Raw genomic sequence first — 119,090 nt, 5'->3', positions numbered from 1 at the left:
GGCTCTGCCAAAAACTGTGTGTTTTGCTGCTTTCAGTATTTCCTTTCTCAGTTTTGTGTAAATAAAAATGGGGACTTGAAATTATGGGGTGGGTGGGGTGGAAAAAAAAAAAAGTCTCGACAAGGTTATCTCTGCGTGCTGTTTTCTGTCTTGAGGGTTTTGGTACTGTTTCAGATTGATTAGTTCAAGTATGCTGTGCTTGGAGAGCAGAACTGACTTGCTTTTCATCCCAGTGCAGACTTGTCCCTCAAAAAAGTCTGGGATTGGGCAATGGCAAAATGCTGTGGTGTTTTAGACTCTTCCTTTTGAATGCAAGATCTTTCCAACAAAATAGTGTTGTCATCAGTTTGGTACTACATGCTTATAATTACTGTGTAATTATAAAGAAATACATAAAAACTTTGACTAATTATGTTGCAGAAAAGGGTTATTTGTGCTATCATGGCATCTTAAGAGTTTTTCAAAATGACTGAAGTTGAAAAAAACATCATTGATTTAACAGGGTGTTGTTCTAAGGACAAAATGCCTGGTTACAGGGAATATTTTGTACTGAAATGTGCTCAGATGTGGCCATGTGGTTTTTTTCCTTTATATATGTGTGGGGTTGGGGGTTTTTTTTGGTGTTTTGGTTTTTTTTTGGTTTTGTTTTGTTTTTTGTTTGGTTTTTTTTTTTTTTTTTTTGTTTTTTTTTTTTTTTTTTTGTTTTGGTTTGGGTTTTGTTTTTTTTTTTTTGTTTTTTTTTTGTTTGTTTTTTAAGAATGCAGCCAGTTGCTTACTTGGATTGCTTGAATTCGTAAGTGCTTATGTCTTCAATTTGATGATCTCCCCGCAAATGGATTGATTTAATTTTGCCAAATGTCAAGGGAAAAAAAAAATGAAGGCAAACATCAAGTTTGTAAACTGTTTTTATACATTAAGATATGTACAAAATTAGAAGTGCCCTGATATAAAACACTTAATCTTGAGATTATATTTAGTAAAAACCCATCATTTACATATCTCTGTAAGTTCAAAATGTAACTTCTTACAATCCCTCTCATTACCAACAGAGGCAATAAAGCTCCAGTGAAATTGCCATGACTGAGGTTTGTACTGCATTGTTTCAGTGTATTATTTGTAAAATTTATTTCTGGAATGTGCTTTTAGGGAGTGGGCAAAAAACCCCAAACCGTGGAATACATGTGTTCTGCAAAAAATACGGTTCAGGGCAAGTCTTTCTTTTGGGTGGGAAAAAAAGAATCTAAAAACTGCTCCTCCACCTTGCCCCTTGCTTGTTCCCAATGTTTACAAGTCCCACCTGGAGCTGATTCTCCCAGCCCTGGGCAGGGCCCTGCCCCAGCTGGTGAAGGAAGACCCCTCACACTGCAGTGGCTCAGATAAGCCTCAAGTTCAGCAGTAAAGCCACTTCTTATTGATCAACCTGTTAATAAGTAACTTATGACTTGCCTCAAAACTGTTTTACAATGAAATCCGTACTGAGACATCCTTATTTAAGAAAGATATAAGTTTTTTAAAGAATGCATTTAATAAACTTTTGTCATTCACACTTTTATTTAAATTACGTTGCCAGAAGTCTCTGTAGATTTTATTTGAGGATGGTAAATTGTCTGGGTTGGCTTTTAAACAAAAAACAGTGATGCCCTTCAGGCCTCTGAGCTAACAGTTGACCACACCATTATAAATACTTGCTGTAATTGTAATTTCATCTATCAAAAATAGGCCTTAGCTTTATAAACATGGAGCTGGTTTAGTACCAACGTGTACTAAAGTAGAAGTATCTGCGTAAAATAAACACCAAGAGTTTTGCTCCTCAATAGGCACCTGTACCTCAGGCCCAAGTCTGACCATTTAAAGTGGTAGAAAACTCAAGACCCAGCTTCTGGAATTCTCAGTCAGCAAAAGCTGCCTAAATGCAATTTGAATGTTTTGCATGAAAACGCAGTTGTCTCTTTTCTAAACTCAGCTCTGTGTTTGTGCAATGTACCATTTCAAGCTTTTTTCAGTGTTCAGAGGACAACTGGCAGGAGTCAGGGATAAATCATCAAATCAGGGCAAGGAACCTGGGAGGGTGAGAGATGAGGGGGCTTTGAGAATTGTGTGGGGAGAGGCCCAGGTTTGTTATCTTTGTCTTGCTAGTGATTTCTCTCCAGCCCTGCTCCTGACTGGTCCAGGGCCAGGGTGGAGCAAGCCTGGCTTTGCTCTGCCATCTTTTCCTCTACCAGTTACATAATTAAAACAATGACTCAGCTAGAAGTGAAAATTTTATTTAATAAATATAATTTTCATAAACCATTTTCAAAACAACTACTGACCAAGCTGTACAAGGAACAAGCACACGGCCTCGCTGTCAAAGGAGCAAAAATAACATGAGGCAGCCACAGTGTCAGAGGTCCAAAATTCTTTGTATTACTTATTGCTCATTTCCAGTGGGCAACACCCCTAATCTAAATCTGCCTAAAATTAAGGATCAACAGCTTTTAAAAGGTACTTCTTGCAGAGATTAAACCATTCCAGTTTTTTCCTTCAAAGAAGCAACCTCAGTCCTTCAGTGAAAAAGCAGGAGTCTAGATGATGATTTGTTATTTTTGTATGCTTAAAACCTGAAATCTGTCATGGGGACTGCAACTAGGAATTGTAAAAATAAATATATTCTCTGAGATAAAAACGACGATCCTCCTGGAGCAAGGTGCGCCTCATTTTTTACCATTTTCAACTGCATGCTCCACAGACCATCTTTTACCCTGTGGTCAAAATGTAAAAAGGGTGAGAACCTGCTGCAGTTTGAAGTAATTTCCTTGAAAACCGCTGAGGAGAGATGAATAAAGCCCCAGGGCACGGGGCCAGGGTCTGTTCCAGCCCAGCCTCGCTCTGTGCCTCCGGGCGCGGCGCCTTTCCGTCCGCAGAGCTCTTCCCCCCTGGAGCCCGGAGCGGGCCCAGCCGCAGCCGGGCGGTGACAACAGCAACGTCCCCGAAGGAGCAGCGGCGGCCGTGGCAGCGCACACGGCTCTGAGCCAGTCCCGACGCCTTTGGAGCAGCACTGAGCTGAAGGGAGAGAGAAATCCATAGAGAGCAGGAGCCTGGCACATCCCCGGCCCCGCTCCTGCTCCGGACCCAGGCGTTCCCAGAGCAGAAACCAAACCGTGCCACGCGGAACAAACAACAGAAGCAAGGAACGTGCGAAAAAACCAACCATAACAACATCAGCAGAAAAAAATCCCAGCCCAGAGCTGCAAAGGAGAGAGTCTGGCTGGGAAATAATTTAGGAACAGGATAAAGGTTAAAATGAGGCCCTGGTGAAAGGTTTGCCCAGCTCTAGGAATGGCTCCTTTAACCAGTGACATCTGTGTAACAAGCTGTGTAAAAAAGCAGTGGTGAGGGCAGTGGCAATGGTGAGGTATTAGGGATTCTACACCCAAAAAAAAAAAAAACAAAAAAACTCAAAATAAGTGGTTCAAAACCACATTTGCTTGAGCACTTTGGAAGACTGAATTTCACCCCAATCACAGCTATTTAGAAGTACAGCAATAGCAGATAGAACTATGAGAAATAATTTAGACTGCAGCTTTGAGACACTTCTAGCACTAGAAATTTATATTTTATTCCTATAAGAAATTATAGGTGCTTAATATGCATTCTAATTTGCATAAGCTTTCCTCAAATCTTTCTAAAAATGAAAAACCCAAGTTTTCAGCATTCCTTCCTTTGAAGCTTTTGTTCCCCCTTCCCTGCTGTAATCTTAAAAAATACAGAGTATTTTAAAGCAGAATATTTACATTTTAGTTTTTGAACCAATTCAGAACATCTCAGGTTTTTTCCACTGCATCCTCTTAAAATTTAGCATGAGTTTGGCAATTAGAATTGTTTTCCTAAGTAACAAAACCAAACCCTGTTTTTCCCAGAGGCAGAAGTGACCTGCAGAGAACACAATCCCATGGAGAAGGTGCTTTCTCAGGGACCCTTATTAGTAAAGTGAGTGCACGCTACTCTTGCTTTGAGCTACAAACATCTGCTACAGGCTTTTATGGATTTCAAGGCTAAAAGGTAAATAACAAAACTTCTCCTCCCCATGGCAAAGCCTCCCCCACCCGTTCACATTCGCACTGGGAGGTGAATGCCAGCATTACACTGGATTTTAGCTGGATTTTTCAGTTTCCCTCATGAAGGACTCTGTACTGTGCCCAGGGCACAGTGAACTGGCTCCTACATTTCAGCTATCAAAATACACTAAGTCTTTCATCCTTGAATAGGAGCATTTTTAAAAGATTTGTGATATCAACACAAAACCCCAGTGACTTCCACACAAAATATTCGTCACACCAAAAAATCTGTCCTTAAGCAACCCACATCTATGCCCTTACTCAATGAGACATTACTGAGTTAGATTTACTGCAAATAGAAAAATATACCTTGGCCGAGGGATGGATTCTTAAGTCCTTCCTGAATTGTTTAAATGCAAGTTTCTTCGGTAACCTTACAAACACTGGGAAAAGGGAAAGCAGGGGGAAAGGGAGGAGAGGAGATGGAAGGTTTTAAAGAAACACATAATGAGCGCAAATTATTCTTCAAATACACGACTGTGCTGCTTTTGTGCAAATCTACTCAACACACTGGTGTGGTAAGAGCCAAAATACATCACCTACAGAGCTGGGCCAGGGGAAATGCTTGGAGTGGGGGTTTTGGCAAAGCCTCTGCTCCCCTCACCCAAGGAACCGTCCGGCTCAGGGCAGGACACACGAACCACACGGACGGATGAGGGCACACGGTCACACACACTGACAGGACAATGCTGTGCCTGGCACGGACAAACAAGCACTGCTGAAAGGTGAAACACTGTGGCTGAGGTGTAAAACACAGCTAAACAGCAGATATCTGATTAGAGTAGTAAAATCAGTCTCTATTTCCTAGGTATCCATGGCAGCATGAAGACTCCTAGGAAAAGAAACTACTAGGAAGAAAATTACTATTTTAAACCCAGGTTTAAGATAGATATGAAATATAAAGGAAGTTATACAAGTTGGTGAAAATAGTATTTTGCCACTATTGCAGATCTGGAAGACTGGATGGATGGCAATCGGGTTATTGCCTCTCCAGCTGGATCCAGGTTTTCAGCCCCATGCAGTGGGATTAGTCACATGTTCATACCTGCTGCATGAGAAGATGAGGCTCAATTTTAGTGTTTCTTCATCCCCTGGGCACTCGCTGGGGGGATCTAGTGCACACTGACATTTTCAACCTGAAGCTTCACTGCACTCAGGCATCTGAAGACACGATACAGAAATGCACTATGAACGCTGAATTAAACACTTATTTAAAAGGAAAGTTTACTATATTTTTTCCTTCTTCTTGTCTCATAATTTATTTCAAAAGCTTAATTTCTGAACTAATTCTCACCTGTAACAGTGGGAAAAATCCTTGCATTCTGCAAGTTCAAATCACTAGAAATTTAACAACAAAATTGCAATGATAATTTCTTTCCTACACAGATGTTGCCTTGAGCACTGAGATCTTGTAAACTCCATGGTACCTGCAGCCTTCATTCAGGTCTGAGAGAAGCTGCCAGGCACTAATGCAGAAACAAAGCTCCAAGAGGAGAGCTGAAATAATCCCAGTTAAAGTCACGGGCAGGAAAATGAACAGCAGAGCTGTTTATAGGTAAGGAACATCTGAAGGATGTGATCCCAGGAAAGCAGGGAGAGCTGAAATAATCCCAGTTAAAGTCACGGGCAGGAAAATGAACAGCAGAGCTGTTTATAGGTGATCCCAGGAAAGCAAGACCTGTTCCTTTGCTCACTGAACTTGGGAGAATTTGGGATGACAAGAGGGATGCATTCCCCTGGCAGCAGCCCAGTTACAGTCAGCCAGGTTTGCAGCAGCCCAGATTTAGAGTTTTTACCCAGAGCTAATTTAAGATGGATCTTTACACTCTTAACTGTCCGACAGGATGAGTATCCCAGTTATTGATGGGATGTCACTGTCAGAGGTGACAAAAGGGGGTGTCCTGGAGCAGCAGCACTTTTCCCAGTCCCCAGCCATGAACAGCTCCGTTCTAAGGCACCCTTGCAGCACCTCCACTTCATCTCCCACGTCCTGGGACAAGCAGTGGGTTCAGCCACCCTGGCTGAGGGAACAGTGAAATGTTGCTGCTCGCCAGCCCCCACCATGCAGACAGGTCTGTACTGGGACAGGGGAGGCACCTGCAGGATGCACCACCCAGAGCTCCAACTGTGCAATTTGTTTTTATTGGCATACTTAGGTATCAAAACATTGCCATCAAGGTCTCGGATCCTTCCGATAAACGAAAATAATTAAGCAATCATTATATCTTCAAAGTACAACGTGACCGAATATAAATACATGAAAAAGAACAAAACATGCAAAAATTCCCCAACTTTAAAAGGATTAATAATTCAAAAATTTATGCTAGTGATACTGCTGCTCAATCCACCAATTCTTAGCAAATTTTTCCATGTCAGGATCCAGAACTGTTAACAAAACATACAGGGCATAATAAAAGATGACTAGTTTCTGAATTGTATTTCAGGAGAACAGTGAGCTGTTATATCCCTTATTATTCCAAATTACTGGTTTGTCACAGTTAACAGTGTTTTTCAAAGCAATGGCTAATATATTAGCCACTCATGCACTAGCACAAATATTTGAATTGCATTTAACTCTCAAAAATTACTAAACTGATTGCTTATAGAATACAGTAACTGTCCACAGAAGTAACAAAATTGATTTGCAAACTGCTAAGACAGCATCTGCAAGACAGCTCAAAATGAATGTGTGTTTAAAAGGAAGGGTCATCATTAAAAACACAACTTTGAAAAGTATAATTGTGGAGATTCAAATTGGATCACTCAAATTTGGGAGGAGAAAGATTTCTGTCATTGCCCTACAGGGACATCTCCAGTATTAAATGTAGGATTCCAATCTGCTCATACAGCAACAAAAAGGATCAAATGGTCAGAGGTAAAAGCATTCCTTAAAAAAACCCCAAAAAACCAAAAACTTATTTAGCAATTTGTAGATAAAAACTAGAAAAAATCCTGGAAGCAACTGCTGTGCAGATTTTGCCAGGCCAGACAAGCCCTGCCTGGACTCAGGAGTCCTCTGGGCTTTCCTAGGGCAGCGCCGGACACTGAGCTCGCCTCAGCACCTGCTACAGGTGTGTGAGCACCACACGGCTTCCACAAGGCATTCAAAAATGTCCCTGTCAGCAAGTGGCTGAGTCCATTGTGGAGAGAGTCAAGATGCTCCTGTCGTTGGCATAGAAGGGATCCGATGAACTCCATGATCTAAAGTAACAATAAAAGAAAAGTTTGGCTGACTGGGAACTTGGACTTGTACTGGGAGGTGAGGAGAAAAGTCTATGAGAGCAAAAGACAGAAGTGTTACAAGAGCAGGTAAATTTAAAGGACTAATCTACTAATTTCATGTAGGTACCTGCAGTTCATTCAGACCTTTGGAAACAGAGGCCAAGTCATGCCTGCTGTGTAATTAGCACACAGCTACAGCTATTTCCATCACTATAAATTAAAACAACCAGAGGTTTTTATGCCTATTTTGCAGCTAAGTTTCAGTGCTGTGCCTTGGGAGGCTGTGAATGCTGCCTGTGCACAGAGGCACTGTGAGGCTGCTCCAGCAGAGCCCTGTGGAGCACACAGCCAACCCTGGGAACCTGGCACAGCCGTGTCCCATCCACACTGCCTGAGCCTGGGGGAGGCAAAGCTTATCTACAGCCAGGAACCTGCTTCATCCCTTCCTGTTTCACTTCAAAACATCAGGGAACCACCTCAGACGTCACAGCTGCTGACTCAGAGGGGTCTCACTGTGTCTTTCACTTGAGGACAAATTACTGCTTGGGAAGAAATACTGTTCTTGGCAGCACAGCATTGTAGGACTGTATGGGAAAAGCTGAAGAAGTTTGGAAGGCAGGAAATCAAAACACAACAAGCTTATCCTCCAAATCAGGCTCTGTCAGAAATCTGCTGTTTCTTTAGAACTGTTCCATCCAGTGCCTTGACACAAGAACCACTAATGGGAGACCCCACAATACTGTACAAGTGATGTATGTGATCCAGCATTCTTAATATTTTAGTGACTGACAAGTTGACAGACAATTTAATGGAACAGACAGACAAAATGCATTTTAACATACCACACCACACATTTTATATTCTAACTGACTAATGAAGCTATAGAAAATACTTCTCACATACATTTTACAAGCAGTAAATTAAGCACAAGAGACTATATTCCTGTGGCCCACTACTCCAAGCATTTGTATGACTTTGATTCATCAAAGTTTTTATCAAAATTTGATACAAGGTTTGATTTCATGTTATCATATTTGACAGAATATTGTATTTGACAGAATATCAGGAGCAGAGAATACAACACAAGCTGCCTACAGCAAAGTTATTTAAAATAGTGCTCGTCATTCTACAGCACTTGCACAAACAACATATTCATCAGCATCACTTCAATCAACAAAAATAATTTGCAGCTACTTCCTGGTTGAATACTTAGCTGTTTTATAGAGGACAAGTACTCAAAAGACCATCCTGTTGGGGACTGCACAATCTTCTGGAGATTTAGATAAAAAACAAAGCAGCTCACAGTCATGAACAAAGCCTAAACAATTTTTAAATCACCCAATAGTTTTCTTAATTGTATCTTTGGCATTTCGCAACTTGTAACTGCTTCATGTGATTTAAGCAATTAGTAATTTTTGAAAAATGAATCAGAACTTTCTCATACTAGCAAAAAAGTATAAGGGAGAAAATGGTCCCTTGGCTTATTTAGACCAGGCTGTCATAACTGAGTGGAAGGAGCTGAAATCATTGGAGAAAAAAAATATTACTGACTTTAAAAAAAAAAATCTCTTTTCAATTTGTACTGTACATAAATTTAAGTGAAACTAGAAGATTGTTCAGAGCAATTTCAACCAGAGGCAGATGCAAAACCCACAGAACTTCAAGCCCTTAGTGTAGCACCAAGATAGTTTTGCATATTCATTGAACTTAATCCTAATTTCTGTGTTCTAAGAACTCTAAAATAATTTGGCTAGATGGAACTTCATCTGAAAACTACATGAGGTAAGCAGAAAAGAAACCTAACAAAAAGCAGTCTTGAAAAAAGTGTTTAATATTCTGTCAAATACAAGTTAGCTTCAATAAGTATTTTTAAGTTCTTAAGGAAAGAAAATTTGAGTGGAACAAAGAGAAAATTGTAAAGCTGCAAATACATTGCAGAAAACAAAACACAGAATACCTACCTTATAAGAAGACTACAGGTTACTAAGGCAATTGTTAACTAACAACCTGCCCTAATTAGATAACAATAAGTGAAACAAACTAGCATGAGAAATTCCTCATTTGGAAAGCACAGTTTTACAGAGAGGTGAAAAAAAAACCCCAGAAAAGTTAGAGCAACTGCTAGCAAAATGTTGATTTTTATACCAATTAAATGCTCACCTTGTAGATTAAAAATTCTATTAAACTGTTTATTTTACACATCATGCCCGCTTTCTACACAGCAAGTTTGAATTAAAAATTTACTTAATAGTAACAGTTCATTTTTCATATGGAATGAAACTTCTTGCATACTCATACCCTAGATTTGTAGAAACATTGAATAAATTTCATAAGCAAGCCAGAAGAGAGAGACTGACTGAAAGCACAGACACCGTGTTCAACACAAGAGTTCCAACAGAGATGAGCTACAGACCAGGCAATACCTAAAGGCAGAATCAGAGCTGACAAAGCTGTCAGGGTAAATTACCCACACGAGATTTGATACCCAATGAATGATATCACAACCTTTAACTGAAAGAGACAAAGTTCTTCAAATACAAAATGAGTTTCCTTGAAAACGTGTGAAATTCAGTGTTTTCAGGTTTGCCTTTTGACCAATGAAGGACCATGATATCATTCAGGGACAGAGATTACGATGTACAAAAGACTATTTTTACTTCTACCCCCAAATATTTCCATATTTATTTGCTATCCCTCTTTGTTTGGAAATGGGGAGATGGCACATGAGAGGATTCAGTGAGAGCTCCTCTCCCAGCTGGGCTGACTGCAAGAGCAGTGTTGCTCTGCAGACATGTTCAATTACTCAACATGCTTTCACCCCACTGACGTTTGTTTCACACGTGGTTTGTGAAGGAAAGATTTATTTAGCACATATTTTGGAATGGCACACATGATTTTGACAATATACCTTCTGGAACCCAAAAAACATTGAAAATTCTTAGAACCTGAAGACTCTGTTCTGTCAATCACTCTGATTTTAGAAATAGATTATAAAAGTTATACTACAAAAATATTTCATCTTCTTATCAATCAATGGCTGAAAGATTTAAAGGCTCTCCTCCTAACAATGAAGTTAGATTTAAGGGGGGCAATGTGAGCCTTTTGCATACCTTCAGAAGTAATGCAAGCTCCAAGGTAAATATTTGGAGGTTGTACATCAAGAACCCAAGGGAAAAGTCTTTCGACTTTACAAACAACTCCTGATTTGTGAAGGCAAAAAAGTAATCATAAAAAGGAGAACAAAAACAGGAGCAAGGCTTGATTTTCTGAAGAGAAGAACGTACAAATCAAGAGAAATTACGATAGATACAACACAAGAGCTTGTAAAGCCAAACTAAACACTTTAACAGAAATCTTTCGAAAACTGTTTTTCCCCTCCCCATCCCAAAAGAAACCACTCAAAAAGAAACAAGAAGCTAATCTTTTAGGATGAAAAAAGTACAATAAAGAGTTGCATTTTCTACTTAGATAAGCAAAACCTGCAGCTGGTTTCTAGACATCTATTGCTGCAGGCTCATCGGGTTCCAGTTTATAGGAGAATCGTCTGCAGCAAAGGCTATTGAGAGAAATGCCACACCTGTTGACCCGGCTGGGGCTACACCTTCCCATTAGTCGTTCCAGCATTCTTCTAACAGATGTGCATGCTGTTTCCCCATCTGAGAAGCAGCACATGGAGTCCAAGCAGTTGATACCTGAACCTGCCTCAGTAAGCTGGAAAGAAAAAGAAAATAAAAAAGAAAGAAGAAAAAAAGAAAAATCAGTACTCACAAATTTTAGCAATGAAGATGTTACCAAAAAAAACACTTCGGAAAAGCAGGTTTTCTTAGCTAGAGTGTTGAATATTTTCCAATTTTATAGGAGAACTACAATAATAATATTACCACTCCCTAAGGTCTACATACACTAAAATTTGTTCTTCCCAAGGTTTGATTGCAGCCTTGTTGAGTGCATGGAAATGGTCTGGCACCGCATCTGCCTAACCCTGGAAATGAACTGCTCAGGAACTCCCTCCACCAAACCCCACAGCAGAGCACATGCACTTCCAGCTGGGATGCCTTGGTTTACCTACAACAATTTATATCAGCTCAGTCCTATTTTAAGGGAAATTTATCAAGACAAAGCTTCAGGCTGCAGAATACAACACAGTAACCGGGTCCCAAGTAATTCTTCCTCAAGCACACAATGCAACTTCCTAGAATAATTGACATTATATCACTCCCATAGATACCCTTGGCTTGGTACAGAACAAAAGCACATTCCTGATTTTGTGAACATGGTTCATCCAAAAGCAAACAAGGCTGATGTCAGAAAGGTTCAGTCATGTTCATGCCAGCATGAAGAATAATTCAGCATTAGCATAATAAACTCTTTCAAAGCTCATGGTTTGTAGGTGAGGAAAAAAAGGAATAAAAGAAATAAAATGAAAAGAAAGCAGCAACAGATGTATGGGTGTAAGTGCCACCTACCAGTGTGCTCCTCTACAGCACTGCTGCACCAACTGCAGCATAACTGGAATCTCCTGCTTCTGCAGAGAGAATATCCTAAACTGACTTCAGTACCATTCTAAAGAGAAATAAAAATGTGAAGTGTGGGGATGCTTTTTAATTTAATTTTAAACTCTCCATGAGAGCATCCTGTCAAACAAATACTAGACACAGAGGCTGAACTTTACCCTTTCCTCACACCAGGAGAAAGAAGAATTCTGGGAGGAGGCATCTTAGTCCATGACAGGACACAACTCACTTAAGACCTTCCCACAACTTTTCACTGTGACACTAAAGGTCACTGACTGTTGTCTGAAGATTCTACTTTTGAGCCCAAATTTATTCCATGCCACCCACAGTTGCCAAAAACTGCAAGGAAAGCAAAGAACCTCAAGAGTTCCCTATGAGAACAGTTTACTATGAGTAGACACACTCTCCTTCCTAATCCCCCAAACAGGCAGCTGGACACATTTAGAGCTTCACAACAGAACAGCCTACACAACAAAGAAGAGGCAGCTAACAGAAACAGGAGGCTTTTGGAAATACAAGAGAAAAATCTCAGCTGGTAGGACAAGGAGGAACACACACAGAGGCGGTGTTTGTTTCCATGCACCTTTTCCTGTGCCTGCCCCTTCCTCAGCCCTGTGCCATGTTCCCCACTGCCCCTCCAGACCTTCCCATCACAGCACTCGTTGTGATGTTCACAGAACTGTCACTCAGCAGCTGTTGGAATGTACAGGATTGTACATTCCTGATCCTGTGGATGCTGCATCTCAGAGGCCGTGGCCGAGTTCAGGCAGAACACGCTTTAACTCACACACTCATCTGGGGGGTCTTTGGGACACAGAAGGAACATTTACTGTGACAATGAACTTCTGTACCTGAGAGGCAGGAGCAGAAGATTTGCAAGTGACATGTTGAAAAGGGTTCTGGTTAAAAGACAAACAAAACAAAACACATCTCAACAGAGCCTGAACACCCTCATGTGAAGACCACCATGACTGGTCCCAGCTGCAGTGCCACAGAAGATACCAGAATCAGGAACTGCACACTTTGCAGCACTGCAGTACCAGCAAATGTGACCTTCAGAGCCACATCAGACTGTGCTCCCAGAATTGTGACACAAGAGATTACACAGAGTAGAAGGAATTCCCATTTGGAGGTCAGCAGGCAAACCCCCTGCTGCAGATGGCGTGACCTTCACAGCTGTGGCCACAGCAATACAAAACTGAAACATTCCAACACTCAGGATTTCAGACAGAGTATTTAGTTCATCCAATATGCTCAAGCAGACCTTTAAATTTACTGCAGAAAGTCACATTATAGTGGCTGTATGCTGGATCAGATGAACCAGAGCATTTTTTTCCTTAGAATCTGTTACCCTGAGAGCCAGGAGTCCTGGATATTATCCAAAGACTACCAGAAAGAGGAACCAAGATAACTCAAACCAGCTTCCAAGGAGCAAACCCTCAACTCTGGATTTCGGACGTCTAATGTCTCTTTTTTTGGAGAATCTCCTTTTTCTTCACAAGTTAGATACAAAAAGCAAGGATCATGCTTGAACTACAACCTCTGGAAAAGTTACTATTACTTTTTTAAAAAATGGCAAATGAGACCTTATATAAGTCTGGAAACAACAATTCTTTTCTGTTAAACTCACAGTTAAGTGTAAAGAAATGCTGTGAGAACATTAAGGATAAACAATCTAACTAGATATATTGTTTATCACTGCCTGGTGAAAATGGATTTTTCTATTCCCACTACCTGTAAGGAAGATACATATGATAGAGTCCCTTTTCTCACTTTCTCTCTGTAGAGGACAATTATAGTCATAATTTTATACCAAAGTAAAACCTGGCATGGCAAGGCAGGAAGGCATAATGTTCCCTGAAGACCTGAAACAAACTCTCACGAAACACAAGGCAGGAGAGACAATGCTTTAAAAAAATTAATGAGTATAGAGAAATACCAGGCATTATTAATATTTGGGTGGCAAACAAAGTATGTTCATAAGGTGAGATTTGGAATCTCAATAAACATAATACTTCATATGAGAATGGCCCATTGGATGTAATAAATCAAAAAGCAACTGAGGAGCAGAATTAAAGAATGATTCAGCTTGATTAAGAAAAAAAAAATCAAACCAACATTCTATGATGCAATTTTTCTTGTAGATACCAAAAATATGAGTATTTTGGAGATGGCTCAATGACTGTCTCTGTATGATATATGTAAATAAATACACACACATTAGGGTACAGTGGGAGTACTACCTAGTGGAGGTAAGAACTGTCGGGCAGGCAAGATGGGTCTAGCAGCTGCCTACTGTCCTCCCCTCTGTGCCTGCTTTCAGCAAAGTCACATGCTGAGCTGACTGAACCCTTATCTTCTTCCATCTGGAAGGACAGAAAAGCAACAGATCTTATAAAGCACCATGCTTGCATTGCTTTAAAACAGTTACCATTGTTACAAGAACTTTCACAGGTCTGGTCTTGAGAGAACAAGGCAATTTACAAGGTCAAGAGGCAATTTTTATTTTTGGTGGATCAAATGCGGTTTCTCAGCACCAAAGTTTGGCCTTTTTGTGCTCTATAGACCAAACAAATTTGGAATCTATCTAAAATTCTTAGAGATTCTGAAGTTTTATTTGTTTTCCCCCATCCAACAGAAAGAACCATTTCAGTTTGTTTGTCTTACTGCAGGTTATTCCATATGCCACAAGACACACATTTCAACCCAAGATTTAATCACACTGAAAAGTTGGGACTTCGAGGGATGGGGAATGTGTTTAATCCTGTACACCAAGTTAAGAGCACTGCAGGGTACTCTCCTGAGCCCAGATCCCAGCTGCCAACATTCTGATTCCACAATTAAGTTAAAACTTGCTCCCTACTGTAGATCTCACCATCTTTAACCTTTAATATACTGTATACAAAAATCCCAAACAATTGGATTTAAAATTTTTAAAGAAAACATACAGGAATGTTGACATCTAACAACTTCACTCCTTTTTCTACTCTTTGTATCAAATTAACCTGCAAGTGCCAAATCATTTCATTATTTCCAAGTCATTAGACAAAGGTTTCTTCAGGTAAGTAGTATGTGCACTTTTGTGACTGAAGTCAAACACAAAATGGTGCATTCTTCCCTCATTTCCTCATCTTCCTGTGATTGATTCTGTGGATTAGCCAACAGATCAACACCAAGCTTTACTAACACAATGAGCAGGTCTGTAAAGGAAGAAATCACCCTTGATCCAAGTGCAGCACATCAGGGGGGTCTGGCACACTTCGCTAGTGGGAATTCATGCTTCCACTGGGACAGTTTTCTTGGAAATTGCACGTTCCTTACAGAAAACATAGGCTGTAAAAGGAACAGAAACCTCTCTGCTCTCGACTCGACACAGCTGGGCTGGGTCAGACCTGAAAGCTGCAGGGGGGGAATCCTATGGAACAGGAGCTAGAGCTGAAAATACAGACAAGGAATGAAGGCCTTAAAGGCAGGGCCTGGAGCTCTGGAGACAGCTAAAGAGCAGATCTGGACAGAGATGAAGGGAAAACCAGGCAACAACTGACTCATGAGGCTGGAGATGGGGAAAGAACAGGTTTTGGCTCTGACAAGGTAAATGCTCCAGAGCCCTGGATATAACACTGTGCACTGACAGCCTTCTCTGTAAATAAAACTCTTTCTGGTGTCTTACATTTCCCCAGTTCTGGGTACAGTTCATAACACACTGTCCAAAGGCAGAAACTCTGTAAACACAATTAATCCCATCAGCAAGTAGAATTAAAGCATCTGTCCAAGCAACACTTCTCAAATGTGACTTAAGATTTCTGACAGTTCTTACAAAGCACAGGACATGTAGACATACATGCACACAGAACACTTTCTTTACAGATAAAAACATGGAATGAGATATAGTGGGACCCAGTTAGCACCCGAAGGTACCTATTTCACACATTCCAAGAACAGGAGAGACACCTATGAAGGAAAGCAGTGCTCAGCCACACTCCAGCTAGCACACCTGCACCTGCCTGTGCTGCCTCATTTCCTCTTCATCCCACGCTCTAAAAGGGACAGTAAAGTTCAGAGGCAAGACTTTAACAGGCACACACAAGAGGGCAGTTCTGACTTACAGGAGTCACCTGGACACTTAGAAGATCCCCTCAAAGATCTTAACTGTACATCACCAATGTACTCAATACAAATGTGAACATTTTTGCACACTGTGAAGCCTACAGAAATAAAAAAAAATATTGTAACATCATACTTCTCTTTAATTTGCATTCATCAAGAAGTCATCTTTTGATCTCAAGAGAAGAGTAAGCATTTTGGCAGCACAAGGCATAACTCAGTTTAACCTGCAGTTATGCTCTTTTTGAGACTCTTAATACATATTTACAAACAACAAAAACCTGCCAAAGTCTGTTCATCAACCTCCATGCATTCTGCAGTCACAAAGGATGCAGTCCCTGGGTGGGCATGTACAAATGAGGTGTGACAGATTAGCTGCTTTACAGCTATGTATTTCATCAGGCAGCTGTTTTGTTTCATGCTCCTACAGTTTTCCTTGCCCTATTGCTTTGGGAAAACCACAGAAACCAACTCACGCTCTTCACTCCAAATTAGATTTTATTTAGTATAGTGAAGTGAGTAGTTTCTGTCTATCAATCGATTTTCCTTTTCACTGTTTTACGCAAGGATCCACAGGATAACTTCTGAACTTTGCCCAAAGACAGAATAAAGAACTAGAGAAACCCGAACCTTTGTTTGCTTCTTGCTGCACTTCACAAGTGCAACTGCACATCAGAAAGCAGCCAGTGCTCGTACTTCAGGTACAAGCAGATACTCAAGTGCAAAAATTCTGACTTACAAGAGAATTGGATTTGCATAATCATTTGTTACTCATGGACAAAACACATTTCCTCCTTTTTCCAACCCTTCCTTATGTTGCTAAGTTTAACAGCTTTCACAACTATACTGTACTTTGCCTGTTTTAAAGCTATTAAGTGCTGAATGCAAAACAAAACAAAATTAAACCAGCCCACCACTATCCCCCTGGGTGTTTGGAAATCCAAGGTGTTGTGTTCCACACTGGGGTCACTAACACCACAACACAATGGCTATTTCAAGTTTTGCCTTGTAAAGTTGTAGTGCACTCTCAGAGGAAATACGAATCTTTTCTCTTTTGGTTTAACAAACAGCAATTAAGTCCCTAAAATGTAGGTTAGTTGTTACTCCTAGGCACCTATTTGCACATTTTTAACAACAAAGTCACCTTGAAAAATATTTAAAAGTAATCAGAGCTTTGCATTAATTCTTGCTGTAGGATGTGCAATTACAGATTGAGACATTGCTGATACATATGAATGCTTAAGTCTTACAAAAGAGAATCAGCATTTGACAACATTTCATGGGCTGATCTCAGTGCATTTGAAGAGCTGCAGAATCATGTTTTACCTACACAGACACATGTATGCTTTGATCTTGTTTTGAATAATTTTCTGGGACTTTGTAGCCAAATGCCTTTAGGAATATGTATCTGTACACATTGAAAACAAACAACACTCACTTTATAGCTGCACAAAACAGACACAAAAAGCCTCAGCTGCACAAGGGTATGGATGCACCCAAGCTTCAAACATTATCTGCTCTTTTGACACAATTGAAAGCAAATTAAAATGGGCAAATAACTTGCAAGAAATTGCTGCCTAAAGTATATGGATCTTCTCCTGTCACAGCCTTATAAAGCTGAAATTATCCAGCATGCAAATGCACTGTTAATTTTTATCATAAAGAAACCAAAAGCATTATAACCATGCTAGAAACTACGATTATTTAAAAATGGATGCAAGAACAGCTGATCTTTATTCTGGAAGTTGAACATCATGCTAGGGATGTTTTTTCCTTAAAAGAAAAAAAAAAGCACGTCCAACACATGCTACTTAGGAGAAGCATTTGGCTCGGAAACACAGAGCAAAGCCAAGAAATCACCAAACGGAATGTTTCTGCACTACACGTATTGCCCTCTCACCCCACTAATATATATTCATGCCTCTTCCCATCTCTCTCAGCACTGGTTAGTTCACCTTGAGCATGCATAAGAGTTGATGAGGAACTGTCCCTCCTACTCTACCTAATTTTGCTCAGCTGATTCCTTGCCCTGGACAATGGCTGCAGTGCGATGAACTCGTCACTTAAAGCAACTCTGTTGGAGTACATCTACAATTGGACAGAGAAGGGATGGAACATACATGTCAGTAAGTAGCAGCAGTAATTTTCTAAGAGAAAGACACAGGACAACACATTGTTATTTAACTGGAATACACGTCATATACAGAACACAAGCCTGGTACCTTCAAGACAGCTCCTGGGACCATCACAGCCAGTCACTGTTTGGCAGGACCATTCTTAAAGCACCTTTGCTTTCATACTGAGAGAAAAGGCCTACATGCTTTTACATCTGTGCTTTACCAGACACCTTTATTCTGTCTTGCTTTCTCCTCTCAACAGTGCTATGATTTATCTTCCGCAAAGATTTATACTTTGATTCACATTTCCTTTACTGTCCAATTCCTCCTGTATGATTTTGTAACAGATGTATATTGAGAAACTGCCACAAGCTACTTCAGGGCAACTGACCTCATGGCTTTTCTTTAGGCCAGCAAAAAACCCCTGAAACGTAGCAAAACTAAAATAAAACACAGTAACACACATTCACCTTAACTGCATTAAGGACCATAAAGTTAACCAAGCTCATCCTCTATAAAAGTCAACTTGCTTGCCTGTCAAATTTTTAATTTTTAGTTTCCCAGAATAAATGACTGAGATTTAAGTTCCTGTGTAAGAAAAATATTTACATTTAAAAGCCTACCAATTGTCTCTCTCATATCATTTAAACTTCTCTGCTCTCTTATGAAAAACTTAAACTTAGCTACATGTAACATCTAACAGATCAGAGGCAAACTCACAAGTGATGCTATCACCTTATACTAACAAAAAGATATAAAATCAAGGTAAGGCAGATTCCTACAGATATAATGAATTCAGAGCACTAAGGTATAAGTCACACACAAAAAAGTTCTCAAAAATTAAAACAACAGGGGCAAACAGTTTCAGCTGAGAAATGTGTGTTTTCCTCATTGCTCCCGGGATTAGTTTAGAATTTAAATGATGGCAGGCAGAAACAAATAACCTAAAAAGCTGCAATTTAGAAACAAGGAACTAGGGCATGTAACAATTTATCTTGCCATAATAAACACTGTAACTATAAACCAAGCTTCTTCTTTCCCCCAATATGAAAATATACCTACGTAGTCCTACAATTAAAAATTAATAATTAAACATGTTCAGTTATACAGAGGGTGCACCTACACAATGAAAAATAATTTTAAAGGACAATACACAAAGTTCCATATTTATTCTTTCAATGACTTCCACAGAATTCATTAGCATCAGTCATCATCCTTAGCATTTAGGACAAAGATATTCTCCAAATTCTTTCTATCTGAAAGTCAGTCTCTTCCTCTGCTTGGAAACAGAAAGAAAAATATTTACGAGGAATTTTAAACACAAATTATGAGGTATGATCATAAAAGAAGCATTCTGTCACCTCTTGACAACAGATGTGCTAAGCTGATCATCTGCTCCTCTTCAGTTTTATCCACTTCCCCACTGCAAGAACAGTCAATGAAATCCAGTGGAGCTGACTGTCCATTACAGCAGGAAAATCTCAACAGATTAAACCTCAAGAAAGGAAAAAAGAGGTGCCTTCTTTTTGCAAATACATTTGTAGCTATAATTTCACTATCAGATTCACAAAGAGAAACCACTGGATGGCTGCTGAAGAACTTCTGGTCGAACCCCATTTCAGATACCTTGACTTTGCAGCACCAAGAATTAAGAATTTTCAGAGAAAAGACAGTATTTTGGTAAACACAGGCCTCAGTGCTGACTCTGTCAAATGCAAAGTAGAAAGCAAATAAAGAAAAAGAAAGAAGATAGCTAATAAAGATGCACAAAGCAAAATCCCCATGGCCAGGAATCAAGATATAGCTACAGGAAAGGCGTTAGAGATTCGTAAAGATTCCTTCTTAAAAATAAGAAGTCCTACTGTGTCTTTGCACAGCTGTAATGGCATTAAACAGAACCAAAAAAATCTTTAGAAAGGAGTCATAAAGCAAGAGAATGTAGCAAGAAGAATAAGGATAAAGGCAGGAAAATTCACATGGCTTTTAGGGTTTCAATTCAAGCACTTCAAGAACATGAAAAACCTCAAGAGCCACACCAGTACCGTGCTACACAGCAACAGGTGATGCACAGCAAGGAAGGAAAGAGTGTTTGATAAATACTAACACTAGTTTTTGAAGAGAGAAAAAAAGGTAGGTAAGTAGCATTGCCTACAGACACTCTACCCCAAGAAGGGCAGTAATGTGCAATCCCGAGCCTTAGCAGCTCTATCTGAACAGTCTTACGGAAGCCAGTGGTTATTTGCTTTGGCTTTAGCTACTGAATTCCAAGACAGGAAAAAGCAGCCAATATTCCAATTTCTGAAAGGGACTAGTGGGATATTCTGGCTAGCAGCAGGCTTGTCAGCATGATGCTGATCCTAGGCAAATGAATAGAAGGCCTCACATGGATTTTTTTTTTTTTACACACATATTAAAAGGGTAATATAATTTAAGTAAATCAACGTGCACTTGCATCAAAGTAATTACAAGGTTAGATGCTAAAGATAGCAGCACTGATGCAGTGCAGTCAGCAGTTCTGCATGGCACAGAGCTCAGTGCCACTTGCATTAAGCAATTAGGACACCACGAAATCCATCTGTCACACAGGTGGACAGAAAGCTGCTGCCAGGTTTTGGACAATAACTGCTCATGGGATATCTCTGTCAGCTGGGTTCTTCACACACTTTCACTATTTTTGGCCCTATGCTAATTGACCTCTCATCAATGCCCTGAAAGAAATCAACATCACCACCTGTAGATGTGTAGAAGATGCAGAAGACAACAGGTTATGTGTTATTCTGTAATCTGAAAGTAGCTGGAAACTCATTATTTCCATACTTGGCACTGATGTCTGCTGTACTGGAATATTGAGTCCACTGGTGATATCCAAAATTCAAGACAAAGTTGAAGAAGGGTGAAAATCAGAGGAGAAATACAAGAATGATGAGAAGACTCTAAAACAATCTTTTTGACTGAAGATGCAAGTCCAATCTACCTATCAGTGCTAAAATTAGCTTGTTCACAAAGCTAACTGAATAAAACAAGAACTGTAACAGAGACCTTCTCAGTTTAGCAGAAGTATAAAAATATAAATTTTTATATAAAAATATATATAAAAATATAAAACCAGAGAGACAGTTACTATTAGAACAATAGGCCACGATGACTTCTCCATAACTGTCTCTACAAAGATGAAAGCACTCAAAGATATTTACCTAAAAGACAGTCTAATCTCAGCAGAATGATTTAAATGATTTTTTTTTGTAGGCTGTATCAGGCAGAAGGGAGATTCCATTACCATAGCATAACTTTAGACCTTTTCTATCAATCTCTGAAACCGCCACATAGGTAATTAGTTTTAATTACAGAACAAATAATCAAATGCATAGCACATGAAATGACTGAGATTTAAGAAATACTAAATAAAGCAAGTTTTACTAAAGTAATTTTTACAATTATTATTTCCATCACATTTTCAGAACTATTCAGTGCTAATTAGAGCAGTAGCTTCTAATACTTCTTAATACCTAGACAAAAAGTAAGTTACCATCTATAAAGCAGTACAAAAATGAGCAGTATGATCCTTTCATACAGCTGCAAGCTGAGATGCAAAAGACTCAAATAATTCTATTCTTTTTATTACCAATTACTAAACATAAACATTACTGCCTTGTAAAATCTTGTCCTCACTTTCATAATTTTAAATTAACAAGTGTATTTCGAAATGAGAACACTTGTCTGCACTAAACATGACAGCAATGTAAGAGGGTAACTATTGGTCAAGTTGGATAAAAAAGCATAACATTACCTGAGCTTTTTCAGTACTTGATGGTTGCAGATGTCTGTACAGCACTTTCTTCACAACATCAATAAACAAACAAGCAACTACTATGAGGATTATGGCAAACCAAGCAGAACCACTTGACAACAGTTGAACAAATACAAAGTACATGTCCTGGGTATGTAAAAATGGCCTGAAAAGTTAAAAGAAGTGGCAATTACTAAAAAGGATTTCTAGGAATAAAAGTACAGCCCAGGTTGTCTCAAGTGTATCTTTTTTTACATCAAGCAGAGAGACTCAGGATGCAGAGTCACAAGTGCACCATGTCCACATGAAGTCCAGCAACCTGTTGGACCTGACCTGCCAATGAGCCCCTCCAGGGAATGGGGGTACTGAACTTTGGAGGAAAAGGTTTTGATTTAGTTTTAAATTGTGCTGCAGAGAATCAATCTCTTCTCTCAGACTCTATCTCTCCAGACTCCAAATTACAAGCAAAAATACTTCACTTTACTGATTCAAACCCCAGCATCTTTATTTCTGTTGCAATTATTCACCTATTACATACATAGCACCTCTGGGAGCCTATTTACTTCTTAAAATGCCGTTGTAGTTACAGGCTGTCAGAGACAGATACTGTGTGTCCTTGAGCACAGGACAGCACAGCAGTGCTTCTTAAATTATTCAAAGAATCACCAAAAGCAAGTGGCCAGTCTAGATTTAAAACCTTTTTATCACAAACTTGTCACAAAATACAGAGCAAGATGGTAGAACATAATATTTCAATGTTTTTTAGCTTCATCAATATTACATGTGAAAAAAGGGGGGGGGGGGGGGGGGAATCACTTACCAGATAATTCCCCCATAAAACAAGGAGAATATGAAATAAAATACAATGGATCCCCAAGTAACAAAATGGTTTATCCATGTCCAGAAGTGAGTTTCTAGTGCCATCTAAAACAGAGATAATTTCAGTGAGCTTCTGCTTTCCACCCACTTCACAGAAAATGATAAATACCAGTTAGAACACACTTATGAACTCCCAGCCCAAACATTAAATATTGTTGTAACACACAAAAACTAAAGAAAAATTTTAACCACTGTTGAAATGAAACATAGAAGTCACTTATCTGGAACCCTCAAGAAGCAGTAACTTTGGAATAAATTTTAAACTACTGCTTTATTACATATTTGCCTACACATCCAAACCCAAAGAGGAGTCAGTGTGATATCATACCTTCATCGTAACAGTTATAACCATAACGGTGAAGACCAAAGTACCAAATGTCCAGTTTCCAAACATCTAAGAAAATGGCAAGGCAAAAATCATGGAAGAAAAAACCATCAGTTAAGAGCATTCACAGTAAGTTAAATTCTTCTCAAGTCAGCTACACTAAAGAAATAAGACATAAGCTTGTGACAAGTAATTGTTATGAAAAAAGGAAGGAGGATACAACACAAACTACTAGAAAAAATAGAGGTTATGATAAGAGCATAATTAACAACCCCCAAGTCATCTTTCTTCTCAGTTCAAAACAAACCACCACAAAGGCTACATGAAATATGAAAAAAAAAATAAAGGCCAAAAAGTAATATGAAATGATAGGGAAATGAAGACACTAATTTGATCAATTCATTATAAGCGTCCAATAGAAAAGAAATACTGGGTGGAAGGTATTCACTTTAAGTGCAAAACACTTTTGAGTTTAAATACTTCCAGATAATTTTAAACATGCAGCATCAAATGAAGGTTCACTTTTAACCCCAAGCACAATTATACAATTCAAAAATAATGGTGCCATTGTACTTTACTAAGAAAATTCTAAGGAAAAGACACTTTGTTTCAAGGCTAATAAACATAAAATTAAGCTCTGATTCTGAAACACTGAAATCTGTCACTTTTGTTTTCTCTTGTGCCCATAAATTAAACGATCAAAACTCTGAACAAGGTCTACAACAATAAAATCTCAGCTCTGACAATCAAGCAGGGATGCTGAGGTTGTATCTATCTACACACATGCTACTCAGGGCTGCCATTCTACACCAGGTCCAGCCTGGAACTGGCTGGGAGATTACAGGGGAGATGTGGCTGTTTCACAGCTGGTTTTGCCACTGGCAAACTGAACAATGAACAAATCCTCAACTCTGTGTTTACTGGTAAGCAAGCAAGGAGGAAGGTACCACATGCAGACAGGCAACCAGAGTCATCCTAGAGCTGATGTGTCAGTACAGCACAGGGGCACAGAACTGGGATTCACACAGTTGTAGTTCTTGTTGCAGAGCTCTGACAAAAAATCCCAACAGCCTGAGGACAGATCTCACAACTGCTTCTCTCATCTACACATAAGGTATAAAATGGAGGCAGCCATGAGTCTGGATTTACTGATCATTTTAAAGATCTTTGTGATAACATCCCTTCTTGAAGCCTTGGATTTACTTGTCCCACCAACAGTAATGGTTAACAAGTAACATGCTTGTTGTTAACTGCTGCAATATTCATCTTAAAAGTAAAATTAAACTTCTCCTGAGTGACCTGTGAAAGAAAGTGTCTTTGCTAACACTGCTTTCAATGGTCACAGAGTTAGAATGCAAAACACAAACAGGTTCTTGCCACCATTTTATTTTTGAACACATTTACACTGTGGATGTTGCATCCTTTAATCCTATGAAGTAACAGATACAATATTTTGTATCTCCTCCTCTTCTAAACTCTTACCATTTGCCTGTTAGGTTTCAATATCTGACGACATGCACAGCATGAAAAAGGGGGGAGAAAAAAGAACTAAAAGATCAAGTTGTTGCACAATGTGTTGAGGTAAGCCTAACAAAGCACCAGCATTAACAAATTATTTACAGTCTCTTCTATTCTGCTGTGCTCTGAACTGAGAACTTGGAATGGAAACTTGAGGCCTTGCACTAACACTACCCTGTACCACAGATCTATACAGGTTATCACTTCTTGAGGACTTAAGAAAGCACTTCAGCAGCACACAAAATCCTCTTGCCCTTAATTTTGGCTTTTCCAGGCACATATTAAATTTGCAAGAAACTATGCAATGCAGATATTCCACTGCAACACAGTTCTACCAGTTCTAATCAACATCTTTTAGCAAAGATAAGAGAAGCAGAGTAACTAAAACCCAGAAAAGTCTTAGAATTTATTTGAAGTCATATCACATAAGAAGCTAAAGGGCAGCTGCCAATTCCCCAAACCAAACAGTTGTTACTAAATACAGTGGGAGAAGTCTCTTCCTGCCCCATGGACATTTACTAAGCAATTTTGAAGTGAGGTGCTTTGACAACTGAAGACGGATGCACCACACACACTGATTCATGGTCTAAAATTACCTCATTACAAGAGTCCTGAAGGACCTTTACTGGCTCACAAGAATTTAAAATCCCACAGCTTGTAACAAATGACAAGAGAGGACACCCTCATGCCTCAGCTGGAAATAGACACTTTAGTCTAAAGCACAACTATTTTAATATTCTTACCAAACATCTGATGATGGAACTGGTGCTCCAGGTGGCTGCACCACTCCCCCTTCACTGCTCCTCCCTCTGCACCAGCTCTGCCTGCAGCCCCTCAGGACCATTCTGTTCCCTGGCTGAACATCACTGCATTTCTGACTAAACTTCCTGAGCTCACACCCACTCCCTGGCACCAGGTGACACTGGGAATTCAGCAGGATGCTGCTTTTGTCCCTTATGCCCTAACTTGCAACTCTGCCAAGCACTATGAGAATTGGCAAGTTCTTCATGCCAGTATTAAGTATGGCATAATGAGAAGGAAGTGTATTTTTCCATTACTACCCACATTTAACAAGGGATCTAATTGTTTTAAATTGACTTAAGTAACTCAGAACCAAGGGAAATAAGGAAACAGACTTGTAATGGTTTTGTTCAAGCTGTAGACTTTTTTGTAAATTATTCTTCCTGTGAAGTTTAACATCTTTAAAAGTGTCAAATTAGTGTATGATGATTTCATTAAGGTATGGCCTTAAAAACACTTACTGAATAAATAGCATAATTTAAAAGCAGCTCGCACCACTAAATTTTGAAAAATTCAGAGTAATTAAAATAATATTTTCAGGAGAAGCTTTAAGATTTTTGTCAACTTTCATCCTAACTTTATAATGGTTACTTGAAGAGAAGCCATTGCTTCTCTTGCATGACATTGCAATTAAGTCCAATTCAAAATGAGCTTTGAATGAATGAATATAAATTCTCATTTGCTGACATTATGAAATAGGATTTTGACAAAACAGTTTATGAAATACAACAAAGTTTAAGACAATAATGATACATCTATTATCTTGAAAGATATGTTCTTCAGGGACATATGCTTTCTGACAACACCCTACAATTTCCATGCTAAGAAATGTTACTCTTGAGAGCACACACAAATACTGACAAAGAATCTTTGATAATTGTAGTTCTTGAAAACAAAATTTTTTGGACACAGGAGGATTTTTCAAAAAAGCATTAAGAAATACCAACAAAAATACAGTGGTAGAATAACACTTATGATACTGTACCTGGCCATTTCCCAGCAGAGAAGTGTCTTCTCCCATTAGAAGATACGAGCCATAAAAGAAAACAAATGCATGAAAGAAGCCCAAGATGGTCCAGTAAAGAAATGGTTTAAACCCCAGATGGGCATTTTTACTGATGTCTCTGCAGAAATAAAACAGATTTTGGATTTCATACTGTCCATAACCATCAGCTATACACACTGCATGACTGCTACTGCTTTGAATAAATGTAACTCTCGACTGCACCAAGACACATTAAACAAATGCTGACTTATAAAAAAAATACATAAGTCATGGGCAAAAAAAGAACCCTGAGCCGTCAAGATTTGGCTCTGCTTTAAGGAGAGGTCACCAATGGCCAGGATCTCTAAGGGTCAAATTCAGAATAGCACAAACTAGAATTGTTGTCCCTGGAGATGAAACTGCGAGAGGAAGAAAAAGCCAGATCTCCTGATACTTACCCCTTGCTCTGCTTAAAAGACCTTTACAAAAAGAGAACCATCTGAGAGAAGACATCTCTGTTTTATGAAAATACCTCTTTTTTTCTCCAAAAAGTATGCAGTGCAACATGCTACCACTGGGAGGACATCTAATTCTACAGGAAATCACTTCTCCTCTTAGAAAAGGATTTTTTGTGGTGATTCCCCTAATCATGGTGTCCTAGTTTTTCATTCTCCTTGTCTGAGTGATTTTCATCTCCTACATGTAATGGAGGAGAAGGATGCCAATCATGTAAGCTGACCAAGTGCTCATGGTTGACATAAAAAGACACTTCTCTTAAAATATTCCTTTTAATTCACTATTAGGATGAGAATTATGTAGCTTCAATTCTTCCTCAAGATAGTTACTAAAAATGCCTAAATTACAGATAATTATTGTAGGAAGTTCAGAGTTGTGCAGATGCCACTGCTGCTGTGCAATTTGTGCCTCTGTGGGAACTGATGCAGGACATACATACCTGTAGAGCACAGGTTTACTCTGCAATACATGCGGGTGCACATGCTGCTCAAAAAGACTGTAGATGAGGACAGGCAGGGAAGTGAAACAAATATTGTACAAAGTCAGGTATACACTGTCATAGAGCGTCTGCAAATGAAAGCAAAAAGCATTTTATGCCTTGGAATTGATAAAGATTTATTAGCACGCTTATAGCAGCATTGATTGATCAGTTACATTAATTGGCTAGTTAGGAAAACAGCTGCACTCACACAACAATCCAATAACATCAGCTATCAAATACAGAAAAAGGAGCTGGGTATTTGCTAAGTGTAACATCTCTACTGCTCCTTGTGCCACCCTCCTATTTTATCAATTATGGACCTCAAGTGTTTCACAGACAAAATGACAGGCATGCAATACTTACTTGTTGTGAAAACAAACAGAAGAACTGATATAAAAATTGTGGTGTAATAAAGCACACATTCTGAAATAAAGAGAAATTAAGGAAATAGTTAATCCTTCGTACATGCCCCACAGCCCTAAAAAATTACTACCTCTTAGAAGCTGCTAAAAATACACATGGAGCGCATGAAGCCTTTCAGCATTTTACTTGGCAAAGTAAAGCAAGATGCTTGTCTTGAGAGGATATTTTGTTTGTTTTTCCTTTGGGACAATGAACCTGAAAAGTATGAGCTTTACTGTATGTGCTTGATGAGCACATCTCACTACAAGAGTCTAAGTAGTAATTAAGTGGAAGAAATCCATTCATTTTCCCATTCAGCTTCTTTTTAAGAATTTCTTTGCAGAATAGTTTCCACATTTTATTCAATAAAGCTGTGCCGTGCTCATGTGAGTTTGTTGCATGGAAGCAAACAAAGAAGAAACCAAAATATAACACCATGCTATTGCCATTAAATGAAAGAAAACAACTTCAAAAGGGACTTGGGAGCCAAAGCTGAAATCCCAGATAAAATTCAATAAAGATAGTGAGTTTTGACTTGTTATGAAAACTGATGAACAAGTGAAAAAAACCAAAAGCATTTCAACCAAACAAACAAAACCCCTGCCTTGAGAAAACAAATATATCAGCCTCTCAGTCTACACAAACTCACTGCAGTATTTAAAGCCTATTTCTAGGTGGAAAGACTGAACAACTTCACAGTTAAACTACTGCATTTGGTTGTAAAAGATAAAACAGCCCAGAAAACATGTTTAAACAGAGATATTTAACCTGATGCCAACAAAAGTCTCAGATCTGAAATAAATTTCTTGCTGGGAAAAAAACTCACCTTATAAAAAAAGTACTGTACAAGGGTTGCTATTCTAATATAGTAAAAGTGCCCATGAACAAAAAGCAACTTGGAGAGGAATTTAAACCGTGCTATTGCATAGTCACTGTTTCTTACAGCTTGCCTTCCTTCCTTGCCCATGATTCCTGTAATGTTTGGAAAACAAAACACAAAACAGGTCAAATATAACAAAAACCGAAGTTTAAAAAGCCCAACACCATACATCTGAAGCTACAGCTCTGTTTTCCTCACTTCAACACTAAGGACTTTAGCAGTGTTGCAAAGGAAGATATTCCTCACACTTACAGCTAAAGGAAGCTGCTCATCTGATGCTGATTCAAATAAAGAAGCCCCAACTGGTGGAGACAGAAGGAAGTTACCTATGCCAACATGTGCCTCCTGGATCATGCTCACATCATTAGCACCATCTCCGATCGCTAACGTTATGGGCTTCTCCGGAGAGGTTTTTAACAGTCGAACCACCTGGAAAAGGAAAATGAAACACTTTCAGATTACACACTCTACTTACAAACCATGTCACCAATTCCCAAGTATCTCAGTTAGCAGCCTATCTGTAGATATAATTAATATGTTTTATGAACATGCATGTTTGGGTAAAAAAACATCTTTGCATACATTAATTCCTTCTTTAGAAAAGCTGCCTGTTTTGGAGCACAAGCCTGATTTAAATATGGTATCTGCCTTGAGCCTATTTTCCTGTTCTTATTTCAATGTTCTGTTACAACTCTTAGTTTGGTGCTTTATCATACAAAACGAAGTCAAGTAAAATTTAAAACTGAAAATTCACTTACAGAATAATACAGATTTAATTCCCTTTAATAAACCCAGATTCTTCATATTTATAATTAATGGAACTAATCAAGGTGAAAGAAGAATTTGAAAAAGCAAATGCATTAGCTAAAAGATCAATGTGCTGTTATTAAGAAAATAGCTTCTTTCTAAAGCAACTTCATTATCATCAAGGGGCATCCTCAACTGACAAAGAAACAGAAGAAGAAATGACAGAATGAGGGAAAAAACGGTTGACGCGCAAAGCCCTAAAATCCTCAGAAGAGGAGCAGTGACAACAGATCTTCAATACAAGTGTCAATAATATTCTAAATACAAAGGAGTTAGTTAGATGAGGCTTTTGGTTAAGGAGAATTAGTGACTCATTAACCTCCCACAGAGCCCTAGCTGAAGGTAGAAGCTTCACTAATTCAGTTGTAAGTGGGCTGCGGGCAAAGGTATCATCACAGATCAAGAGGTTTTCCAGAACCAAGGAAATAAATATGTATGAAAAAACATTTCTCCCCTCTAGTTCCAGAAACCCTAAAGTGGAAATATCAATGGAGCAACTGTTTAACTGAAGTTAAACAGACACAAAAAACTGCACTGGAGTAATTTGTGCCTGGCAGCGTCAGGACATTGAGTCACAGAAGTGGAAATTCACACAAGGAGCACAACAGTAATTAAACAAAGTCCACAGGTCAGAGAAATCCACCTGATTGTGGGAATACATTCCCTAATTGCAGGTATTAATATTCAAGTCTAAAGGGTCCCCATTTCTAAGGGGTAATTATTTCAAACACATTTGGTATTAGATCCTAGGAAGCAACCTTAGAGAGGTAACAAGGCTGCAGAACATCACCCAGATCAGTCCTCTTGAGACCCCCAAGGCCTGGGTAATTTGGACAGGCAAACATCTATGTGAAAAGGTCAAGACAAATCCTTTAGCAAATGTTAACAGCAGCAGTTCCAAATGACTGAAATGATGATGTTTAAACAAGGTTTTGAGTCATAAAACATACCAAAATTAGTAGTGAGACAACTAACCAAACATTAACATGCATTATAATTAAAGATGCAGGAAGTAATAAGCTGAGTTCCAGCTTAATCTTAGAATAAAGCTCACAAAAAGGTTGCCTACTGCAAAAAATAATGTGCAAGACTAGACTAAACTGCTCTGCACTTCCGTCCCTACCCCTCAAGCTGTATGGCATTTGTCTTGGTGATTTATATACTTCAATATTTGAAATTAAAAATTCACTGCAATTAAAATTATATTTTGCTGTACTTCATGACTCAAGACAGGAAATAATCTCCATTATCTGCTGGTGAGGAAAAGAATTAAGGAAAGCAGTACAAAACATTATAAATCAAGTTAAATGACAAAATAAGAACAAGGACATGACACTGACAAATAACTGCACATTAAAGAGACAGGATGATAAAAATTTCAGCTAAAAGAATGTAGAGTTGATATATGCAACAAATTGGTTTACTCAGTGTAACTAAGCTGCAACTTCCTTTCAACATTTCACTGAAACTAATGCTATATCAAGTGAACAGTTCTATACTGAAGTGATTCTAAAGACTGCATGAGAACTCTGGAATGAAGAATGACCTGCTAACAGGTCACTCCTGTTACAGTAAAACAGCCTGCCTCTTGAACATCTAATACCTCACAGAAGGGTTTCCTAGTGCTTTAAAGTAAAGAGATGTCTTTTCATGAAGAGAAATTTTCAAAAGTAAAGAATCTTATAGACCCTCAGAACTTAGCATTCTGGAGTTAAAAAAAAAGATAAAAATCACAAAATCTGAATTTGAATCTTATCCAACACGTATTTGAATAAAATTCAGTATATGTGAATGAAAAATTATAGTCGAAGAGAGCATTAAGGCAAACCTTTCCTGGAGACTAGGCCTTGCCTTCCCTTCTACTTCTTCCTCAAACTTGGGTATTTTTAAAGTATTTACAGAAGCACAGTTTCTCCTAACAGGTTCATGAATTTTCAATTTAGTTTTTCTGGTTTGGAGAAGTGATGGAGCAGCTAAGGCAAAACTATGCAGGAGATTGGGAGAGCTACTGCCTTACTGAACACCCAAGAGGCAGAATAAAGATGAGCTTGGTGGCAGTATTTTGATTTCTCCATCCACTTACAAATTTTCAAACACACATGTAGAAACTTCTGAGTGAACTACTCTAGATGTGAATTTAACAAGGATTCAGAGGTCACAAAAAAGGTCAGCCAAACAAACAAAGCAGTTTCAGACATCCTTGCCTCCTCAAAGCATGACAAAAATACTTCAAAGGCAATCCTGACTATATTCTCACCTTTGCTTTCTGAAGGGGTGCCATGCGACAGCATAACACTGCAGAACAGTTTTTGCAAACTTCCATGAACAGCTTTTCATGTTCCCTGAGTGCAAGAGAGAGGCTGGTCCCATCCACAACCAGTCCATGCTGGATAACATGGTCTTCCTTTATTCTATTTGGGCACAAAAATATTGTACCAGTGTTAACAGTAAAATTCCAATTTTGCTATAAAGTATGTTGTCAGCCAGACAATAAGCAAAGGAGTTAATCTGTCAGACAGATTACTTCTTCCAGTCTGTTATGATATTAATAAATAATTTTTATGAGAACTTTTTTGTTTTGGCAGGTGCATCAAAGAGACTGCCGTAAAATTTAAAAATGAAAGCAACCCAAGCTAAGATAGCTGAGATAGTGACTTCTCAGGTATTTTACCTCTTGGCTAGCTGCCTCAGCTGTTCTGCACAGGTACTGTCTGACTTGTGCTGCACAAGCTCAAGGATGTTCATGGTTCTGTGAAAGTGTCCACAGGATAAGCTGACACTAACAGCTGTTTCGTGCTTGTCTCCAGTGAGCACCCACACTTTGATACCAGCCAGCCTGAGGGCTTCTATAGTTTCTTGGACTTTCTCCTGCAGTCTAGAAACAAGAAAAATCTTAAATAACCAACTGAACACTTCACAAATAAAAACTCATACTCATGGAGCTCATACTGTAACTCCATGCTACCACTGTAACCTGTCATGGTGAGTTAAGTCTGCCTTTCCAATGTTACATGTATTTTCAGAGAATCATAGTCTGGCAAATGATATTCTGTTACCAGCAACAAAACAAAGGTCTTGATGAAACAAAAACTAAACTTCAATCCTTCTAAGGGATCAAAAATTTGTAGGAAGCATACCTTGTTTTAAGCTAGGCACTGTTACCTCATTTGAGAAGCTTTAAAGCAGTCCACAATAATTCTTGGCTACTATGGTGCAAGAAAAGCTTCTCAAGCCCCATGTGCTCACTTCAGTGTACAACACACCCTGTGACATACAGAGCACAAGTAGAATGCTTTACAAAGGAGCTGTGTGTAGAAGCTTTCCTAAGGAATATGCTGTTCCATGAAATATTTGCTGCAACTATTCCATTCCACATACATGACATCTCTCCTGATGAAACACACTGTACATCACCGTTATTAAGACAGAATCAGTTGGTACAAGTTTTGTTTTGAATCTGCATCAATCCAAAGATAAATATACTAAAGAAGAACAAAACTTTTGGTCACAGTGGGAGAGCTTTTCACACTTCATATTTCAAGTATAATCCTAAACTCGCTGGGTTTGAGCGCAGATAGCAGTAAATCCATGGCATACTTGTCTTCTACTCCTGTAGCCCCAAGTAACTCCAGATCCCTTTCTATGAAGTTGAACACATCTGCTAATCTCTCTTCCCGCTGCTGTAAGGCAGTCCTGGCCTCATGAAGGCGTTTGCCAATTTCTTGGTACTCCTCAGGTGTGAATCTTCTGTAGGCCACACACAAAGTTCTTAGGCCTTTCTGCAAGAAAATAAAAGACCACATTCAGAGCAGACAAGTTTCTGATAAAACAAGTACGTGTCACCAGCAATTTTTTCACTTCAAGTCACAACTTATACTGCACAAATTTTCTTCTGATCAGCTGAGGCTGGGAGTTGGGCAAACCTATACACTTACCAAAGCAAATTCATCCACATGTATCCTTGTTTTATCTATTTCTCCACTCTTACTACGAGGAAGAATGGAAGATTCTGCTCCCTTTGTGAATAAAAGCTTCTCCCCTAGAAAATGAAATAGAACTGAAATTAAAAATAATGTTGTTCAAAAAGTTCTCAAGTGCTGCTTGTGCAATTTCTGATCACATACCTGAAGGACTCTCTACAATGACACTCATTCGTCTGCGATTTGGATCAAACTCCAAAACATGAAGCAATTTATACCTGCATTTTGCGTTTTAAAGGAGGGAACAGGGAGAAAACATTTTTAGAAATAAATTTCCAAAGACAATTACTTATAGAGTCTTACACCACAGACCTTTCCTCAAAGTGTTATTTTTGTATAGAAACTCTGAAAGCAATGATACCACTGCTGAACAACAATCACTGTTCATTGCTTTTTATGAATTTATATATGCTTAATTCCATTCTGTAAGAATAAAAGGTTCTTCTACCAACAGAAATAGCTTTCTGAATAGTAACTTGACATTTGGCAATTACAAGCAGCTCCCATCTATTTCTTCATCCTTCTGTCGTTACTTCAAGTATAACTTTGAAAACTACATTTTGTTTCTGACAAATTTGTAAAAAATCTAGACTGTCAAAAAAGTGTGTGTGCCCTGGTAAGTAGATTCATTTTTGTTGTTACCACTAGCTTAGCAAATTAATTTTAGACATTTAAATTCAAAGTACTGCCAACTAGCTGACACAGATCAAATGAGTAAAAGGAGTTATGGAATACTGCACATATACAGTTATTAATAATTTGTACTCATTTTAGAAAAGTTTAAAATATCTGATTAGATTATGCACAAACGAGACTGATTCTGGGAATTTCAAGAGCTGAAACAAGACTTGAATAAGCAATTCAGTTTTCCAACTCTGCTACAGTCTCAACCTTTGAGGAATGGGCAAAGATACAAACTGTTACAACACACACCTACAACAGAGTAACTCACACAAAATTCTTGCATCTCAGCTACAATTGGTAAGGAATAAGATGCAAGCTGTCTTGAAGACATCAAGGGAAAAGCATTAAACAGAGCACGCTGTGGAAAGGCAAGGTTTGCTTATGAACAAAGAGGATTAAGAGGAGAACATTACATTAATCTTCACTACTGTTCTAGCCATCAGAATAACCAAGGAAAAAAAACAAATACCTCTCTGGTTTTCCAAGACTTTTTACTTCCATACTGTCTCCACTAATTCCAGTAAATACTACTCCAACCCTAAAAGTAAAGAAAATATACATTTAATTATCACTTTAGACAAAATGCCTATTAATGGAGGGAGTGGAAGATGGCAGGGAAGAAAAGGAGAGACTCTTACACCCCATTACTGTACTCTGCTTCGAAGGAAAACGAAGAATGCCAATTTCTGCAGTATTTTATTCACATCATACTCTGACCACTGTAATTTCTCAAGTATTTTAATGAATATTTCAAATCATCACATTACAATACACCCAGGGGTTTGTGTATTTTACATTTGAATGTTTTCCCAGTAAGGTGACAGTGCCAGGTGCTGGTGTTCACCAGTGTCCTGAGCCATTTGTAAGGCTGCCCTTGCAGACAATTCCTGTGTCAGACAGCCCTGGCAGTGCTGCTCACCGGCTCGCAGCTTCCACCAAAGCCTTCTCATCAGGGGAAGAAGCATAATATTCCAGGGGGGATGTTATTCCATTGGCATGCCAGGGACCATCAGCACCATCTGTCTGATCTGCATTGATCTGCACTGTATGACACAGACAAACTGCTTTCAAGAAGAGCTCTTCCTCTTTCACCTAGAAGAAAGAAAAAACTTGATTTGTAGCATTTACATATCAACCCAGTTTTGAACACACTTAAGGAAGAAGCATTTCATGTTAAATAATCCCATCTCAACATGTTTAATAAATATTATTTGTTCAGTGACACTTGAAAGCTTCAAACTATTCAGAAATTCTGATTTATGTTTGGGTTGGACTTTTTTTTAAGCTAATGGTACAAGAATATATCTCTGAAATAAAACACTTTCAAACTAGGATGACTAATGGTGGGAAAACCAAAGAGTCTTACCAAACCATGCCTATTTCCATCTGGAGAATCTTCAGAAAATCCCTCTGGAGTTAGTTTACCATTGACCTCTTGGTACTTTATGCCATTAATAGAGCACTCCCGAAACTGCATCTCATTTTCAGTTAATGTACCAGTTTTGTCTGTAAACACATATTCTACCTTTTGTAAAATAAAACAAAAAAACAAACTTGGAATTGCATGTACTTGTTAGAAGAAAAAAGATACAATAATCTCCACTCAGACTTTCTATCACACAGATTTTTTTAATCATATAAGAATTTTAACTTCTGCCATCAGGTCTTTATACCTTATTTTAAAATTAATCAGAAATCGTATCACAAGTAATAAAAAGCCCACAGTAACAAATTTTAATATTAAAAACTAAGTAGAAAATAGGTGAAAAAAACCCAACATACAACATATTTTTTACCTGTCCCAATTCTTCATTGAGGTCTGAAGTATTTACTTGTGCTCTCTGGTTTGTTTCTTCATGATAGAGGTCAAGATCCCAGCCAATAAAAAATGATCCAAGAAATTTCTGCATCTCAACAGTCACATAGAGTGAAATAGGTATAATAAAATTGTAAAGTACCAGAAAAGCAAGAAAATCTGAAATAAATCTCAGGATCTGCAAAAGAAAAAAAGAAAAAGTGAAGACTACCACAGTGGTCAGGTGAAACATGGTGACTTAATTATGCTTCAATATGCATGAAAAATTACAAACTGGGAAAGCCAGAGAAGCCCAAGTCCCACACACACGAGAAAGACAACACTCCAGTGACAATACAGGCATTTGCAGGTTGCCCCAGTAACACGCCTTCACACTGATGCAAAAAGTCTGCCTTAAGCTCTGACTGGAGGTTTCAATTCACAAGTTCATTAAATTTTGTCTCTCTACTGAATCTGTCAGGAGGGCTGCCAATTAATATTAACTGTCACGGTGATTCTGTTTTCTATCTCTGAAAGAGTTTGGTCTGAGAAATCAAATGTGTTCCCCATTCCATCAAACAGCGTCATTCATGTAAGCTTTTCTAAAGAACCCTAAATTGTGAAGGCAAACAAGTGATTTTCCAGGCTGCCAGAGGAATCTGCAAGCACTCTGTTGTTTCAGGACAGCAAAGTGTCAAGAGGGTTCCTGTTTGCTGGCATTCCCCAGTGATCTGGGTGATCCAGACCACACAAAAAGAAAGGGACCATGTGGATTTCTTTTATGTGTCTTCAAATCATTGTGCTCCACACACACATTTCAGGCAACACCTATGTGACAGGAAAGAAACCTCTTTTTACTAGGTATGATGATTTTCACAAACCCTGAAATGCAACACTACAGTCTTTTTTTCATCTGCACAACAAACTCAGTACCTAAATTGTTGGAAAGACTCTTACCATCACTTGAATATTGAGCAAGGGAGACTAGAGATGACAAAAACCAGGCCACCTATTTTAACTCCACCAGATATCGGTGCAGGACATTTTAAACCAAGGAAACATAAAAGTAGTCAACAATTTGCAAAGCTAAATAATGTCTGTTCTTCCTCTTTAGGGAACATTGCTCTAAGTATTTAATAAATAATTAAAGTAGCTGACAAAAACTTAGCAAGTTCTGTGCCTACAGAGATCTTCCAGACTAAACCAGAAAAGACCGATAGAAAGTGAGAGCAGTAATTCATCTAAGAGAGGTAGTGACAATAACTTAAGTTAGAGAGTTTCTTCAATCAGTGGCAATGAAATCACAATCTGCACACACAGGAGGAGATGGACAGGGAAAGCACTCCGAGTAAGGATGTCAGCATGCTGAGAAATTCAAAGCAGATTGTGCAAGTCAACATGGGAGACAGAAAAACAAAGACATGACAGAAGGAGAATGACACTGCAGAAACACACATGGCTCTCTACATTCCTGGTGGCAAAGGAATGTAAAGATTGAGGAAATACTTATCCCTGCTCTATTCAGAACTGAAAGGTTCCACAGGCTAGACTAACTTGCATAGCAATTATTTCAGATTAAGCTCCTGAACTGCTCTGGACAAAGGCAGACTCATACAGAAATAAAAAAATTAAAGAGAAGACAGAAAAATATCAACTAATTGAAAAAAGAGATACTTTTCAGAACCACAGATGTCAGGGACACTTTAAAGTATCCCTTCAATCTCTAAAGAGAACTGAGCAGGCAAGCAGGAGCTTGAGCAAAATTACAGCCTTACGAAATTGCCCAAACCATCTCAACATCACAGAATGTACAAAATTCCTGAACTGTGAAATCACTGCAATAGAACATACACAAGAACAGCCATCCTCGTCCTCTTTTCCTTTATGGAATGACAAAAGACATCCTAAAGAACAATAATTAGAACACAGACCATCAGAAATATGTCCTAACAAAGCCTTTTGAAAAGTTCTCAAAACATCTGATCTTTTCATAAAGGAAGGAAAAGTCCAACCAGTAACAGAGGTAGAAATATTTCTACACAATGGTAAGGCTACATGGGACTAACTCAAAAATCACTGAAACAACAGCACAGAGACTTGCAAGTGGATCATGTCTAGACTAGAGACATATATATATATGACATTGAGTGTGTATTGGTTGAGTGTTCCTCACATATGCAACTGGGCAGAACTACATTACCTTACTGCTGTTTCTTTCATGTTCTGTTTTTTCATTATACCAAGGTTCATCCCATTTCTCTTCAGCTTGCCATGCATACTTTAAAATAGTGCTCAGAATGGCTTCAAAGAGGAGGATTATTAGATAAATAATCAAAAAGGAATTCATGGACCTATAAAGAGGCAAAAAAATAAAGCAAGAAATTTCAGTTTATTTTACTTCATCTGTTGACACAGTGTGTTTACATGAATTGATCAAAAACTTGTTAGACCATTTTCAGTAAGTGTAGCCTGTGCTTGACACAGCTGTAAAGTTTCTATGTGACAAGGAGGCAACATAATGGGAAAGAAATTCTACATCTGACTAAAATAAACTATATAGCAACAAGAAGACTAGACTAAGGCGCAGGAACACCCCAAAAGCTGACTTGTGTCACACCTACAGTCCCACACTGGTCCTCTTTTTCCCCAACGGGCTTGCAAGGCTGTGCAGGCAGCATAACCAAGCACTGCAGAAATCCATGGCTGCACTTTTTCCTCAGTTAGAAGAGCACTACCATGTGCAGCTGAACATTTAACCCAGGCCAGGCTACAGCAGGATAGTCACACCTGCTTTTTGTTCTGTAACTAGCCAGACCATCCTTCCTACCCATGCTTTGATGACTGAACTTCATGAACTTGTGCTACATACAGTTGCTTGTATGTAGCTATATATTTGCACAAGAATGCCAGGGGACTCTCAGATTTTTAGTAACTGGAATGAAGGCAACATATCAGACCTCCTTTTCCTTTTAAAATAAATCATGAGACTCAATAAAAATATCTATCATAGTAACGCCTATCCTGCAAGCAGGAGCAAGCTTGGATATTTCCACTTTGTACACTACTAAAGAATGTAACATCAAAAATGGATTTTATCTTTATAGCTTCCTTTTGAAGGCAAGGCAGTTAATATTCTCTTCCCTTTGCCTATAACTCAATGATGAGACCACCAGGGTTTTATGTCTACACAGGAAAAACTAAGTTAAAGCTCTACAAATAAAAGAGATATTAGAAAATAAACATACTTTTCTACTGCTGACCGTTTCTGAGATTTACTCTTGTAATTTAATGCCATCTTTGTCTCCATACCTGTATACACAGCAACACCTGGGAAGGAAGGGGGTAAGAGTCAGATTTCATTTTCTGCATAAATACAATTTGCAGAATTTTTCATTTTGAGAGATACAGGATAAAAGCAAACGATGGTACTACTTCTGTGTTTACTATGAGACAGTATTTTGTACTATTTGCAAGCCTCTTCTGTAGCAAAAGAGTACTACTAAAGTAATTTTAACACCTACTTTAACACTCTTCATTATTATGACTGTACTGCTCTTCAATATGTATTTTATGGAAATCAGCATGGTAAATCTCAGGAGAAAGCCTTCAACAATAGGTAACAGTAAGAACAGTCATTTATCCATTGAAGTTAAGTTATTCCTTTATCAAACCACTTCAAATATTTTCACAGAGCAGAGCTGGAACTTTATATCCTCAGAGGTTCTTCAGCATAATATCATTACTTTCATCTGTGATCATATCCCCTCAGGTAACAGTCAGCAAGAGTATTACAATTTCTTCAGTGCAAGTAGAATTAAAACACAGTTCATCAACATGCTTTAAGAAGAGAATACTCTTTAAATATTTAGATGTCTACAAACCAAATATTTCTTTAGTGTTTTTTAATCTTGCTCCACGAAGTAAGAGACTTTCAGGCCCAAGAGGTCTAAAAAGAAATAGACATATCAGCATGTGAACATCAGCTCTTCTGTATTCTGGAGAAGTACTGAAATCCAGTTTCCTATGCAAAGCTGTCCTATATCCCCTAGAAATTCCCAATGCAGCAACTCAATCAGTGATCTTACCCCTTTCACCACACCTCCCACACATCTCCACAGAGCTCTCTGTTTCCTTTCATGTCTCCCTTGGTCACTGCCACACTCCCCCACCACTGTTCCATATCCCATAACTACTGACTGAGCTAAATATTCCAAATGGCTGCTTCAGAGAGAGCCACAAGTACTTGGGAAAGAAGCAGGCAAGAAATCAGTGGAGCTCACAGTGCACCCAAAGTGCTGCTTTAGGTTGGCTAATTTACCAATCCTCTATCCCTCTGTCAGACTGAAATGATCTAGAAAGTTCAAAGCTATTCATACCAAAGAAAGAAACAATTAGATGGATACCATGGCAGCAGTGCCAATTTTTTTTCCTAACACAGAGATAAAATTTCAGGAGGTAAAACAGATGTTTTTTCCTCACATCTATCATGATACAATAACACATTCATTTCTTTGGCCAAGTTCACCATAAGCAGTGTTGTGAAAATAAGGCTCTAATTAGAAACAAGGTTAATATAAGGTTAGAACCATATGTTCTACTGCAGCAGCTTTATCATCTTTAGAAACTGCCAGCATTGGTTTGAAATTTTAAAAAAATGTATTATTTCCACTACTTCAAATGAAAGCAGAAATTTAACAACTGCAGTGGGCAGACTATGTTTCTACATATTAGGTAGAAACAAACGAATTAAAAGTTCAGATGCTAAGTGCTTTGGCATGCAAGCCCTTGGGTTTACCCTACTTTTCCTTTAGCTGTGCCACATGCAGGCCATGATCACTATTAGATAAAAAAAGCTCTTATACTTGAAGTCCCTTTGAAAGTATAACCCGAAGTTACTCAAAAGAGCCAAAGCCAAACCCACAATCCACCTCCTACAGTCAGGAATTTAACTTAAATGTTACTGCAAATGTGACAGTAACCATCACAAATACCATGTGTACCAATTATACACCCAGATTATGGTGGATTCTTTAAATTAAACATACATGTGTTAATATTTTAGGCTAGACTCAGACTTTAAGTGAAAATTTGAACTAAAAGTGACTAAATGCTTGAGCATTTAAAATCTTCATATAAGAAACATAATTTATATTTCTGGATTCAATTTTGTAAAACCAGCCTGACAAATCCAAAATACCTAACCTGAATCAGTGCAACACAGACCAGACAAGTTTAACTTAGCCAGAAGATACAGCTCCCCTAGTCGTCAGAACGTGCAATTAATTTTTTTCACCTCCCTTTAAAACAGCTCTGTTTTACATTGTTAACTGAATTATTTTGATAGATTATATCAAAGCTGCACCTGTCAAGCTTGGCAGGAATGCATTCTGAAAAGCTCTCAATGAAGTAGCAGAAGTGACCTTAGAAAACAGCTGAGTGGGTTTTTGGGGGTGGCATGGGTGAGGCTTTTTGGTAAGGGTGATTAAGCCACTGCACTTGAGGCCAAGTGACCTGGCTGCTACACTTCCACATTTCTTGCAAAACCACTGAAAACTCCTCGATTCACTCTGAACTCCATGCCACTCCCATCCAAAGCTGACAGATGTTTGCCAGTCTCAGACTGAGAGACATTCAGCTCCTCAGACTGAAGGCAGATACGACATGGAAACAGTACTCGTTTAATATTCAAGTAGGAATTTCACTTAAAAAAAAAGTGTAAAAGAAACATTTTGCACATTAGAGGAGTGAAAGAACCATAGCAGATTTACTTGTTTCTGTGATAAATTTACACACAGCACTTCACCTTTTCAGAAGAGGTGACAAAGTTTTTTTGAAAGCTGAACAATCAACAACTCTCAAGATAAAATAACTAAACTTGAACAGTAAATATTTCTGAAAATTTAGCAATTTCTTGTGCGTGATTTCTATGTCTTTATTTCAAACCATGATCCTTCTCACTCCTGTCCTTCCTGTTTTCTCTCCTATCCTGTTGTGGTGGTGGCAATTGAATGAGCAGCTGTTTGGATGCCTCACTGGTAGCTGGGACCAACCCACAGCAATTAGAAATCTTTCCAGGAAGTCTAGATGGAAGTCTGTAAATGGCTTCACATCTTTATTTTTGTAATTGCAAGTTTGTTACTTGCTGTGACTGCACAAGGAAAGGTGGTGAGCCCATGATTATGTGCACACAGCTGTGTTGCCTATAACAGATGTAAGCACTTATCTGCATAGTCCAGCTGTAGTTAGAAATAAATACTAAAAATTACAAATTTGTAGAAGAGGCTTTGTTAAACCAGGAATTTCTAGGGATTTCAACTACAAAAACTGCTTCTCAGTGCCCCTGATGACAGGGCATCTGTTGTAGTATAGATAATACATCAGGGGAAATTGCTTCAGATCAATAAATGCTTTAATTAACAATAACAACAAAGTTACCAGCTGATTATCAGTGCAAAAAAAATTACCTGCCTCGCAACAGCCAAGCTTTCTAGAACTCTTTTTTTAAATCTGTAAATCTGAGTAGCAATGAACTTCTTTCACTCATTTTTTCTCATCTCCATCTGAGGTATGCAGCTGCAGTTGACACTTTTAATAAAAATACTTCCCCTTTTCATATATTCAACAGTAACTCTTGTGATGGTCAAGATTTTAACCACCTCCACATGTTCTAAATAATCATCTTATACAATTTTACTCACCGTACTATTTCTTCAGCTTGTTGACTCACAGTTATTCTTCCAACAAATCTATAAAAGATGGCTATGTCTTAGAAGTATCTACATAAAGACTCAAAAATATAAAAATCTTCTCTACATCTATAAAATACTCATTAAGAGTTCGCAAGTAAAAAATAAATCAACTTTTATTAACAATCAAACTAAACCAATATGGCAAAACTGGCAGTAATTTTACAAGAGACATTTAGCAACAGAAACATTTATCCCTCATACTAACAGGCATTTGAGAAAACTTACTAACTCTGATTAGTTACCACAAAAGATTATATTTCTATTCATTTAAAACAGATTGTGACTTCTTGATGATTCAGTAAGAAATAATTCCTCAACAAATGTAAGTTTGCACACTATCCACCAGAAACAGAAACTTTCCATTTAATAAAGCCAATCTACTACACATTTAAAAATCTGACACACACATATTTAGCATGACTCCAGCCACAAAAAGGGATACAAACTTCTATATAGAGATTGTACCTTAATTTACTAAATATCAAATATTTGAATATCTGTTCAAACTGAGTATCTTAGTTTTAAAATACCTAATATTTCTCAAATATCTCCAAGCTTACTTAAGAATATACTTGGACTTTAAAAACTATTACTTCATAGCTACCATTTTCCATTATACAATTCAGAAGAAACTTGGATGGGAACATAACTTTTGCTACCCATGATGCTGCTTCACAGAGTCTACGACCTTGCTTGCTGATGTTAAAGCACACTCGGATATCCCTTTTTTAAACTAAGGTTTTGCTGCTGAAGAATGGAGCTCAAACCTTCTCTGAAGCATATGTGAAATAAATATGAGCAACACATATCCTTAGAATTAGACTTGAGTCAATTCCACTTTAACATATCCTATATAATACTGAAATCTCCAGCAGAACCTTATAGAACTTTCTTCAACCTGATCAGACTGAAGGCCATTTAATTCTTTAAAATCTAGAAACAAGTTTAATGATTAGAACTGAAATGCACACAATTAAAATAAAAAATATAAATATTATAATGTCTGGTTTACTACTCAAGTAAACAAGTTTAACTTGTCACTTGCAGCTTTCAGTAAGTACATATGTATAAACACAAGCTGGTGATTAAAACCTGAAATTCAAGCAGATGTCTGAAGCTATTTTAATCCTAATCTGTAACATTCTGAGCATTAAAAACCTCATTTTGATTTAATTTCAAAATATTTACTAATAAAGTGATACCTGTATAGATCTGCTTCTGGCTGCTGACATTCTATAACAGCTACCAGTTTGTCCAGGTTGGCAACAGACTGCAGCACTGCTGTTTCTGGGACTGCAACGTGTGTCTGTAAAACAGTGCCCAATGGGTTACTACAGGTCTACCAGACAGCAGGGCAGGTATTTCAACAGGCTGAAGGAAAAATAGCACCACAAATGAACTACATCCTGTTTCACAGAAGTAACCCAGACCTTAAGATTGGTCTCTCCATCCAAACTTGCAGTGGTAACGTGGCATGAACCATCCACTCGGTCAGATGACAGGAGCACCAGATCAACAGGGAAAGTCTCATCTTTGGCTACTCTGACAATGTCCCCCACCTGTGAACATAGATCAGAAAGACACAAAGAGGTTTAAAAGGTAGAATTAATTTCAGCATTGTTACCAAACCACAACGATTAGCAATAAAACAAGAGTATAATAGAAAGAAAATGCTCAATTTGTCCTTTACCCGAATGTTTTTAGACCTGGTTTTCACAAGGCCACCACTTCGAACAACATAAACTGGAGCACCGTTGACTTCATTGTCTGCTTTATGTCGTAGCCAGTCCTCATAGCCCTGTGGAAAACACATAAAAATCTACTTTTTAAGCAAGAAAACTAAAAAAATAGACTAAATTTAATCTACTAAGCAAGTGTTCGAACTACTTCCTGTATTGTCTGAATACAGTTACTAACTTCTCTTGAGTTTCTGTTCCAGCTGTTACTCAAGAACCTGTGAACTTCTTAATTTTGTCACTTTACACAAACATGTAAAGGCAAATAAAGTAGCAGAAGTGGTGGAAACTTAACAGTCCCATGTTCTCTCAAAACAAACAGGCAGTGACATTTTCTGTGGATCAGCTGACCAAGCACTCAATAAATCTTTGATCTATATGGATTAATACACCACCAAACCGGAACAGTCACTCCTCAGGCTCCTTTGTGGATTCCTTTTTTTTTGTCAGAAGTAACAGATTTAAATTACTTTCTCAAGTCATACCATATAACATTTCTTATAGTTACTGCCACAGCCCATGCATGGAATCTCAAGACTTAATTCTGTATGACATGCTGTTGACACATCAGCTCTGTCCAGCAAAAGGAGATGACTGAGAAGATTTTTGTTCTTTATAAGTCCTAATGGAACAATCTGCAGCAACAGTCTGAGCTTTTAATTGATAAACTAAACAGCTTTTCTTTACTTGCTACTTCACACTTGTTTAGGCACCCTTTATCCCATGCACACACGTGCAAACACTCAGGATTGTGAATTCAAGTATACTATTCCCCTCCTATTTTCTAAAGTATGAATCCACTGCTTGTTTAATCTAACAACATTAGATCATAATAGCATATTAATTTCTGATCCTCATGTCTAGGTACTGTTTGGAAAGCCCCACTAGCAAGCACAGGAAATGGATCAATCATGCAGGAAGTTCAAATGTCTCTTACAACCTGGCAAGACTCCTGCAACTGATCTGCAATAATAGAGACTTCCTAAAATGCTTTTCTGTAGAAAACGCTTCCTAAAATGCTTTTCTGTGAAAGAGTTAAAAACATTTCCTTGGAAGTCTGCAGACAGAAGAAGGCAGCTGTATGAAACAGCTGGCATAATCCCAACTCATCCTACAAACATTATATGAATGTCATAGTACAAGAAATACTAATGCAGATGCAAGTAAGAGAGTTCTGGAGTTTGTAGGAAAAGTTATATGATGAACTTTGCACGTTAAAAATAGTGTTGTAGTTCTATCTTCACACATCTCCACTGTTACTTGCACAAATGAATAAGGACAGCATAACTGCACTACCTGTGTTTGAAAAGAAAGATGGAGAGGGGGAATGAGGAAAAGAAAAGAGCTTTATATGCCAAAGAGTTCAAAATCAGTAATTAAGAAGTGTGCAGTAATAGCAGCCATACAGAGAGATACTGAGACATCAGAATCCTGAAGTCCCTAAGTATGACTCTTGAACCCTTCCTAAGCAGTATGAAAAAGCAAGAGTCAGTACCTACAGCTCCCTGTTAAAGGTGACTGACAGAAGAAAACAGGGATTTAACGAACATCCAGTAACCTTGGGGCATTTGTCTCACAAACCCGAACAGCTGAGCAATGTGGGCATTTGGCAAAGAACTGAAATTTACCTTCTTTAGAAAGTACAGATTTCAGCGCTTTCTCCATCTGACACCTCCTGCCTCCAACACAAGGGTGACACCTCACACCAGGGAATTCTTAAGAGCCAACTTAGTCTGGTCAGTTCAAATTCCCCCCAAGTTTACCTACTGCAGCATTTTTGAGAGGTCCTTGTCCTCGCTTGAAAACATTGGAAAAATACATTGAAAAAGAAACATGAAAGAGGAATACAGGGAACGTTGCCTTACTTGCAAAAAAATAAACTAAAGATTAAAATCCCTCAAATTATATTCTGAAGTCCTGCTGCAATAACTGCATCAATGTAATTAAGAAAATATCTGCATTTTACACTAGTAGGTTTTTCATTTTCAGTTTAAGTCTATAGTTAATCAAAACCTGCAAAGTAGTTGTTTATTATTTACCTGGCAGCAAGTAAATGTCTATGTTTCTTCAGCTAAATACCTATGAATTTATTAAAATGCACTGTTTCCCAAGGTTCTTAGGGAAGTATCTTTATTTTGTTGTATTTTTGTTTGTTTGTTTTTTAATTTTTGTTTTGTTTTTATTTATTTAACTTTTAACTCCTTGAAGGACTGCATAAAGATCTTCAGAGGCATAAGGAGGAAAGTGCCCTGGCTAACAAGACAGACAAAATGACACAGCATGAGCTGCATCACTTTGCAGTCTTGTATGTCCTTCTTCTGACCTAGGTGCAATTACACTTCCAAGTAGAAAAAGTTCTGTCCCCTTGGCTGAGATTAAAACAAGGCTGAGTTCTGAGGTTTGCAAGAGGTGCCACATTCACCAGTCTTCTGGAAGACAGGGGACTTTTTCCATCCGGTGCTAAGGTTCTCAAACCTTCATATGATTAATGCTTCTATTTTTCCCCTTCATCTTTTGAGAGAATACTAAATTATAGTTTAACATTTATCCTGATGTAACTTTGTATAAACCAGTGCCTCACAGTTTTAAAAAAGGGGTTCTTTCCTTAAGATCTGCTCCTATTATACTTCTGGTTTAGAGAAAATGGGAACTGATTTTGAGGCAATACTGGGGATTTTTCCCTCTGCAATCCAACAGATTTATCTTTCTCCCTTGTCTGATGGCAGCCTGTTGGAAATAGCACAATTCAGTCCCAGATAACAGCCTGTGAATACTGCTTACTTCCTCTGCAGCAAGTAGGAGAAACATGAGAGTCCATTAGATCAGTTTAGATGGTTCCAATAGTCCTTGCAGAGATATTGAGACAACCAGAAAATCTCTTAATGCCTCGGAAGTCATGAATGATTCGAAGCTTCCAGAAGGAATGACAAAATCTCTGTTCTTCGAAATTGATGATAAGGGAGTTAAATTTCCCAGTATAAGATTGGACATCTAGAAACATTTTTTGGAAATATTTTGGACTATTTTAGACTTATACAAGTCTAACTTCTTTCTGGAAGGAAGGATCTAATATTCATAACTCTGCTTCATAACTCTTTTAGTTCACACAGTTTCACTATCCACTGCTTACAAATGATTATAGCTTTTGAACATGTGATTTTTTGAGGGTGATGGTAACAACTGCAATTGAATAGGATTAGGGCATTCTACATATACAAATTCCACAGCAACAACATGAAATATTAGTCCAAATATTACTCCAGCTTTAAGAACCACTCAGTCCCAAACACCTTTCTATCTGCTTGAAAGCTAGAACTATTTTTACTTTTGCCCTATTTCTGGGTGGCTTTGGGTCTTTCTGGCACAGAAGACAAATTGAAATTCTGGTTACAGCTCTGAAACAGTCTCCTGCTTATTTTTCAGTTGCGAGGCTGCATCTATTCCCGACAGCACTGTCAAATCCCTTGAAGAGGACAGTTCCTGAAAATTACCTCCCTGCAGAAGAGATTATAATTTTTATCCAGATCACTTCTTTATTTATGAGCTTGTTTCTTTCTCCTCTTGCTTTAAGGGCATAAAGAAAACAGAAGACCTTTTTTTCTTTCTTTTTCTTTTCTTTTATTTTCACATCCTGATTCCAGAGGCTCTAGGTCTCAGTAGGATATAATATGGTGCTGGAACAAGATTTCTATTAAACTCAGAAGATTTTTCTTATTTTAAGTGCTATCAAACACTCCAAAATGTTTTATGCGACCGAAGAAGACCAGGGGCTTTTACCTGGTACAGAATCACAGTTAATACACATTTTACACCAGAAAACTTACCCCTTGGGGCAAAATTTGCCTTTTAACTACAGACAAACACACCCTGCATCAGTTTCATCTGCCCAAGCTCCATTCTCAGGGTGTGATGTGGGAGGACTGGTTCTAACAGGCAGTGAGGTGTGCCAAAGGAATAAGTGAGGAGCTTTCAGAAAAGGTCTGATAACAAGTGACATGTAATGTTTAGACAAAAATGCTGCCTGACAGTCATCCACTGTCCATTTTAGGGTACTGCAGTGAGTCACCGAGTGCTTGACAACCAACCAAATGCTGAAGCTCAGGCATCTAACTGGAAGCATTAAACCCAAAACAGTTTCTAAAAATGACACCATTTTTATGTATTTTTAGTATCTAAGCACTATCCTGGTCAGACTCTGTTAAGTAACTTTACTTCAGTAGGACTTCATGCTGCCAGATTTTTCCCCTTTACCTGTTTTATGGCTGTCACAGTTATGACAAAGAATAATGGCAATCCACTGGTAATAGGACTGGTAGGGGTATCTATCATGAGCTAAAAGAAAAGAAAATATGAAAATTAGTCCAAATTTCATTTTTACAATTGTACTTAAAAAAAAAAAAAAAAAAGGCAAGATGACTGTTTTCCAAACTCTTTATTATAATCTATGAGTATTTTTACTGCATTTTACTTCAAGTCCTGCAGAATTTCTCAAGGAAAATTCAGTTTCTGACAACTAAAATATACATCAGTAATGATGCAAACAAATGTTTTAGGGCACAGATCAGCCTTAGTCACATTCCTAAAGCATGTGACAATTTTAAGGGTCCTTACCAAAAGGAAGGTATTAATTTCATCTTAGAAAAATGAATTCAAAAGCATATTAGAAAGGAAGGAAATCTACATTTCATGAAGCTGTTTCAACACTCTATATGATCTACTGCTTACCAGCAATGTAGAGTATAACATCATCCACTTCAGAAGTGAAAATAATGTTAAGAACAGTAATTTCCAATGCTTTAGGTATTAGAGAACACTTTTTTTAGACTGCACCTTTCTGGTTGCCCCAAGTTAACATGCGGTTTTTACAATTTGTGCAATTGTTGCTGACATGCCAAAAGTGCAGTGTACACACTAAGGTTCTGAATGTGGGGGGATGTTAGTGGTTCTCTTCTTCTGCAGGAAAAATCAACATGGTCAAGTGCTGTAAAGGAAATATACACAAGAACTACTCCAAACCACAGACATTGATCAGATCCACTTTACCTGAGACTTATGGCATTGCTTTGGGAATCATTAAAGAAGAAAAAAAAGTCATACATGAAGTTTACTCTATCACTGGGGAAGAACCTCACAGAGAAAACAGATCATGCCACTTTACCATGCACACAGGAGGTTTTTGGTTGGTTTTTTTTACTGAAACAGACAATTTATAGAACACAACAAAAATGAGACCTAGCCTGTAATATTGCCTGTTCTTTAATGGTAGCACCACAATTTCAGCTTGGCAGCATACTAACCAAGAAAAATCCTACCAAAAGCATCTGATTTTTGGCTGGATAGGGTTAATCATGGCATTTCTGCCATCTGTACTCTCTCATTCTTTCTCAAGAGAGGCTCATATATGAAAATAAAGCAGGTTTTGTACCGGTGGAATTGTCATGTTTCACCAGGACACCATGATCCTCTGCCTGCCGTGCAGCTGGACACACAGCCACAACACACCTCGTGTCACCAAAATGCAGTCTGTCACCTTGTTTTGGGCATGCACATGTGTGGTGAACAACGTGGACTGGACTGTGCTGCAAGTTGAAATTGCACAATGAGACCCTGCCCCAGCTCTGCCATCCCCAGTGGAAAAGGTGGTAATGACAAACACTGCATCTTGGCCACACGAGATTCATAGGACAGGGAAGGTACCATGGTGCTCAGCTTTAAAAGGCATCTTAACCTCATAAAAAGAAAAATATTAGATATTAAAGAACGTCCAAAACGTGTTTGAATAAAAACAGAATTCCATTCTAACAAATGAACAAAAATGACTTCAACTTTTCTGCTGTTCTGTTTCAAGAACGCAGACACACAGACAAGCAGCATATCTGGAATTTCATTACTCTCTTAAGAGCTTTAAAGTTGTATTGGAGGCAGAAAACTGAATCCCTCTGCTGACTGTGCAATGGACTTTGAAGTCCACTGCACACTTAAATACATTAGCATTCATGAAGATAAAACCTAAGCATAATACTCAAATTTGGACATAATTATTTTTAAAGTTATATTCATGTTCTTTTCCTGGAGAAACTGGAAGAGTATTCTTTTTATAGACAGAATATATAAGTAGAGAAGTTATATTCATTAAACAAAAATCAGTGGCAAAATTTGTAACAAAAATTGCAATTTCTTGAGTATTATTCAACTTACCTGAACCAAAAATATAATGAGAAAATAAAAGTTGGCTACTCTTCTGAACTGCTCAAATAAGTTTTTTGGAACAAAATTCCACACTGTATACTGAAGGGGGAAAAAAAGGAGAGAGAGAGATGAATAATTACAACACAGTGCACAATTTTTCAGTGCAATTCAGTTCTGCTCCCATTGAACTCTCCTAACCTAAATGTTCTCATTCCCCAGGTCCCCTCCCCCAGACCTTGCTGCTGTATCCAATTTTTGTTCTTTTTTTTTTTTATTCCTTCTGTTTTAAGTACAGCTAGCAGGGAAGCAATGGTAGCAACTGCATCTCCTCTACAGGCCAAGTTTAAAATGTTTTCCTCCAACTGGGACAGGGGCAGCTGGAGTAATTTGGCTGCTTGTGTCCTGGGTAGGAGGAAAGAAATTAATTCCTGCAGCTGTAACGTTCCCTTCAACACTACAGCAATGAGGCACATCCCCACCATCAGATCTATTGATTTCAATCCAAGGACACACCGGGAGGGAATCCGCAACTGCAGTCCACTGCTGATTTATTTTATGCAGAGTACTGGCTTTCAATCTGGCTATTTTGAAGAAGAAGCAACCCAGCTTCATCCTGCCTTTTAAGTAGTTTTGGTAACACTGGATGAAAAAGTACTTTTCTTCAAAAAGCCTGACCAACTTGCTTAATTGCTCTGTACTAGAGTTTTGAGGAAAGAAGGGTGAGAGAATGAGACAAACTACACAAGAAGCAACTCAGCTTTTCCCTCAAAACAGTTCAGTTTGTTTCATTTGGAATATTGTATATGCACCACTAGACATAATACAGGCATGCACATCTGCCACGACTTCTTAAGTAACATATCAAGTGGTTTTACCATGACAAATTGATTACCTTACCTTGGATGATATGATTCTGTTGTCTGCAAACTTCTGAGGAACATAATGGCCATGCTGGGGGAAACGGTTTGCTATATAAATAGTTCTTGTGTCGCTTTGATGCGGTGGGTCAAAACCCTATAACACAAAATAAAAAAAGAGGTAATGAAGAAAGTTGATTTTGTTAACTGCTGTTTTTTAAAATTCTGTGGAAAAAGACATTTGGATATCAAACAGCAGTTTCAAAGAGTAAAGAAAATCAGTGTACAAAACTGAAGTCTGCTGTGTCCAGACAGTTTTCAAAAACTGTGGGGAAAAAAAATCCAAAATCTTACTTTTGAGGTTGTGTACTCATTCTGAAAAAAAAATGAAAGGAAAAAACCCTGTCTCAGTGCTGGAGAACACTTGCTACCATGCAAACTTGAAGCCCTGCAAAACTTAAAAAGGAAGAAACAGAAATAATTTACAAAACCTCATAACCATGCTTCCAGTAACCCTAATAAAAACAGATTATTGAGAAAAAGGTCAAAACATACAAACTATATTACTATGCTGTGGTAACTGGATTTTGAAAAGATTCTCACCAGAGAAAAGCCAAAAGCATATACATCTGACCAGACAGCAGTATTTTTCCTAACAAGTTCTAGCTCCAAGAACTAACATTTTGTCTCATTTCAAATGTCATTTCCTGCCACTATGACCAATTCATATGGTGCCAAAGTGAAAGCAAACCCATGGAAGGAAAAAAGAAAAAGCATACTCAGAAATACTTATCAATAATTTCCTGCCAAAACAGATGATCTGAGTGAGGTCCCTGGGAATCAAAGCCCTGTTGCAGGTCTAATGGTCAGTGTTTTCATCATCTGCTTCTTCAAGAGGAAGAGGAACACAAGTGTTAAACCTGCAGATGACACCACCCTGGGACTGCAAGAACACCAAGTAAGAGAAAATTCTTGACCAACCAGATGCACAGAACACAAAGATCCAGCACAAAGAAACTGCATCCAGAAAAAGAGAATAAAAGCCCGTAAAGGAATTTGGAAAAAAATGTCAAAGGCTATAAGAGATCACAGGCTAGACATGAGTCATCCACGTCACCCCACTGAGAAAAAGGCCTTCAGTGCAGAGGAGACTGGAGGAGGAGTGGGAAGAGTGGGAGCCACAGCTGAAGAACTGTGAACCAACTGGACAGCACCCAGAGGAGTGCAGCACGAGCCCCAAGAGATCCTGAAAACATGACATATAACGCAAGGCTGAACAATCTAAAAAGCAAAGAGCAAACAAATTAGAGTAATTTAGCCTGGAGGAGAGGAAACTTGGGATATCCTAGTAAATCTCCTGAGACACAGAAGACTGTTCCATTGAGAAAATGGGTGCTTTGAAGGCCAAAGAAGAACAGAAGTAAGCAGGGTTAAGCTGCAGGTAAGAAAACTTAAGTCTGAGTATTGGAAAGCAAACAAATACCTTTGTTGTGGAAAGGATAATTAAATACCAAAATAAATCACGAGGAAAGGTTGCAATGTCTGTAACACAAGGGCTTATATCTAGGTCATTCAAGTCTATGTTTAATTGAGCCTTTCCTGGGGCTACATGACTCACCAGAACCCCTCCTAGCAACAATGTTCTGACCCAGAGAAGCAGGTGATGGCAGAACACAACCAAACAGTAGTAATTCTGATAATAGGCCAAGAAGACCACTAAAGAAAAAGGCAAAAAGCTTTTACATATGAAATAAACTAGTGAAAATAAATTTGGAACTGTTGTTTGATTTGGAGTCAATGACTGTCTGCAAAGTGGTGAATTCCACCATCAGCATCACACACATTCCTAATCTTAGAACAACTTGCAGAGTTTACACAATCTCCTTGTTCTTTGATGCCAAGTGCAAGGACAACTGGTGGCGTCCTTTGCTAGAAAGGGCATTATCAATTCTACCACTGCAGGTGAGGAAACTGCATTTACAGTTGTTTTGCTCCACTTGTGAATGAGGCTCAGAGCTTTATTCATGTCAAATAAAAAGTGACACTTCACAAAACTCCAGAAGATACTTCTTTACCAGTTAACTACAGAAGATGAACAGTGAGCACAATGACTGACATAAAAAATGGTTGGTATAACCAAACATTATTTTTTTTTAATTCATTAATATCTCTAATGCAGGTCATTAGGCATGTTCACATTCAGGATGGTGTCATTTTACAGTAAAGGAATAATTTAAAAATCCTCTCAAACATACAAATATTTGTGTTTGGCATCATTACTACAGAAACATTCTGCTTTAGAAAGAAAGAGGTCCAGAAAAATGAAGGGAGAAAGAAAGGAAGGGGGATTTTTCAAAGAGATTTGAAGGAGAATAAACTTTAGATGACAAGCAGTGGAAGGCTGGTCTAGTCACATGCTCCAGGGTGAAAACTTGTTTAAAGATAAGAGTGGAGCAGGGAGACAAAGATAGGGGAAAGGATGGAAAAAAATACACAGGATACCAAAAGCAAAATGCAAGGAACTGTTTGCAGCTTTAGAAAAGAAATACAAGCATGAAAGGAAGATGAAAAAAAAAATGTACCTGTTAACTGCTGACACAAAACTTAAAGAGAAGAGTGTTTGTAGCAGAAGCATTTTGGATATCTGACATTAGTGACACATTATTTCAATCCAGAAGATGCCACAAATAAAAGCATTTTTCAAGCAAGAAAAAAGGTGCCTAATTAGTAAGACTTCATGCACAGCTCTCTTCTACATCTCAGAAAATGTCTGGCACTCACAAAATGCCAGACATCCTCACTTTGGAAAGTCTACAGCCTGAAAAAATTCCACTCTAAATCAAACAGATGTAAAGCAAGGAAAAAAAACCACAAAGAGCAAAGAAAACAAGTTGCAGTCTTCTTTCTGGCAGTGATAAATGCTAACCTGCATGTCACTTGCTGAACACTATTTAAAGATAAATCAAAGATTACTGACTGACTAGGATATCATTGAATTTTTTTATATGCCCTTTTTAGGCCACTATCTGAGCACCTGAAGGTTGATGAGTATGATGACATTTTATGATGAAGAGTAAAGACCTCTGTACAACTCCAGCCTCACTGCACAAGCACTTCTATCAGAATGACTACCTCTGCTGAAGCAGGCTCAGATGATTAAAAGCAAGAACTTTACTTTCCAAATAAATCAGAATCTCAGGCCATAAAAGTTTACAGGTGCAGTTGTAGAGCTAAAGCAGCTTAAATTTGCAGTCTATAGAGATTTAATTCTGTTTTGTTGACATTTGCCATGGAGAAAGCAGGAAGCTGTGCAGTCAGCAGATCACAGTGCACACGCAAGGCAGGCAAGGGGACAAAAACCCCTCAGTTGTCAGAGCTGGGTTGGAAAAGGACACATCCCTGACAACCTCAGTGGCTTGGCTGTAGTCACAGCAGGAAGTGAGTGTCAGAGCTGGGAATAAAAACCAGATTTCCTAAGTTTTATGACTATAACTACTAAAAATCACTTGAAATTAGCCAACAACCCTGCCCTCTCATAATTAGCTGATGAGACCACAACTAAGCAGATCTTCCAGAGAAATTTTAATTACACATCTCTCCAAGGAAAATTCTGCACAGACATTGAACTTCATTGTTCAAGAGCTGAAACATCTTTAACTGTACTCTAACTATGGAGCTGGTCACAAAGCCTGCTCCTGACACTAAACTGACTCGTCCAAATTTCTGCCCAGCAAGGGATTTTCCACAGTGACTCTGTGCAGCCAGCAAAGCGGTGCAGAAAGCACACTGTTTCCTAATTTCACTTAATAGACAGTTCTTCTCTCTCTAACGTCATTCTCCAACTCAGCTGCAAAAGTAGGGTAACATGCCCTTGTCAAAGGATTTCTGCAGCTAAACAGCATGAGCAGAGAAACCCTAAATTAGAGTCTTGCAAAATTATTAAGTTGTCACCAATCTCTTTCCAAAAAAAGTTAGTTTTCCTGCAGTTATCTAGTGAAGTGATTTCTACCCAAGTGCACAGATCACTGACTTCTGACTATTTGCCACTGACTGACAAATAATGCTGAATATATGACAAGACCTGGTATTTAAGGCTTCTTGACCAGGTGTATTACAGGCATATATATTACATGAATCCCCTTTAAATAAAATTTGACCTTAAGATGAAGTGACCTGATTTTTCTCTCCTTCATGTTGCAAATTAAATCTATATTTATTGTCTAAAGTTCAGTTCTTCAAATGATTTACCAATACAAACCAGGCATTATCTACCCTTGGAATACAGCTCTCATTTAATCTTTGCTACACACTTGCCCAGAAGTTTTGCACCCAGATGAACTTAATACTTTGGTTTTAAAAACAGCCTAAAAGCATGCCACTTATATACAGTACACAGATACTCTAGTCAAGCTGATTTATAAAGCACAAATGAAAATAATCTTAAAAAAAAGAAAGAGAAAGAAGTGATTCATAGTTTTCATTTCTTATAAATTTGAATGACTGTAAGCAAAGTCTGAGTAATTTTCACTAAACTTCTTCAGCAGTTACTGTTCTAAAAGTTAGACAGTGCAGTAAATTAGGCCCCTTTAAAACAGCACAGAAAACATATCCCGGGGAACTGAGGAGAACTATTTAACTGTAATTTTATGCAATTTATTTCATGAAAGCCATGGGATTCAACAGCCACTCCCAAACAACTCTAGCCTACATTTTGTCTGCATCTCAACCACCGTACTTGGAGAACTGCCCATCGGCCATCAGGTACGGAAAACTGATCCATCCATTTTCCCACTTTGGTCTGTGGTTTTGGTTTTGTCTTGGGGGGTTTTCCCCAGCTTTTTTAATATATCATGCCAGTTTTCTGATCATATAATAAAAAGATTCCCCTCAAAAGAAGAGTTTTACACTGCTGCTGAGGAAGCCCTAATAACACATATAACAAACTAGGCAACAGCACAGGAAGCAAATGAGGATCAGCACTAAAAAAAGACCCTCCCAACACTTGCAAGCTCAAAGGAAGAAAAGAAAAAAATGCCTTTGTACTCAACCTGTTGCTGTAACATAGACATCTACTGCCAGACTTAACACTTCAACAGCACTATTAAGGTATGGCAGTGTGCACCAATGCCCTCCCAGCACTGTTAGGCAAGACAGCAGAAATCCACAGACCTTTCAGCAAGGATTACTGACATGAGATCAGCAAGCAACACATCAATTTCATTATCAAGCTTTGCAATATATGCATTGGTAATCATAAATCATCTGCCAGGTGGTTTTTGCTTATGACTTGCATAAACTTAGCATACTTTAATATCTCCCAGGGTTTCTCATTCATTATTCACAGCTTTTACAGAGGGGGAAGAAAAACCAAACTTATATTTGCCAAAGGAACTTCTGCTATGTGACCACTGAAAAGTGAAAGGGGTTTGAAAGAAGGAAGTCTCATTCAGAGCCTCTTCCTCCTTTAAAAACCCACACTGAACACAACAGAAAAAAGCAACAGTTACCCTAAAACCTTTCTGAATATCACATACTACTTAATAAAGCCAATAAACAGAAGAAAACGTGGTCCCAGAAAGCCTTTCTCCTAGGGAAGTGACTTGACTGATCATGGCTGCAGAAGCAGAACAGCACATTTCCTGGCAGACAGCCCAAAAGTCTGCTATTACACTGCTGTCAAGATATATTTTGATTAAAGGTGTTTTGAGGAAATGGATTTTCTTGCTTTGGATTTTCTTCTGAATATACATAGAATACTTTTCCCTCTGTCAGATAAGATGATCTATTCACACTCTGTGCCCATTTTCAGAAGTCTGTGTAAATTTGTACTCCATATAGTCAGCCAATAATTCTTTCAGTCATGTAACTGGGCAGCAGTCAAACTGAATTTGCCTTATCAAAGGTTAGCATGAAGGAAGAAACAGCCTCTCACAGCAATTTTAAACACTGCTCTAACAACTAAAATAGTGAATCAGCTGAAGCACCCTGATGTGTACACAGTGCCATGCAATTTGTACCTCCCCTTTTAAATACCACAGCACTAAAGAAATAAAACTACTTAAAAGTCAATGCACGATGTGCAACTTCCTCTTCCCTCTTACTGTATCTACAGCTGTTCAAAATATCTGATAATAAATCACATTGTAACCTCCTAAAGGTCCTAAAAGACCTACAACAAGATTACATTCTTTTGTGAAAACACACCCTCTAGGTAACAAGGTCTGTGAAATCACGAGGCAATAACCCTTCCTTTCACAAAGTTAAAATACGCCTAGTGCTGCAGTAAGAAAAGTTGCACTGGTGCATGCCTCAAAGTCCTGCTCACACAGAGCTCAAGTTGTTCTTACTTTACATACTATTTTGTCAAAATGCCCACCAAAAATAACTTGGAAAAATCCCCTTAAAATTAAAAAAAATCCCTTAAAATTAAAAAAAATCACCTATCTTCTCTTTATTTATCTGCATACACAACAAGCAAGGTAAGCTGGCCTCATTCACTGCTAACATACTGCCCCACACCAGTTCCTCTGCTCAGGTCACTGCCAAACAGAGTGGTCTTGTAACATCAATAAAATCAGAAAGGAAAAATGAGCTGGACAGGCAAGTCAATATTTCTAACAGAGCACTCTCGAAGGCTGCTATGGCATGTCCAGTTCCTGTTAGCAGCAAAGGATTCGAACGGAGATTCAGGTAAATTGTTTAATTCAGAAATAGTCCAACTTGCATCAATGAAGGAAATGGCTTTCTTCTCCTCCCCTGAAATCCAAATTACAGTATTTACAAAGCATAATCCGTTTTGGACTTCATATGATAATACAAACCTGAGACCTTGTAATAGCTGCTCTTTCACAACTGTCTTCAACAGAATGCCAAGATTCACTTTATTAATCTAGTAACCAAAGAGGACCTACACAAAAGCCAGGGAGGGACTGTTTGTAAGTTCTTATAGTGATATGACAAAGGGGAATGGCTTTAAACTGAGAGGGCAGATTTGGATTAGATAAAAAAAAGAAATTCTTCCTTGTGAGGGAGCAGAAGCCCTGGCACAGGGTGTCCAGAGAACGCGTGGCTGCTCCATTCCTGGAAGTGTTCAAGGCCAGGGTGGATGGGGCTTATCCTCTTGCCTCAATGTGCTTAACCAGCCAAATGCCTCTAATACATTCTTTGTCCGTTGCTTCATTTTAAGATGCTCCCTGTCAGACACACAGATCATAAATAACTTTTGCTCAGATGCTTTTTGGAAAAAGAGACTCTACAATAAATTGTCTTCTGCTCCAGTGAAGGAAAAAACTTAGTCAACATTCAGGTTCTAAGAAGCAAGCCTCAATCCCAAAAGCAGGGCTAGTGGCTCCTAAGCTACATTTCAAGGCCAGTCAGTGTGCTCTATTTTTTTTTCTTTGAAATAAAATGCTTTTTGTAAAGTCCAAGAAGTTGAAGAGACACTGAAGCTTGACAGTGTCTGTAGTCCAAAATGCCAAATGTGGTCTTTTGCCACATGGTCCCAAAGCAGCCCATTGCTCGAGCATGGAAATGAAGATGTCTCTGCAGTTCCAACCACACAGTTCTAATTTCAGAACTAAAAGTTTTCCTCTGTGGGCTCCAGGAATTAGCTTTCTTTGTCTACAATATCATCTTCCTGTCAGACATGTACAAAAGGAGATAGGCAAGATTTTTAAAGCTGAAGGGTGACTTCAGACACCCATCAGGAGACAACTACAGAGCATCACATTTTATAAAATAAGAATTGAGAGCTCAGAAAGCACTACAATTCTGCAATAATCAACCATAGAAATAGCAGCTTCTAAACAGGCCACACTAAGAAATACAGAACCAATGCAAGAAATGAAACATTTAACACACAAATCCTTCACATACCTCTAATGACCAAAGGATGGATGTCAGAAAAAGAACCCCCCCCCAAGTGTATCCTTTCTGTACATTCTCAGCATTTGTTAAGTAGGTTTACAGCAGATTTTTATTATTAAATAAAGCATTCAAATCTGTGACGGGCTATGAACTTTCCCTGAAGGCAAGAAAGCAGCTCAAATTTTGTAGATAGCAATTTCACCATAACAAAATGACATTTCTCAAGTCTATGACAGGAAAAATACAGAGCAATCATACATTCCTTCACATACTGGCATACTAAATACACTACTATCTTAAAATGAAATGCTGTTTACCCTCTGCTTTGAAGAATCATTTATAAAAGTATTTTACACAAGCATGAAGGGCTCCTGCTCTGGACTACTCACACAGCCATTATGGGAAACCCTTGTTTTCAATATTTGGATTTGTTCTAGCAGGCAATAGCTATTTATGCCAATCAGCTCCTACACTGGAGTGCAATTCATATTTTCTTTCAGCACAGAACAAAAAACAACAAACCCTTTCCAAAAGTATCTTCCCCCAAAATCATTATTAAATAATAAAACTTAAGGCTTTTTCAAAATGTGTGACAAAATTATACTGACAATTGCTGACAATGGCTGCTCAACAAATTTCACAGGAAGAGAATTTAGTTCATTGCTGGAACTGTCTAGCTCTTTTTCTAACATGCTTTGAAAAAGCCTGCTCTGCAAAACATTACAGTTGTGAGTCTACTGCATCCACCCAACAGCATTTTTAGTTCTAATTCCATTTTGAACACGATTTATGATTTAAGTGTCAGTTTAATGCCCTGCTTTCAGACATGTGTACAGACTAGTCTATCCTTAAAGCTTACTAAATCTTAAGCTTCCTTTCCATTTTCTTGCAGTTCTCTTTCCAAACGGAAATGTAAATATCTACAACAATGTGCACGGCCACACAAAGTAACACAGAAACATGCAAAGGAGTAACAAAATGCAACAACAGATGACAAAATGTATTTTGGGGAATAAACCATTTAAAACCTCTTCCTCTAGTAAAACATTTCAGGATAAAAACAGTTTGCCTTTTGTCAGCATCATTATCTCTCCTTCCCATTTACAGGAAATTTCTCCTTTCCCAGACTTATTTTTACTCAAAGTAAACAAGGAAAAAAAAAATCCTCTTAAGTCACTGCGTGTGGGAGGCCAAGGAATTGCAGGCGTTTGTTTTTTAAATCACAGTGTAGTTCTCAGTCCCACTTTCTATCTTTCCTACCATGGTCTGCACTAATGCTAAGTGGTTTTGTGAACAGCAGGTGAAAAGAGGTTGAAAAAAGTCTAGCTGCAAATATGTCACCTGTGTTTTGCTAGAAGATATGACCTTGCATTTACAGAGACACTTTGTCACATCTATTTTGCTGCAGTTCTTACCTGCTTGCTTAATAAACAGATTTTGTGCTAGAAACTAAAGGATTTTTTTGAGAGGTAAACCTTTTCCTGGTGACGTAATTACAAAAACAGTCATAACTACTCAGCACATCACAATACAGTCAAGAAAAAGCAAGAGCAGATCGTCAGTGAAAGTCACAAGTCATGACGCTTTTAATGAAATTTAAACACATTGTTATATTTTTCTTTTATAACTTCTGAATCTCCATCCCAGAGGAAAGCAAATGTCAATTTTAATGAAGTCAGACAACCCATTTAAAACTAGAAAAACAAATACCAATGATATTCAAAACACATGTTGAATGTTACTAAATCCAGCACGTCTACTTGCCTTAGATTACAAATTTTACCTTCCACTGAGTGCAGAAACAATCTCTAAGCAGTAAATAGAGCTTTCACCCATCCCAGCAGATACTCCCTATTGACCAGAACACAATTCGTTTTTGCTCATTGTTAACAAAATTCTATTTTTCTCCCTCTTCTCCCTTAGTCACATAAAAACCATAAACAGACAGAAACTATTAAGGGAGCAGGACCCCATTAGTGCAGGAATATCATACAGTCAATTAAACAGTCCTATTATTGAGTGATAAGTGAAAACTTGGCACAACAGAAATTTGCTGTTTAAAAAGCTCATGGATAGGAGAAAAAAGAAAAGAGGATGGGATAAGAGACAGTCAAATACCCAAGCCTCACAGCAAGGCAGCACATCAGACAACACCGATCTTCCCATTTTTAAAACAGTCTTAGAAAGAATCAGTGTCAGGACTGGTTTGATTATGTTTTGGTATGCAATTCTTAGATTTAATTTTCATGAGGCTAGACTTAGGAATTACACACAGGACACAACGGATGTCTCCATTTGGAGCAGACAGCTGGCTGAAGACAGGGCCAGGTTCTGCAGGCTTTGGAACACATTGTGCTGCAAATGTATCAGCCCTCAGCAGCCACAGAATACAAAGAGAAAATAAGGTTAAAAGACCCTAACACATGGGAGCACTAGTCCAGCAGATCAAAGTACATCTCTAGTAAAGAAAAGAGCGCCACATTTGCTCCTGTGCTAAGTTACAGGAGGGGAGGCCTTGACCTCCAGCTCTCAAACTACTCCAGCAAAGCAATGCAACCTTGGGGCTGTTCCAACACGCACCTTGCTGATCCCTCAGTGATAATTCAGAAGGTATTCACTGTGCAGTCTGAACCCCAGGAACTTCTCTGAGCAAATACGTATTTATTTTTCTAGCATAAAATAGCAAGTAGTTAGTTAGCTTTAGCCAGAAAGGGGAAGAGGCCTCATTGACAAATAAGAGGGGGAGAAATTGTACTCCAGAATAGCAAGGTGATTTCAGAAGCTAGATTCTCAGTCACTGGATTAGTTTAAAGTACTTTTGACATTCAGAAAACAGAAGGAATTTGGGTGTGGGGGGAAGGAACTGTATTCAGTAAAATGATTAAGTGAAAATAATACACACTTGTCAGTGCAAACAATGAAATAAATGCTGTCCACCTCGTTCACAATGCCAATAACTGCAAGGTATTACAAAATACCATCTGTCCTCTCAGAACATCTTAACAGTAACCAGCATGTGAAAGGAAAAAAAAAATCCCATCCCAGACATCCAATCCTCTCGTGCTCATCTATTTAAGGACATTCCCTTATTAGTAAAAAAAAAATTCATTAGAACACATCTAGAAGATGAACACTCCTACAGATGCTGTGCTGGCTGTGGAGGGTGTGAGGTGTGACAGGCACTACCTACACAGGACAGTCAAAAACATTCCCAGTGATCACCCCTCAATGCAGCCTATGGAGAACTTCTGGACTTGATAAACTCCTGACATCCCTCCCAATCTGAACCTTCTTATAACCACGAAATAAATCAAATAGCCTGGTAACTAGGTTTGACAGTTAATCCATAGATTTTAGCTTTGATTTATAGTAAAATAAGAGAACTGCATTTGCGCAAACCCAGCTCTCCACAGCATTAAAGCTGTTGTGCACTACAGCATTGAGGTCCTTAAACTGCAAAGATACTCAGCCAAATCCAGCTCAACACTTGTCTTGATTTGTCATTAATATAAGAGGAACCAGACAAGCAACTCTTAAGGTTTTGTCCATATAGAATCCTTTGGACTTTACTGAGCTGTTAGACAACAGCTCAAAAGGCTCAAACTCCTCATAACAGCAATAGAAGAGAAATCCTGAGTTCCTTCTCCAACTGACAGGACTAACAATTTAAAATTATGTAGCTAAAATCATACATACAAGGGTATTCTACCACAATTTTCAGAGACCTCCTTGCCAGAGAACTGAAGGTGTCAGTACATTCTGTTAATAGCACTGCAACAGCTCCTGCACTGCATATGCACCATCAGAGAGCAGCACAGCCCAAATGCTGCCATAAACCCCCAAAAGGAGAAGTGGAACAGAAAGTCCCTGGGTGCTACAAATGTCACTGTACTCTCCTTTTGTGTTGGTACTGCACAAACTCGACTGTGGCAGCCACAAAAGCACCAGGTACACAGATTTGCCATGAGGTCTAACCCATCATATCTGGAAATGCAAATAAAACACACTATGCTATTCCTGAATATTAATGATGCTTCCTATCAACTGTTGTTTATCCGGTTGCTTTTTTCAAGCAGAGCTGGCTGTGCCTGGGGCGTTATGCAACCCTCCAAATCCACATGCCTACTGCTCTCTGAGATCTCAAGGTAACAGAGCTGGAACCCAGATATCTCTCCCGCCCAAAGATTGTTTTTATCATAGCATTTTACTCAAAGCCATGAATTGTAACTCCATTTTGCTCTTTATTTTTTCAATACTAAAACCTAAATACTTCCAACTATTAACTACATTCCATAACATCACATTAACTAGAAAGTTAATGACTTACCATGCACCTTATTTAGGATGAGGCAGCATTAGATGGAGTAAAACTGATAAACTGTCTCTGCTATGGTGGTGTGAATTGTTTCAGAAAAACAAGAAAACCAGACTGAAGGCCAAGATACCAAACAACCTGGTGATTTGTGCCACATAGGCACTGAAGGCTGTACTACTGTCACCCATTTCTTAGATACAACAAATCACTAAAAAATATCTAACACCTCAGTTAAAAAACAGTGACAGACTTTTAAGATGATAATAAGGATGAATGAAGCCTTACATTCTCAGCATGTCTCTTCAGATGACTGTTCATGCCTTTCTATCCCTTTCTGTAGGTCTACAGGCATGCACTGGACTTCACAGAGAAAGCACAGCAAAGTCACTACTTCCAAAACATAGCTAAAATAGTCTGAATTCCATACCAGGTTCTCTCATTACTTTAAGTTCACCTGCTTCATTCTCCCCCCATCTTAACAATGCAAGTTCTCAAAACCATATACACTCCTGAGCACTCAGTATATGCAATACTGTTCTCTTAAGCAAACAAGAAGTTGCAAAACAATTCACTGGTTTCATACATAGAGTACTTAAAAACTACATCAAAGCACCTTCAGCTAAGTACCAGTCCCTCCCCCTTTCCCCAATCCCTTACTACTTTTCCAGCATTTCTGCACACCAACGTTTTCCTTTTGTATTACTACAACATCCCACTTGCATCACTCCCACACATTTGCCTGACTCCAACCCTCCTGTAAGCATGAGGACCCTTTTATAAAACCCATTGCCACATCAAGCACAGGTACAAACGCACGCTCCAAAGGCATCCAAACCCACACATTCCTCTCTTCTCCTCTCAGACACAGATTTTGGCACCTTTTCATTCGATTATTTCTGTCACCCCACTCTTCCCACTCATTCTGGTTATGTTGTCAGCATCCTTCCCCATGTTTTTAGCCCTCTGACATTCTTTCAGAACCTAAACATCACAGCCATGTGGAGAAGCAAACATATGGTGGGATCTATGTTAAACTAGCAATTACACACAGGGATGAGTTGTCTGAGTGTCTTTAGGAAGAAACATGCAGTGTGATACCTATCTTAGGCCATTTTCCATCTTTATGAGCAGTGAAACAACCAAGCTGTTAACATCTGTGACGTCTATAGGAAAAAACCCTATAGGAAAATTGCAGTAATTTTTTCTCATCAGTACTATATTTAGATGTCTGCCAAGACAGAATTGAATTTTTTTTGTCCTGCTTTTCTACTACACTAGTTCTTTTCTTCCCTGTCAAAACTAGTGCAAGTTTTAAACAGTTATTTTCTACCAGTTTCCTTTAAGAAGCACCAAAACCTCCTTGTGCCAAGTTTATTGCTCATCTTATTACACTAATGTTTTGCTTTCTATTAAGGGCAAACAGATTTCTGGAAAGCTGGTCAGTGTACTACTTGCAGTGAAAAAAGCAACCATGTTTCATACGTGAGCTGCTAGCACTGATACAGCCCTAATCTAAACTCTATGGAATACAGCATAATGCTGCTTTAAAAACCACACACACAAACCTCAAGCCACCTTCAAGTGGAAAAAACGACAGCTATGTTATAGCAGGTATTTTTTTCTAAAAAACGTGTGTATGACTGTAACAGAACAGAAGAGTGTGGTCAGAGCTCAAACAGAGCAATTAATTTCCAGGTCAGTAACTCTTGGTGTCAGACCAAACTACTGAGCACTGTCAAGTTGGCACTGAGACCATGACCACAAGCTCTCTGCCTCAGACACAGAACTGGGAAAATCTATGGGCCATTGGAAATGAGGTCAGGGAAGAACAGGAGGAAAAAGGAAAACACAAATTTTTGTTTTGTTTTGTTTTGTTTTTGTAAAAAGTGACGCAACAAATTAAACAAATAATTAGTGAGACTAAAGCTTTAACAAATCAAAATCTGAAAACCTAACTAATGGAAGCTCTTGCACTAACCTGGACAACATGCGGGATGCAAAGTAACTCCAAAGAACGGAAGAAGTTCTTTTACAAATACATCATTTAGAAAGAATTTGTCCCTTAGAGAAAAGGCAAGCAGGATAATGCCGGTTGGGGCAGGAAGCCGGCCAATACTTTAGATCAAAATAGTAAAACTCGATGTACTTCCCTGCTACAGCAGCACAGACGTGACAGCCACGGCTGCCTGGTTTTCCCTGCTCGTTCTAAGCCAGCACAGCAAGCAGCGCCCGTGTGGGGGGACAGGCACCCTCACTGGTGCCTTTTCCAAGTGGTTTCCCCCGCCAAAAGGATTTCACGGATGTTTTCCTTCAATTTCATTCACTTTCAAATCCTCAGCACGCAGCGGCTGCAGAGAGCTCAGGTACGGGGAAATATTTGAGAGACGCACGTCAGATGAAAAAGCCTGAAAACATTTCGCAACGGGAAGGAGGAAGAAGCTGCCAATCTCTGAAGTGTCGGTCCAGGGAAAAGGGCACCGGCATTTCTCCGGGAAGTTTGGGGAGCCCTTCCCAACGGGGGCTACACGAAAGGGAACGCCGTCCTCTGTGCCAAGGGGGTTTCGAGGGAAAAAAAACAAACCAAAAAACAAAAACCACAAAAAATCCAACCAAAGGCCAAAAGACCGAAACACCCCAAACCCTCGGATGCGGGTTAAAAAACAAATTTAAAAACCCTTCAATAGCGATCCAAGTGCAGCCTGCGGGTCTCCCCAGCCCTCTCCCGCACCCCGGCCCTGTGCCCCGCTTCCTCCGCGAACCCGCGGCCCGGGCGGCGCCGTCGGGACGGGGCCGAGCTGAGAGCCCGCCCGGCCCGTGGCGCGGAGGGTGCAGGGAGGCACCTACCAGCTGCTGCCGGACCCAGCGCAGCATCCCCGGCGGCGCGGGTCGCGGCCCCCGCGGCGGGGCTCCCTCGGCAGTGCCGCGCCCTCCCTCCGCTATCGCCGCCGCCGCCTCAGGCGAGCCGCCCGCCGCGGCTGCTCCCCATGGCGCGGGGCCCACGCCGAGTCAGGAGCGGCACAGCCCCGCCGGCGCCCCGAGCCGCGGCTGCCGCCGCCATCACAGCACGGCCGCTGACACTCGGCGGCTGCGGCCGCCCCGGGAAGTGACGTGGCGGGGCGGGGAGAGGGGCCGGTGTGAGCGATGGAGCCGTGAGGGGGGAGCCGCCGTGACCTGCCCCGGGCCTGGGTTGCCGTGGTCCGGCAACTCCACCGGCCTGAGGTGTGGCTTCTCGGGCGCAAGAGCCGTGCGTGCGCCCGAGTGATCCTCGGGCAAAATTCCAGCTCCCCACACGGCCTCCGGCCGCAGCCCGTCAGGGCTCAGCGCCCTCAGCCCTATGATGGCCCCCTGTTCTACCCAAGGGAAGCTGCTTCTCAACTTGACTGTTTTATCTTTGCAAAAAGTGCAAAGCGTACACATGTTGGAATAAAGACTTTGAAAAGAGAGCAGATAATCACTGATTTAAAGTTAAAGCCCAAGTGCAGGGTGTGTGGGTCTCCCAAAGCAGGGAACAGGTGCTGGAGGCTCTGGCGCCCTGCTGCTGGCAGCATCGTCTTGAGCCGCTGTTTGTTAAAACCGGGTGTAGAAACGTGCTGATGCCAGGCAGTGATCTCTCTGAAATCTTCTCACCTGGACGCGTCCCTGTGTCACCTGCTCTGGGTGACCCTGCCTTGGCAGGGGGGTCGGGCTGGGTGATCTCCAGACGTCCCTCCCAACCTCGGCAAAGCTGTGATTTTGCTCTGAAAACAGCTGTTGCTTATCGAACAAAACAGTGTTCAGTGTTCAGACACGCCTATGCAAGTCTGCAGCTTCTGTGCCTCTGTGACTAAGAACTAAAGGAGATTATTTTGAGCAGTAAATACCTGGGCATTTGTGACCAAATACAGTTGTCCCTGAAGTCAGTGACAATTTTGACACTGAATTAAAGAGAAGTGTTTCTGTGGGTGAAGAGCACTGTTCCTGCTGCTCCCATTTGTTCCCAGGGAATTAGGACTTTTAGCAACGAATCATAATCGTATCTGCTATAGTATTATAGTGTTCATATAGAAATTTAGAATGTAATTCAGGATTTAAGATGGATGATCTAATGTCTGAGCAATGGAATGTTTTGGTGGTTTAAGCATCTGCGTTTAATTAGAAAAATAACGTTTAAACAGCAGGGAATAAAACTATTTTTATCAGGCACTTAAGAAAGCTCATGTTAGCAAAACTTGGTATTAAATGCTAGGCATTATTTCAAAACATTTAAATACATCAAAGCAGAGTTTCAAACAGCTTGCACTCCCCTATTCATCTAATGAGAAGTCGAAAATAACAGAGTGATTTCATAGCTGTGGCACATTGCCTAGAGAGTGGCCTTAAGCCAGAAGCTGAACTGATACACTCAATATTCGTGCTCCTCTTTTATCGTCAGATGTAGAACAGGGTCCTGACCACTGCACACTAAAATTCATATGCCATTACTCTGAAGTGCAAGAATATTTGTCACTCTCTCCCTGCCAAATTCCAGTATGAGTTGCACTTTCTGCAAGCCTCTGTTTCCATGGCTTGCAGTTGTGTTACATAAAGCTGCTTGGCACTGTCTGTTCCACATTTGCTGTAATGATACTGTTTCACCAGACAAAACTTGGAAGCAATTTGCAATTTGATTTGAGCCCTGCAGTTTGTGTTTTTCACTCTAAGATGTTTGTATTTTAGTGGATGAAAGTATATTGATAGGATGGAATTTTTTTGCTCTGTGCAGCAAAGGCACCTTTTCAAATATACAGGAAAATTTCACTAAAAAAATCCTTTCCTAGCATCCTGCCTAGTAAAACTTTGCACCTTTTAAATTGCTCAAAAGCCCACACTAGACATTTATGAAGTTTCATCTCACCCTTGAGAGATACATAGTTTTCAGAAGAGAAAATTGAAGCAGAGCAGCCAAGCTAGATATCGATTAGCCAGTAACACTCCAGCACTTCTCAAATCAGAGGTCAACTGTATTAAGAATTAAGATTCCCACAACAGAGACCCCACTTTAAAATAGTGCCCTGGAGTCACCTGAATTCACACAGCAGGCTTAAAAAAAAAAAAAAAAGCAGCTGCTGAAGAAAAAAGTCACCTTCCAAAGATTAGGTTTAACCCATTGCCCAGGCTCTCTTGATTAGACTCCAAGCTTTCCACTTAAGTTTCTATGGGAGTAATGATTTCAGATGTTTGTTTAGCAAGATCAGGATATGAATGCTGTCTGATAAAGAAATATTTACATAAACATAAAAATACACACTTAAATGTTAGGTCCAGCAAGCTTTTATTTATGTGTTCATGAGTAATTCTTATATAATCAATAGTGCTACTTTTAGGTTTATAAAATTAAACATTGGTAACCTCAGAATCATTGCCTGAACACACAATCATAGAATTGTCACTGGGGCTGCTGATGCTGCTCCCTGAACTTGTTCCTGTGGGAGACACTCACGCATTTCCATTAGTTTTGAATGGTGTTTTGGGGCCAGCAAATGGTGTTTTTTCCAGCAGGAGCTGGTGAGATGCTGTCAGGCTGTATGGCCACATCCAGTGCATGATGAGAGGAGATGGAAGTGCAGCACTGATGCCAGAGGGTGAGCTGCCTGCAGCATTCCTGCCTTGGAAAACTCTGAAGTGCCTGGCAGCTGAGCCCTGTCACCTGCCCCATCCCTGGATGCACCAGCCCCATTCCAGGCTCCCAGGGTGCTGCAAAGGTGGTGGTCTCATCTGATGCACTGATTTTGGGGCAGCCCAGCTCTTATGTTGCATCTAGAAAACACCTCTGTCCTTTGGGACAGAAAAACAGAAAAGCCAAAGAGGTGCAGAGTAGAGATGGAGCTTCAGAGTAGGGATGTAGGTTTCTGTAGCAAAAACCAGTAGCTACCCTTACAGTAGCATTTTCCTGATGGAAAATTCCTCTCAGCCATTACTTTGGTTTTAATTAAATATTTCCTAGTTTCTCTAAATGAGTATTTTAGTCTATGCATTATTTACTTGCTAATTATGGTGCTAATTAAAAATGTACACTATAAAAATACCTGTTTTGTTTCTAATCCATTGAGTTAAGGACTGCCTGAGAGACACAGGGTTTCTTCAAGCATTCACTTACTGGCTGAAGCATCGATTATATAGAGATAATCAGTGGCTGATTTTCAGTCACAAGGCTTTGCATCTAAAGACACATGTGTATTCTTACCTAGAGCAACCAGTCTTCAGGGAAAAAGTAAAAGAGTTTAAAAATGAACTGAACTTTTAAAGGGAAACCTTGTGTGCAGTTTGTCACTCCCTTTTTGTGCCCTGAAAGAAATAAGATCAGATTAAATGACAGGATGCACAAGGTGACATTTCCAAGACACTTACTGGATCTCCACAATAATGCAGTATTTTTTTATTTCTTCTTACCCTTTCTCCCAGTTGTTAAAACCTGGATCTTGACAACACACCTCACCTCTCCATTGTTGCTTTTTTTTTTTTTTCTTTTCACTTGAGAGCTTTATTGAGAGTGTGGAACTTCAACTTCTACCCAACACACGATGCTCAAGAGAGCTGGATCCCAAATGCCAGGTGAGGGGCTCCAGGTGACAGGCAGAAGGGCAAACTTGTCAGTGCCCTGCAGGCACAGAGAACTTTGCACTGCATCACACTTCACCAAAAGATGCTCTGCACTTACCTCATCCCTGGCTGTGTGGAATGGCCTGACCTGCTAAATGCAAGTCAAGAGTTTACAATCAGTGCTGCTCAGTTTGCAAGGCCTCAGGATAACAGGAAGCTGTGGAAAGCATTAAAATTCATCTTACCTTTCAGCCTCACTGTTAACTTTTTAATTACGTGTTGCCTGTAGGCAGCAATGTTCAGCTTGTGGCTTTCTCTAAAGCTGTTTTGTTTTCTTTTTCCCTGGGGAAGTAGTCCAAGATGAGAAGAAATACGAAATCCTGAAAAGTCATCCCTTATCTTCATGAAGCTGAGTATGACCAGGATGAAGTATAAAATGCTAATTGTTCATGCTCTTTTTTTTTTTTTTTTAAAGTTTGGAACATCTCCAATGGCCCTGTCTTGATAAAAAGTGCAGGACTCATAATCTTGCAAAACAATGGTTTTGTTAGAAAATTTGTTCAGGTAAGTCAGTTAATTTCTAGTATATCCTTGACAGTGACATAATTTTGCTATCCTGTATTGTGAACAAGGATAACCTTACAAAATGTGAATTTTTCTCCAGACTCTTTATTTAATGATTTATAAAAATACACTTTTCCAACTAATTCATTCTTATCCTCATCTTTTTATAACAATTTCCTTTTCTAATTTATAAGCCCTGGTGATTATTTGCATTCATATGTCACCTCACGGTTAACCTTTGTAAAAAATTGCCAGGCAGAAAACAATGCATCTCAATAAAAAACTCATGATATTCTACGGGCATTTTTTTTTCTTCTACTTTGTAGCACTTCAGTTAAGACCACTGAGTGGATAAAGAAAGATTGAACTCTGGAGAATAAACACAACGCCTGATATCCAGGCCTCTTGACACCGGTCACCTGGGACATTACCCTGACAACTGTAATACAAACAGTTACACACCTAGGGATGTTACCTTGGAAAGGAGTTTGAGATCTTTGTGGGAAAGGAACGTGAGGGTTTTGGTCATGGTTGTACACTCTCTCTTGGTTTAATAGCTTGTTTCAAAATAGTGTAACATCTAATATATGAAATGTTCTTCAGGTAGTGGGAAGTAGAATTTCAAGCACCCTCATGCAGAATTTCAGTTTCCCATACCTTGCACACAAAAAAAAAAAATCAGTTTTTTAGTATTTGAGTTAGCTCATATAATGCCAGCTAACATGTTACTATTCTGCACTCAAATTATGAAGTAGATATTTCTGAAGGTGTTCCTTGCTGTGCTGTTGGCTGGATTGTAGCCAGCTTGAATGCTGAAAACCCAGCTTGGATACCTGTGGATCTTACCTGTTCCAGCAGCAAGGAGCTGTGATTATACAGGTTCCTTTTCAAGGGTCTTCCTTTCTCTCAACTCTCTAAGGGAAAAGGGAAAACACTTTAACAGAGCCTTGTAATTCAGTGCTCTCCATCAATTCCCCATTATTTAAGCCTGTGCCTCAATGGTAAGTGGCAGGATATTAGCCAGTTCCTCCCTTTCTCAAGGGTGAGAGATTAAATTCCTGCCCATTGACTTTACCCCATCCCTGCATTGTCCAGGTGTCTTAAAGAGCAGTGGTCACTCCCTTGCACAGGCGTGTCCATGACAAAGGCCAGGGCTCCAGCCTGGCTGGGTTACACCAATGCCTCAGGGAACAAGGCAAGGAGGCTTGGAGAGGCAAGACAGACACCTTGGGGAGGTGAAGAAAATTTCAGTGCCTCATCTAAAACTGATACAGCCACCTTGGGTGACAAAGGACAAAATAGAAGAACTCTGCCAACACTGGCCATGAACACAGGTTTTGGATATGTCAGTGAGTTGGAGAGGGTCTCACAGATGAAGACAAAATCTTGTACTTGCTCAGCACTGAGAGGCTGTTCATTAGTGCAACTGTAAAAGCAATTTTTGCTAACAGAGATGCATTTTATACAGCAAAAGGGTTTTACAAATGCATCTACCAAACAGAATAAGCTGGCAAAACCACTTCTTCCTTCCAACACAGTGTTTACAATAAAGTTTTTGGCTTTTTAATCACATCTCCAGCTGGTATTTATGATTGGACCCGTCTTTCCACCAGATTTCCTTTCACCACCATCCTTCCCACCCAAACCCAGTGTGTTCACATTGTGCTAATAACACCCTGCATGCCTCTGGGCAGATCTCCCACTAGGTGTGTCCATCAGGAATGCCAGGCTGGCTCCCAGCTCTTGCTGACCTCCCTTCCCACCAGAGCCCTGTCCCGGGCCAGGCTTCCCTCACACAGACCCAGCACATTGTTGTTTGGTTCACAGCAATCACAAAAAAGGCTTTTGGTTGGGATTTGCCCCTCCCCTCTTTATTTTGGCATATATATAGTGAAATGGGTTGATTGACACTGCTCTTGGGGAATGAGACTTTCCTGGCCTTTAGGTTGGAGATCACTTTCAAGACAAGTTATGTATAGGAATATATGTCATATAGGAAAATTCTGTGTAAAGTCTGACGACAGGTCATGGTACCACTGATTCCACAACACCTCCACATCTCATTTCCAGCTAAGCTTTAAGAAAAATCACACAGGCTCAGAGTTTCAAAAACCTGTCTACCATTTCAATCAAGTTTCTGAAGTAGCTGCAGAATAAATAAACACATAGGAAATGTTTAGCACTTAAGCTTTATAAATCTGAAGCTGGTTACTCAAAATTGGAGAGGGTGTGTGGATATATTTATTATTTTTTTAAAATCCCCTCATGGCCTATTATTCTAGAAGTAGGGTGCAATAATCTACCATGCAGGGATAACTGGGGACTCTGCAAAAAAAAAAAAAAAAAAAAAAAAAAAAGCTATGAACATGACAGATGATGTTCCTACAGCCATATGAGGCAAACAAACATATGGTTGCTCTGTGTGAAGTTCCTACAATCCTTTATGTCTTCAAAGTGTAGGAAAACATTGGCTGATTAACATAATTAAAGCATTTTACAAATGATTCCTAATTATTTTTGCAAATGTAAATGAAGATGCTGACATGAAATTTTTTTGCTGTGCATGATGAATACTGGGTTCTCATTTTACTGAGTACTGTAATCAAATTTAGAACAAATGTTATATAAGTGCATAAGTAATCCTAATCCTAATCCCTTTTCTGCTGTCTCACTTTCTCCATCTAGGCCTGCTGCAGCTGTAAATCTATAAATCTCCCATATTTTGTCATTTCCTCACATATTTTTATTTTTGTTTCCCAATCTCCTGCCTTTCTGAAAGGAGACATTTTTAGTTGCTAATGGTTCTGGTGGAATGAAAAGTTTGGTTTTTAGCCTTCTACCAGTTTTCTTACGGTACTGTATGTTTGATCACAGCAAATGTACAGTACCAATGCTATTGCTATAAGATGTTAAGCCTCACCCTGTTGAAACAAATCTAGAGGTCTTCAAACATTTTTTACTCTGTCCTTAGTTAATATCTGTTGTTTTTAATGTATTATTAATATCAGTAGAGGCTGGCTGAGGGTATGTCAACAATGCATAATTCAAAGTAGCCAGAAGATATCAAAGATAGCTATAAACAAACTAGTTGGTTATAAATCAGTTCTAGTGTTGGAACACTGAATTCCCTGTGAGCAACATGATGCTGTTTCTGATTTTACCCTAGGATTTGTGCCACTGCTATAATCTGAAATTATTTCACTGGCTCAACGAAAAACAGCCAGGAGGGACAGGATCCAGTGCAGATTTAAATGCTGGACTCAGAAAAACAAGAGAAACTGTGCTAGTGATTGTGTTTTGTGATATATTTCCACAAGATGTTTTGGAATTTATTTAATAATTTCACCAAAAAATATTAAATAATCCACGTATAAACAATCTTGAAACAATTATCAAATCAGTTCTAGTGTTGGAACACTGAATTCCCTGTGAGCAACATGATGCTGTTTCTGATTTTACCCTAGGATTTGTGCCACTGCTATAATCTGAAATTATTTCACTGGCTCAACGAAAAACAGCCAGGAGGGACAGGATCCAGTGCAGATTTAAATGCTGGACTCAGAAAAACAAGAGAAACTGTGCTAGTGATTGTGTTTTGTGATATATTTCCACAAGATGTTTTGGAATTTATTTAATAATTTCACCAAAAAATATTAAATAATCCACGTATAAATTAAACAATCTTGAAACAATTATATTCTTTAAATCACTTTTATGACACTGTATTTCTTATTTGGAATATTTCTAAGGGTACACAATAACAAAATATAAGTATTACAGATGAGTGGTTCACAGCATATAATTTATCCAGTTAATTTAATTTCTTTGTATTTGTCTACAAATTGCTTATAATTTTATGTAATTAATTATAAGCAATTATGTGAACCTAATTGCTAAAATAACTCTGATGATCGTCCAGCTGAAAAAAAAACAGCAAGCTTTTCATTGCCTTGAGTGGGAACAATGCTGGGCCCAGGAGGTTTATTCCTACTGTGTAGACCTTACTGACATTATTCTTTGGAAGTACACCACTGACATACAATTCCTTCTACTTCTTGATTCCTAAAACAAAAATTATTCCTAAGCAGAGAAAATTCACATTTATAAATTGGTGAATGAGACCCAAATATTGTCTGATTTTATTTTTTTAATATCATACTGCCCATGAATCTATTTGTTAAAATATATCTGTAAGAAATATTAGATGATGAGCCATAGCAAGCCAAATAGTCTTCCATGTTTTTTTAAGTTACTGTATTTCCATCTCTTCTGCTTATCCTCAGTTTTGCTTGTTTCACAAAAATATATTCTGATATTTCAGTACCTCTGCCATCAGTTGGGACTTAAGCAATTGTTTTCTAGAAAATAAAATGGGCAGCAGTTTTCCAGTCCCACACTCCTGCCCAAGGCCTGCTGCACCAGCCAATCCTGGTCACTCAGCTGCTTCTAAAAATCGATCATAAAAGCTCAATATCTCCCAAAACGTTAAATTTTTCTGAACCTCTAACCTAGATCTTCTTCACCAAGAGGTAAATTTTTTGCTTTTTATCCTAGCCCAAATATGAAGTCTAATACTGAGAAATACCTGTGTACTATATGAAAATAATCCTACTTTAACCCGAAGATCACCCAGTTTCCTTAAGTTTTCTGATAAAATCTGTTGTTTTCATTGCTGTCATCTGGACATTATCCTGGCCACTTCTTTTCCAAATCTACAAGTACCAAATGGAGCTGGTACTTTAACTGAGGGCTTATCTGTGCTGCACGCAATGGAAAAATAATTTCACTTATCTCACATGTATTTGTATAACCCATAACAAGATATGCTTGTTTTTTCCCCTATAGCTATTATGCTTTGGCTACTGGCAAATGTATTCTCTGTAATATTTGAAACTTTTTTTCTGGCACGCCAAATTGGTCAGTTTATATCTAATGTTCATGCAATTTATTATTCTTAAATAATTCCTTTTTTTTTTAATGACCATTTTTATTTTAGCACCACACAGACTATTTATCTACTATACCAAGATTTTTTTGAATTTACCTTTTCTCCTGCAAAGTGCCTCCCATCTTTGTATCATCTGCAAATATAATAACACAGTATGTCCTAATCCCAGTGCTTAATGAAAATACTGATTAGTATTGGACCAAGAACAGACTCTTATAAGAATCACTCTTTGATTTACACAATGAGAATGGATTTGGCCAGCACTAGCTCTTATTATTAACATGCAATTGAGTTATCCTTAGACAACAGATAGACACCAGTGCACCCGACTTGCCTGGCTGCTATGGAGCCTTTCTTGAGCCAAACAGGATTCTGGGTTAGTCAAAGAATTCATTACAGAGCCCACAGATGGCTAAAACCACTGGTATTGAACTGCATCAGCCCTTTGGAGGAATGCCACCCTAAAGTACCCGAAAGTGATACGCACAAAATGCATTGTCCAACTTGTACATTTTTAATGATACTCTGCAAGGTAAATGTGTGTGGTGCCAGCTGAGCTTGCCCTTCTGCATTTTGCCAAAAAGATACTGCAGGTGACCCAGAAAGTACCGCAGTGAAGAGCTGAGGTTGGATCATCTACACCACTGCTACACATCCTTATGCTCCTTTCTCATTTCTCATTTTCTGCAACTCCAGCTCTGGTGCTGGGCTGATGGCACCCTCAGGAGTGCAGATCTTGGCTGTGAGAACACCATGAAAGCCACCCCAAGGAGACGTGTTCCTTCTATCTGTCATACATGGTCAGAACAGGGAGTATTTCTCATTGTGTTTTAGGAGAAAGAACAGAGAAATTGAGAGACTCATGGATATATTCAAAATTTATCAATGCCAATTCAGACGGGGTTCACTTATTTTTAATATATTTCTCTTTTGTGAATATACCCATCTTCTTATTTGAATGTGTGTGACTTTGAGCTGAATAAGGAACTGGGGATTTGCCTGTGTAAGGGCACACATAAATTCAAGAAACTAGCACCTTCTTTTGATAGAAAAGGCTGTTGCTCAAAGAACTATCTGTAAGGGAAGATTATTAACTTTTTTATTTCAGATTTGAGGATCTGATTTCCATTCTGAGATTGAAGCACACTAGTAACAGTATAATTTAGATATCAGATTTACCTGTTCCTTACTGCTGCCAGCCTGTATTTGGTTTCCGGGTTCTGATGTTGACTATTAACCTATTTAAATATTCATCAGCAGCCTTCTGCCAAGGTGGATTAATTCACCATCTTGGGTCGCTGTCAAGTTGTCAATTTGTCAGATATTTTTCATTTGCCAGTGCCCTTTAGAGTGACAATGATGGCACACTTACAGCTGAGCAACAATTTTATTGTTGGTATCTCCTATAGAAAAGCTCTCCAGTACTTGAGTGGGTAAAGCTTTCTTTTGTGGCATGTTTGAAAAATAGTCTTTTAACCAAAAAGAGAAGTGTATGAGGAAAGGAGATGAACCGTCTTGTTTGATTTATGACACTGAGGGCCTGTAACACCAATACGAAAGTTAACTCTGAAGCTAAAGAAACACTGTCAGTTTTTATACCCACTTAATTTTTTTATCCAGAACCATGAATAAAAGACATTAATATTAATCATGGAAGGATTCTGGCTCTCCCCTCCGGTGATGACCAGAATTAACCCCATAACTTCGATAGAATATGGAATAATTAACTTATTTACTGAACTAATAATGAAACATTAACTAATTATCATTAATGTAATATTTAATATTCCCATTACAAATAATACCAATGCCTTTAAAAACCTACATAGAAACTAACTGGATTTCTTCTGTTTGCCTCAACTTTTAGACCATCTTTCTGGGGGACACTTTCAGAAACATTCAAGACATACTCCTGCAGCTGATGATTCATGTATTTTTCATGATGGAAATCAAGTCAGCTACATCCAGTGCACAAAGCTCCTTTTATAGCTCAAGTACTTCCAGCTTCCAAGTGAGTATGAAAAACACAAATTAAATAGAACCATTTTCCAAAGCAATGAAACTCTGTTGAAATGTAAAGAGACTTTTTTTTTTTTTTTTTTTGTATTTTGAGGGCATTTAGGAATGCTAGTCCTCCAGGAAGGAGTCTAGGTAAGCCAGTGGAATTACAATGGGGATGTAAATGGAATGGGAATGAGACCCTTGGGCTCCCAGACATTCTTCCCTCCCCAGAGGCTGTTTTAGGTGAACATACCACAGTGGAAAGGGATTTTCCCTCTCTCAGGCATATCTGATGTGGAGGGTGAGCAGAATACGACCCAGTGTGACAGCAGGTCAGAGCCCAAGAGGACTTCATAAGCATCCCAGAAAAGCATCTCCAAAAAGTGGTAACCCAAATATGGCATTTCAGGCTCAAACATCTCTCTAACTGCATCTCCCAGGACATGCATACAAAAAAACCCCAACAAACTCAAGCTTTAGAGGGGGCTCTGGGCTGGAAACTGATTTTTCCCTGTAATTACACAGAGGCCCTGATTACTGACACCCACTGACTTCCAGGAGTTTGGTTCCAAGTATAAAGAGGGCACCAGTTTTCATTTAGTTAAACACAATAGAAACAGAAAACCATCTAATATGTGTCTGAAAAATCTGACAGTCCAGATTAATAGCTGTGTTTAAAAAGATGACCAAACACACAGAGATCAGCACAGTTCAGTTCTAGCCCCATTTGCTAGAAGCAGTTTGCATACGGTAATTGATTTCAATGTAGTCTGCAATTCTGTTGAGCAGGTGCTGTATTAGCAAATCTATCATTAAATAAATATGACACATGTAATTCTACACATGGGGATGCTTTCACAAGGCTTTGGACGTGTTACAAATTGGTACACGGGTAGACTGTGCTGTATAAGATCAGATAGCTGAGGCTGCAGCCTGTGCTGTATACATTTCCACTCTGATAGCAATGCAGTGATGCTGCTAGGTTAGGAGTTGTATGAAAAAGAAAAAAACTCCCTCAGGTGATCCCTATTTCTTGAAGACAATTTTGTATTTTGTCTTTTTTTCTTTTTTTTCCAGTTTTGACGAAAGCTGAACAACGGTGAATTGGAGCAAAGAAAGAAAGGAAATGGTGTGTGGACAGAGAGAGTCAATCATCTGGGAGATCAGTTCCAACAAATCCATGGGAATAAACCTCTTTCATCATCATTAGGTTCCAGTAATGCTTCTGCTGGCACTCAGCTACACAAACAAGGTCTGGGCAAACCAGGAGCATTCAGGACTGAAGTTAATGGGGTGCACATTATTTTAGCACCCAAACTGAGTTCCAGAAGAAAGCTACTATGTCAAATAATGATTTGTGTTTGTTTGCAGTTTCTGTTCCTAATTAGTCCGTAGGGCTGTGAGCTGGCTGTGCCAACAGTGCTTTTCCCGAGGGACAATTAATCCCCATGCCTTATGGGAAAGGTGGGTCTGAAAAATGTTAACAACACTTGATGTAGACAATGCAGAGTGCATTTTTAAGTCACTGGTGTTTTATTTGCTCCAAGCAAGCACATCTGCTACACAGAAGTGCCCTTCTGAGGTACTTCTCACACACCAAGAGGTGATTCTGGTTTTTCTCCAGGGTCTGCAATGGCCTGGTGAGTTGGGAGATTAAGACTCTGAGTCTTGTCATGGGGTTGCTTTCATTACATTTCCACAATTCACATTTTAGTGCTCTCTTCAAAAGCTGCTGGTGAACTGCCAAGTTAATTTTAAAACATTTATTCTAGTGGTTAATGGTAGTGTAGTTTCACAGGCTATTAGTCTAAACTTTCTCCTCCTACAGGCCAGGGAGATATGTCCCATATGCAGACTTTACTTTTTAGTGAAACTAGGTATTTTTAGTCCTTAATTTAAAAAAAACCAAACTAACTATTATTTACACAGTGATTTCAAATGAGAAGCAGCCTAGCCCTCCCTTATGAAGCTGCTGCAGTGGTCAATCCCAAATGGAGGCAAACCTTGATCCCTAATCTAAGGCATCCACTGGATTTCAGAGTCCAATACCATCAGATATCTTAGTTATGTAGATATTTACAAACCACTGTCTAGTCACCACTTCACTTTTGTGTTAATCCACTAAATGGATTAAGCTTTGTACAATTTTCACTGAGAGCTTGTTTGTTTCCAGTTTGCTCCTCCAGCTGGTTTGCAGACAAGCAGTGCTTTGTGGGGAATCAGATGGCCTAAAGTGGAATGAATGAAGTATTACAGATCAAAACCAGAAAGAAAGAAGCACCAGTGAAGGCCAAACCCTCAAATTCTTGGTGTGAGAAAACAGTGTTACATGTCCTGGCTAGACTGGGGTTGGAAGAGGACTCACTCATCAGGCTCACACCTAACTAATTAACCTGGTTTTTACTGCCCAGGCCAGCTTCCCCATTGAGTTTGCTGTTAGCTGGGCCATGGAGAGCACAGAGCAGGCCCAGGACTCCACCTATTTCACATCCTGCTGTCAGCCAGCTGAGGAACCCTCCCCTGCACTCCTCACACCTCTGCACGGGAACCACAAAAAGGATGTCACACCCTAAAACCAGCCCTGGCCCGCAGTCTCCTGACACTGACAGAGGTGCAGCCTTCTCCAGGGAGGGGCAAAAGGTTGCTCCCACATCTCAGCAGCCCTGGATGCACCTGGGTGAATCCAGCTCCTCCTCCCACTCCCTGTGAGCTCATTAGAAACATCTTGCCGCTGGGCAGGAGCAATTCCCAGTGAGGAGGTTTGCAGGCAGGACTGTGAGTCCGGACCTGCCTTGTCATGTCCAGGAGCAGGATCACCATCCCAGTCTTGCTCCAGTGCAATCCTGAGTTTAAAAAGGGAGTGGAGAAACAATGTTATTTTCAAGGGGAAGAGAAGTAATTGGGTGATTGCCTTGAGTTACATGCTCAGCTTTCTAGTGTTTGCACAAATGAATCACAAACAGGAAGATTGATACCACTGGAAACCTTGGGCTGCCTCTCAAGGCAGAGATAATCGTTCATCTCATGCTTAGGCAGTCAGTAAACAAACAATAGCACCTTACACTTCGTTTGTCAGCGTACAAGGCACGGGTTGTAGTCATGTTTCATCTTTTCTGTCTCTACACTCATCTTACACAATGCTGCCATGCAATTCACAGTGATGTTTTTTTTTTTTAATTAGCAATAATTATAAGGAGAAACACACCACTGAGTAAATTATAGAGTCACTTGCCATTTCCCCAAGCAGCACACTGCTACTCTCTGCTTCAGTTTTCATGCTCATCTGCACCTGCTACAGGGAAAAACTCAACATTCACTGACACAAATTCAAAATATAATCAAAAGCAAGCTGAACCAGCCCAGAGAAGAGTGGTCAGTATTTGTAAAGCACAAATATTTCTGTATTATAAACTGGACTAATAAGCTTTATCAACATTTCTCAAGCTGCAGTTTCAGATCCTTGCTACAAATATCTGAAGGATATTACAAGACCTTTTCTTCAGTTTAAAGCACAGTGCCAGTCATATGTATTTTTGTAAAAGCACTGATGTCTGTCTGCTTGGCCCAACAAGGTCCCCAGAGCTCTCTGGGAATTTCTGAGAACTCAGAAATGCCGTGGAAGGACAAACCACTCCCTGCACGCTGCAGAGACCATTGCTTAGTGCCATTCAGCATCTAAATAGAAGAGGATGACACCACATTCAGGTTTGGGGGAATGCAAAACCCAAAGAGACACTGGCTGTAAGTTTGCCATTCAGTGGTCCTCCTCTGAGGACCATTCTCACTAGCACTGAATGATTCCTGGCAGCCTGAAAAGCTAATTTAATCTTACTGGCATCAACCAATACCTTGGAACTGAGGTGATGAATCTCTGTTCTTATCACCATAGATTGTACAAATGGGACTGAACATTTACTCTGCAGTGCCTGAAATAACTCAGGAGTCTCTTCCAGCCATTTTTGAATGGCTTTAAACTTCCACCCATTATACTCATAAGAAATTACATTTGCTCAGCCTCTTCTTTTTCTCTGTTTGTTCCCCGAACACCATTTTCTCTCAAATATGATCTCAGTTTCAAAGCCTAAGGAGAACACAGTTCCTCAAAAATCTCCATAGAGCATCTGTAAGCTGCACAATATCTATAAATTCCAGTATGTAGCCTGGAAGCCAAACACAGGTGATGGAAACAAGGACATTTTTATAGGCATGAGCTTATAATCATTTTAAAACCTGAATACTGAACAGAAGGATGGAACAGCTAAAACTCTCAGATTTACACCATCTTCTTTCAACACAGTTGTAAGTAAGCAGAGTCAAAAATTATAGGAAACCAAGACAGGAATGAAAAGTAGTTATAGTATCCTGTGCCACTTGTTGGCAGCTAATACACTGGGAAAATGTTTAATATTGGCTAAGGAAGAGCTCACGTGGGGATAGCAAGGATTTCTCTTTACCAATACATCTTCAGCTCACCCTATACAAATAAAAGTCCTGGATATAACCACACCTTGGCAGGATTTATGCAAGGAAGAAGCTCTCTTAAAGATATCCATAAACCAGTTCTGAAAGCTGAGGTAATAGAAACACTTCTCTGTCCAGCAATATGTCTGTAAAGGACTTGGCACTGTGGAAAGAGATCCACTCATTTTCTTGAAATAATTGATGATAATCCCTAAAGTGTCCTGCTTATCTGTTATTGCACCTTAGTGTTATTTCCAAGGCCTATGTCTGTATATTTCCTATACTGTGACGCTTCAAAATCTGTTGTATATCAAATGCATCATATTGGATCATCAATTCAGATTCCCCTCCAGTTCTACTGGAACTCAAGAGAACCAGATCCTACTAACACCGTTACCCTGTTATCAGCAATGCAGAGCTACAGCCCAGGCCCAGGCTCCAGCCAAGGACCCTTGCTTATAAGGCTCTTTATTAAATAATCACTCTGCTGAAAGCCTTTAGTAAACCCAGTCTCCTCTTACAATAGACTCTCTTACAGCCTCCCTCCCTTCTGGCCATTCCTTATTTATACCACTCAAATTATTTGGCTCATTATTCTGCCATTATAATAGAAGTCCAGTTTGGTTTATTTACTGTTTGTTAACAGGCTTTGCTTTTACAGAATGACATACATATTTCTGCATTTGCAGAAGTCTGGAATGTAACAGGACCAAGAGAGTAAAAAAATCAATCAAAGACTTTAATCATTCACATAAACAGCCAGATGACTGAAGTAATTCAGAATAAAAATAAAATCAAAACATACAGACTTCCCTAAGCAAGTAGATAGCTCTTGAAATGACTAACCAGATAAAGGAACAAGCTAGTTAAAACAATACTGACTGAACCATACTGCTTTTGAAAACTCTGATAATGAGAGAAAGCACAGAATAAAATAAAAAGATCTTCCAAGTATTCTGGCTGCACTGAAACAACAAAGCAGATTGCTTCCACTTAAGGAAGCTTCAGTTCTTACTGTTCTTCTTAAATGGGTTGTGTCACCAGGATTTATAATTAATGTGGACTTAAGCTTGCCAAGACACTCAGCTTTATGTTAAGAGGCCTGAGTGCAGATTTAAGGTGCCAGTTTGGCATTACGCACAACTTCAAGTAGATGCTTAACTTCAAGCTCTGTTGTTCCCACTGCTGATCCTAAAGAAATCATCAATTTAGATTACATATGTAGGTATGACAGCAGGAACTGGAGCCTCTGAATCAGGGGCTCATGCCCTCCTTGACGTGTGGTGAATGCTGTCAGAAAGGCAATGTCAACACGCAGGCAACTGCTTCTTAAATCCTTGCAGGTGGCTTCAAAGGACACATGTTAGAGAGCTGTGTCTAGGCAGTTGGATTGGAAAATTGTGGCTTAACAAATTGTTTGAAGAAGTGAGGCCAAATTTTCCACTTTGAACTTTTTGCTGTGACTTTTTGGACTGGGATCAGCAACAAGCCAAGTTCTGGGGGGCCGGGGCCCTGGGGGTGGGATGGGGGAGGGAGGGGGGGAAGATCTATCTCTAAACAACTGCAGCCAATTAGAAGAATGGAGTTGGGAAAAAGAGAAGGCTTTGCCCCACAGTAAGAAGTTCAGGCAGCCACTGCTTTGCAAATCTCCTGTTGCAGAGGCTTGGAAAATGGAACAGTGTTCACCTAGACAGAGATGTACTCTTACACCAGAGACAGCTAAAAGCAAGAGTTAAGGTGTTAAGGTTTACCATCATTGGTGACTATTTAGTTTCACATTGATGGATTGTTTCAACTCATAAACCATGATTGTTTAATGTTGCACAGAATCTCCACCTTGAGCTGATGGAAATGTTAACTCCTACCCGATAACTCCTGTTACATCTCTCTTGTTACACAAGATGTTGCTTTATGGATTCTTGTGTGTAGTAGTACATCCGATTGAATTACATTACCACTGTGCTCTTAACAAAATGACAATGCAGCTAGGTCAGGATAAACTAAAAATAACTTCTAGAAAAAGCTATTGGAAAATTAATTAGTTTTGGGTCTAACCCAGTATTCACTGCACTCCATGGAAAATCATCCACTAGTAAGCACAAGGAATGGCAAACCAAGCCTTCACAAGATTCTTTATCCCTGGGCAAGTTATTTCATAAATGCAAGTCCAGAATAGCACCACTAAGCAAAGAACTGAGGATAAAAGCTGGCTGTATCCCTAGCAGCCCATTCCAGGCATTTGTTCACCCATACTGTTTGTCAACTGAAACCAAGTTAGTTAAGTTGTTTTACACTTGTACTGTATGCTGCCAGAGGCGAAACATGAGTTCAGTTTGCTGCTGTGTCCTTAGAGTCCTCTGCTGTATCATGAAGGCTCCTTTCCTGTTCTGATTGAGTTAAGGACAATTGTCACCATGAACTGTGAACTGTCTTGGTTTTGCTACTTTGGTTTTTGACCTCAATGTTACTTGAACTAGAAAGGAGACAATATTAAAATGCATATCCAAGTAATCTAAGGAAAGAGTGTGAATGACTTCCTAAGCTATAATAAACTCTCAATCTTATTAATTCTTCCTGAATATTCTCCTTCTATACTTGTGCTAAGCAGCCCTAGATGTCACAGCCCCGGATTGTTTGCCTCCAGTTGTAAGCATTCAGATGTCAGTTACGGCATTGAATTCAAGGACTGAGTTGCAGTGCCTTACCTTGGTGTAACTCCACTGGCCAAGATCTGCAGTTTCTGTGGACTATGAACCACGGCTATGAATCAGCAGTGCTGTGCTGATCTCCATCCCCTCTCACCAAACCACTCCTCAGTTACACCAGCGTGAATGAAAGGAGAACCAAGCCATAAGTACCAGCACGACAGCTTAACATGCAGAAAGGTTTCTAAACTTCTAAGGCAAAAGTTCTTATAATCTGATGAATACGTAAAAATACTGAAGTTGCGTTCCCCAGAAATCAGTGCAAGAAGGAATTAGTAGCTCAGTGGTTGACAGGATGCAGAGTTATTCTAGAGTTGCTGACATACTCTGATTTCTTTCTTAGTCATTTCAAAGCATCAATACAAGGCTTCTTCTAAGCATGTTAAGGCACTTCACAGGAAATATCCTTAGAAAGCAAGTGAAGAGAGCAACCTGAGCAAGGAGTGAAATGAAGACGTAAATCTGCATCACTTCTCTTCTAGGAGAAAGCTCTGACTATCAACAGTGTCCTGTGGGATGCAGCCTGCCAACTGAAACAGTTTTGCAGGGAAGAAGAAAGTAATTACTGGTTTACATAACATTGTGTTCAGGACATGCACTTGAGATGTGTGTTCAGGTCTGTTTTCAAAAAACCTGTTGGACCATCTCTGCATTACATAAACAAAGGAGAGATTTAGACAAATTCCCTCTCAACAGCCCACAGCCCAATGATCAAGTGCCTCTAAGTACCTCTGCAATGTTTAACCATAATTGTGGTTAAAATAACAATATTACAGCAATGAAGACTTACATGGAAGCTCCAATGCTTTTTACAACTGATGCAATTCAGATGTTGTATTACTGAATCCATTTAGTTTTCTGTTCTTTTATCAGCTCAAGTGTTTGTGCAAATGGGATTGGTGACTGACTCCCTAATAATCAAAATGTAATTATTCTCTTACTTCATATCATGGAACTGTAACTTTTTATTTCATCAACATGTTTAAGCAGTAACATCAGTGAGGAGCAGCTACGTATCAGCTGAGCTGTAAGTGACCTACATCACCAGCTGATCATGCTTCTTGATTAGTGTAAGCTTTAAAGCTCATAAGCTGTATTCTGCACTAAGATAGACATTTAATAACAGTGATAATTAGCTAGTAGCTTGCAGTTTTCTAGTACTAGTCTACCTATGAACATAAAAAATCCTAACATATCTCTATATATGGTATTAAGAACAAATACTGAGCTACTCTGAAATTACATGTCTTCATACATGACTCTTGGTGCAATTCTCTCTTCATCAATGTATACTATTAATAATGTTTATGTAATCTAACCCAATTGCTAAATTAAAATCTTTAATAAATATTTTCTGAAGTTGATAGCTTTCTTAAATCTAACAGGCATAGCCATAAAACAATCACAGATGAAAATATTTCTGTGTATAAATACATACATACAAACAGCTGGCCTGAATCAGTCTTCCAAAATAGTCAGCAGCAGATTAGGGAAAAAGACTAAGAACAAGGGACACATTCAGGGAGCCCTCCTTGTACTCTGGTGTTGCTTTCTGGCAGTATATTTGGACATTGTGTTTGTCAGTATTCTGCGGGTCAGTGATTTTGAAAATTATCTCGGCTACGTGGGAGTCAAAGCAACCTCAGAACTTTCAATTTCCTGAATTTCTGGACCACCACTTCCAGTGCAGCCAGCCTCCCTATTCCACTGCCAGGTATTCCACAGCCGTGCTCATGGCTGGTGTCAATCTATCTGCAAGGGGAGGAGTGAGAATGCAGATAAAATGGGAGGAGGAAGAAACCCAAGGCTGCTTTTCTTAAACGCAGATTCCCCTCCACCTCCACCGTGCCACTCACTGGTCTTTGCAACAGGGTACTGGCTGGGTGTCCAAGTAGAAGAAGTTGCTTTATGAAACAGGGTCAAGTACTAAAGGGATAGATTTTTTAAAACTATTTAAATGGCTAATGGTGTAGACAGGCAATTAGTCTGACTTTCAAATTGCATTTCCTAACTGCATCATTAAATACTTGAACACACTTCATAAAATTTAGGCTTTGTTCCTTGTAAGATCAAAATTAAGGGAGAACAGGATAAATTACAATCCAGTGTGTAAGCAGCCTGTTTTTGTGCACCTAAGTAAGATGCCCATGTGAGAAATGCAGTTTCTTATCTCTTCCCTGGTATTATCAGCTCTGCCTGGCTTTGCAGTGCTGAGACTGAAGATGAGCTGGAGCTCAGCCACAACCAAGCCAGCTTCCAGAGAGCTTGAGTGAATGGACAGGCCCCTGCAGTAACCCCACGAGCCGTCCTGGGCTCAACCAGCCCCACCCCTAAATCAGATCCTTAACCCCATCCCTGAGTGTGAATTGGAGCCACTAAGCCGGACTGTGGGTAGTGAGTATGGGGAGGCCTGTTTTGAGGCAGCTGTGGTTTTTTCTCAAGTCTTTCACAGATCAATTAATATTACAAGTTGGATATGATGGCAATGCAAAGGCTGCCTCCAGACTGGGGGGTGGGGTGGGCTAGGAGTGGGACCTTCAGGGTGAGACAAGATGGGCAGTTAACACTCAGACCTACAACACATTCAAAAATCAAAGCCTTTCTGTGATTCAGAGAAGTTTCTCTGGCTAGTTTGAATATCTGTGCTAGACACTGGCAGTTACATGATATGAACACCCCGTCAGAGGCAATTATATTGCTGATTTGTTCTTGTGACAGCTCAGTTATACACCAGCACTTACAGAGAGTAACAGAATAAAAAAACAACTTAGAGCATAGCCTGAAGTGCAGTGACATGAGAGATTTATCTCAGGGGAAAATAATAAGGAAATACATTTGAGCACAGGAGCATCAGAGGGTTCAGAAAGTCACTGCAGAGCGTGGGTGGGCTGGGTGTGAAGGCAGCTGACAAACGAACTCACGGACTGCGAGATGAAGTGCTCCCCTCCGGAGGAGACGGCAGCCTTTGAAGAAACACAGCCTGGCGCCCAAGAACCCGCTCTGTGGCTTTGGCTACTCTCTCTGACTTCCACATGCATCCTTAGCACTGCTGTTGCCCTGCAGCTGGATCCTTAATCCCCACAGGTAAATTGCTCCCCTCCTTCTAACTCTTCAAATCTGTGTCTCTGATCTGGACTGCCCTGAGTCTGGCAGTTTTATTTCTTGTGTTTTCTGAAAGGGTGAGCCTCCCCCTCCTCCCTGGGCTCAGAGAACTTCTCCTGCTCCAGCTGAGAGGTGCAAATCCCCGTGGGCATTATCATTACTGCAGGCAGGCAGGTGGAAAGATGCAGATAAAAAGGAGCACTAGGTACACACTCTTCTGCTCTCCTGCTCTAGCCTCATTTGGAAGCAGAAGCATCCTTCTCTGGCCCTCTCTGTGAATACAAATAAAAAAGCCTGGAGTGTGAGAATGCTGTAAATAGTCAGATTGGAGATGTGTGTCTGACAGCTCCTGTGCTCCGCGGGGAGGACGTGTTCTGGGTATGTGACAGACTTCTTACCTCCCTTGGAGCACATCTCCGACTATTTCTGATTTCAGTCCTAAATGTGCTTGTCTCCCCAACTTTCAGACAGGACTTACAGAGACTTAAATCATACAGCCAGCCTCAATTTTGACCTGGCACCCAACCCACTGAGATGCCTTTGGGAACTCAAGTCAAGTAATATCAACCAAGTGCTTTTCCCTTCAGAAATGAGTCTTGGAAATGCAAAGCAACACTGCAGGGATGACCCTGAAATGGTGATATATTCATTTCTGAGTGCTCACAGGATAACTTTTCCATTGCTTTCCCAGTGCAATAGCTGACTCTTCAGGTGCCCTTGACAAACCAGCTATAACAGCATCATCCAAATATCAGCAGGATCATTACATGACCAGCTGCCAGTCAACACTTTCCCCCCACTGCAGCCACAGACCATTTTGCAAGCAGCCCTCCTACAATAGTGTGTGGCATTGCTCTCTGCCACTGAGTCCAGTTGTAAAGTTACATTTTTTTCCAGAACAGTTAGAGAGCATTACCTTTAATCCCTCTGATTTAAAAGTGCAATGGCCAATCAGCTGACTGACAAGCAAACAATGTCACCATTAGCTCTGGAAACCAAACACACTTTCAAAATAGCCAGAGAACAAGAGGAGAAAAAAAGGCAATGCCTTTTGTTACCGAATTATGCAACAGAGGCAGGCTCCAAAAAGCTCACCCATCACTTTGGGTAGTACCCAGCATACACTGTTTATCCCTGTAATCAGTATTTTGGGGGAGCTAGTGCAGCAGGAGCCATTCACAGGGATACCTTTGCAGCGGCAGACAGTGCACAATTTACTGATCATTTGGGCTCGAGCAGAATAAAGCACTTTGCAGAAAACTGACACCCACAACGAGCTGGATCAGTGCCTAGGGAAGGCTCAGAGCTGAGCAGCTTGTCCGACCCCAGACCTGCTTGGGCTTTCAAAGATGACTGGTGTCATTTTGGCCAAAATCCTCACTTGTAGCAGAATAACTGCTATTTTTACAGCAAGCTTCCAACTTTCCTGTTCAAGAGAAGGGAAAACAGCTCTTCAACAGAGTTTAATATTGATCAGCAAAATTGAGTTTAAAGAACATCTTGAATTTTTCAGTTGATAAATTGTCTAGCAGCTAAAGTCTCAATTTAAACAAAATAGCCTGGAAATAATATTGCTATGTGATGTTTGCCTGAGGAAACCTGCTTGACCAGTGAACCCCGTGTTTATGCCACTTCCTATTGGTATTGCTGTGATTTCCAAGACATTTCAGTCTACTCATACTACATTCTGTACAGCCTCACATGAACCACCAGTGATGTCAGTCCTGCTCCAGGTATTCAGTCAGAATTGTTGAAAATTACAGATGCATTTCTTGCCCTCAGTTTTATGTCACAGATTTAATACAGATACAGATTAATAAGTCTGTCCTAACTGTTCAGGGAAGCAGTAATTAGGAGAGGACCATTTTTCACCTATGTGAGCTGGTTTAAAAGACTGATTTATATCATCCCTTCAGAGATATAGAGTCTCAGGTCTGAGGAAATCAGAACTTCACCTTAAGCTTTAGTCCCCTTAGCACTGAATTCTTTCTGCAGCTGGTAGTTCCTTCCTCCCTCGATAACAGAAACTCTTTTCCCATTCAAAGAGCTCAAAGACTTTGCTTGTGGAATACACAGTATAAAAGCAGTGGAAATTAGCATATGCGTGGGTTGAGAAGGGCACATACACAGTACTAAAACATCAGAAAATTACCCTGTAGGCTTACTGCTGATTTTCAGAAGATACAAGGAAAGGGATGATTTTTATTTTTCTTTGTGGACTGGGAAGTCAGTTTTTTTTTCAGGAAACACTATTAAACTTCTCATTCCTATCAGGCTTCAATGAAATACCAATGATTATCTGGTCTTCACAGAGCCCCTCACGGAACAGTTTTCATATCTGTCTAGAACCATTTGCAATGAATTTTAGTAGTGACATGAACCCTGATGTGACTGACCTTCAGAACCAATATACAGCACAGCCTGACCAGCCCACATGGACCCTTCTGCCCACACCATCATCACTACAGCTCTGTGGATTCAGAAAATTCTGCCATCAAATGGCACTGAACTAGAACAGACTCCAGCCAGTTTTTGGAAGTTACTTTCCCAAACTATAAAACCTAAAGCTTATGATGAAACACAGATACACTGAAGACGACAAACAAACAAACAAACCAAACCAAACCAAAAAAAAAAACCCAACAACAACAACAAAAAAAACAAAACAAAAAAAAAAGCTCTCAGATGATCTGTACTGCTCTGCAAACAAGTGTGTGACTTCTGGAATCCTCCCACAAGGAATTTGCTTGTGGGGTCTCTGGCTTTCCACTAATAAATAATTCATGCTTTTCAGCAGAGGAAAATGAATGTATTATTAATGATATGGTCTGGCAAGAATGATACCAATAGTACAGGCCAAGAGCCATAACTGCACTGCTGGATGCTGCTGCTCCTGAGCAGAGCATGGATGCAGGGAGCTGCAGGGATGCGTGGTGAGGAAATACTCAAGCTCCATCTAGTGGAAAATAAATCCCTGTAAGGTCAGATTTGGACACACAGTTGTGTTGGGAGTGATATGCACTAAGAAAAAAAATCGAGGTATGGACTCAATTCCCTGAGAGGGAATGGTCTCTTTTCTCTTTCAAAGGAAGTTAGGGTATAATCATTATTGAGAAAATAAGTTAAGACTAGGAAGAAAGGAAAAAAAAAGTTCTGTATGCCTACTGGGACTTATGGATTTAGGCTTCCTGCACATATATTTTACTCTCCCTTCCATATCCAGCATGAGCTTCTCACATGCTTTTACTGCTGTTTACAGCCCTTCCCCTGTCAGAGACCCTGTGCTGGCTGGCACAGACTGACCACGCCAGTGTGACCAGGGAGAGTCAAGGAAAAGCTTTTGTTCATTTGGCTCCATGGTCCCATGTCAGAACAGGGCAGAAAAGCCCCTTTCACATGCAGTGACACAGTGTTACTTCTGCGGGTAAGAAGAGTAAACAGCTTCAATGTCCTACTTGTACAAAAGGAGAAATGTGTGTGCTGGACTCACACAGATCCAGCTGAGCTCGTCATTTGAAGGAGCCAAAACAGAACAGTGACCCTGTCCCTGCATGCTGAACTCATATGATGAGAACTGCTAAGTTTGAGCCTGGCTTGTCTCAAGATGTTTCTGCTTGACTTCATGGTTCCATTAATAGATGATGCATGTGTATAAATCCTCCCTATGCCTCCAAAAAACCTTGATTCAGAGCTTTAGAAAAATGGAGATAAAAACTTAATACCTTAGGTTATTAAAATCTCAGCACTTCTTTTACTGCAGAACCTTTTGCAATATCTACTAATCCTTTTCCTCCATAAAACTCCATATCCTGTCTCACAATATACTTTTCTCTGTTACTACTAATCTTTTAAATTTGTGCATGTTCTTCAGTAGGTGGACATTAACACAAGCACAGTGAGAGCATTGCATTTGGGGGATGCTGGATGTGCTGCCTTCAGCTGTAAAGTCAGGGTAAGACAGGTCTCCTCCACCCGTGCCCACCCCACCAGCACCATCAGCACCACAGGGCTGGGGCAGCAACTGCAGCAGGGGCACAAGGACATGCAGCAGGGTACATAGGGGAGGGGAATTTTTAACAGGGCTTTCTTACCAGAAAGCAGGATGATACATATGCAGAAACCAGCAACTCTTAGAAACCACCTCATTCTGCAAATGGTGAATGCTCTCTGCATGTTGAAACTGCTCCTTCATCTCTGCTCTGCAAAAGTGAAACAAGCAGAGAGAGAACTGTAAAGGCTGGTGCTACAAAGCCACAGGTTGTGTTGACAACACTTACAGGTTCACGGTGTCAGCTTTAGTTTTGTTCAAGTCTCTACCAGCAAAGATAAAGAGAAACTTGCCATTCCTTTCCTGAGATAAACCCCACCATAGTATTTTTCCATTCAAGGATTTTTTTAAAGAGAGAAAATGGTAATGTTTGAATTAAACTGCATATGCACATGGAAATAATTTTTAGAAGCTTTGTTGGCAGGCCAAATACAAAACAGAAGTTCACTCTAAGTAAGCTCCTTCTTGCTGTAGAAAAGAACATTGTTCTGCTTATTCACATAGAGAACCTCTGATGCCTTTTCCTGTACTTTTATTTTAAATGAAAGTTAAATGCTTACAATAGTAAAAATGCAGTGGTTGATCATGTTCTAAACTCAAAGAACTGTTTCTAGAGATGAGACTTTTCTGCAGAGAAGGAACACCTCAAACTCCAATTTATGTATTAAAAAGCAGTTGGCTGTCAAGAATATGGGAGAAAGTAGGAAAAAAACCCAAACCCTAGAGTTTGTGTGGGATAAGACATGAAACCACAAAAAGTCTTAATATGCCAGTGCATGCAAACAGACAGGCTGTGGCACGGCCAGACACGTATAGGACAGTTTAGATCTGGTCTTATCTTTAAATCATTTGCATCTTTCCTCTTCTCTGCCTGTGCCCATTATGTCTCCTGCTGAAATAAGAAGCAAAGGAGATACAGGTACAGCCAGGACAGTGTCCTTCAGTGTTTGGGTGCTGCTCTTTTCTGCTTCAAATGCAGCTGCAATCTCCTCTGCATTTGTTTCACTTTATCAGTAGCAGGGGAGCTCACATCCTCCAACCCACTTAGTAAGAAGAGAGTTTGTCCCTCTCTTGGGCCCCAGCTTTATTATCAGAACTGTGAGAGAAGGCCTTAAAATGCTTGTCCAGCACTTTCATTTGTTGTGCTGTAATGTGGCTGCTGTAGTCGCTGAATATGTAGATTTAGAAGTAAGTTTCTAAAGCAGGGCTCGGGAGTTATTCGTGTTAATCCCATTATCTGATAAACGGATTTTTGAACACACCTCCCACCATCCTGCATTAATAACTATCCCTCAGTCACACTAGGAAATGAAATTTAAAGGCTTGTGAGAAGTTGATGGGCCTTATGTTCAAAATCGTGGAATTAAACAAAACAAGGTTACAAAAAGTTGCAACGTGTTCAGGATCTTATCCCTTGCTCTCTCCTGCCAGCTCCTCATCTTTCAAAGTCACCAGTTAGACCTGCTGCTGATTTCCTGCCCATCTGTTGATTGTGCTACCCCATGGAACTTGTCTACCCTGAGGTGTGCTGGAAGCCAAGCAACACAAGATCTGACTTAGATTTAGATTCTGCTCCAAAGCTGGACACTGGCTCCTGCTCCTGAGGAAACCATTCATTCTTTATCTTCTTCTGAAGCACACCAAATCCTATAAGATAGGGGGTTCAAATTTGCATTTTACTCTAATATCTCTGCATGTTATCAGGACTTTTCCATCACATCACTGTGAAGGATGGCAAAGAAAATCTTTTGCAGCCCAGACAACCAGTTGATACTGAAATCAAACCTTTTATTTCCACCCATCAGCAATGCAGAGCACTGGTTTTCATTTATCTGTACTGAATGGATATGAAGACTGGACTTAGAGTCTCCTTATAAAGATAAATTTTCAAAGAAGAAACTTATCAATGCCCTCTGAATATTTATTATCAGAGCTATATATTTTTTCCTTGAAAATTGATGATGCCATAGATTGCAGTGCTACAACAAAAGGACCCTACATCATCAAGGATGTGATGTACACAAGTTTTTGGGAACAGGCTGGAGTATAGAGCTGTTATCTGTCCTCTCTCAACTGACAGGCATGGGGTACAGGAGAGGCTTAACAGCACCCACTCCCAAAGCAGGGGCTCTGGGAAGCAGAGCTCACAGGCCAGAGAGAACCACCATAACCTGCTTTTCCAGAGAAGCCAGCACAGTCTGCCCATGGGGTCAAAAGAGGGAAAGAGACCATAGGACACAGTGCTCCAAATAGCCAAGGTGCAGCCACCTCAGCCAGGGGGGAGAGGGAAGGTGAAACCAGCAAGTGACACACTCAGCATGTGAGATGTGAGAGTCCCACAGGGTGTCCTTGTAGTGACAGGCCACACTCTGTGGAGAGAGGCCTCTATTCCTTCCCTGTCGCCCATCTTTTGTTTTTGATGCGCAAAAGAGGTCATTTGGCCTCTTTTGCTCTCCACAGATAAATTCTTGGGTCCTGAGGTTTTCCATTGCCCTTGGCTAGAGTCCACAGTTAACAACAGCTTGTTTTTGTAACCCACTTGACCAAAGAAGGAAAAAGTAATCTCAAATCCCACCAGTCCCAGCTCTAAGAGCATGGCAATAAAGAGGCACTCGCTTTCCAAATCAAACAGGAGAACCAACTCAGCTGGGGGGGTTCAAGTCCAGACTTGCAGCCTCTGAGGGAGTCCGGTCTTTTGCCTCGCCAGAGCACTTTAAAGGAAGGACCGGCTGGTCTTCTGTTACCAGGAACAGAGGAACAGAAGAGGAACAGAACTGGGAGTGCTGGCATCTCTCCCCATCTCCTAGTGAGATTCCTTTGAACACTGGTGCCAGTCCTGCCGAGAGCCGGCGTTCTGAGGGAGGCTCGGCTCTCGGGTGGAGCCGGGCTGGATGCGGGAGCTGGGCCGGATGAGGGAACCGGGCCGGGTGCGGGAGCCCGGCTGGATGCGGGAGCCGGGCCGGGTGAGGAAGCCCGGCTGGATGCGGGAACAGGGCCGGGTGCGGGAATCGGGCCGGGTGAGGGAGACACACTCAGCATGTGAGATGTGAGAGTCCCACAGGGTGTCCTTGTAGTGACAGGCCACACTCTGTGGAGAGAGGCCTCTATTCCTTCCCTGTCGCCCATCTTTTGTTTTTGATGCGCAAAAGAGGTCATTTGGCCTCTTTTGCTCTCCACAGATAAATTCTTGGGTCCTGAGGTTTTCCATTGCCCTTGGCTAGAGTCCACAGTTAACAACAGCTTGTTTTTGTAACCCACTTGACCAAAGAAGGAAAAAGTAATCTCAAATCCCACCAGTCCCAGCTCTAAGAGCGTGGCAATAAAGAGGCACTCGCTTTCCAAATCAAACAGGAGAACCAACTCAGCTGGGGGGGTTCAAGTCCAGACTTGCAGCCTCTGAGGGAGTCCGGTCTTTTGCCTCGCCAGAGCACTTTAAAGGAAGGACCGGCTGGTCTTCTGTTACCAGGAACAGAGGAACAGAAGAGGAACAGAACTGGGAGTGCTGGCATCTCTCCCCATCTCCTAGTGAGATTCCTTTGAACACTGGTGCCAGTCCTGCCGAGAGCCGGCGTTCTGAGGGAGGCTCGGCTCTCGGGTGGAGCCGGGCTGGATGCGGGAGCTGGGCCGGATGAGGGAACCGGGCCGGGTGAGGGAACCGGGCCGGGTGAGGGAACCGGGCCGGGTGAGGGAACCGGGCCGGGTGAGGGAACCGGGCCGGGTGAGGGAACCGGGCCGGGTGAGGGAACCCGGCTGGATGAGGGAGCCGGGCCGGGTGAGGGAGCCCGGCTGGATGCGGGAGCCCGGCTGGATGCGGGAACAGGGCCGGGTGCGGGAATTGGGCCGGGTGCGGGAGCCCGGCTGGATGCGGGAGCCGGGCCGGGTGAGGAAGCCCGGCTGGATGCGGGAACAGGGCCGGGTGCGGGAATCGGGCCGGGTGAGGGAGCCCGGCTGGATGCGGGAGCCGTGCACTGCCCGCCGCCGTCGCTAAAGGGAGCTCCAGGCTCGGAGCTCGGCTCTGTCTCCCGCTCCAAGTGTCACCAAACCCCTTCTCTTCCCTCCTCCACTAACCAGGTACATGGAATTAATGCGGCATTTACAGGATCATTCGAGAAATGTAAATCTGCTGCTTCACTTCAGGTTTGCAACACAGCAGCTACAAACTGGGCACACCGTGAGTAAACTGAGATAGGCATCATTCCACTGGGTATTTCCCGGGAATGTCTTCAAGATATATTGTATTTTCGAGCCGAATTTTGCAATTGGTGTACAAAGTATTTACAGCCTAAGCTTGCAAAGAGAGACTCAATAAACTCCCAGTACTGCTCATCAGTTTTTGAAGGCTAAGATTTTAAAACCATAGCTACACATCACATAGAGCTTACAACAGAAACACACTTCTGAAATTAAGGTACCTCCGCTGATTTAATGTGACTGGCTTTGAAGGGATGCTGTATAAACAGAATATTTCAGTCACAAAGGCAGTGTTTGCAGAGGCACATACCACCCTTTCACAGAAAATCACACCACAGCTTCGGATTCCTGCAGCACCTTCAGTGCAATCAGTGCCCAAAATATTGCAACAGGTAAGTAGGGCAGTTTGGCAGAAACACCCCTGGACTCTTGAGACCAGGAAAACACCACCACCAAAAAAAAAAAAAAAAAAAAAAAAAAAAAAAAGAAAAAGAAAAGAAAAGAATAAAATAAAATACCTAATTGTGTTGCAATGGCAGCGTAATTTAAACACCAAGCAGCAAAATCCCCCCAGGGAACAGCGTCTGCTGCTGGCAAGCACAGTCTCTAAATTCAAGTGTCCCTGAGGCAAAGAAATCAAAACCTGTAAGCACCTCCAAAGGCAGTGATGGTTGGGAAGGGCTGCTCTGCTCGCGGGGCTGGGGACCAGGCAGGAAAATATTTCTCACTTTTAAGTGTTTCTAGCAGGTGATGAAGCTATAAAAGCTACTCTTCTGGTATGAGCAGTGGTACCTTTCCCATTCTTGCTGGCCTTCCTGACGGAGCTCTGATTAGTCAATTTTGTTCAGTCACTGCTGGAGTTAACTGTTTATGAAGAAGTGAAATACTTTGTTTTCTACTGTTTCTTCCTACAAAAAAAAACCCCAACCAAACAAAAAAAGAAAAACCCCAAAAACCAAAACCACAAACCCATGGACTTTGGGGGACTGGTTAGAAACAGATGACCCTGAGGTACTTTCTGCATATTATTTGCCTCGAAGAGACTAACAATCCTATCAATATATTAATAATAATATATTCATTATCATTATTCAGTAAATCCAAAGCAGTACATACGGTGCAGAAAGCAGCAGGAGCAGGCAGGCAGTCTCAGAAAGAGCTGAGAAATGTCTGAGAGGGAGGAAATTCCCACCACTAGCCTATCTGCCACGCCAAGCCTTTGCCTGTATAGATGCAAAGCTATGGGTATTCCAGACCACTCATGATTCACTTGCCAGCATTTACAGGAAAAAAGGGGGGTTGTTTTCCTTAAGGGCTATATTCTCCAGCTCTGGCTCCTCACCTGAGCAGCTGCAGCTAAAATGAAGATAAGGGACAGTTTCTATCCCAGCTCTGGGAAGAGCCCAGCCAACTTCAAGTTGATGGCCTGAACAGTACTTAGCCAACCACAAGGGACAATAAAATCCTCTAATCAGATCCAATAAAACCCCCCTAAAATCAGACCCTGCACTTAATAAGACAGGGTTATCTGCTGCTAACCCTGGCTGACTGCTCTCCACAGGGCACGGGTAGATGTGCCATCAGGAGGGAGGTGGGAAAGAACAACCTCCCTCAGTTCACACAAGTGCAGCAGAGCTCATTATGTGCCCTGCAGCCTATTGCTGTGAGAGGTTAGAAATGCTTCCTTATTTCCCCTGCCCTAATGCACTTGCTGCCTTCCCCATTCTGTTTATTTTGTGCCACCAAAGCAATGACAATCTGCCATGTGAAGCACTATTCCCTTATTCCCCAGCCTCCTTTCTGAGGTGAGCACAGTCTTGAAAACAGGAGCAACTTCCAAAATTTTAAAAAAGAAAAGAAAAAAGGAAGAAAAATTACTGCCACATCAATTTCTATTCAAATCACTTGGCACATTTCTCCAGTTCTTTTGCTGGAGACCAGGGTTCACTTCCAGCTCCCCAGCCTTCAATACCTCAGGACAGTGAGTGCTGGCACAAACTGAAACCTGGTGACCTTCCTTTGAGAATATTAAGTCTTGCTGGAGTTTCTGTGAGGTTAATCGATTCCACTCAGTTTTCTCTTGTGAAATCCTCGGACAGGAAAGAATAAGAAGATAAAAAGCCAAGGGAGATTTTCATGCAATCCTTATAGCCTCAAGATTGCTTCAGTTTTTAATGGTGTTTGTCTCAGTTTCACCATCTTTGGAAAGTATGCTGCTAGATACTCAAATTACTCCTTAAATAAAAAACCCCAAATACTGAGCTGCACTTTTAATTTGCCAAGACCACCCAGTCTGTGCCACATTTGAAGTACTACACAGCAAATTGCAACACCACGTGAGTTACCAGAACCACTTGAGATCCCAGAAGTTTGTGAAGAGATAGATTTACCTTGTACAGCCTGGCACACAAAGAGCATTGAGTGCAAGGAAATTTGAGTGGTTATAGACACATGGAAACTGGCATGTTAAACACTGGCCTATGGGGCCATCCAGGCAACACTGAGACCGATCAAATTGCCAAATCCTCTTCCCTCTTTGCCACCATTTCTGTTGACTGGGCACTCACAAATGCAGTTTTGCTACTGAAAGGTCAAACTCGCTCAGTGGTGCCTCTATTTTCCTGTAGTTGATAGAAAACATGGACTGGCCTCTAGACTTTCCTCTTGCTCTCTCACATTGTGAATTGCACCACGACTAGGGCAGTGGTGCACTTTTGTCTAATGTGGACATTTCACATGTCGCAAAAGCAAATGCTACATCAGTGAAATATAGAAGGAAGCAAAGTGCTAAAATCTCCTTCACTCCTCCCTGAGTAAACTGGTCTCCAGAGTTATCCCATCAAGGCACTGCTCTCGTGCCAAAGTTTGGCCACGCTTTGGGTTGTGTACAATACTGGCCACGGGAGTGCTCGAGTTGTGCACATGACTGGGCTGAGCTGGCTCAGGGCCAGCAACGAGCACCAGTGCCCTCAGGCCCCAGCATTTATGGAGCTGTGGAACACACAGGGCATCCTTGAAAACAGCAGATCTGACCAAAAGGATTTTTCTGCTGCGAAAGCATCCCCATTCCAATGTCTGCACCTCACCTTCTGTGATCAGTGCTGCTTTGATGTGATCAGGATCACTTTACCCTGCGGGTCCCCAGCCATCCCAGCAGCAGGAGGATCCACATGGAATAACTGGGCAAGGACTGCTGGCACAGCCCAGCTCTGCACAGCACTCAAATTCCTAAATAGCAGCATGAATAAAAATAGTTCTGTTTGGACATCTAAAAATCAAAATGGGGTAGGAATATATTTAAATCAAGAGGTAGTTTCTGAAATGCAGAGTGATTCCTAATTATTTGCCACTGTTCATGAGGTTGTGCTGACAGATGCTACTTCACTTTATCACTTTTAAAATGCTACACAAACATCACACAAATAACTGACATTTTGAGCAGCAGTCTTTCCATTCTTTCATCTTAAAACAAAAAAAAAAATCTTAATTTTTCTTCTAGGTTACAGACACTGATTAGGAGTGCTATATAATCTTTGGATTCATCTGTCCAACAATCATCTAATTAATTAATTATTGGTAATTAAAATGACCTCCTTTTGACTGATACCTGATCTCAGAAAGGTTCAAAAGAAACTTGACACATGTTGTGTCATGTTCCAGCATAACCCACTACAGGTATTTTATCATGTAATGCCACATCTGGTTTCCAGAGAACAAAATCAACTGAGGAACAAATTAAAGGAGAAGCCAGTTGTACACGTATCAGCTTTAACCAGTCCAAATATCTGGCAATATACAGGAGCAGATGAACTTCCAGTGTACTTGTAGAACCATCATTAACCCCAGAAACAGAATTATTTTTGGATATGTCTAAGCAGGAACATCTGATAACAGTATATTATCTGTGCAATTCCTGCTGTACTTAGGTGCTACAAAAACCCTCTTGAGAGAAAATCTGACTAAAATCTCAGCTAAACTGACAAGAGAGAAGAGCATCCCTTATGTTTTGCCTGTACAAGTACTGAAAGCCCGGAGACATTGAATCTGAGATGTGCAAACTATGAAGAAAATGAATGGTCTGTCCATCCTACACTTCCTGTGATTTTCTTATCTTACATGGGATCTGCAGGCTGACCCACAGCCCCTCTGTTGTACTTCCTGGTCACTGCAGAGATGAGGGAAAAAGGCTCCCAGGTGGTTCAGATGAAACACCACCATGAAAATTTCAGTTCTCCAACCATACTAAATAATGTTGTTCAGGGAAAGCTGCTAGCCCCATCCCATGGGCAGTCCAATCCTCAGACAGGGAAATCCATGTGCTGCAATGGTTCAGGGCACTTGGCTCTCATTTGCCTGTTCTAGGTGTTTCCTTCTCATAGATCCACCAATGCACAGCTGTGACTTCACTTTTAAAATGAATTAAAATGCAGCAATATGGATATTTTGTCAATTAGAGGAGGAAAAGCATTTTTTTGGGAATGGTAGTTCAGCTACAGAGTTGGACTCCTGCACTCCTCACAGCATCACAGTTGAACATTTCCACTGAGTATGGAAATGGCTGAAAACAGAAATAAACATTTACTTTTTTTTTTTTTCTCTTTCTCCTGAGGCTAAATAGGAACTTTTTAAAACAAACATGGCACAAGTGAACCAAGGGGGTTTGGGGCAGAAATTCTATAGAATATAATCAGTTGTAGGTGTCCTTCCAATGGGATATTGGTTTTCAGTATATGATTAATAACAAGAAAACTGTATCCTGACTTTGGGGTCTGCATCAGCATCCTGAAAGAAAAACTACCATAAATTAACATCAATTATGTATTAAAGTTCCAATTAACCTGGCTGACACTGATATACTTTAACAAGGTACATTAGATAAAAGAAGCAACTCTCTAATTACTTGGAACGGGACCTCCTGACCCATTCTGCTCTTTTATCCCAATGCCAACCTAATGAGGAAGGAAGTGTGAGATAGGAAACTGTGCAAAGCTATAGCATCACAAGATGCCCCTTGGGAAATGATTTTACCTTCTTACTAATGATTAACACTTTATTGCTCTCAATGCCTTTTAACTGTTTTCAGAAGAAGTGGTTTTGAGGCTGAAATTGCTAATGTTCATTTTAATGTGAAAATCTGCCATCTGATGAAGGTCCTGGTGACATGTTCCTTCTCTGTGACACACCACACACATATAATTTGTGATGGTGGCACCCAGGGTTGCTGCACAGAGATTTAAAGTGTGCTCCTTGACGTGAAGAAACTTGGTTCAGGCCTGAGCAATGATCACAGTTAATTTTACACCTTAACCACAACAGTTGGTTTAAACATATTTTTGAGCAGTGAAATTTTGTGCAAAGACCAGGGCAAAAGGTAGACCTGTGTAAAACCTGTGCTGCCTGTAGGGAGAGCAACATCAAGGTGAGGGTGGAACCAAGAAGGTGTTTATGGAGCATCTAATAAGGCACAATTTTTTCTTCCTTTCTATGTTTCTTGAGATCAGATAACTCTAGATATTATGTCCAGGGGAATAAATCCAGAGGCATCTCCTCCCCCTTACCAAACAACTGGTGGTTGTAGAGTGTCCAGTCCAGCAATCTGCTCCTGTTCTGTTCTGTGCTCAACTCTTCTACTCTAGACTGACCCACCAGACTTTGAACATATGCAGTTATGCAAAGGGCCAAGAGAGTAGTTTTTGGTTTTTTGTTTTTTTTTTTCTGGTATTATGTTTTCTTAAATCACTCAAAAATGTTGTACTCTACCACTGAAGAACAATTCCCCAAAGCAAGACAATTCCTGTAATGAAAACTGCAGAATAACTAACTTGTGTTTGAAGAACAATCTTTTGTCAGTGCAGATTCTTTCTCTGTGTCTTGTTATCAACACATAAAATAGTTTGAAATTAACGATGATGCTGACCCCTTATTAGTGGTTTTCCACTGCAATAGAGTTGGGAGTCTTGGCTTTCACACTTGATCTCCCACTAGCCACACAAGTCTGACTTCTGTCCTTTTGGAGAAGAGGTGTTGGTGGAATCCATCAGAGGCACCTCCTAATTATTGTCACAGTCTTCAAAATTCAGAGGGAAGCAAACTCGTCACTGAGATTTCAGCTGGATGACTCCTGCAGCGAGTGCTTTCCTGGGCCCTTGCAGTCAGAGGTTATCTTCCACCTAAGCCATGTCAAAATTTAAACTTAAACACATTGGGTCATGATCTTCCCTACACAGAATTTCACTGCAGAGGGAGAGAGATTTTCCTCCAGTGCTGCTGAAATACACAACACTGGAAGACAATTTCAGCAGCTCCAAGCCTGGAATCACAACTCCTTTCCCAAACTATTGCTGTTGGATGTAATGTGCTCCATTTGCAAAAGCAGCCAGCAGACAATTCCCCAAATCACAGCTTCTCCAGCAAGACTTTCAGAATTCCTTTGCTTTAGTTGGGAATATTGTCTCTGTCATTTTCCTGCTAACTTTGAGCAATCCTTCCAAAGCCAGCAGAGAATGAAGACAAACCTAAAAGAAATTCTTTAGTTGCTAAAAGGGTCAGAGTAAGGTCATCTGCAAGATTTGAACAGTTCATCGATGCCCCAAGCTAACACTGCCATGTGCATTATTCTCCTCCCCTGCATTTTCTGCAGGGATATGTCTGGATCATCCAAGTAGTTTGTGAAGATTGAAAAAAGTTATACAATCAATTTTGGCCTTTTGTGACATCCCCAGCGACTTCAGTAAGCCCTTGTGGAAAAAGGCCCATCCACAGTTCATACGGGATGCACACCCCTTGATCCAGCCCCATTTAAACCAAGGTCTAGCTGAAACATCAGTGGGAATTGAATCAGACTGGCAGACTATTATATGTGCACTATAGGGGACTGGCTCATAAGTCTCTTGTGGCAAACATGCTACTTATACAGTATCCCATTCAGATAAATGACCTACTTATTGGTTGCATGTTGTAAGCTATTTTGGCATGAGCAATGTGATCCTTGCTGTTCTTTGCTTTTAGTAAACCTTAGCCTTTGGGTATAAGAAGAGGGAAATTTGACATCCATGTAATAGAGGACAGCCATATACATTCAGAGTGGGATTTTCAAAACCATTCATAACTGCAGAAAGGAGAAAGAATAAACTCACAAAGCTTTGATTCTCACAGGAATACAGTCACTTCAGTAAATATCTAAGTGGCTTTATTCTCTATCACACTGGAATGGGCCTAAGTCCTGGGAAAATAAGACAATTATTTGGTATTGCACGGCTGCAGGTGTACAGGAACATTAAGGAGTATTGCCATCTCTATTTCTTACCATCTAAAGGGAAAAAGTCCAATTTTATTAGACTATTACTAATGTGAAAAGAGGGCAAAGGACAGGACTTCAACTTTTTTTTTTTGCTAGTTTGTGCTATTGATTAAATAAGTCCATCATCTTCTCTGTAAGACTTTGCTTGGGAGTGAACAGATGTAAAACCCACCATAGACTATCCAAAGAAAAACACCCTTTTAAAATTACATAGAGAGGGAAAAAAGTGTTATTTTGACATCTTATCTCTTTCCCTTCCAGCTTTACCCCTCCATTGTTTTATGCAAAGCAAACTGCAGGAAGAGCTGTCCTTATCAGCCAGGGCTGCCATGGCACACGTGCCTCAGCACGGGCTGTAAATGCATGCACACCCTGGCTCCCAGTCCAGATGACTCTGCCCACTGGTGAGCAGCTTGTGAAAGCCCTTCAAAGCTCTTCAGTGAGCCAAGGGTGACAGTTTACTCAATCTTTTGTAGCTCCCTCTGACCCTGCCTTGTTCAAAGGAAGCTTTTTTCCCCCCCTTCCTAATTCCTCCCACTCCCTCTTTTAGAGGAATGAGAGAAAATTTTAGTGCTCTGCTTTGACACTCAGCTTGCTGCTTGCGTGCAGTCAGGCCAGCTGCCTCCCCAGATCTCCACTGCTTTGTCGATATGCTCCTCTTGTGCCAAGACAAAATTTATAAATAGAATTGCCCAGTCAGTAAGCCCTTTCTCTTCAGAAAGACAGGGATTCAGGCAAAAAGAGGATTATTGATAACATGCAACATCTTTATTATAGAAGAGACTGCTACTGCTACTATAGTTAAGGACCTGTCAGCATTTCTATTGTAAGATTTTTTTTTTGTGCAAGGGTTTAACTTGGCAGTAAAAATTTAAATATACTTGAAGCTGGACTTTTTCTTGCAAGAATTCAGCAAGACTGTTAGGCACAGGACTCTCTCCTCTCCCTAATTAGCAGTGAATTCAATGAGTTTTAGAGCTTCTCTTGTGAATATGCCTCTCCTGTTTTCTGAGAAGTGGTGAGTAACACCTGATGCACCATCACGTATTATAGAGCAGAGAGAAGAGCACAGGGCAAACAGGGCCAAATCCTGCTCTCATTAGTCATGGTGCTTGAATAGCATTTGGCCATTACAGGAACACAGTTTTGGCTAACTTCCCATATTTTTATCTACCAAAAAAAACCAGCAGAGGGAGATGCTAAAAAAAAGTCCTTTCAAAATCATCTCATTTAGGTAGTTAATTTTCCTTGCAGTGTATGCTGGTAGGACAGCACAATCTGCCAAGTGATGAATGTGTCTTGGGAGTCCAGCCCCACCCCTCTCCCCTTGTAGTCTGTGCTCAGCCTCTGGCAAATTGCCTAATTTCTGCTCTGCCTGAGTTTCAGGATTCAGGATAGAAAACAGTAAAACCCACACAAATGGTTTTGCACACAGAATTCATTCTGCTGCAGTTCAAGCACTTTCTGGCAGGAAATAATCCAGCTTCCTTGGACTTCAGCAGTAATTAGCCTGAGTGCAAAGCCACAGCTTGTTACTGTAGAGTCGCTGGCATCCCCAGACTTGGGTAACTTCAGTAGTCTTGAGGACAGGACTGCTGAAATACTGCAGTGTGCACACAAGGGTTTCATCAAAATAAGGCCATCTTTGCTTTCAACCACGCCCCAGACACATGCAAGTAAGCAGCAATGTTCATCTGATCATTTTTCTCCTCTTCTTCAGGTTTGAAAGAAGAGGAATAAAGTATTTGTGCATTTCATGGTATTCACATCTTCTGGGGAAAAAAGAAAAAAAAAAACCAGAGGGGGAAGTTGAAATTCAGCTACTGACATTTGCTAAGATTCAAGAAAAAAGAGTGGTAAATTGACTGGTGGCCTGCATGGAGGAGTGGTAGATGTATTTTCCTCTCCCTTGCTTCTCCGTGGGATGCTATGTCTTTTTCTCACAACCAATACAGCAGAACATTTTGCTTTAAGGATCTGAACAACTTTGCTCCCTCTCAGCCTGAAGTTAAACCCTTAATATCAGGAGAATGTGGGCCTTTCTCAGGGTGCTTTAAGCCCAGTGTATGTTACATAAAATCCTTTACACACACAGGACAAAACATTCTTTGACTTGTGTCTCTCAACATTTGTATTTGTGGTCAACTGAGTAGTATCCTTTGTGTGCTGATTCCTACAAAAGAATAATACTTGTCTGTTTTTTCTGTTGACAAGATCTTCAAATCCTGTTGGCCCTCTGACACATTAAAACAGTGCGTTTCTGTCTAGTTTTATTTTTACGATATGGGGATTTAGCTACGACTTTGACACCATGGAAACTAGACACAGGACACGATCCTGTTCTATCTAAATATATCCCCCAACTTTCAATCACGCTTGGCTCTTTTATATTTCATGAAAACTGCTCTTTACCTTCCTCCATGTTGGCAAGTTTTTTTGGCTAGCAGGATAACCTTGAGCCCACCCTTAGCTTTCACCACCAGCCATAAACATTCCAAGAGAGAAGCACATGCACTGAGTAGAGGGGTGGCAATACAAGAAGACTGGCCCTGAAATGCCATGTAGCATCATGGGGGTAATTATCAAAGAAATTGAATGTTAAATGGAAACCAACTTTTAACCCTCCTAAGTGCCAAATGCAAATTTAATTAAGCAAAGCAGATAATCTTTTTCCTTGTGCTGTAACAAGAAAGGACTGTCTCTTTCTTAAGCCATCAGCTCCACTATAGATCTTTGGTATTTTCTATTACTGTCTTTGGGCATTACTTTTTTATGGCTAGCTACAGTTCACAATAATAACACTCATTTATACTTCTTATCTACAGGGCTACAACATTACCATTATTATTTTTTTAAACCACCAAATTATCCCTTTGTTATAGTTCACACAGGTTCTGCTTGAGTAAAAGAGGTGGGAGGGACAAGACTGAAATGCAATTTGATAAAATCAAATTTCCCATTTCAGTGTGGCATCAGAAAACTGCACTTCTGGAGACAAAAAAGCTACACCTATCTCTTAAAACCAGCTTTGTGGGCTAATGTGGGTTTTCCTACCACTGTGAAATCAGGACACAAAATTGAGGCCAGAGTCAGGAGCTCAGTGTAGTTATCAGGTAACCCAGGTGCAAGTGAGGGCACACACAGCCCTCACAATGCCTCTCCATTCCTTTCTACCAGACACAGCAATAAGCCAAAAGGAAAAAAAAAAAATCCCCTCCAAAAAAAGTCAGTATTTTTGCCCACAATGAGCTTAGTGGCTATTTTTGAGCAGCTTGTTTTAAGTGTCAACATGTGTTATTTTGCCTGCACCAGCCAAGTGAGCTGATAGCTGAATGAAGAAGGCAAGACATGCAGGAGGAGTTGGAACAAACGTCTTAAATTTTTGAGCCTGTCTGTTTTGCCAGTGACCCATAGAGCAGGGAGCTGTGTCAGCTAATCACTCAGCTGGCCACTGCAGACAGACAAATGCCTTGTGGTGACATCTGATAGAGTCCTTACAAAGCACCAACCTTTCAGGGCTTGGAGCTGAGGCTGAGCCAGTTTCTGGTGCTTCTGCACAGCCCCAACAAGTGCAAAAAGTGTTCAGATGAATTTCTTAAAGAGCAGGCATTTTTGTTTACTTGGGCATTTTTATCCTAAAGCAGCAATGATAATTAACTGATTAAAGATATGACAGTCATCAGAAGCAAGAGCACGTTTTCAAGGACCATGCAACAATAGCTCACTGCTTGTATGGCTTTAATTGTAAAAGCAAATAATTACATCCTTTTCAAGGCTTGAAGAGAATTGCTTTCAAATGTAAACAGAAACTATGAAAATTCTTCCGCACAATACCCATTTTAAAATGGCCACTTTTCCTAAAAGAAAAAAAAAAAAGCTTCCAACAGCTGTGTTTCAGGTGCATATTCAGGAAGTAATTACTGACATGGACAGTACCCAGATAATCAGATGAGGCTCTGCTCATCATCAGGGTATCTTCACCCATGGATGAAATTGGCCCACATAAATTTTTTTTTAAAATCACAACAGGGCTCCACATGCAATGCTGGCTACACTGGGAGAAATGCAGATGACCTCAGGATGGAGTCAGTTCCTCTGTCATTACTCTACAAACCACGGCAATGGCTGGTTCACTTTTCTTCTTTCCAGTTCCCCTCCCAGCATCTGATAAATCTCATCTTCTTTGTGCACTGAGAAATAGGGACTCATTGCAAATTCTGGATGCAAACCATAGAGGAAAATGTGAATGCAGCTCTGTTTGCCGCACAAACCTTTTATATTCTCATGGATTTTGGTGCCTTGGATTGATCTCTGTACAAGCTCCACAAACAAAACAGAAGTCACAAAGGACCATCCAACAAATAAACCTAATTACTGATACCTTCCACCTGACAGTCAAGAAGGTTTTTATATCAGCTTTCTTCTACCCCAACTTCTCTGGGGTCTGACCCAACCTCCCCTAAAGGGGCAAGAGAACCAGATTTAACTGGACTAGAGATGAAGGGATCTTTGCAAACATAAGTTATAACCCATGCAGTAAATGTAGTTTGATATGAAAACTGAAGTGCCTTAAAAGTCCATTTTTAGCTGCTTACACAGGAACAACCTGTGAGGTATGAAGTGTATGTGGAGTGTGGAACTACACCAAAAGTCCCTTTCACATCAGCAATCTTAAGCACTCAGCACTGAGCATTGTTGCTTTGAATGTTTCCAGCTCCTGAAGCAATTCCAGGCAGACATGCTGACAAAAGAATAATTTTATCAGCATATGGCTGATCACAGCATCCAATTCCACCAATATGAAACGGCCCCGTAGCGCACACCAGCATTTCTGCATACAAGTGGAACAGATGCTGCAGAGATCAATATAATAACTGTTTAATTAATTTTAGTCAAAATTAGTCAAAGTCAAATGCTTCCTTATTTCCAGTTGACATGTCCCTAATTTCGTGGTCGGCTCTACAAATTTTGGAAACGGGAGGAGAAATTTGATTTGAGGGTTAAATACTGCAGAAAGGCCTTAAAAATGCAAGAGAAGCACTTCTTCACAGTATTCATAACCTTGAAGCCACAGTAGTGTCCATTGTTGTCACTTTGTTTGAGTGTTTTACAGTCACAGTTTCATTTTCACAAAACACACCCCTTGCTCCAAGCAGTCGTCTGGCATAAAAGTGTAGTAGCAACCTGGAGCTCCAGCCCTGGAACAAGATCCTATTGCAGGTGACATACTGGGCTAGGAGTCAAGAGACTTGGCTCAGACCTCATTCTGCAAGCAGGGTTTTCTGTTGGACATCCTGAGAATCTATTTACCACTAAAAAAATCTCATTGTATCAGAGTGAGATCTTTTACCCCACTGCACTGGTCAATGCTGTACAACTTCTGCTCCAAAATGGTGTTCAGCAGATGAGCTGGACATGTGGAGAAGAGGAAATGTCTCCTTGGAAAATATTTTTTTTATATTTCAGGTCACCAATAGCACCAGGCACTATCTGTATATTACAGCAGAGGAAAAGCTGCATGTCCTGCATCTTCCATTATTGCCCCACTGTCCAGCTCCACAGAACAGGGGAAAAACAGCACTTTAAATAAAAATATATTTAACAAGGAAATATTTCACCTTGACATCTGGTCAAGGGAAGTTAAGCAATCTATTACTAAAACAATTGTAGGAACTATTGACATAGTTGTGTTCTGAGTAGCCTTTGGATTGTCACAACACTGAGGAGACAGAGGGTGGTGAGAGACTGCTTGCTGCACAAAGTATTATTAAGCTGAAATGTGTCCAGCAAATGTTTATTCCACAGGCAGGAACTACGAGTGCCTGTTGTGGTCACTTAGGCCTGAAACCCAAGATTTCAGTGATTTTGTCTGAATGCATTTGCAGAGCTCTGGGTGACATTCACCAACACAGGCAGCGTCTCAGGTTTCAGCAGGAACTAATCTACCATCCTCCTGCATCTATCACTTCCAATGACCCAAACTAAAGAGCATCATGCACACCCCGCCTGCTCTGACACTTGCTGGGGTATCACCTCACAATTAGGACTCTGCCTCTCAAGGCATTTCATTAGCAAGATGTTGCCAGGACTCTGCACACGTTGTCAAACAAAGAGTGCCCCGAACACAGCAGGCACTGCCACAGAAATCCCCCACCCCTCCAGCAGCCTCCTCCCATCTTGAAACAAAGGCAGGTTGAGGGGAGAAGTGACGGGGATGGGAAGAAGGGAAACCTTAGCAATGCTTGAGCAAACACATTTGGAATGAGGCTTAGGTTACTACACATGTCAAGGGGATTTTTTTCCTCCCCCTCCTCATGTTGGCAAACTGTTGATGACCACAGGCATGGAGGGCTCTCAACGGGGGACCAGCAGATACCAGAGGCAAAAGGACCTGGGGGTTCCTTGTGCAAAGGAGAGCACCTGACAAGGCACATCCTCTGGGTGCTTTTGTTTGAGGGCTATGCTTCACTAACAAATCCTGTTGCACTAAGATTGCAGGCTGCAGATATCCTAACAAAAACAAACCCAGGGTACTACCTTTACATCCAAATGATTTCAGGGAAGAGCTGTTAACAGCAGGATGACAAACACCACAGTCCTTGAGCTCATGTGTGCAAATCTGGAACAACTGCTTGCATTAGGATATCACACAGAAAAATCCCACAAATCAAACACAGTAATACCAAGTGCTTGTATAGCATGTTTTACCTGCAGCTCTTGGAGCGATTACAAAGAGAAATGAAGAAGAAAGGCTCATTACCACCATTTCACAGATAAGGAAACTGTGGCACAGAAAGGAAGTGATTTGTCCTGCAGCCCAGTGGAAGAACAGGGCAGTCGAGTCAAGCCTCTTAAGTCCCAGTCCGATGCCCTCTCCCCTGAACTATTGTAGCTGACTCTGACCCTGCAGGAACTTCACATTTGTCATTATGCTTTACACCTTGATCATGAGGCTGGGTGTCTTCAAAGCACTGCCCTCAGCTCCTTGGCCAGGAGAGGAAAAAGCTCCCATGTACCTAATCAAATATAATTGCCATTCCCAGAGAAAAGAGATTCCTTCTCAACTCCTCTGGATGATAATTCACCCTGTGTTCAGGTGTAAATGTAATGCTATATGTAAGCCAAGATAAAAGTAGCTCCTCTGACCACTTTTAACTCAACATCCCTTATGCAGTAAATTTCATACACAGCTATTGAAATAGTACCAGAAATTGGCTGTAATTTTGTTGTCTATTAATATAATTTCATACAGCAGTTTTAGAGTATTCTTACTAAAACGTAGGCTCCAGGGAAAGCTTGTTTAACAATAAAAGCCTTTCACCTTTAAACACACAGATATCAGAGAATTAGTTTAACTATTGAACAGCAACTGGGGGACAAGTTTGCACCAAGGCACTGGCCCAGCATCCTTCGAGGCTCAGGTACAGCACTTGTACCTGCTGCAGCTGCAGTTGTGTCACACAGGAACAGAAAAATAGCCAGGACAGGAATATGGGTCAAAATCAGCACTTGAAAGTTAACCTGGAAAACAGTAAATCACCAGTGGGTATTCCAGAGCGTGGTGAAAAGAGGGACAGAGCACAGAGTGCTTGAAAAGAGGGACGCTGCTTAACAAGTCTCTGCAGAGTGTCACTCCCACGGTCAGCGATGTGGGTTTAGGATGCAACATGAATACAACCTCACAAGACACATGAGAGCATCCTGGTGGGTAGACAGCAGGTTTCCTCCCTGAGCTGCTACCCAAAGGTCATTACTGTGACCAAGCCACTCAGTTAAATTATCAGATGTGAACAGTTAAACAGGGCCAGGGAGGAAGGGATGTTTTTCCTTTAGGTGCCTTGTGTAAACTTAGAGCCTGTTATGCTCTAAAGGTGGCCATAGGTGACTTGTAATCCAGGCCAAAAGCAGAAAATCACAGGATTAAAAGTGGGTGGTCAGATCATTCATTTGACTTGCAGGGGAATAAAACCCCACGATATCTGCTCGTAGACGACAAGCAGTTTTGCAGAGAACAAAGAAATCTCTCTCACAGACAAAATTGGTCTGCCAGGAACTGAGCCCATCTAGCTCCTCACCTCCCCACCACCCTCCCCATATCTTCCCCTCTAAAAGGATCTTTTCTGGGATTCAGGGAATGCGTGTTTATAAAATAGTTCCATTCAATTAGGGCACAGAGTACAGCAGCTTTATATCAGAGGCAACCCAGAGCGAGAGCTCTGTGGAAGTGCAGGTACATGGTAATGATGACAACCCTGCACTGGTTGTAGTGTCATCACCTCTTATTCTTAATCAAAAGGCTTCCAATCCCTTCTCGACGTGTGCACTCGGAAATGAAGGGACTGCTGGAGCATCATTTGAATGTGGCAGCCCTAGATAATGATGAAACGAATAAAAGCCTGACTTTTTTGTTTAGGTTTGAGGAAAGATTCAGGATTCCTCTCGTGAAAAGGCAGCAGTTTAATAGCAGTGAGGCAGAAGGGCTTCTCGTTATCCACAGAGCTGCTGTCAGCACAGCACTAATGGCCACGGCTCGGGCTTCCCCGGAACGCTCCCTGTGCCGCCGTGCCCAAGGAACCCGCGTGCCAGGGGCTGAGTGGAGACTGCTTGAGACTCTTGGCCTGGGACTGGGAAACAGACAGGGCTCAGCTGCATAGGCTTTCCCTTGTGGAAGAGTCAGGGACAGTGTTTCTGGGCTGCCCCGAGCAATGCAAGCCACACAAACCCACAGCTGGCTGGCCAAGTGTGGGGTCTGGGCACCTCTGCCCCCCATATCTTCATCCCCTGCTGTGGAAGCAGCTGCTTCAGCAAATGTGATGCTGCACACAGAGAAAGACCATGTACATCAACTATGGGGCAGGAGTTACTTCCATGAAGTAGGAGCCTTGGGGTGGCACATAGCACCTCTGGGAATCAGCCTGTTGATAAGCTGTATTTTCCTGTACACTGCCCTGCAAGGCTGATTTTGATACTGGATTTGGGTGGAAGGAATGGAAAGCAGCTAAACATTTTGCTTCTCCCTGTATCTCATAGAGACCTCCCAATACAACCTTATTAAAATGCCTTGACATATGTTTTTGCAGTTTTTTTTATATACTCCAGGTAGCAGCCACTGTAAGTCTTAGGCTCTTTTCTCTGAGGCAGATCAGGAGCTGTTCTGAATGACCTACTGGATACCTGCTGATTCCATTTGGGGAATACCAATTCCATGCCAGGTAAGAGCAATAGCAAAGACCTTTTTGTTTTGTTGATTTAAAAGAGCATTATTTCAGAAAAGGAAGTTGATTAACAAACACTTTTTCAGTAACTTAGGAACCCATGGAAAAAATTTTTGTCTCTATTTCATTACTGGCCTCTTTGTCTACAAGTTTTCACAAAAAAATTTTGACGTGCAAAATTGCAGCTATCTTTAGCAATTTGCTCAGCCCTTCTCAGGCATTCATATTTATCTGTAACAGAGATAAATACACAAACCAAAATTCAAAACAACTTCTGTTTAACATCAGCTAAAGTTACTCTGTTCACTGCAGTAACATTTGCCCCAAATGCAGAGCTGGCAAGGTCAATAGTTTCACTTTTTGTGCCTCGGCTACATTAATATAACAGTTTGCCATTCCTCTCTATTACTATATACGTTCAAAGCTTCATGAGCTATCATGAGCAGCCTGATCTCTGACACACAAGACATGTTAACAACAGCTTTTCCCATTCAGACAGCCAGCAAGGAAGAGAAGTCAGACCTTTCAATGTATGTTAAGTAACAAATATAAGAGCTCCATGATGTCCTACATGATGAAACACCTTACAGCAGGTTAGAAAAGGAGGTATGGGGAATCAATACATTTCTTCTCACAGTTACATAGCTGCATACATCACCACTTTTAACTTCACTGTCTTCAATCCAGCCCACTGTGTCCACAAGTAAAATCATAGGGACAAGGCTATAGAAAAGCCAAGGACATTATAAATGAACAATGTGGTTATTCAGTGCATACATCTAGGGTTAGGGCACAGTGACCAGCCACATAAAAAGCCCAGAACACTATGATGAGATTTCACTGCATAGCAATACCTGTTAGTATGAACACCTAATAGGAAGAAACAGCTGATAAAACAAGCTTACAGAGCGTGCACAAGAACATGCGTTTAGTCAAGAGACTAAATGCAGTCAAGCATAAACACAGAACAGATATGTACATGATTTCAGGATTTCCTCCCCCCTCCTCAATCACAAAACCATAGTGAGTGAATTAGGACATTTGGTTTATGTGGCACAGAGTGGTAGTGAGAGGTGCTCTGCAGGGGTGACCCCTGTGACAAGAGGCCAGGAGCTGCCCCAATACCTGACAGAGTCAGCTCCAAAAAGCACAGAGCCAAACCTCAGCCCAGCAGCAATGCTGGTGAAAACACATCTAAGGAGTAACAAACACTGCCCAACAGCTACAAGAGAAAGGAGTGAGGAAAAAGTGCAGAAGAAACAGCCCTGCAGGCACTGAGGTCTGCAATGAAGGAGGGGGAAAAGGTGCTCCAAGAGCTGGAGCAGATTCCCCTGCAGCCCATGGAGAAGGCCATGTCCAAGTAGTTTTTCCCCTGCATGCCATAAGGCCAGCATGGGAACAGAGCCACCCTGCAGCAGGGCCCTGTGCCCTGAAGGAAGCTACAGCCCATGCTGGAGCTGTTCTTGAAGAGCTGGTGCCACACGGGAGCAGTTTCTGTATGCCATGGGAGGGACCCCATGCTGGAGCAGTGCAAGAGTGGCAATGACAAAGTGTTATGAACTGACCACAACTTCCCCGCTCCCAATCTCCCTGTGAGAAATATCGGGAGAGGGTGGAAGAATTGGCAGTGAAGGAGTGAGTTTGAGCCTGGGGAGCACAGCTGAGGTGGAGAGGGTGGTTTTATTTCCTACTTTCCTTCTCTGTTTTTAAATTGAAAATAGATTAAATTATTTTCACCAAAACCAAATTCATTCTGTTTTGTTGGTGATGCTGATTGGCAGGTAATCCCCTTGTCTTTATCTTAACCCATAAGCCTTTTTTACACTTTGTTTCCTTCCCCTGCTCCATTGAGGAGAGGAGCAAGAGAGTAACTTGGTGGGCATCTAGCAGAAAGCTCAGGTTATTCCACCAGAACATCATTGGGCCCTAAATGCAAAAGTACAAAACAAAGCTACACAGCTCCCTAGAAAATGAGGTTTACTCCAAAAATATGTCTTAGACCAAGAGAAGTAAAACTATTGTCAAAAAAAAAAAAAAAAAAAAAAAAAAAAGGAAGAACAGATTAAAATTCAAATAGGTACTACATTTTTCTTTAAAACTGTACATCAAGTGGATGAATGCATGCCATTCAGTAACTCTTACCTTTTTAAGAGTTTCAATGCTCAATTTCTTCCCCCCCCCCCCCCAAATTACTCATGATGCTTCCTATTCCTTCTTTTATAGCCTCTCCTCCATCTTGATACACAGAAGATCTCACCTGTGGGTTAATAAGCCCAGCACCCTCTTTTTCTATTGGTCTGCTTCGTCCTCTGTCATTTTCAATAGAGCAATTAAAAGGCTCAGCGAGCTCACAGTGCTCTCCATCTGATTTGCAGGTAGCTGGGTGAAATGCACAGTAAGGGGTTGGCAGATGATCGTACACATAAACTTCAATAGCATTAACTGCTGAGAAAACATTTTAATCTTGGATTCTAATAACCATTTCAGGTTGAGCTGACACTGTTTCCTAATCATTTCAAGCTTCATCAGTCATTAAAATGTCCATTCACTTGGGTGTGAGTTTTATGAAACCAGCCTATGATCTCATAATAAATCTCTTATAAACCACTTGAGGATCAGCCCTGATTATGGACATGGGAAAGATTCAGCAAACACAACACATGAGAAAACAGACTATATTTTTACTGTGATTATTAGGTGTTATTATTTACTGTGTTATCAGGTGATCAGATGAAGAAAAGCTGAGTTGAGAAAGGCCCTTGTATCCTTAACGGGGTAAACAAAAAAGTATCTCTTCCTATAGTAAACACATTAATGCCAATAAAGAGGCTGGGTCTTCTCCTATGTTATCTGACTTTATTGGCATTGATGTGTTTGCTGCAGGAAAAGATACTTCTCTAAAGTGTGATGAGATCCTTCTCTCCCAGCACCACGGGGTGGGTGCATGCTCTTACCAGGGTAAATGAGCGTCTTGGTTAGCTATAAATTATCTGCAGACAGTTCAGCACCCTGCTTAGCTGTAATCCCCTATTTGGATTAGTATGTTGCTCCAATTGCATGTGCCATTTTAGGTGCTAATGAGTAAAATACAGTGTATTTTACTTACACTGAATAAACATCTTGTAATTAGTACTAACCCACCTCATTGCAAGGCTGTGTTCTCCCACAGATGCCAGGAGCTATTGCTGGTGGATAATTGCAAGGGCATGTTTTGGCCACAAAACAGCAACTTTACAGCACGATCCTTATAATCACTTTTGACAAAACCCATGTCATCACCAGCCTCTCATACTAAGGATCCTCCATGGAAACTCCATTGGGACTCCTGGGGAATGGAGCAAAAAAAAAATCTTTCTGAAGAAGCCTAAAACTGACCGACAAATGATGCTTCTGAGGTATTGAAATTAAAAACTCGGGTGGAATTCAGTGAATTACGCAAGCCTAAAAATATCAGTGTGTCAAAACATCAGATTTATGTAATGCCAAGTTCTGTTTCAGAAAATCCCAATGTCTTCTCTAGAGGCAAAATGTTTCAAGGCAAAACACTCAGTGATGTGGAAACCAGCAGCCACAGCAGTCTGCAGTCCTGGAGTGGGCAGTGCTCCCATGACAGCTGCAGAGCCAGGCAGTGCGAGCTCCTCAAGGTGCTTCCCATAGGGTGTTAATCCTAAAGCTCAGGGACAGAATTTTAATATCACAGTAGCAAACCAACCATTAGTCTCGTAGTAAAATAGATGTATTTTAAGTGCACTGTCCTACTTTGTTCTGTCCAGAGAAGAGATCAGGGGTGGAACTGTAGCCAGACTTTGCTCACGCTTCATGCTATCCTTTCTCTAGGAACCATTCTTGGTTTTCCATTATTTCTTTATGAGTGTAGTAAAAATGCTCTGGAGAGGCTCTCATGTTTTGCAATGTGAATGAGCACAGCTGACACAAAAAGATGAATTTCAGACTAGTTACTAGTTACTTTATACTAGAGCAGTAATAAAAACTCCATTGTGCTTCTGTTTGCTTTAGATGATGTCTGCTGTGCTCACAGACACAGGAAAAAACCAGGGGAACAGGACAGAGATAAGATTTGTTGCAAAGAGGGTCTAAATTTACTCCAGAGAATTATACCCAAAATGTGTCAACATAAATTAAACGGGCCCTCTTCAAAGGTGGAGGATCCATAGCCATGTCACAAGAAAATTGTTGGCCATGGGCTCAAAATAAGGCAAATTTGTCACCTTAATTTTCTTCCCTCTCAAGGGAAGAAAAGAGGAATGCTGCAGCACTGGGAGTTGACTCCTGTGGGGCAGTGGCTTAGCAGCTGAGCCTGAGGAAACCCAGCCACCCCATATGGGATAGGAAATCCCCGGCTGAAGCAATGACAAAATATACCAACCCTGTCAGCAGATGGTCCTCACCTGTGCTCTGAGGCCCAGAGTGAAATTGAGTCAGAAAAGGTAATCATCCCGGTTTTTATTTTTTAAAAATATACATTAATGGCATAGTTAAATACAGTGGGGCTGCCACAGATTTTTTTCTTTACAGAGAATTTTTTGTCCTCCATTTTCAGACAGGAACCCAGTGAGCCCAGGAATGCAGGGCTACTTCTCTGGAAGCTCTGCAGGAAACACTGCTGTCAGCTGTCACAGTTCCTGTTTATCCCCCTCGGTGGGACATGTGGCATGGAGGAGGCTGGAGCAGAAGGTGCAGGAGTGGGGTGTCCTCCTGCAGAAGGAGCTGAACACCAGCCCCTCACTCTGCTGTGCTCTGCTGCTGCTGTGCCAAGGAAGAGGGACTTCAGCCAGTGAAATTAGTGGAGGAGCATCCTTGGCAAAGACAAATGAGCAGGTTTAGGTGTGAATGGGTTTGTTGAAGTACAATAGGTAGAAGAACAGCTCTGCTTTCCCTGGATCTGTCAGCAAAGGCCCTGTGTGAGGAGAAGTGCTGGGAGAGGGGAGATGGGAAGCATCAAACTCCTCTGGCTGGGACTCAGGGGTGCAGGAGTGGGTCTAGTTTCTTCTTCGACTAAAGAGGTCCCAGGCACTCTGAGTCTCCTAGGTATAAGAATTCCAAATCAAGTGGTAACTTTTTCTTCCAACTTTCTCTCATGTGATTAGTTTGCATGCTCTTCTAGTGGGCAGTTGCACCACGGCCACACTCTCAGAGGGGACCTCACTGGGGCTGTAATACAAATTTTGCTAGGAAGATTATTCTATGATTGTATAAATTGCTTTTCCTGCCATTTAGGTTGTAATGTGCTAGTAGTGTGCAGTAGATGATTTTCAGGCTATTGTGCTTTTATTTTGGACTCAGACCTGGATCCTGTCATCTGCAAAATGCTGCACCTAATGCTTAGCAGGATGTTATATTCTGCATTTTCCACATCTGTATCATTAGCTGAAGAAGAGAGGGAAAAGAGGAAAGAACAAAAAAATCCACCTTTGTATAACTAAAAATCTCTCAGTGGTGTTTGTTTAATGTGAAAGAATGATTAGAAATTTTTAGTGAATAGCAATTTTCTCCCTCTGATGACTTTTCTGCATTCTCATAGAGCTCACAAACACACCTGACCTGCCAAATGGGAAGGAAAAGCTGAGACATTAAACATTATATTTCACCTGTTTGATTTCACTATTTTTAAACATCCAATCTAATCAACAGAAAGAATATAGTCCTTTTTTTTTTTTTTTTCTAAATCACTCTGTGTTTGTGGAAGCTATGTAGTTATCTATAGATATCCATATAGTATGTATAGATTATAGATACAGATAGAGGGAAGAGAACGCTCATGTAGATATCTACATAGATGTAGATAGATATAGATATCTAGGTGCTTTCTGCCATTCCCTGCATCATTTAGAACTGAACAGAGATGAAAGAAACCTCTTGGTTATGCCAATTTCCCCCCTCTCTCCCCTCCCTGTGACATGCTGAGGAAATTGAACTCTGGTTTCTAGGACTGGTTTTCTCTGCCCCATTGTGCAACAAAAAAGTGATTATTTTTAATGTGGTCAAGAAAGAAGCATTTTTCCCTTCTCCTTTTTCCAATTGATTCTGCTGCAGGAGGGATCTTGCTCTATTGTATGAGTGAGGAACATGGGGCGAGATTCACACGTGGGTAACACCTACTGATGATGCTGGAGTTGCCTCAGGGATGGATTTGACCCATGATCTCTTATTTTTTTGCCTTAACTGCAGCTTGTCTGCAAAACCTCAATCATTACACCTGGTTAGACTAGAGCCTTGACAAACTGTGTGGCCTCAGCATTTGCTTTTATGAATCATCCCTTGTCTCATATAAAGAAATCCAAGACAAGCTGAACCTGGCTGCTTAGTTAGATGGCAATCACACACTTCGCCCACCTCAGGGCTGTGTGTCTAACCCTTTCCAGAAGCTGGG

At 40.3% G+C, this 119,090-nt stretch overlaps 1 protein-coding gene across 10 annotated transcripts; it reads right to left on the bottom strand.

The window, feature by feature from the left end:
* Positions 1 to 1,731: 1,731 nt before the first annotated feature.
* On the bottom strand, positions 1,732 to 66,720 carry ATP11B (ATPase phospholipid transporting 11B (putative)). Of its 10 annotated transcripts, XR_005952779.1 has the most exons (32): positions 66,451 to 66,720; positions 51,466 to 51,582; positions 50,578 to 50,667; positions 48,631 to 48,711; positions 44,334 to 44,441; positions 44,074 to 44,202; positions 43,846 to 43,949; positions 42,593 to 42,640; positions 39,776 to 39,840; positions 39,140 to 39,221; positions 38,095 to 38,245; positions 35,896 to 36,093; positions 35,466 to 35,624; positions 35,019 to 35,191; positions 34,569 to 34,637; positions 33,560 to 33,633; positions 33,371 to 33,474; positions 33,033 to 33,214; positions 32,107 to 32,310; positions 31,693 to 31,846; positions 28,955 to 29,057; positions 28,575 to 28,720; positions 27,710 to 27,769; positions 27,305 to 27,432; positions 26,350 to 26,488; positions 23,049 to 23,114; positions 22,662 to 22,765; positions 21,842 to 22,007; positions 17,940 to 18,025; positions 10,897 to 11,030; positions 4,407 to 4,480; positions 1,732 to 3,042 (listed from the first exon to the last, which is right to left on the bottom strand). XR_005952779.1 is itself a non-coding variant. In XM_041405695.1 (31 exons), the coding sequence occupies exons 1-30, from the start codon at positions 66,475 to 66,477 to the stop codon at positions 4,447 to 4,449; spliced, it is 3,399 nt and encodes a 1,132-aa protein (XP_041261629.1). In that variant the 5' UTR covers positions 66,478 to 66,720; the 3' UTR covers positions 1,734 to 3,042; positions 4,407 to 4,446. The 10 variants fall into 10 exon arrangements, 7 of the variants coding, with proteins under 7 accessions (XP_041261629.1, XP_041261625.1, XP_041261628.1 ...); XR_005952781.1 differs by lacking the exons at positions 4,407 to 4,480; positions 17,940 to 18,025 and adding an exon at positions 5,143 to 5,258 and having other exon boundaries at positions 1,734 to 3,042; XM_041405695.1 differs by lacking the exon at positions 17,940 to 18,025 and having other exon boundaries at positions 1,734 to 3,042.
* Positions 66,721 to 119,090: the final 52,370 nt, after the last annotated feature.

The sequence above is a fragment of the Onychostruthus taczanowskii genome, unplaced genomic scaffold (assembly GCF_017590055.1).
Source record: "Onychostruthus taczanowskii isolate IOZ18803 unplaced genomic scaffold, ASM1759005v1 scaffold24, whole genome shotgun sequence".
NCBI classification, from domain to species: Eukaryota; Metazoa; Chordata; class Aves; order Passeriformes; family Passeridae; genus Onychostruthus; species Onychostruthus taczanowskii.
Note: the sequence above shows the minus strand (reverse complement) of the source record. Positions and strands in the feature narration are given on the sequence as shown.

Coding starts and splice junctions, on each gene's coding strand:
- ATP11B (XM_041405688.1), bottom strand. CDS start 66,477: ATGCTGCGCTGGGTCCGGCAGCAGCTG. Junction 42,641..43,845: donor CCAGAAGCAGATCTATACAG/GTATCACTTTAT, acceptor CATCTTTTATAG/ATTTGTTGGAAGAATAACTG. Junction 38,246..39,139: donor AAACGGTCAGCAGTAGAAAA/GTATGTTTATTT, acceptor GCCTCTTTATAG/GTCCATGAATTCCTTTTTGA.